This window comes from Suncus etruscus, chromosome 8, assembly GCF_024139225.1.
Source record: "Suncus etruscus isolate mSunEtr1 chromosome 8, mSunEtr1.pri.cur, whole genome shotgun sequence".
Classification (NCBI taxonomy): domain Eukaryota; kingdom Metazoa; phylum Chordata; class Mammalia; order Eulipotyphla; family Soricidae; genus Suncus; species Suncus etruscus.
In genome coordinates, this window is record NC_064855.1 from 7,610,273 (window position 1) to 7,754,451 (window position 144,179).

The 144,179-nt window shown below is 44.0% G+C and overlaps 1 protein-coding gene across 1 annotated transcript in view; it reads right to left on the reverse strand.

Annotated features, from left to right (window-relative positions):
- ARHGAP42 (Rho GTPase activating protein 42) overlaps window positions 1-7,161 on the reverse strand; it is a 113,025-nt gene extending 105,864 nt beyond the window's left edge. The window contains exon 1 of the mRNA XM_049778605.1: window positions 6,981-7,161. Within this exon, the coding sequence (XP_049634562.1) occupies window positions 6,981-7,134 (154 nt within the window). The 5' untranslated portion in view covers window positions 7,135-7,161. The remainder of the gene's footprint in view (window positions 1-6,980) is intronic.
- Window positions 7,162-144,179: the final 137,018 nt, after the last annotated feature.

Below are 144,179 nucleotides of genomic sequence, written 5' to 3' on the forward strand. Positions count from 1 at the left end.
ATGATATTATTTCACCATAGCTATTAAAAGATAAAGTGTAATTATACCAACCATTTGCTTGTTTCTATGTGCTGAGCATGGCCCACAAAAGGATTTTATCCTCACGAACACAAATAGGTATGAGAATCCCCATTGTATAAAAGAGAAATCCAGGTCTTAAAAAGGTAGTACCTTATTAACACAGTCTAACTCATTCTCTGTCTATGCATCCATCACTCATCTACCTACTCAACAATTCAACCATCTATTCATTCACCAACCCATCCATGCAACCATCCATCCAGTCAACCCTCCATCCACCTATCTAACCATTCATCCATCTACTTACCATCTATACATCCACCATCCAACCATTCATCCACCCACCATCCATCTAACCAATCATCCACCCATTCAACCATCCATCCATCCATTCATTCATTCAGATGTCTGTCCATCCATCTATCCATTCATCCATCTATCTGGTGCCTAAAGTGCAGCAGGTGTTTTGTCCCAAGAGTTCCCTAAATAAATCTCATAGATCTAACAACTGAAGGATGAAAATTTGAAATCTCATGGGAGACACTGTGCTCTGTTGACGGAGGCATGGTTAAGATACTCTGAATATCAGAATGAGGTGTGATAGGGGAGATGAGAAATATACAAGATACCTAAAGCTTAACACCCTTGGTGTATGACGGCCTCAGGAACATAGACCCGAAAGAACGGAAAGAACTCTTCATCCCAAGGTCTACAGCAGTATCTAGCATAAAGCAAATGTCACATAAAAATATTAAATGGAAATTTTTCCTTTTGCACTACTCATTATCATGTCCCTTGCCTGCTTATTAGAGTTTCTCATTTCTGTGTCTCAGGCCTCTCTTTGCACATATGCACAAATCGTTGTTGTCCTCTATTGCATGGGAATTAAAATACTGGTAAGTATCCATCTACAGGGGGCTGAAGCCATAGCACAGCGGGGAGTGTGTTTGCCTTGTACATGGGTGACATGGCTCAAACCCTGGTATCCAATATGGTCCCCCAAGCCTGCCAGGAATAATTTCTGAGCACAGAGCCAGGAGTAACACCAGAGTTCCAAAGTGTTTGGCCACCCCAATGTATCTGTCTACAATAAAAATTAAAAGAACATGGAAATGCTTGCTCCTTCAATACCCACCAAAGGATTCTTCCTTCTCTAACAAATATAAAGGTTATAACTCAATGTGTTCTAGGAAATTCTTGCTGTGCTTTAAATATACATTTGGTTCTCAAATGTCTCTCCAACATTAAGAACAGAATGTAAACATGGATGAACCTACTGCTTCTATTTAAAACAGGGAGTTCAAATACGGTTGCCATCTGACTTGTACCCAACAATTCCATGCCTAGGAATATGTCTAAGAAAATTCAAACATACCTGCACAAAATCAGGCACAACAATGATCCACAGCAGTATTTATGAGAGCAACTCAAAGAAGTGAAAAATGGAAAAAGTCCTTCCACTCGGGAATCAAAACGTGGTATTCATATAATGAACATTTGGCAATAAAGGACAAGCATATGCTGAAATCTATAGGACTCTTAGAAACCAGCTAAGTGAAAGGTCAGGCACAAAGGGTCAAGGAGCATAATCCATCTTCTCACACCAGGAAAACTACAGAAAAAAGGGCCTGAAGAACAATTCACTGTCCCTTGCCAGGGCTAGAGAAGAAAAGTATCTGTCTTTTGCTTGTGTGAGGGTTGTGTTTGTTGCTTTTTTTTATCGCAAGGGGTGAAGGGGCTATCCCCTACAATGCTCAGGGCTTATTCCAGACTCTACCCTTTTCTTTAAAAAAATAAAAAAAGCTTGGAAAGATCTTTAATTTGGAAAGTGCTTAATATACCACAACTGCTATGGAAATACCATTGAAGTAGACCACAAGTTTTTGTTAAAAATAAACTTAACTATGGAGGGGAGGGGAAGTATTACATAGTAAATACAAAGGAACTGAGAAATATAAATAAGGTAAATTGTCAACTATATACATATACATATATATGAATAAAATGTATGTTTTTAGTAGCCTTCCTCTTCAAGAATGGCAAGAATGTTTTCTGAGGTTCTAATTCAGGGTAAAGGTATTACAGGAAACTGTCCAGTCTCTGCTCTTGGGGATCCCTCCTGGTAGGGCTCTTGGGACTATATATGGTGCCAGGGATCTAACCCGGTCTGCTGTGTGCTAGGCTGTATACCACCAGGGCTGCAATCCATAGGTTCATGTCCTTTAGTGTCCTCTGAAAGGTCATTCAGTCTAAAGTCTCACGCCCATCTATGTAGTCGTGAGTGCAGGATTTCCTTTCTTTCCTGGTCGCATGGCTGAACATATCCCCACATTTATTTCTCCAGCCATCCCTGTGGCCACTGTGGCAGTTTCTGTGTCACAGCTGCCCTGGACAGTGCTACACTGGGGCAAGGTGCCAGGGAACCCGGTTGACTCCTAGCATCTCCCCAGATGTGTGTCCAAAGGGAACAGCAGGCCCGGAAGACCTCTCTGCCCCCTTTATACTCCTTAAGAAACCAAAGTGGGACGGTTTTCAGCTATAGCTGCCCCTAATGCCATTCCCAGGAGCCCTGCTCCCCAGTGGTCTTTCCCTCTCTCTCCATCCTGTACCAAAGGGCCTTGCTTTGATCACAGACACACCTGAGGGCTGACCCCAACCATGGCCATGTGCTTCCCAGGGGCTCTTCTGAGCTGCACCATATCACCCTGGCTACTGGCACAAGGCCAAATCTACACCCGGACAGGATCCTCTGCACCTTGGCCAGTGCTGGTGCTAGTGCTGGAAACCTGCTTTAGAAACAGAGACCTGGGCACCCCAGGTGGTCCCCACCCTTCACCCCAGCCTATCTGCAGTAAGCCTGAGCATCAGCAGGTGTGGCCCAAAGGCCAAAGAAAAAAGAACAGAGACCTAAGGCACAAAAATGATAACAAAAAGCAGGATCAGGCTTGTCTGGGGCTTCTCAGGAGTACCTCCAAGAAAGATCTCTGAGCACAGAGCCTGGAGTAAACCATAATGACCTCAGGGTGTGGGGGGAAAGGAAAAAAAAAGACAGATACAGCCTTGGGGGGGAGCACAAGAGAGCACAAGCCTGGGAGCATAAGGGGTAAAGAGAGCCCTAAACTCCTCCACTAACATTCTTTTGCCTTTGCCAACCAGGCTCAGATGCTAGCCCAGAAGGGGAGGAGCCAGCTGCCTCAAGTACCCCTATGTCATGTCCTCCTAAGGACAAAGGAACGAGGGCCAGGTGAGGAAAAGGCCGAGTATATTTTTCTCTTTTCTTTGCTGCGCTGGGCTGCACTGTTCTCGGGCATGCTAAAGACGTATCTTGACGCTGAAAAGTATAAAGACGGGCAGGAGTGATGATAGCACAGTGGGGATGGCATTTGCCTTGCTGGCCTAGCTTTGGCCCCCCGCATTCCGTATGGTTCCCCAATCCTGCCAGAAGTAATTTGTGAGCGCAGAGCCAGTAGGAACCACTGAGTGCCGCTGGGTGTGGCCCCAAACCCAAAACCCCACCCCCCAAAAAAACTACAAAAATAAAAAAAGAAGGGGCCGGAGAGATAGCATGGAGATAAGGCGTTTGCCTTTCATGCAGAAGGTCATCGGTTCGAATCCCGGCGTCCCATATGGTCCCCCGTGCCTGCCGGGAGCAATTTCTGAGCATGGAGCCAGGAGTGGCCCCTGAGCACTGCCGGGTATGACCCAAAAACCACAAAAAAATAAATAAATAAATAAATAAAAAAAGAAAGGAGACAAATTATAATGGAAGCCACTTTGAAATCTGTCTTGGGGAAATGATGTATTAAAAACGAGAAAATGAGAGAGAGAGAAAGAGAGAGAGAAAAAAGAGACAGAGAGAGCTGCAACAACTTCTGGTTTCACAGCTCAAGTTTTTCAGGCTGAAGCCTGCTACAGGAGCAAAGTTCAGAGAATTCGAGTCGAACAGGGTGGAGCTCTGAGTCACACAGCTAAACTCCAACTGGATTCACCCTATCAGATAGTCTCACATGCCACCAAATACCCCTGTGGCATGTCATAAAATGAGCAGATAATTCTGGGTGAAGAAAATTTTTGTTATCACACAGATGCCTGCCGAAGGCTCCAGAATTTAAATTTGAAACCAATTCAGCGAATCACCGATTCAGTTTTCCCAGAGCAGATGGAAGAAACATGAAATGCAACAGTTCTGTTTCCAAATTACTGTAAGTACTTTGTCCGTTTGGGGAGCCACACCCATCAGTGCTCAGAGCATACTCTTTGGCGCCATGCTCAGGAGTGATCCTAGGCCATGCCCACTGGATCACATCCAGGATCAAACCAGGACTCAATGCATTGCAAGGCAAACACGTCATCCCTATCTATACTCCCTGGAGTATCTCTCTGACACCCCCCCCCACAACCTGTAAAACTTTAAATCTAGTCACCAGGACCCTCACAAATATGCTCCTAAAGGAACTAAAGGTGCCCTAGGAAAGTGCAATCACCGTGTCTCTATAAGAAACCTATCATTCTGGATGACAATTATAGCAAAGTGCTAAGGTCAAGATGGGAAGGGGCCATCGGGCCTCTTATGGTAAGGGGGTACAGAGGTTCAGGTTCAGGGGTTCAGCTGCCCTGGGTAGAGGGGATGGCAGGAAGGAGCAGGGCTGAGGGTGAAGGATGCCTTGACCAGAAGATCCAGATACTCAAACACATACCACCACCACCACCCCTAGCTTGGAGGCTCAGACATGCACGGGGCGGCACTAGAGAGGACAGAGTGGCAGGACGGGAAAGAACAATGCCAGTTTGTGCCATCAAAGGCCCGATTGGGCAGCCAAGTCCAGGGGTTCTATGTTAGGAGTGAAACCTTAGCCCTCCACTGGGGAGAAGCAATTATTAGGCGACAGGATTGGGGTTACAATACAGAGCTCATCTTGGGGAGACAGCCAGGGTTGTCTCCAGTGTCTAAGGAGATTCCAAACCCTCAACTGGCAACTGTCTGGCTATTTGCAAGCAAAGAATGAAAAGGCAAGAGTAAGTCTGTCCCAAGGTTGGTGAAATAAGTTCCGTTTCAGAGCACTTTTCGCGTGAAGTGAAGCAAGTATTTTCTGCGGGAGAAACACTAGATCATTTGTTCAACATCCGGCATCGCTGGTCGGAGTGGGCTTGGCATCTGGCTTCCTGAGACGCCAGGGAAGGGGGTTGGGGGGATGCTCAGAGCCCGGAGGCTGCAGCACCAGGATTTGCAAACCAGAAGGAAGTTGTTTTGTATACACTGGAGCGACAGCCCTGCAGATAGGACAAACTTCTCACAAGCCCATAAACACTGCTATCACCAGTAACCTCAGACACAGAACGGAGGCCCCAGTTCTTTCTCCAAGGGATCCTGTTGCCCAAGAGATAAGAGAATGTTCCAATCTGGGATTGTGACAACAAAAGGGAATGAATGCAATGCGGGCTCATGCTCCTTTCCAGACATTTCTGCTGGGCTCCATCCATAAACACTGAAGAACACAGACCAAGGGTCCGAAAGAGGGAGTCTTTGCCTTGCATGCAGCAGGGCAGAGTTTGATCCTGATATTGCATAAGGTCCCCTGTGGGCCGACCAGGAGTGGATCCCTGACAAAAGTCAGCCCAGAGCAAAGCTGGGTGGGGCCCCCAAAATAAACAAGAAAAAAAAATAAACAGATCTGACACTGGGTGTGAACTTGATTCAAGGTGTGCTGGCACCAACTCACAGCACCCACAAGACGGTGTGGAGGTGGCTAAATCCCCCCAAAGGGCCCCTCCTAGCAGTGTCCTCCCTCCTTGTCCCTTCAGGACCCAGTTTCCAGGGCTTCCAGGGAGAGGCTAAACTATCCCCCAAACTTCTATTAAGATGCAAATACGGCCTGGGAACACCAGGGAGCTAAACCTTAGCTCTTAGAACTTTTCTCCAGCTCTCTCTCTTGCTCACTCACAAGGCCAGGAGCTCCTGGGTAGGTTGGAAGAGGCGCCCAGAGGTCTCGGGGTGGGAAGGGAAGATTCCGGGGGGGAGGGGAGCGGAAGGAGGAGCCCCCACCGGGTGGACCTGGCATTCCTCCGGGCTCTGGAGCCCGGGCCCGGCCTTAACCAACACCAGATCCCCGGCGACAGAGGCACAGACAGACAGAGCCAGGCGGAAACCACGCCAGGAGACGAGATAAAAATGCAAGACAATGCTGAAACTCTTCTATAAGACTCTGCTATATAGGACCAAGGCATCTGCTGTGGGTGTCTGCAACTGTCTTTGAGGGTCAGAGAGACAGTAGCATGCAGGCACCCCAAAGGGACCCCCAAGGGCCCTGAGCACCCTCGAGTGTGGTTCAAACACAAAACAAAACAAAACAAAACAGGGCCTGAGAGATAGCATAGAGGTAAGGCGTTTGCCTTGCATGCAGAAGGACGGTGGTTCGAATCCCAGCATCCCCTATGGGTCCCTCTGTGCCTGCCAGGAGCGATTTCTGATCACAGAGCCAGGAGGAACCCCTGAGCGCCAACGGGTGTGACCCCCAAAACCAAATAAATAAATAAATAAAAGACAAAGCAAAAATAAAAAGTCTTTGCATTTCACTCTATAAAAGTAACTGAAAATACTCAGAAAGCAGAAACTTTTTTGCATGAGGGAAAAACTTGGAGTTAGGGTTTATTTATTTACATTGTTATTTTTATTTTTATTTACTTTTTTTGCATCTTCCAAAAAGCACACTCAAGCTATTTCCTCACTTAACAATAATGGGGGTGTAGGAGACAATCCCCCCACCCCAGCATGAATCCCTGGAGCTGCGGGGTCTGCCGGCCGGTGGTGACCCCCAGGCCGCCCAACATCTCCCTCCCTCTCCAGGAGGGGGACCGTCCAGCTGGAGAGCCGCAGCTAAAGCCTCCCTTCCCCTCCCGGCTCTGGCCAGGGACCCCCCTGGGTTTTGCCCCCCAGCCCCGACCCCCAAAGGCCCACTCACTGCGCAGCGCCCCGATGAGCAGCGAGCCGTCCTTGAGGAGCTCCTTGATGAACTTGTTGGTGCGCTCCAGCTCGACCTCGTGGCACTGCAGCCGCTCCCTGAAGTCGGGGCTGTCCAGGTACGAGTCGCTGAACTCCAGCGTGGGCAGCCCCATGGCCCCGATCGCCCGCCCGGGGCACCCCGCGCGCCCCGAGGCCGCTCACTCCCGCCGGGGCCCGGGGCGCATCGTCTCGCTCGGCTCGCCTTGGCCCGGGCTGCCAGGAGCGCTCCAGCCCCGCGCCCGCCCACTTCCGGCAGCCCGGCAGCGCCCCTGCAGGGAGGGAGGGGCGGGCGGCGGGCGGCGGACGGACAGGTGGACAGAGGACGGACAGAAGGACCCGCGGACGGGCAGAAGGACGCACGGACGGACGGACAGACAGGATAGACAGATGGACAGACAGACGGACAAATACACAGGACAGACAGACAAACGGTCAGGACAAATGGACAGACAGACGGACAAATACACAGGACAGACAGACAAACGGTCAGGACAGACGGACAGACAGACAGGATACACAGATGGACAGACAGATGGACTGGCAGGACAGATGGACAAACACACAGAACAGACAAACGGTCAGGATAGATGGACAGACAGGCAGACTGACAGGACAGACAGATGGACAAACACACAGGACAGACAAATGGTCAGCCCAGACGGACAGACAGGATAGACAGATGGGCAGACAGATGGACTGACAGAAGGACAGATGGAGAAATAAACAGGACAGACAAACAGTCTGGACAGACGGACGGACAGGATAGACAGATGGACAAATGGGCAGACAAGACAGACAGAAGGACAGACAGACAGACAGACAAATAAAGAGGACAAATGGTCAGGACAGACGGATAGACAGGCAGGCAGGATAGACTGATGGACAGACAGGTGTACGGGACAGATAGACAGAGGATGGACAGACACAGATGGACAGACAGATAGATGGACTAACAGGACAGACAGACAGAAGGACAGACAGATGAACAGACAAACAGACAGACAAATGGACAGACAGAAGAATGGACAGACAGCAGGACAGATGGACAGACAGATGGACAGACAAACAGACAGACAGATGGACAAACAGACGGATGGACGACAGACGAACAGACAGCAAGACAGATGAACAGACAGATAAACAGAAGGGCAGACAGATGGACAGATAAAGACGGACAGACAGACAGATGGGCAGATGGATGGATGGACAGATGACAGATGGACAGACAACAGGACAGACAAATGGACAGATGACAGACAGATGGACAGACAGGATAGACAGGACGAACAACAGATGGACAGAAGGATGAACTAACAGACAGATGACAGACAGATGGACGAACAGAAGGCAGATGGACAGGACAGACAGACAGATGGACAGATAGGACAAACAGAGGGACAGACAGATGGACTGAATGACGGATGGACAGGATGGACAGACAAATGGGTGGAAGGTTAGGCCAGCCCCCTCCCTGGGCCCCCAGACTTCCACCTATAGCAGCCCAGGCGCTTTGCAGCCTCCTACTGGGAAGATAGATGCTCATCTGGACCAGCCCCAGAACCCCAACTGTTGTGTTGGGTTCCAGAATTTTTTTTATCTCTCAGAACCCGGCTGAAACTTAGCCCACCTCCATTGGAGCCCAGACCAAGTGTGTTTGGGGTGCACTCGGGTACCACTGATGCCTAGTGGAAGGCCTCCTGGCTGGTGGGTATAGTTATTTGATTGTGAGCATTTGTTTTAAAGTGTTTTTTCTTTTTTCTTCTCCCCAATGCACACCTGGGAATGAGGGTTGATGCTTCCAGGACACCTGTTTATAGGGGAACTCCAGGGTTCCGGCTAGCCTGGCCCCAGGACCAAGTCTTGTTGACACTGGCCCATGCTCCAGGACACAGACCTCTCCTGCCAACTCAAATCAGCTAGCTCCCAGGTGGCCCAGTCTCACCTGCTGGAACCTGGGACACACACACACACACACACAGACACAAACACATACACACACACACACACACACACACACACACATCTGCTCACTAAAAGAAAACCTAATTCAGGGCATGGGGGGCTGGCAGTGGCAGCCCACCTCGTCAATAGAAGTCTCAGGATTCAGTTCTACATCCTACAAATCTGTTTTTGATTTCTGTGTTTTCCTTGCTTGTGTCCATTTGAACCATCTGTCCCACAGAACTCTTCTACCGATCCTGGGAAAAATTCCATTAAAGTGCTTTGCATTTTTCCCAGTTTCGGGGACTGTCGGGATTCTGAGTCTCTCTCTCTCTCTCTCTCTCTCTCTCTCTCTCTCTCTCTCTCTCTCTCTCTCTCTCTCTCTCTCTCTCTCTCTCTCTCTCTCTCTCTCTCTCTCTCTCTCCCCCTCCCTCTCTCTCTCCCTCCCTCCCTCTCTCTCTCTCTCTGTTTCTCTGTCTCTGTCTCTCTCTCTCTCAGTGCTGCATGAATGTAACAGCAGGAAATTCTTAACCAGAAATGAGATGCTATAACTGGTATATTTGATCATTTTTATTTCCCCAGAGTTTGTTTGTTTGTGTTTTAGTTTGAGCCAGGGGTTGGGGCTACCAAGCCTTCCACTCACAAATATATCATATATGTACACACGTAGACCCACACACAGGCAGAGAACTGTGGACTGTGAGACTCACTCTGATCTCAGTGTCTAGGATGGGTGTGTCACACACCAGTCCTTTGTACTGGAGCGACAGGAGGCAGCCAGGCCTCTTGAATCCACTGATGTGATTTCACCACATTTCACCTCTTGGTCCAAAAGACAAAAACTCAAAACAACCACTTGACTTTCTGCATTTGCCTTGTTCATTGCTGTTCCAAGCCACCAAGTCCAGAGCAGTGCTGAGAAAAGAGATGGGATAAAACACAGTCTCTGTGATTGTGTCTTTAACAGTGCAACCGACTTCTTTGATAACTAGCTTTGAATAGAATCGAGTTATCAATTGCGATTGGGTATCTAGGGGGTTCTTTCTAAAGTCTTACAAGCCAGGGCTGGTGATGGAGCCCGGAGCCTCACATGTGGCCAACCTGGATTTTCTCCTGCACCACACAGGGTACTGAGTGATCTAGGAGTGATCCCTGAATACAGAACCAGGAGTCAATTGTGAACGCAATCAGGTGTCATCCCAGACTCTGCCTTCCCCTCCACCCTCGAGTCCAAAGAACAATCTGGGGAGTGACTGATTATGCTCTACAGCAGGGGTGGCGAACAGCATTTTGACCCTCACTCAAAATGGCAAAATGCAGTATGTGTTTAAAATTATATGTTTTTGTGTGAGTGTTTGTCTGTTTTGGCAGGTCACTGCGTGGTGTGGCTCTCTGACTCTCACAGTTTAAAATTTTGGCTCTTTGTGTCGAACTTGTTCGCCACCCCTGCTCTACAGCTATGCTCTAGGTTTTTTGGGGGCCTTTCCTGTGTGTTTGACATGCTATAGGCCTAGCATCTATGTATTTGGAATGGTCCCAGGCCAGCAGAGCACTGTATCCCCCCAGCCAGGGAGGGCTCCCTGAGTCTCCGTGTCCTTGGCAGCACATCTCTGCACAGACCTGGGATCCAAATTCCCTTCCTGCTCCCTCATCCTTTTGTCTCTGAAGTTTTGTTGTTCACGTGGAATATTCTTCTCGCCAGGTGGCTGTGAGTCACACTTGAGTCATACCTGTTCAAGGCGGCCTCCTCTGCCACCTTCACCTAGTGCCAAACCTTCCTTCTGCCTCGTTTGCCCAGTGCTGGGCCTTCTCTTCTGCCATCTTCACCCCCCCACCACCAGGCTTTCTCCTCTGCAACCTTTGCCCAGAGCTTTGGGAAGCTCACAGGCAGCTCTGCTACCAGGTGGATTTACAACCACCACTGAAATGTTGTTTTAAAGTTTCTCCCTCTCTACCTGAGTCATAATGGAGCCAGGTTACTTTCTGCAGAGTTTCTTTCTGCTTCTGAAACAAGAATGTCTATACCTCTTGGAAACATAATGGATTGAAAGGGGGCCTCCTTGATCCTAGCACAGGACCCATCAAATGGTGGGGCACCATAACTGGTGCTCAGAGGACACATTCCCCCTAGGTTATTGACTGGCACAGACTAACACCTAGCTTTGCCACATTCTGCCAAGATGGAATATGTGTGTGGGCTCCATATGTCTGTGACTACTAGAGAGAGCCCGAACATGTCCTGGATTGGATTGGATAGGAAGTAAGCAGATGAAGCCGTAAATCAGTCTGTGACTACGTGAGTGTGGCTGGCACTCATGCCTGCCACTTTATATAGATGCAGTCAGTGCTGTGCTATGCTGAGCATGGAGCCAAGAATAGTCCCTAAGCACTACTGGGTAGGACCCACCCTTTCTCTAAATCAATGATAAAGAAATCAAAGCCAAGAGATAATACAGGACTTACATACTTGCCTTAAATATGGTCAGCCTGGCATTGCATGATGCTCAGATGCATCCAGGAGAAGACCCCAACCCCACCACACACACACACACACACACACACACACACACACACACACACACACAAAATGAAAAGGAATGATGCCTTTGGCAGGAAGAGGAAAGGAACTTAGACAACACACATGTAAGAGTCAACTCCAAATGCTCAGTGTCCAGCGAGTGGACTAGACAGCAAGGACTGGAAAAGTGAAAAGTGGAGAGTGGGATTCGATGCAGGTAAGGAGGGAACCATAAGAATTGGGGGAGTGGGTCAAGAAGCAGATGGAAAAAAGAAGGATGTGGAGGAGGCAGGAGCCTGACAGGATTCGGAGATTTGAGTTTTCATGACCCAAAAGTCATCCCTCTCCCCACACCCAGAATGTGTGCATAAGCTCAGCAGTCCTTGATGAGCTCAAGGGGAGAAGTAAGAGGTGGTGTTTGGGGTGGGGACAGGAAGCGGGGTTAAAACACTAGAGTTCTGGGGTGTGCAGTTTAGAGGCACTCAGGGGCTGTGAATTAAGCAGGTGGGACCACCCAGAAAAGGATCACTGGGCCAGCCCTGAGGTCCCACATGGCTCCTAAAGGCCCTCCAGAGACCGGGGTTCACTCTGAAGACAGACTAGGGAGGAACAGGATGGAGGGAACAAAACTATAAGCATGAATAGGGAGGGGTGGGGAAAGAAGGGAGAGGGGAGGGGTGAGAGAGAGAGAGAGAGAGAGAGAGAGAGAGAGAGAGAGAGAGAGAGAGAGGAGAGAGAGAGAGAGAGAGAGAGAGAGAGAGAGAGAGAGAACTATAAGCATGGAAAAAGATAGACAAAACTATAAGCATGGAGAGAGAGGGAGAGAGAAGAGAAGAGAGAGAGGAGAGAGAGACAGAGATCCTGGATATTGTTTTGTCTGGTGTTTTGAGCATTGATTTGATTTGGACTTGCATCTAGTATCGCCCCCTTGTGGCTGACCATTATGCTCGAGCTGACCAAAACCCTGCAGAGGAGCAGGAAGGCCCACCCAGGAGCCGGAAATGCGGGAGGAAGTGCTGGGCACAGGTAGGGCTGGGTCAGAGAGTTCACATACTGGGAACTAGAGACTCCCAAAGGACAGTGAGCCCTTTGTTTTTCCAACTGAGGAATTCAGGATTTGACGTGGGGATGGGGAGAGAGTTCCAGGGTTCCAGAGGACTTTGGTCCCCAGCCCTGAGCACTCCCCTGGAAGGGCACCCCTGCAGCAAAGAAGAGAGGTGTGGGCTACCCCTCCCCAAATTTTTATTTATCCCACCTGAATGATTAAAACTGCCCACACCTGGAATGGGTGTGTAGAGGAAGCTGACTGGGGGGAGAGAGGGATTAAGGAGAGTTAGAGAAGCAAGAGAAGAAAGAATCAACAGCAAGATTCAACAGAGAGATTCAGCATCAGCAGTTGAGCTTCAGCAAAGAAGCAGCACCAGGAGCATCAGCAAAGGGAGTTAGTCAGCCTGGAAGCCAGTTAGGAAGCTTGGAAAAAGCAGCTGAATGGGAGACAGAGGTTGAGAGAACCAGAGGAGTAGAGAAGTAGCTGCTAGGAAAAGGCTTAGTAAAAAAAGGCCATGTGAGGAGGTGTGCATGGCGGTAGAGACTGTGAAACAAAGCTGGATGACTCCTGGAACTTCATCTGTCTGCTTTGTTCTCCACTGTCACCCCGCAACCTTCAGACCCACCAAGCCAAAGGGGCTGCAGGAGCTGGGCCTAGCTGAGAAAGGCCTTATCATCCACTACCAACATTACTCGGACTCTTTAATTTAAATTAAAACAACAGAGAGGGACTGACTTGATCCTGGAGTTGGGATTTCCTCCAGGTCTGTACAGCTGAACAGATCTTTCTAGATATAGTGAGACCCCCTGTGAATCCTCCTGGACATCTGGTAAACCTAGGCTGTGGTCGGTGCACAGAACCAGGGCAGCAAACATGGATCTTACTGCCCTCAGGAAAGCTGCAGTCTAATGACTTAGTGGCAATGATCAGACTGTTACATAAGACCAAGTGCCAGATCGATATTTCAGGGGGAATCTATTCACTTTCCAGGCTTTCCAGTCTTCCCATGTACAAAAGCTGAAGATGAACTCTGAGTTCTGATGCCTAGAATAGGAACAAAATCAAACTATCCCACCCACCCAAACCAAACCAAACCAAACTCTGTTGCTTCAATAAACAATCATTCCAAAAAAATAAAGGTACATACCCAAGAAGCCTTTCTTCAGTACAGTGTACCCTCACCAATGATGATTTGCTTGAATAATGAAAAACCTTTACGTCTAACTTGCTGGCTTTAGTTTTTTTTAAGCAATTTGACCCATTCCACCTGAGTCAGCTTTTCAACTGCAACTCCTGGATCAGTCCTCACTGTCTATCTATGTGTGTGTATGAATGTATGTGTTGGCCACTTCTATGTCTGTCTAATGTCCCTCTGTAATATACATGTTTGTCTGTTGTATATAGTTCTTCTCCCTGTTATATATAACTCTCCCTTCCCCCATCCCTGCTTACCACTTTACAAATTATTTTCTATTCCTTCACTCTCTCACCCCCAATCTGTAATTTCTACCCATTTAACCCTTTTCACCCTCAGTTCTTAACTCCTCAAAAACTGGAATCTTTCCCTACTCCAAACTAGCTGCCAAACAGCCCCCAAAGAAAACAGCTTCCCAGCCCACCTTTTCTCAGTCTGAAAAGAAGCTGCCACCACCTCTGTTGCTGATTTGCCTCGGTGGCCCCTTTTCTCCCACTTTCCTTCACTGTGGACTGTTGGTCGGTACCAAATTTGGTTTTTAAGGACATTTCCTGATCTGTGACTGCTGGGAGCCATTTTTCAGACTCCATTAGACCATGTCAGAGGTTGAAGCTGTGCTCCAAACTTTATCTTCCCGCCCCCAGACTATTTCAAAGGATTTAAAGAGTATCTGTGTATTTCGTTTTTTATTTCTTTATATTTGTTTCCTTAATAGATAAATTCTTATTGTCTATTTCCTTATGTAGAGGTAGTTTTTCCCATTCCTTTTTTGGGGACCTGTTTAGTAGGAAATTTTGGTAGATAAGTTTCTCTTGGCCTCTGAGTTCATGTTAGAACTAGATTATAGGGTTTATTTAACTTGTTATTTTGTTGTTGTTGTTGTTGTTGTTGTTGTTCTTGGGTCACACCTGGTGACACTCAGGGGTTACTACAGGCTTTGTGCTCAGAAATTACCCCTTGCAGGCTCAGGGGACCATATGGGATGCTGGGAATCGAATCAAACCACCATCAGTCCTGGGTAATCCACGTGCAAGGCAAATGCCCTAACACTGTGCTATTTCTCTGACTCCTAACTTGTTATTTTTACTCCCGTATGCATCATTTGTATCATGTTGCATTGTTCTTTTTTTTTTTTTTTTTTGCATAGACACATTAAAATGGGGGAAATCTCACATATGGAAACAAGTTCTTATTTAATTCATATAGGAATGCATACATTTTATATTGCAGGGGGCCTTTCACCTTGAACATTTGTCCCAGTGACTTGGCTTAGGTTTCAGATAATCGGAAAACAATCATTCACCCCTCAACCTTGGATCTCATCTATGAAACCGACATGCTTTTCTGCACCAACTCCAGGAATAGGACTTCTACAAAGAAAGGCCTTAGCTGCCCTGGCACTGACTTGCTCCAGGGTAGATTCAAATGACATCCTGATGACTTGGAAATAGCAACAACCTGCTTTCAGGAAAGGAGTTCCTGCACGGCCACCAAACAAGGAAGATACCCCATGACACCCTGACTTCAACATAAGATCTGTGGAAAAACCAGGATCTCTAATTATAGAGACCTGTCTGCAACCACTGTGATTGAGAAGAACTTTTACTGGGACCACAAAGAAAGACTTTGGGGTTAGGCAATTTAGTATACCTGAAGCCTGTAGTTGATCTTATGGCAGGATGCTTCATGGGTCCCTACCTGGTGTTAGGCCACACATACACACAAAAAACTGTCACACACCCCCTTTTTATCCTTTTGTTTTCTCTCCTTTATTTATTTTTTAACTTTTTTTTCCCTTTTTTTGGTTTTTGGGTCACACCCAGCAGCGCTCAGGAGTTACTCCTGGCTCTACACTCAGAAATCACTCCTGGCAGGCTCGGGGGATATAGGATGCTCGGAGGGATATAGGATTCAAACCATCATCTTCTGCATGAAAGGCAAATGCCCTAGCTCCATGCTATCTCTCCAACCCCTCTTTTTTTAAACTTTTAAAAAGGGATTCCCACCTTTTTCATAAAATCTTAGACAAGGATTACTTTGTTTTACCACATATTTCTGTATTTTTCTATAAAACCAAGAAGAAAAGAAGAGAGAAAGGATGGGGCAAGGGGCCAATTGGTCTCAGGTGTATTGGTGAAGAAAAAAGGGTAGAACTAAATATTCAAGTCAAAATTAACAACAATAGAATCAACTTTAACAATCTAAACTTTAATGGGCCTGTTATACTGGCAGGTCAGGGGGCAAAGGGGGGTGGTATAGGATGCACTCTGGGATCATTTGTGGAGGGAGGTTGACACTGTGGCGGGAAGGGCCCTGATTCACTCTATATCTGAAATTCAACTATGAAGAACTTTGAAGACCACAATGGTATCAATAAAATGAAATATTTAAAAAACAGTACAAACGCAGACATCCTCAGTTATATCTAATATTGAAATGGGAAAATTTTACAAAGCAGATTATAAGGTTGACAAGGATACTTTTACAGAAAGGGCAGCATTTTTTACTTTTTTACAGTTCCTAGTGAATGATTTCCGCCTGCTGCCAGTTTATTAAGTGTTTTCTGTGAGACAGGTGGATTATGGAATAAATGTCGGTTTACCAGATGAAAGTGGCGCATGTGGGCTGTGTCCCACTTAATCCTGCCTTTCTTTTCACCTTCTAATCTTTTTCTCAGCAGTCCTTCTAAGAATGCTTCAAAGACTTGGAAAGCTCTGAACTGTTACACTATGGTGCCAAGAACAGGAAATATCCTTATTGCTACAGAAGATGAATACATGATAAATTATTCTAACTATTCCCCCAAACTTCATTATAAAATATTTCAGACATAATAGAAAAGTTTAAGCAATAGCACAATAGATACCAGCTACCTGTTCTCCAACTGGACTTGACTTCACTTTTGCAGAAAACATAGGTAGTGAGACATTCTAGAACCTCAGCTTCCGAAATATATTCAAAGACCCAAACTGTGGCAGATGAAGAAAAACAGGAGGAAGCAAATGAGACTAGATTAATTTAAACACTTCACACAGAGCAAAGATACTACAGAAAGATAAAGATAGGACCAGAGAGATAGCACAGCAATAGGTCATTTGCCTTGCATGCTGACAACCCTGAATGGACCAGGTTTGATCCCCACCATCCCATATGGTCCCCTGAGCCTGCCAGGAGTGATTTCTGAGTGCAGAGCTCGGAGTATGTCTGAGTGACAATGGGTGTGGCCCCAAAACAAACAAACAAAAGATAACGATAATCTTGGGGAAGGGGAGAAGAAAAGGAAAAGAAGACCAAAAAAAGATAGCCATTGGCCTGGAGAGATAGCACAGTGGCGTTTGCCTTGCAAGCAGCCGATCCAGGACCAAAGGTGGTTGGTTCAAATCCCAGTGTCCCATATGGTCCCCCGTGCCTGCCAGGAGCTATTTCTGAGCAGACAGCCAGGAGTAACCCCTGAGCACCGCCAGGTGTGGCCCAAAAACCAAAAAAAAAAAAAAAAAAAAAAAAGATAGCCATGCAAATGTGAGAAAATGTTTGCACGTCTAACAAGGAGAGCAAGGAGTTAACACATAGACACACACACACACACACACACACACACACACACACACACACACACACACACACACACACACACCCTCAATCACAAAAAAGCAAGCAAGTCAATCAAAAGTATGCAAAAAAGACCTACTGGTGATTTTTGAAGGGGTCTACACCCAGCTCTCTGCACTCAGGAATTATTCCTGGTGGCGCTTGGGGACCATACTTGGGCTGGCTGCATATATGGCAAGTACCTTGCCCTTTGTACAGTCACTCCAGCCCCCAACAGGTGTCTTTTCTTCAAAGATATACAAAAGATTCACAGCAGCTGAAAATAATCTTTAGTGTCACTTATTGTTGGGGAAAGGTGAATCAAAAGCACAGGAAGCAATCACCTCACTTCACTGTTAGGGCCTCTCTGAATATGGTAGAGGGATGTGGAGAAAAAAGCCCTGGTACTGTGGAGAGGTGACCTCATCACTGACCCTCAGTGAAGGGCATTGGGTCTACATGTGACCAACCAGGGTTTGATTCCCAGCACCAAATAGGGTTCCCTGAACGCCACCAGGAATGATCCCTTAGTACAGCTGGGTGTGGCCCCATTATTTATTATCATAAAATAATAAATTATGGTTTTCTTTTCAGGCATGTTCAAAGGAGAGAAACATATCATGGAGCTAAAGTGACTTTACATTCTCTTACTCATGTTTGTTTCTGGGCCACACCAGTAGAGCTCAGGTTGCTGCTCCTGGCAGTGTGCTCAGGCGTCTGAACCCTGCATCTCAGCCAAACTCTGGCATAGCTCCTCCCTGGGACCTCCAAGCAGAGCGCCAGCAAGCTCAAGATGTCCACTTTGTTATTCTCTTTCTCAGTCGGCTATAGAAGTTCCTGTTCCTGTCCTCATCAGCAGTGAAAGGAGCTGACCCCATCAGTCACCCCATTCCTGTCTCTGACACACGCCTCACCCAGCTTCAGGGCTAAATCAGCTTTCAGTTCAGTAATTAAAATAAGCCTGGAGCTTTGTCTCCAGGCTCCAGCTCTCTAATGTACGAAAGCATCCAACAATTCAGCAAGAGCAAATTCCATCATTTTCTCTAGATCCTTCCATGCTCCTCATGAATCATGGAAGGGTGTATCTCCAGTTTTGTGAACCTGCAGCCATGCTATTGCCCCTAGAATCCTGATGCAATCTGACTGAATCTCTTAAATTTCCCTCCTTTCCTATTGATGGGGATTATTGGAAGTTGACAATGTCAGTAGAAGTTTTCAATATTACCTTTTGATCATGGTATTTTTTTTTTTTTTTTTTGGTTTTTGGGCCACACCCGGTGGTGCTCAGGGGTTACTCCTGACTGTCTGCTCAGAAATAGCTCCTGGCAGGCACGGGGGACCATATGGGACACCAGGATTTGAACCAACCACCTTTGGTCCTGGATCGGCTGCTTGCAAGGCAAACGCCGCTGTGCTATCTCTCCGGGCCCCTGATCATGGTATTTCTAAAGATATTAGAAGCCCTGGGCTGGAGGGATAGCACAGTGGGGAGGATGTTTACCTTGCATGTGACTGACCTAGGTTTGATCCCTGACATCCCATATGGTCCCCCAAGTACTGTCAGGAGTAAGCCCTGAGCATCACTGTCACCCAAAACCAAAACAAAACAAAGCAAAATGAACAGAAGCTCTGGGACAGACAGTTCAGGGGCAAAGAAGCTTGCCTTGCCCACGCCAGACTTGGGTTCCATCCCTCATACCACGTGGTCATCTATACATTGCCAGCTGTGGCCCTGAAAGCCCCCAACACTTCAGAGGGGTCCCAGGTAATGCCTGGTGGCCAAGGAGCAGAGTAGCATCACATCTCTGGACCATCCTATTGAACAGCTGCTTGTTTGGCAGAGAATATTTGGGGTATGCCCTGGAGCATTGCTTGGGATAAAACCACCAAATGAACAAACAGCATGCGCATATTTGGGATGTTCTAGGTCTTAATGGTGAGTGCTTTGCACATGTGAAGGCCCAGTGGGGTCCCCTGAAGATCCTTCTCAGGCCTCATTCTGGTTCTAGTCCTGGGTGGTTCTGGGTTTCTCACTGGTGCTGATGCTGGGTACTTGGAGACTGGTGCTGGTCTCTATAGCCACAGAGTGCCCTCACTATCATGGACTAAGGCATAGGGGACACTTGCTATGTTTAACATAACATTACTAATAACAAAGACCTGATTGGAGAGATAGTATGGTGTAGTGTGTTTGCCTTTTACAGGTCAGTGCAGGTCTGGCTCTCTCTCTCTCTATATATATATATGGTCCCCTGAGTGTTATCACCAATGATCCTTGAACATAGCCTCGTGTGACCCAAAAACCAGTAACAAAAACATATGAAGACCAACTGAGCAAGTGGTGTTGCATTTTGCTGTGTGAATGAAGATCTTATAATGTTTCGAGTTAAAAAGTACAAAACGGATATGTTACACTATTAGACCAGGGGGCTAAGGGTGGAGGTATGAGATACATGCTGGGAACTATGGTGGAGGGAGGTCAACCCTAGTGGCAAAAACGGCCCTAATTCACTGTCACTATGTTACAGAAATACAACTGTGAAAGACCTGTAATTCACAATGGTCTCAATAAAAAATTAAAAATAATAAATATAAAATGGGAAGATTGAGACTTAGAGTGATATTCAGTGGTGGAGCACTGCCCTGGGTTGTGAAGCCCTGACTTCCATCCATGACCTCACACACACAAAAGAAAGTGATGAATTGGTTCATCACCATCACAAAGCAGAGTACATATACGGGTCCCAAATTTTCTTTAAATCATCTGGCTGATCCTGCCACTGAGATGAGATAAGCTCTGTATTTTTTTTTTCTCTACAATAAATGCAACCATCTGTCTTGGTTTTATAATTTCATAATGGCTGTTAACATCAGGGTTAACAGTGAGCTTAGTGCTAAGTTGGCTACAGTTAAGGACACAATTTAGATCAACACTTGGATGGAATTCCATCGTCAGGAGCCAAGGTACAGAAATGCTGGAGTAAATCCTGTCACGGCCTAGCCTTTGCCCTTCCTAAACCTCTCGTGAACTTTGTCCCTGTCCTGTCCACTCAGCAAACAGTGATTTCCTCCTGCAGCTCCTTTCAAGAGCCACACTGAAACTTTCACTCTGCTGGACTAGGTCTGGTTTCCTTGATCACGTCCCCAATGCTTTGGGGCATATTGTTGTGCAGTTTTGTGGCTACTGACTGTTACTTCTACCCTGGGGACTAAAGCCTCTCTCCATCTCTCTATTTGTTCAGTTCTGGACACATCACTGACTCAGCAAAACATTTTCTTTTCCTTTTCCTTTTTTGTTTTGTTTTATTTCTTTTTGGGTCACACCTGGTGATGCATAGGGGTCACTCCTGGTTCTGCACTCAGGAACCACTCCTGGCGGTGCTCGGAGGCCTGTATGGGGTGCCTGGGATTGAAGCTAGGTCGGCCACTTGAAATGCAAATGCATTGCCCACTGGGCTATCACTCCAGTCCCAGTAAACACTTTCTGAATGCCAGTAAAACCAGCTTGCTCCTGCCTGAGGCAAAGAGAAAGAGCACGTGTATATGCTAGTGTCACAGGCTTATATTCCTGAAAGTGAAAAAAAATTAAAACAACAAGTATTTAAAAAAAACTATAAAAGCATATGTATGAAAAAAGGTTTGTGAAGGTGCATACTTTTGTGGGCTGAAGCATGTACTTGGTAGGTGACAGGCCCAAGTTTTGTCCCTCATATCCCATCCAGTGGTCCTCAAACTATGGCCCGCGGGCCACATATTGTATTTGTATCTGTTTTGTTTCTTCATTGCAAAATAAGATATATGCAGTGTGCATAAGAATTCTTCACAAGTTTTGTTTTTACTATAGTCAGACCCTCCAATGGTCTGAGGGACGTGAACTGGCCCCCTGTTTAAAAAGTTTGAGAACCCCTGCTAGACCCTCAGCACAGCTGAGAGTTTCTGAGTGTGGGTAATAAAGACTATTGTATTCTGCATGTAAATTTATTTCCATCTCTGGGGCCGGAGAGATGGCATGGAGGTAAGGCGTTTACCTTTCATGCAGAAGGTCATCGGTTCGAATCCCGGCGTCCCATATGGTCCCCCGTGCCTGCCAGGAGCAGTTTCTGAGCACAGAGCCAGGAAAAACCCCTGAGCACAGCCGGGTGTGACCCAAAAATCACAAAAAAAAAAAAAATTATTTCCATCTCTAATTCAAATTTTCTTTTTTTATTTGAGTATCAGGTAATCTTCTCCAACTCTCCATTTTTGCTAACTTCACAGAGGTCTGTCTGAATGTTGAGGTCAACACTTAGAGAGTCTTCAAAGAATGTGAATAAAACATTGTGATTACATTGGGGTTGATGGCTCATCAGAACTAAAAATAGAGTGGAAAGAAAGATGGAAAAACTTCTGCTCAAACCTCCAACCAATGAGTGCCAGGTTCCGAATGAGCTGGGGTTGGACTCTGGGCCTCTGGGCAGATAGGGCAGAGTCCAATCCATGGGGGAACTAGCCCAGCTCCTATATGCCCAAACTCTGCTCTCACCGTGGGCCAGCACGATCTCAGAGCTGCTTGAAAGAATGGCTCTCTGCTTGCCTGCAATAGGGAACCAAGTCTGAAAACATTCAGCCCTCTCTGAGAGCAAGACAGCCCTGGCCTCCTTCCAGACTTAACCCAGGATGGGACTGGGGCTGGGCTGAGTCCTGGACCAAAGCAGGTACTAGCCAATTCTGTCCCTTCTCTATGACCAGGACAGATGGGTCCTTCTCACAGCCCATTGCAGGGAAGGGCCATGAAGCAAGAAGTTGGGTTTTATTATATTAGATGCCCCTTGCATCTTTTCTTTGAGCCTGGAAGCCAGAGAAACTTCTGGGCACAGCACTTTGGCAAGACAATTCATTAATTCCTTCATAGTGATCTATTCATACTTTCATGGCCATTCATTCCTTCCTTCATGGTCAACCATTCATTCCTTCATGCCATTCACTCCTTCATGGTGATCCATTTGTTCCTTCATGGAGATTCATTTATTCCTTCATAGCGATTCATTCGTTCCTTTATGGTGAGTCATTCCTTCCTTCATGGCTATCCATTGGTCCTTCATGGAGATTCATTCCCTCATGGCTATTCATTCATTCCTTCATGGTCATCCATTCACTCCTTCATGGTGATCCATTTCATTTGTTCCTTCATGGCCATCCATTTATTCCTTCATCGCCATTCATAGAGATTCATTCATTTCTTCATGGCTATTGATTTGGTCCTTCAATGAGATCCATTTATTTCTTCATGGTCATCCATTTGCTTCTTCATGGCTCCCATGGAGTGAATCTCTGTTTTATAGTGAATCAATTACCAAAGAAGAGGATTCCTCCTCCAACAGTCACTTGCCTCTTGTATGGAGGCCTCATTCACAAGCTCTCCTCTTCCAACAGGACTGGCACCTGTCTGTACAGTTAGCTTCTTGCTACCTAGCTGGATTATCAAGAGCCAGTGACACTCTATCTGGGTCAGCACAGCAGATGCTCTTTGTTTTGTGGTGCTGGGGGTTCACTGTGGGACCTCAGGCATGCAAACCTCTTAGCCCCCTGCAGGAATAACCCTGCCCATAAACACAGGAGAGACCCCTATCCAGCCTCCTGGGCAGTAAAGGGCAGGCGAGGGGATGTAGGAGCAATTTCCCACAGGGCCTCAGCCACCTTCAGTTTAGAACAAGACACCTTCTGATGGGTGCATCTGGCAGGGGCTCATCTGAACCCCTTCTTAGGCTTGTTCTTCATCAAGGGGTTCCCCCACACTGTGTGTATAGCTCAGGCCAAGGTGTACTGAGCTGGATCACATGCACCTCTGTCACTGGCCCTGTATGGTCTGTGTTTCACATTCACATTCTTGGTGTAAAGCCCCTGTCTCAGGCACCATGGTGCAGACGAGCACACAGGGCCAGAGTGGCACACTGTGACAAAGGCACCTGTCTTGCGCACAGTTGACCCTGGTTGTACCCAAAGCAGCAGCCAGAAGTGACACTTGAGCACAGAGTCAGGTGAAGTGACACTAAACACCCCCAGTACTCCCTTCCCCATCTCCAGCAAAGGAGAAAACACAGACTAACATCCCAACATCCACTCCTCCCCCTTCTGCACTGCAGATGTGCCTGGAAAGCCCAGCACACATCAGGCATCCTGGTCAGTGGAGACCAGGCTTCTTCCCTTAGATTGCATCTGCCTTCACTCCCAAACAAACACCTCTCCTGGGGGTCCCCCTTACAGACAGGCCAGGAAGCTGCAGCTGGGCACCCCAATGACCTCGCCTAACCGCAGCATGTCCATTCCCAACCCAAAGGGACACTCAGCCCAGTTCTTTCCTTTTAAGGTCACAGTCAGGCTCAGTTCTGGGAGTTGGAGAAGTGGGATGTGAGCAGAGCCCCAGGAGACCCCAGAAAGAACAATGCATCACAGAGAAAGGACGAGTTGGGGGAAGGACAGTGAAGTGATAGCTGCGAGGGCCAAGCCCTGAGTGTGAAATTTGGGGCACATTCTCTAGGAGGAGGAGCACAACTTTGCTTCTGGGCTCCAAGGGGGACACAGGAATAGTCTGTTGGGTAGGAAAAGCCCCAAATTCTTCCTCCTGAGAACCTGAGAACTGGGGGAAGGGTGGTGTGTGCTCCTGGAGCACTCAGGGCTGGATCCTCCCTCATGCTTCACAGCTCTGTGTTCTTCCGCTATGACATGAGTGCAGTGAGGCAGGAAAGGCCAAGGAGGTGTGGCTGCTGAGGGGGACACCTGAGACCTGCTGGACCTGTTCAGCCTTTCCCAACTGACCTCCCCCATCCTTGGTCATGGCTTCCTGCTTTTCACTGCTCTCTAGGGGCAGGGGAGGGCTCTGTAGGCTGCACATCTGGCTCTTCTGGAGTCCTGTCCTCCCATCCCCATCCCTGTCCTGTCTCAGCCAAGGGGTCCATGTGTTGGAGCAGACCAGGTCCTGACACTTGTTAAGCTTGGGGGTCTGAATATTGCCCCCCCCCCCCATGTCCAGACTATAATAGACCATTTGGAGTGGTGCAGCAGGGGCCCTGAATGCAGATGTTTACAGAATTTATGGACTCCAAGGACAGTCCTTTGGATCATTTCCGACCGCATCCACAATTAGGCACATGAATGCCTCCAGAAAAGGTCTGGAAAAGGAAAAAGCCCCCCAAAGAGCACAGGGACTAAAAGGACAAGAGTCCAAGGCTAGGACATACCCCCAAACCTGCACTGTAGAGGTCACACAGAGAACAGAGAACACACCCTACCATTGTGATCTACAAAGTCCTTCATAACTGAGTTTCAGGTATACAGTGAATAAGGGTAGAGAATTCTTTAGAAAAAGAAGAAGAGCCCCATGGGGCAGAGAGGTACCTCTGTAAGAGCTAAGTACCTAAACCAGACCACTGCTCCAAGGCTCAGCTTCCAGATCTCCAGATAAGAGGACGCACTAATAACTTGTTAAAATGCTCTCTTCTCACCACAAGGATGGGCACTTCAGGCCATCTGTCTCCAAAGAGAAGAGGGATGACAATGCCCTGTTAGACGGGAAGCAAACAGTCACTTTCCATATGCCCTCGTTATGGAAATATAAACACTCAAAAAGGGAAGTCAGTATTTTTGTAACTTTCTCTTATCGAGACTAACATTATGTAAATATTAGGACATCAGCTCTTGATGGTGGGTATCATTTTAAAATTATTTTGAAAATACCACCTGAATGAAAAAGAAATTAAACCTCTGTAAGGATGTAGATTCTGGAGAGGCTGGAGTAAAAGGACACTCCAAGTGGGGAGGGTGCTTGTCTTGCATACAGCTGACCTGGGTTCGATCCCTGACACCTCTTATAGTCCCCTGAACATTGCCAGGGGTAATCCTGAGTGAAGATCCAGGAGGAAACCCTGAGTATTGCTGAGAGTAGCCTTCACCTCAATAAATAAAATAAAAATAAAATAAAAAGACTCTTAGAAGGGGGGAGAGAGAGAGAGAGAGAGAGAGAGAGAGAGAGAGAGAGAGAGAGAGAGAGAGAGAGAGAGAGAGAGTGTTCTGGGGTTAAGGACTTGCCTTGCATGTGATTGACTCTGGTTTGATAAATGATAACACATGGTTCCGGATATGTTTTTGGATGTAGCCTTGGGAGGGTGGGCTAACCGCTGGGCTCAGGCAGCCTGCACTCAACTATTGGCCCATTTTGCAGGGAATCTCTGGGCTTCCTGAGCACCATTTAGGAGACATTCCCCTCCCTCCATCTGCACCGTCTCCCAATCATGCTCACATTAAATGTGATTTCCTTTGAGTATTCCTCAGGGATCCCCAGGTGGACATGGAGCAAGTATGGTGAGATGATAGGCCGCGTGAGCTCTGACCCCAGTGGGAAGAAAAGCCTGGCTTTTCTGGCTCCAAGGCAGCTTCAGTGGACTGATGACAGGTGCAGGAGAGAAAGGTCAGGTGACATCTGGGAAAAGCCAAATAGTCTCCAGGCCTGCAGCATCTGGTGTGGAGAGGGAGGAAGCCAGGCTCTGCATCTCCAAAGACTGATGAACCAGAAATATTCAACCGATCAATTATCCAGTTGGTCACATATCCAATAGCCAAATTCAGTTCCACTAACAGCACTTTCTAGATCACAAGGCTCCCTGACAGTCACGGAAAGCATAAAAGATATGATATCAAGAAATTTAGAAGATGCCTGAGAGAGTACAGTGGGCAGAGCACTTTATTTACATGTGGCTGACCCCTTTACCTATAACTGACACTCTATTTGGTTCCCTGAGCACCACAAGGAGTACTTCCTGAATACACAGCCAGGAGCAATTCCAGAAAACTGCCAGGTATGACCTAATCCCTCCACCCCCAGAAATTTCAAAGAAAGTTAAAATTGAAAAATGGAAGAACTATTGACCAAAATTCGGTGAAGAAAAGAGCAGATGAGCGCAACAGAGGAAGATTGGACTGGGGTGGACAGAAAGGCTCTTCTAGATGGGACTCATGATGGGATTGCGAAGAAAAATAAATTAGACTCCAGAGACACTCTTTTTTGTTTATTTAAGGGCCACATCTGTCGGTATTCAGGGCTTACTCTTGGCTCTTCAGTCAGCAATCACTCCTCAGAGGATGAGATGGGATGCTGGAGATAGAACCCAGGTCAGCCGTGTGTAAGGTGAGTGGCCTACCTACTGTCCTATCTCTCTGGACCTAGACTTCATGGAAACTCTTAACAGAGCAACAAACCCAAAGCAATTGTAAACACATCATTTTGGGAGAGCAAATTCACAATCATGGATCTTGAATTCTAAAGGAAAAAATGACCATCGCTGAGAAATATGCCATAAGCCGCTAGACCACAAAATTAAGGGGTTTCTCAAGAAGGTAGCCTCGTGCTTAAAATAGTCTTGTGGCTTTATACTGTGAAAACAGCACAATATTTTGTTGTAAATGCAATGTTTGGTTATTAAGGGAAATAGGCACCTGAGAATTAGAAAATGTCCTCTACCTTTAAAGTCAGGTTTATTTCCCAAGTCCAAGAAGAAATTTACTGATCCCCTGTTGACAGCAGAGATCTGACAATAAGCTCATATTCAGCTATAAATGAGAGGGGTTGGTCAGAACATTTGCAAAAGGATTCCAAAGCTCTGTGAATATTGCTTAACTTTTAGTAAGAGTGGGCATAATACAGTAATCTTAAACAGTTTTAGCCTTACTTTGTCTTTTCAAAATATTTCTGAAATATGGAGCCGGAGAGATAGCATAGCAGTAGGGTGTTTGCCTTGCATGCGGCTGACCCGAGTGGAACCTGGTTCTATTCCCGGCATCCCATATGGTCCCCTAGCTTACCAGGCACGATTTCTGAGTGCAGAACCAGGAATAACTCCTGAGCACATCTGGGTGTGGCCCAAGAACCAACCAACCAATCAAGTTTTAAAATATATTTCTGAGGGGCTGAAGCAATGGCACAGTGGTAGGGCATTTGCCTTGCATGCAGCTGACCCAGGAATGATCTTGGTTCAATCCCAGGGTGTCCCATATGGTTCCCCCAAGCCAGGAGTGATTTCTGAGCACATAGCCAGGAGTAACCCCTGAGCATCACGGGACCCCCCCAATATTCTGAAATATCTTTTTCTTTGTTTGTTTTGGGTCTTATCCAGCAGTGTTCAAAGTTACCCCTGCTTCTGTTCTTAGGAATAACTCATGATAGTGCTCAGGAGACCATATGGAATGCTGGAGATTGAACATGGATTGGCCACATGCAAGGCAAACGTCCTACCCACTGTACTGTGACTCCAGCCCCTGGAATATCTATTTAATTTCTTTTTCTTTTTTTTTTTTTGTTTTGTTTTGTTTTGTTTTTTGGGTCACACCCGGCAGCACTCAGGGGTTACTCCTGACTCCACACTCAGAAATTGCTCGGCAGGCTTGGGGGATCATATGGGATGCCGGAATTCGAACCAGTGACCTTCTGCATGAAAGGCAAATGCCGTACCTCCATGCTATCTCTCCAGCCCCTATTTAATTTATTTTTATTTTTGGATTTGGGGGCCATCTTGGCATAACTAAAGTCTTATTCCTGGCCAGCGTTCAGGGATCACTCCTGAGGGTGCTCAGGGGACAATCTGTGGAACTGGGGATTCGAACCAAGGCAAGTGCCCCACCTGTGAACTCTAGCTCCAGCCCCCCTCCTTTTCAAACATTTTTTTAGCTTTCAACTGTGGCCATGAATTTGGGTCAACCAAGAGTGGATTCTCCTAAATAGCGGGGGAGACAGTGAGGGCAGAGAAGGGACCACTACGACAAGAGGAGTTGGGAATGGTCACTCTGAATAAGAACTGAGTGCTGAAAGTTCAGTGATAGGCATGACACCCCTTTAGTAACAATAGTGCAAACCACAGTGCCTAAAATGGAAAAGACGGAGAGAGGGAGGGAGAGAGAGAGAGAAAGAGAGAGATAGGAACAGAGAACGATAAACACACAGAGCAACACAGAAAGAGAGAGGTAGAGATAGAGGGAGGAAAGAGAGACAGAGAGAGAAGTAAAATGTCTGCCTCATAGGCAGGCAGGAGGATGGGAATAAAAGTGGAGCCATTGGTAGTGGGAAAAATACATTAGTGAAGGGTGTTGAACATTGTATGCCTGAAATTCATCATGAACAACTTTGCAATTGTGAAAAACAAAAACAAAAACAAAACCAGACCTAATTGTATTATGAACAACCTTGTGACCACAGTGTTTAAATAAAGTAATTAAAAAAAGAGTAGACTCTCCTGATGCCCCTTGGTGCCAAGACACACACACCAGCTTGACCCCCAGGGCAGGGCCTGAGCAGGGGCTGGTGTGGGTTGTGGCTGTGCATGGCTCCCCTACAAACCACCATCTGCCCCCTGAAAACTTACAACTTCCCAGCCCCAGCCCCTAATCCAGCACATCCACACCTTGTCTGTAGATATCTGAGGTGGCATCGAGTGGGGGTACTCAGGGCAAATGCACCTGAGTATTTGGTTCTTTCAGCATGAGTACAGTTGTGCAAAGAAAACACAAGCAGACTGACCTGGACAGCAGTCCTGGCTTCCCAGCTTGGTTCTTCAGAACCATCAGGATTAGACTGCTTCATATGACATAAAAAACCCTGGGGCTCCCCCAGAACTTTTTGGGCCATCTACAGTGGCCACAGCCTGTGTCCAGCAGCCTCTCTCTCTGGACTCAGGCCAAAGGAGCTCACCACTTTGGCAAAACAACTTTCATGGGCCTGGCCTCTTGGCCTTCTTTTCTTCAGCTTAGCGATTTTCAGGAGAGGCTAGAAGTAATCACGCATTTCGCATAGTAACACTTAATTATTATCTGCTATTTATCTAATGATCTCATAGTAGCTTCTAAACACTAATTAATGGAGATTTGCAAAACCCTGTGAAGTTTCCAGCACAATGGCGCTGTGTTCTTACCTGCTTATTTCTCTAAGTGCTGCTCTGAAAGTGTGACTATTTACCTAGTGATTATAACCCGGGAGACTCAAAGAAGATTCATTTTTATCATGTTCCCATGGTTTTCCAGTGAAGTTGTTAGCGATGATGACTGGAAAGAACCAAAGGGATCTTGCTAAGTCATTGGGAACTGAGGTCTGAAGCAACAACTTGAAGAATATTCAGATGCCTTGCTTCTAGGTAATTCTGGTTCTATTCCAATATGGTCCTCTAAGTCCTGCCAGGGCTATCTCCTGTGTGGCCCAACTTCCACGTTTTTATTTTATTATTTATTTATTTTTATTTATTTTTATTTTTTTGGTTCTTGGGTCACACCCGGCATTGCTCAGGGGTTACTCCTAGCTCTATGCTCAGAAATCGCCCCTGGCAGGCACGAGGGACATATGAGATGCCGGGATTTGAACCACCATCCTTCTGCATGAAAAGCAAACGCTTTACCTCCATACTATCTCTCTGCCCCTCCACGTTTTTATTTTAAATTTTGTATTTTTATTATGTATCATTACGTTCTATCATGTTAAACTATATATATAGATATATTTGTTTTTGGGCCATACCTGGCGCTTAGGGGTTTCTCCTGTCTCCACACTCAGAAATCGCTCCTGGCAGGCTTTGGGGACCAGGAATTGATAGGTCTGTCTTGGATCGGCCAAGTGCAAGGCAAATGCTTTACCACTGTGCTATCTCTCCGGTCCCTCAAAATATATATTTTTTTCAGTATATCTCAGATTCTTTTATTTAAAAAGTGTTTTTAAGTCTTTTTTAAAATAATATCTTGGGGCCGGAGAGATAGCATGGAGGTAAGGCGTTTGCCTTTCATGCAGAAGGTCATTGGTTCAAATCCCGGCGTCCCATATGGTCCCCCGTGCCTGCCAGGAGCAATTTCTGAGCATGGAGCCAGGAGTAACCCCTGAGCACTGCTGGGTGTGACCCAAAAACCACAAAAAAAAAATTAAAATTTAAAAATAATATCTTTATTTAAACACTGTGATTACAGGTATGCTTGTAGTTGGGTTTCAGTCATGTAAAGAATACCCCCCATCACCAGTGCAACATTCCAATCAACAATATCCCAAATCTCCCTCCACCCCACCCCACCTCTGCCTGTACTCTAGACAGTCTTTCCACTTCACTCATTCATTCACATTGTCAGGATAGTTCTCAATGTAGTTATTTCTCTAACTGCACTCATCACTCTTTGTGGTGAGCTTCATGTTGTGAGCTGGACCTTCTAGCCCTCCTCTCTTTTGTTTCTTAGAATTGTTGCAAAAATGTCTTTCATTTTTCTTTTTTTTCTTTTCTTAAAATTCTTTATATTTTTTTTCATTTTTATTAAAACCCATAGATGAGTGAGACTATTCTGTGTCTATCTCTTTCCCTCTGGCTTATTTCACTCAGCATAATAGATTCCATGCACATCCATGTATAGGAAAATTTTATGACTTCATCTCTCCTGACGGCTGCATAATATTCAAAGTGCTATTTACAATAGCCAGACTATGGAAACAACCAAGATGCCCTTCAACAAATGAATGGCCAAAATATATTTTTAATGAAAATATTTTTACAACAATGTGCAACAGCCTTCACTAGTGCACATTTCCCATCACCAATGTCAACAGTTTCCCTCTCACACTTCCTGATGCCCTCTTCCCTCCCATCCACCCTCCCCTGTCTGGCATTTTACTTCACTTTCTCTCTTTTTCTTTTTTGGCACTATTATTAATGAAGGTGTGCTATTGCTATACATGTCCTTTTCTTTCTTTCTTTTTTTTTTTTTTCGGTTTTTGGGCACACCCAGCATCGCTCAGGATTTAGTCCTGGCTCTGTGCTCAGAAATCACTGCTGGCAGGCACGGGGGACCATATGGGATGCCAGGATTCGAACTACCATTCATCCTCGATTGGCTTTGTGCAAGGCAAACACCTTACCCTTATGCTATCTCTCCGGCCCCTGTATGTCCTTTTCATAGTAGACCCTTCTCTACTCTAACTTCACTCTGCTCTTTGTGGCAAGATTCCTACCTTTAACTGGTCCTCCTAATCCTCCTCTCTATTGCCTCTGGATATCATCTGTCTTTTATTTTCTTTAAATCTCGCAAATGAGTGACATTATTCTATGTTCATCCTTTCCCTCTGACTAATTTCACTCAGCATAATAATCTTCATGTCCATCTAAGTATAAGCAAATTTCATGATTTTCTTTTTTTTTTATTTTTGGGGTTACTCCTGGCTTCACGCTCAGAAATCGCTCCTGGGGGTCTTTTTTCTTTTTTAATTTTGTTTTTGGGTCACACCCGGCAGTGCTCATGAGTTACTTCTGGCTCTATGCTCAGAAATCGCTCCTGGCAGGTTCAGGGGACCATATGGGATGCCGGGACTCAAACCACTGTCCTTCTGCATGCAAAGCAAACACCCTACCTCCATACTATCTCTCTGGCCCTGACTTTATTTTTCTTAATGGCTGCATAGTATTCCATTGTGTAGATATAGCACCTGAGCCAACTTTCTTTTTTTGTTTTGTTTTGTTTTGTTTTTGGGCTACACTGGGTGACACTCAGGGGTTACTCTTGGCTATCCACTCAGATATTGCTCCTGGCTCTGGGGACCATATGGGACGCCGGGAATCCAACCTAGGTTCGTTCTGGGTCAGCTGTGTGTAAGGCAAATACCCTACCTCTGTGCGATTGCTCCAGCCCCCCAACTTCCAATTTTTAAAAAATTATTATTATTTTTTTTGCAGAAACCAATGGCACTATTTTTATTTGGGCCACCACAGCAGTGATATGACTCACTTCCTACCATGGTATTTTCTGGAGTTGGATCAGCCCTGGGTATCTCTTGCTCCTGCCTCACATGGGAACTGAGCTCATGGCACATTTTTCATCAGCCCCTTCAGCTCTTCCTTTCTCTAATTTTGGGGGTAGAGTGGGGTGGGGTGGACATTTTGGGGCCTCAGGAATGCCCCCTAGTGGCGCTAGGAATCTGAATCAGGGTTGAGCATCTGCAAGGTAAATGCTGTGACCCACTGTTCTGTCCATCTTGTCTCTTGCTCTTCCTTTTCAAGTCCCCCCTCCCCTGCCTTTGACTTCTTTTCCAGATATAAAGCTGAGAATAACAACAATGGTAAGGGTGAAATGTTGGGAACTTAGAGGAAGTGATTCTTCTAGGTAACTTAAGGAATTCACAGCATCATGTTCTTTTGTTTTCTTCTTTGTGTGTGTGGGGGGGTGGGTGGGGATGGGTGGGAACTACACACACCTATGCTTAGAGCTTACTCCTAGCTCCACTCAGAAATTACTCCTGGATGTCTCAGAGAACCATATGGAGGTCTGGAATCAAGACATGGTTGACCAGGCACAAGGCAAGAGCCCTATCTGTCATACTATTGCTCCATCCCCTCACTGTACCTTGTTTAGAATTTAAGTTTTCTCTATAAAATGTCAAAATCTATCCCACTGCTTCCCACACTGTGGCCTTATAAAGTGGGTGATCAGTACATTGGCTCAGACCTGTTTGGCAAACGTTTATTCAGTGCCTGTTATATGCTGGATTGTGTGCAAAGGGCTGGGAAAATAACAACAAACTACACCTATTGTTCAAACCTGTGAAAGGGAGAGAACAAACATGACTCATTTTTTAGGGTTGGTTTTGAAATTTTATATCTTATCACAAGTAGCCTGATTTGATATTCTATATTCTAGTAAGAGCCACTGAATTCCAAAAAAGCGTAATTCCATTAGGTTAACAGGAACACAGAGGTTCTTTTTCTTTTCTTTTCTTTTCTCTTATTTCTTTCTTTCTTTTTTTTTTTTTTTGCCACACTCAGTGATGCTCAGGGGACCATATGGGATGCCAGGGATTGAACCTTGGCTGGCCTCATGCAAGGCTGTACTATCTTCCCAACCCCATGTAACACAGACTTTCTGTCACACACGATAGTAACCATAACATAGACATGAAGTAGGGGACCATAGCACAAAGATCTGGAGCCCCTGCTTTACAGGCTGGAGCCCCAAGTTTGAACCTAAGCATCGCACGATTCCATATCACTTCTCAGCACTCAAAGTAGATATAAACAAAACAAAAGTATGAGGTTTGAATCCAGAAAGTTCAACTTCAGGATCAAATCACTTAGTTGTACCCTGCACTGTCCCCCACATATAATAATAATTGAGCACCTTAAATGACAATCTCATCTTGTCTACACAGGAGCCTGTAAGACAAGACATGCCTGTGCTCCACGCTCAGGCCCTGCCCTGAGCTACTGAGTCTGTTTCATTGGCAACTCTACATCCTTCCTCCCCTCCAAGCCTCAAGGACCAAGTATCCTCGATGCCCTCCCCTGTCTTTCTCTTTCAAGGTGACAAGGATCTCCGAAGCTGCAAGAAGACAGTTGAGCAGCCGGCCGTGTCCCACCACAAAACCATCACATTCTGCTCTTAAGTAAATCTGGCTCCATCTTTAAAATTTCACATCATGTTGAACTTCACATCCACTTTTCTGTAAAAGAAGGAAAATATTGGCATCAGATCTGTACCAGTAATGCTGTGTGACACAGTATTTTCACTTTCCAGGTCCCCCAGTGATGAGACCAATTGCTCTCAACAACATTTCTGGGTTGTAATCTTCGTGGTTTTAATTGTCCTACTCTGATTGAGATAGTCTATCCTAAGTCCCAGAAACAGTCTGTCCCTCCTCACAGAATCCTGCAAGAAAGGAATTCTGGGACAGGCTGGGACAGGCTGAATCTTGGCCTGGTCTTGAACACAGGTTGGTTCCTTTTGTTCCCTGCAGGAGGCTGCCGTGAGGCTGAGAGACCCTAGCTTCATCTCTTAATTTCACAGCCTTTCAGTGGGCAGAGCTGAGCAATCTCACTGGCCCCTAAGGAGGAATTGGGTTCTAAGTCTCCCTGTGCTGGCATCCTAATAAGCACATATGTTGTATGTTCATGATCATGAAAGTCCAGGTTGCATGTACACATTTGCTTTACTGTAAGTGTAAGCATTACTCAAGATACACCATTAAAGAATAATGATAGCATCAAGAGGAGGGTATTTGCATTGCATGGGGCTAAACAGGGTTTAATCCTCAACATTCCATATGGTTCCCTGAGCCCAATAGGAGTGATTTCTGAATTTAGAGCTAGGAGTATCCCCTGAGCACAGCTAGGTGTGACCCAAAAACCAAAGGAAAAAAAAAACTAGTTATGCTAAGAGGCTATTTCTGGTATTGGATTGGCAGATGGCTTTCATTTTCTCTTTTATACCACTATGCATATCTGATTCCTGTATCAATAAGATTTTTAAAAAATAAACTTTGGTGAAGGAGAGACACCGAGATCACTAACTCAGCCATCACCAGGGGAGTTACCAGGCTAGAGGACTGATGACTTTAGGCCCTCAAGCCTGTCATCTTTCCTCTGCCTTGCTGAGAGCTACACAATTAATCTGAAAAGCAGAGAAATTCCCGCCGCTCCAGAGAGAGGTCTGGCATATTCTGGAGAAGATGAGGAAGAAGGTCTAAGGACGCCCACCATTCAGACACACACACACACACACACACACACACACACACACACTTCGGGGGTGCCTAGAAGGAACATTAAGGAGTCTTTGACCCTTTTTGTTGGAGACCCAGAGAGGCTAAGTGTGAAAACCCTGACAGCAGCTGCTGATTCTAATTCAGGCACCCGCTGCTGATTCTTACTGAAAGTTCTTTCTAGCCATGACACCCCAACCCAGCGTTACTACCATCTTTGTGCTTCTTAATGTGCATTGAAAATCACACTCGGTGATGTTGCTCTCTTGGTTTGAAGCTTCCCACCTCAGTTTTAATGACTAGAGATGTGTTTATTTAAGGCATAGTTTAGGATAAAGTGAACTTAGTAAGTCTTGGGAGATCAATCAGAAAAGAATCAAGTCTTCACACTTGGCTCTTTATTTATTTATTTTTTGGATCACACCCAGTGACATTCTGGGGTTTCTCCTGGCTATGTACTCAGAAATCGCTCCTGACTTGGGGGACCATATGGGATGCAGGGGATCTAACTGAGGTCCGTCCTAGGTAGGCCACATGCAAGGCAAACACCCTACTGTTGTGCCACCTCTCTGGCCCTTTGGCTCTTTATAATTGTGGCAAACACATTCCCAAAAGGTGCAGATCCAGGGGGATTCCTGAATACTGTCCTGAAGGAACTGGCTGGTCTCATTTTCAATTCCACCACCTCAGGGTTGACCCAGGCTGTGGCAGAGTCAGGCCTTGTCCTCTGGGGAGGCTTCGCAGTTGTGGGTCACAGGCTCCCACACATCTTCATGCACTGTCTCTCAATCTAATTTATCCAACATCATCTCTCCCCAGCCACTCAGGGACGTCCTTCTCCAGGGCCTTCTGGTCACTGTGATAACTGGTGCAGCAGGAAGTGTGAGTGTGCAGACCAGCTCTCTGAGATCTGGCCTGGAATTTTTTTTTTCACATCTGTTTTCCCATGAGCAGATGGCTGGGCCAGAGAGTAGTTATGTTTTGAATTTCTGAAGATGCCTCCATATTATTCCCCTTAATGGCTGCTCTACCTCTCAGCCCCACTCAGAGAGCTCCGAGGTCCCCGCTTCCAGCAACTGACTGTGCCTGCCTGCCTTCCCCTGGGGTTGTCCTATCACTGGGCCTGGCCACCCCACCTTCACCTGCTGTGACTTGTGCTGCGTCTTCTGTAATCTTGACAACATGCATTTGTTGTTGTTGTTTTTGGTGTTTGGGCCATACTCAGCGGTACTCAGGGGTTACTCCTGGGTCTGCACTTAGAAATTGCTCCTGGCAGGCTCAGGGGACCATATGGGATGCTGGGAATCGAACCTGGCTCCATCTTGGGTAGGCTTCGTGTAAGGCAAATGCTTTACCTTTGTGTTATCTCTCAGGTCCCCAATGCATATTTTTCTAAGATTATCACCGCTGTGTATGCTGTGTCTGCTGGCCCCTTAAATATTACCTTGAGCTTATTTGTGCAGGTGACATGGTGACACAGAGTGCCCAGGCCTTCCGAGTCAGCCTGGTCAGCCAGTCTCAGTTTCGTCTGTATCCAAGCCATGATGTCAATGAGTGATTTGACTGTGCAAACACTTCTGGAATCCTGCAGCATCTCCTTCAGACTCTCTGGTCCAGGCCCGCTTACCTCTACTGCTCCCAAACACTCTGCTCCCTTTCCTGGGAATCTTTCTTCTGGTCTCCTGCTTCCTGCCCCACTCTTGGGGATGCTCGCTGTGTTCTGAGAAGGGTCCATCTCCCCTTCCACATTCTTGGAGCACTGGCTGCCTCTGCCCTAATGTTCCTGCCACTGCCCATTCTGGGTCCTGGTGTCATCTGGGCAAACATCCATCTCCTCACAGATGCCAACTTGCCTTGGTGCCTGCACAAGTGTTTGAACAGTTCCCTAATAATAGTCACAACAGACACATCAATATTGAGTGTCTATTGGTGCCCATAGGTTTTCTCTATCCTCCTCAGCCTTCTATTTTTCTCCTAAAAAGAGAGTGTGAAGGGACGAAGTGATTGGACAATGGGGAGGGTACTTGCTTTGCTCATGGGTGAACCAGATCCAATCATTGGCATCACACACGGTCCCTGAGCCTACCAGAAGTGTAGAGGCAGGAGTGGCTCCTGAGCATACCCAGTTAAAGCCCAAAATGAGAGAGAGAAAATGTGAATGAAATCTTTTAATTTCCTTTTAATTTCCACCACCCTTGCACTACCCTTTAGAAATTATACCATTGTGATTTTTTTTTTGTGGTTTTTGGGTCACACCTGGCAGTGCTCAGGGGTTATTCCTGGCTCCAGGCTCAGAAATTGCTCCTGGCAGGCACGGGGGACCATATGGGACGCCGGGATTCGAACCGATGACCTCCTGCATGAAAGGCAAACGCCTTACCTCCATGCTATCTCTCTGGCCCCACCATTGAGATTTTGGTAACTTCTTAAAGCAGTAAGAAGTATCATGAGATGTAATAAAGGGAATAACAGTGAGGGTAAAAGCAAGAACCACAAACTCAGAGAAAAAGCCTTGCATTTCCAAAGAACAACAGGACCATGTTCTACAAGCCTGGGTCTATGAGCCAGTAAGATGGAGGTTCATGAAAATGAAGTGTAAGCCCAGCATGAGGGCCAGTCTAGGAGGAAGAGGACTTTCTAGTTCTATTGGGGGAGCATGCCTGGTGATGTTCAAGGGTTACTCCTGGCTCTGTTCTTAGGAATCATTTTAGTACCCAGGAGACCATATAGGGTGCTGTGATTGAATCCAGGTTGGCCACATACAAGTTAAGTTCCTTCCCCGTTGTCCTATTACTCTAGGTCCACGATAACAGATCAGAATGACAGTGACTACTGGTCAGTTGGTGCCAGAGATCTTTGGGACATTGAGAGAATCCAGCCTGGTCCATGGTTCCTGAGCAGCAAATATGGGACCCAGCTTGGCCAATGGTCCTTGAGCATTTTTCCAACTTTCCAAGTTGCTTTTGTTCCTGAGTTGGGAAGGTTGGCAGTGAGTGATTCCTTGGAGTAGACAGAGGTTCTCCAGACCCTGTGGGCAAAGTAGAAGGGGCTTTAGAGAGGTGATGGACCAGGTGAGCTGGGGAGGAGCCAACAAGGGGGTGTGGGGCACAGGTGACCCTGGAAGGAGATGAGAGCCACCAGCCCCGAGAGCAGAGCATGCCAGGAGCAGCAGACACAAGCATGCAGGGAAGAGCAACTTCTTTTTTTTTTTTTTTTTTTTTTTTTTTTTTTTTTAATTTTTTTTTTATTTAAACACCTTGATTACATACATGATTGTGTTTGGGTTTCAGTCATAAAAGGAACACCACCCATCACCAGTGCAACATTCCCATCACCCAAGTCCCAAATCACCCTCCTCCCCACCCAACCCCCGCCTGTACCCTAAACAGGCTCTACATTTCCCTCATACATTCTCAATATTAGGACAGTTCAAAATGTAGTTATTTCTCTAACTAAACTCATCACTCTTTGTGGTGAGCTTCCTGAGGTGAGCTGGAACTTCCAGCTCTTTTCTCTTTTGTGTCTGAAAATTATTATTACAAGGGTGTCTTTCATTTTTCTTAAAACCCATAGATGAGTGAGACCATTCTGCGTTTTTCTCTCTCTCTCTGACTTATTTCACTCAGCATAATAGATTCCATGTACATCCATGTATAGGAAAATTTCATGACTTCATCTCTCCTGACAGCTGCATAATATTCCATTGTGTATATGTACCACAGTTTCTTTAGCCATTCATCTGTTGAAGGGCATCTTGGTTGTTTCCAGAGTCTTGCTATGGTAAATAGAGCTGCAATGAATATAGGTGTAAGGAAGGGGTTTTTGTATTGTATTTTTGTGTTCCTAGGGTATATTCCTAGGAGTGGTATAGCTGGATCGTATGGGAGCTCGATTTCCAGTTTTTGGAGGAATCTCCATATCGCTTTCCATAAAGGTTGAACTAGACAGCATTCCCACCAGCAGTGGATAAGAGTTCCTTTCTCTCCACATCCCCGCCAACACTGTTTATTCTCATTCTTTGTGATGTGTGCCATTCTCTGGGGTGTGAGGTGGTATCTCATCGTTGTTTTGATTTGCATCTCCCTGATGATTAGTGATGTGGAACATTTTTTCATGTGTCTTTTGGCCATGCGTATTTCTTCTTTGTCAAAGTGTCTGTTCATTTCTTCTCCCCATTTTTTGATGGGGTTAGATGTTTTTTTCTTGTAAAGTTCTGTCAGTGCCTTGTATATTTTGGAGATTAGCCCCTTATCTGATGGGTATTGGGTGAATAGTTTCTCCCACTCAGTGGGTGGCTCTTGTATCCTGGGCACTATTTCCTTTGAGGTGCAGAAGCTTCTCAGCTTAATATATTCCCATCTGTTAATCTCTGCTTTCACTTGCTTGGAGAGTGCAGTTTCCTCCTTGAAGATGCCTGTAATGTCCTGTAGTGTTTTGCCTATGTGCTGTTCTATATATCTTATGGTTTTGGGGCTGATATCGAGGTCTTTAATCCATTTGGATTTTACCTTTGTACATGATGTTAGCTGGGGGTCTAAGTTTAATTTTTTGCAAGTGGCTATCCAATTGTGCCAACACCACTTGTTGAAGAGGCTTTCCCTGCTCCAATTAGGATTTCCTGCTCCTTTATCAAAAATTAGATGGTTGTATCTCTGGGGAACATTTTCTGAGTATTCAAGCCTATTCCACTGATCTGAGGACCTATCCTTATTCCAATACCATGCTGTTTTGATAACTGTTGCTTTGTAGTACAGTTTAAAGTTGGGAAAAGTAATTCCTCCCATATTCTTTTTCCCAATGATTGCTTTAGCTATTCGAGGGTGTTTATTGTTCCAAATGAATTTCAAAAGTGTCTGATCCACTTCTTTGAAGAATGTCATGGGTATCTTTAGAGGGATGGCATTAAATCTGTATAATGCCTTGGGGAGTATTGACATTTTGATGATGTTAATCCTGCCAATCCATGAGCAGGGTATGTGTTTCCATTTCCGTGTGTCCTCTCTTATTTCTTGGAGCAGAGTTTTATAGTTTTCTTTGTATAGGTCCTTCACATATTTAGTCAAGTTGATTCCAAGATATTTGAGTTTGTGTGGTACTATTGTGAATGGGGTTGTTTTCTTAATGTCCATTTCTTCTTTATTACTGTTGGTGTATAGAAAGGCCATTGATTTTTGTGTGTTAATTTTGTAGCCTGCCACCTTGCTATATGAGTCTATTGTTTCTAGAAGCTTTTTGATAGAGTCTTTAGGGTTTTCTAAGTAGAGTATCATGTCATCTGCAAACAGTGAGAGCTTGACTTCTTCCTTTCCTATCTGGATTCCCTTGATATCCTTTTCTTGCCTAATCGCTATAGCAAGTACTTCCAGTGCTATGTTGAATAGGAGTGGTGAGAGAGGACAGCCTTGTCTTGTGCCAGAATTTAGAGGGAAGGCTTTCAGTTTTTCTCCATTGAGGATAATATTTGCCACTGGCTTGTGGTAGATGGCCTTCACTATATTGAGAAAGGTTCCCTCCATTCCCATCTTGCTGAGAGTTTTGATCAAGAATGGGTGTTGGACCTTATCAAATGCTTTCTCTGCATCTATTGATATGATCATGTGGTTTTTATTTTTCTTGTTATTGATGTTGTGTATTATGTTGATAGATTTACGGATGTTAAACCAGCCTTGCATTCCTGGGATGAAACCTACTTGATCGTAGTGGATGATCTTCTTAATGAGGCATTGAATCCTATTTGCCAGGATTTTGTTGAGGATCTTTGCATCTGCATTCATCAGTGATATTGGTCTGTAATTTTCTTTTTTGGTAGCGTCTCTGTCTGGTTTAGGTATCAAGGTGATGTTGGCTTCATAAAAGCTATTTGGAAGTGTTTCTGTTTGTTCAATTTCATGAAAGAGTCTTGCCAAGATTGGCAGTAGTTCCTCTTGGAAAGTTTGATAGAATTCATTAGTGAATCCATCTGGACCTGGGCTTTTGTTTTTCGGCAGACATTTGATTACTGTTTTAATTTCATCAATGGTGATGGGGGTGTTTAGATATGCTACATCCTCTTCCTTCAACCGTGGAAGATTATAAGAGTCCAAGAATTTATCCATTTCTTCCAGGTTCTCATTTTTAGTGGCGTAGAGTTTTTCAAAGTAGTTTCTGATTACCCTTTGAATCTCTGTCATATCAGTAGTGATCTCTCCTTTTTCATTCCTGATACGAGTTATCAAGTTTCTCTCTCTCTCTTTCTTTGTTAGGTTTGCCAGTGGTCTATCAATCTTGTTTATTTTTTCAAAGAACCAACTTCTGCTTTCGTTGATCTTTCGGATTGTTTTTTGAGTTTCCACTTCGTTGATTTCTGCTCTCAGCTTTGTTATTTCCTTCTGTCTTCCTGTTCTTGGGTCCTTTTGTTGAGCATTTTCTAGTTCTATTAGCTGTGTCATTAAGCTACTCAGGTAAGCTCCTTCTTCCTTCCTGATGTGTGCTTGCAAAGCTATAAATTTTCCTCTCAGTACTGCTTTTGCTGTGTCCCATAAGTTCTGAGAGTTTGTGTCTTTATTGTCATTTGTTTCCAGGAACCTTTTTATTTCCTCCTTGATTTCATCTCGGACCCACTGGTTATTGAGCATGAGGCTGTTTAACTTCCAGGTGTTAAAGTGTTTCTTCTGAGTCCCTTTGGAGTTCACAAATAATTTCAGAGCCTTGTGGTCAGCGAAGGTAGTCTGCAAAATTTCTATCCTCTTGATCTTATGGAGGTATGTTTTATGTGCCAGCATGTAGTCTATCCTGGAGAATGTCCCATGTACATTGGAGAAGAATGTGTATCCAGGTTTCTGGGGATGGAGTGTCCTATATATATCCACTAGGCCTCTTTCTTCCATTTCTCTCCTCAGGTCTAGTATATTCTTGTTGGGTTTCAGTCTGGTTGACCTGTCCAGTGTTGACAAAGCCGTGTTTAGGTCCCCCACAATTATTGTGTTGTTGTTGATATTATTTTTCAGATTTGTCAGCAGTTGTATTAAATATTTTGCTGGCCCCTCATTCGGTGCATATATGTTTAGGAGAGTGAATTCTTCCTGCTCTACGTACCCCTTGATTAATATAAAATGTCCGTCTTTGTCCCTTACAACCTTCCTGAGTATAAAGTTTGCATTATCTGATATTAGTATGGCCACTCCAGCTTTTTTATGGGTGTTGTTTGCTTGGATAACTTTTCTCCAGCCTTTTATTTTGAGTCTATGTTTGTTCTGACTATTCAGGTGCGTTTCTTGTAGGCAGCAGAAGGTTGGATTGAGTTTTTTGATCCATTTAGCCACTCTGTGTCTCTTAACTGGTGCATTTAGTCCATTGACGTTGAGAGAAAGAATTGTCCTGGGATTTAACGCCATCTTTATTTCAAAATTTGGTGTGTCTTTTGGGTAGTCTTGTCTTAGATTAGGTCTTTCAGTTTTTCTCTTAAGACTGGTTTTGTGTCTGTGAAGTTTCTGAGCTGTTTTTTGTCTGTGAAACCATGTATTCTTCCATCAAACCGGAAAGTGAGTTTTGCTGGGTATAGTATTCTGGGTGAAGCATTCATTTCATTCAGTCTTGTCACAATATCCCACCACTGCTTTCTGGCATTGAGCGTTTCTGGTGACAGGTCTGCTGTAAATCTCAGGGAAGCTTGCTTGAACATGATTTCCCCTTTTGATCTTGCTGTTTTCAGAATTCTGTCTCTATCTGTGGGATTTGTCATTGTGACTAGGATGTGTCTTGGGGTGGTTTTTCTGGGGTCTCTTTTGGTTGGTACTCTTCGGGCATGCAGGATTTGATCACATATATTCTTTAGCTCTGGAAGTTTCTCTTTAATGATGTTCTTGACCATTGATTCTTCCTGGAAATTTTCTTCCTGGGTCTCTGGGACTCCAATGATTCTTAAGTTGTTTCTGTTGATCTTATCATAGACTTCTATTTTCGTCTGTTCCCATTCTTTGACTAATTTTTCCATTGTCTGCTCATTTGCTTTAAGTTTTTTGTCCAATCTCTCCTGCTGTATGGAATTGTTATGTATCTCATCTTCCACAGCACCAAGTCTATTCTCAGCTTCTGATACCCTGTCCCAGAGCTTATCCATTTTGTCATTCACTTCGTTTACTGACTTTTTCAGTCCTGTTAGTTGACATGTTATTTCAGTTTGGAGTTTTGTCATTTCTGCCTTCATATTTTCTTGGTTCTTATTAGTGTTCTGTTCAACTCGATCCATGGTTTCTTGGAGTCTGTTGAGCACCTTCCATATTGCTAGTCTAAAGTCCTTATCTGAGAGGTTGATTAGTTGTTCAGTCATTATCTGGTCCTCAGAATTGTCATCTTCATTCTCTATGTCTGATGCTGGCCTGCGTTGTTTCCCCATTGTCACACTTGTATTGTGGGTTTTTCTACGTGTTGTGGTGGTATTCATTGTCTATATGATGTAGGCAGCACACTCCTCTGGCTCCTCCCTTTCTGGATGGGCTGACTTGCCTCTAAGGGAGGGGAGTCCTCCGTGGATGAAGCCTCACACTGGGTCAAATCTTAGGCCCGAGCATGCAACAGAGAAGACAGTCCAGAGAGAAATGTTTGCTTCTGTGATATAGCGTCGTTCTTAGTGTGATTTTTCCTTCTTGTTGCAATGGAGTTCTTTCCTTAGAAAGAGTGCATGGCCGCGTAGCGAAGCGGAGCAGCCGTGCTCCTCTGAGCCTCTTTTTGCCCCACTCGCAAGAGTTTCACGCAAGAGGACAGTAGACAGACATAGACAGGTCACACTCACAGTCTTTCACAGCTGAGCCCCACTGGGCCGGTGTACTTTCGCGTATTTTCCCCGCCTGGTGTCACACACAGGGAGCCGGGTTTTGCAAAGCTTAGCCGGTTTTTATGCTCTGAAGTCCCTCCCTGAAAATGGCGTCTGGGCGAGTGAGGTTTCTGGAGGCTCTTTTTGCCCCACTCGCAAGAGTTTCACGCAAGAGGACAGTAGACAGACATAGACAGGTCACACTCACAGTCTTTCACAGCTGAGCCCCACTGGGCCGGTGTACTTTCGCGGATTTTCCCCGCCTGGTGTCACACACAGGGAGCCAGCTTTTGCAAAGGTTAGCCGGTTTTTATGCTCTGAAGTCCCTCCCTGAAAATCGAAATCTGTCTTTTCTGATCTTAGAGGAAAACTTGACCGTTTTTCGTCTTTGATTATGTTTAGCAGTGAATTTGTCATATGTGGCCTTTATTATTATGTTGAGTTAGTTCCACCTGTCCTCATCTTATTGGATTGGTTATATCATAACCAAGATCTTGAATCTCACCATCACCTTATTGGGAAACTATTTGGCTATCTCTTGATAGGGTTATATGCTCTTCATCTCTGTACATTAGTCAGTTTGTGAGTGTTGAAGCGCGTCCTTGTGACTCTGGGCTCATTCTCACTGGGTAATGATGTGTGATCCTTTTGAAAGAACTGTTGGATTTGGCTCACGAACATTTTGTTGAAGATTTGTTGCATTACGGTCTGTGCATTTTGGGGCCATGTTTCTCTCTGCTTTGGGCAATACTGGTGTCATAAGATGTGTTGGGGAATACTGATTCCCCTTTCACTATTTTGGAAGAGAAGTTTAGTCTTTTCTTTTTTTTTTTTGGTTTTTGGGCCACACTTAGTGTTGCTCAGGGGTTACTCCTGGCTATGAGCTCAGAAATCCCTCCTGACTTGGGGGACCACATGGGACGTTGGGGATAGAACCCAGGTCTGTCCTGGATCAGTTGCATGCAAGACAAACGCCCTATGCTGTGCTTACGTGCCAACCCTAGTATGTTCTTTTCGAAAGCTAAGCTAAGGAAGATGAGAAAGACAGGTTGGTGGTCTTTGAGGACTTGTAATTGTTGGTATCAGACAACTATTATTTTCTAGCTGTTGATGTAGAACTGAAAATAGCATGTGGTATTCAAGATTTGGAAATCATTTCGGTTGACAGGAAGCTTCATGGTGCTTGCCTCAAACTTTGCTGCTATCAGATCTTTTTTCCAGTTTGACCTTTGTCATACAACACTTACACCCCTAAGTGCAGTTGTTTAATGATGGCTTGACATTCTGTGTGTTAATGTGCTGTGTGTTGTGGAGTTATAGGTTGTGATTGGACCCATGTGTTTGTCCTGTACTAAAGCTTTCCAGGAATCTGTCCTCAGCCGCTTCTTAGCATTGTGAGTTGTTGGTGTTTGCTTTCAAAACCTTTCTCTCTGTTCCTTTCTGCCTTTGCTTTCTAGTAGGCATAAATGCCAAGAGTGATGAGAAATATGCACCTCCTACCTATAAGAAGTTCACACTGGGGCCTGGAGAGATAGCACAGCGGCGTTTGCCTTGCAAGCAGCCGATCCAGGACCAAAGGTGGTTGGTTCAAATCCCGGTGTCTCACATGGTCCCCCGTGCCTGCCAGGAGCTATTTCTGAGCAGACAGCCAGGAGTAACCCCTGAGCATCGCTGGGTGTGGCCCAAAAACAAAAACAAAAACAAAAAAAAGAAGTTCACACTGAAAGGCCCCCTTTCATTAAGATGTGCTTGGTAATGAGTGAGCCTTCTGGGCCTTTTACCTGGTGTCTCAGGATTGTCTAAAGGATTACCAACCAGCCACAGCTGATTGGAGTTGGCCCTCTCTGCTGTTCAATGCACAGCCTTCCATTGTTGGAATTTAATTGGCAGTTAAGAGTAGTAGCAGGATACTAGTAGTCCCTGTCTCCCCAGTTTTGGTGGGGAGCATTAGAAGGCGTTTCCTTTTCAAGAAGCAAGTGGCTTGGTCCAGGTTCATTTAGCATCTCAGACTTGTGCAAGATCTGACTTAAGAGTTTTTGTGATTCCAGTTTGGTGTGAGAATTGATAAAAGCTGTCAGAACTTTAAAACAGTCGAACACCTCTTTCTTCTCTTGTAAGCTTGTAGTAAAGCTTCTTGTGAATAATAAAACTTCTTTTTGATTATTACTGAAAGTGGTTAACTCGTGTTTTACAAGTGGTTGGAAAGCTACTTTGGAGCTTGCAAGAGCATGAAAGGGATAAAGGAAGGTTAAAAAAAAATAGGCGCTGCAAGTTCCGTCTTTCAGAGACTCTCATTGTGAGTAAGCTGTGGTGCCCAGATCCTTGAGTAATATTTATAGGAGGTAAATGTTCTATCTTTAATATACTCTTTAAGACTAGGAAAATAAACTAGGTTTATGTTTAACTGCATTAAAGGGGAAATAAAGCCAGCCCAACAGGGGTGGGAAAGACAATTCTTTTTTTATTCTTTTTTTTTTTTTTTTGAGGTTTGGGGCCACACCTGGTGTTTCTCAAGGCTTACTCATAGCTCTGTGCTCATGGATTGTTCCTGGCGGGACATATGGGTGGCTGGACATTGAAGCCAGGTCAGCTGTGTGCAAGGCAAACTCCCTACCTGCTGTACTAGCTCTCCAGGCCTGTGAAGATAATTATTATTTTTATTCTGTTTTCTTTTTTGTTTTTTTTGGGGGGGGTCACCTCTGGTGATGCTCATAGGTTACTATCCTGGCTCTGCACTCAGGAATTCTCCTGGAGGTGCTTGGGGGACTAGATGGGATGCCAGGGATTCAACCTAAGTCGATACAAGGCCAGTGCCCTTCCTGCTAGACTATGACTCTGGCCTGGCCCTTCCATCCTCTGAGGAGATCATTCTTCACATCCATGTGTGGGCCTGTTTATTACTACTTGGAATCTCTTGGCATTATCTTCAGGACGCATGTGTGCACTGGCTGGCTCCACTCACGGTGATGTGCTGAGACCTTCAGTAGCCAGGACTGTCAGAATGATTCTAGAATGTTCTCTCCACTGTCCACTCAGCTCTTCGTTCTCAGGGCCAGGAAGTGGTGATGAGTTTTGCATCTGTCCTGACAGTGGACTTTGAGCATTTCACTGGCATCCTCTTCTCTCTTAACAGGAAGGCATTTGCTGACAGACTGAAGCAAAAACTCCCTTCCATGTGCTCCCTCACTTACACCTGGGACTCCTGCCCTTTAAGGCGAGATAATACACTGACACTTGCTCTGATGACCAGTGTGAGGGAATCACAGCAGGGGAGGGCACGTGTGGAGATGGGAGAAGCTGTTCAGAGCCAGGATCTAGTTTAGAAGGAGGGGCAGAGGGAGCACTCTGCATGTTTCATTCGTGGCTCCCTCATGGTATGCAGGGCTCTGGGCCACCTTTGTCCATGCTCAACCTGGCTATGACCTGATGGTTCAGTGTCCTGGGCCCCCAGCTAGAGGAGGGTGCCTTAGGGCCAAAGCTGGAACTTCCCACACAAGTTGCCTGTGTCCTTCCCCCTATGAGTTTTGGGGTGCTAAACCCCAGCCAGGGGAAGGCAGGTCATTTCCCAGACTCCACATCGAAGTAGGTTACATGGGCTTCTCAGGAAAGGACTTGGCTCTCCCTTCTTTCTAAAAGGGCTACTTCTCCTTGGGCAGAGGTTTCCCATTTCTAAAATATTACTGTCCTCTCTTGAAAGATTCCACTTGGATGTGTCACACAACTGGTATTTTGAAAACTCTTGTTCGCAGAGTATTAAAAATCCAAGTTATGTAATTTGGATTACACATACCTCTCAAATGTTCTCTGATACTCTCAATGTAATGGTTTGGCTTAGTCCTTCCTTCCTTCCTTCCTTCCTTCCTTCCTTCCTTCCTTCCTTCCTTCCTTCCTTCCTTCCTTCCTTCCTTCCTTCCTTCCTTCCCTTCCTCCCTTCTTCCTTCCTTTTCTTCTCTTCCTCCCTTCCTTCCTCCCTCCCTCCCTCCCTCCCTCCCTCCCTCCCTTCCTTCCTTCCTTCCTTCCTTCTTTCCTTCCTTTGGCTTAGTTCTTCCTTCCTTCCTTCCTTCCTTCCTTCCTTCCTTCCTTCCTTCCTTCCTTCCTTCCTTCCTTCCTTCCTTCCTTCCTTCCTTCCTTCCTTCCTTCCTTTGGCTTAGTTCTTTCTTCTTTCCTTCCTTCCTTTGGCTTAGTCCTTCCTTTCTTCTTTTGGCTTAGTCCTTCCTTTCTTCCTTTGGCTTAGTCCTTCCTTCTTTCCTTCCTTCCTTCCTTCCTTCCTTCCTTCCTTCCTTCCTTCCTTCCTTCCTTCCTTCCTTCCTTCCTTCCTTCCTTCCTTCCTTCCTTCCTTCCTTCCTTCCTTTGGCTTAGTTCTTCCTTCTTTTCTTCCTTTCTTTGGCTTAGTCCTTCCTTCCTTTGACTTAATCAGTCCTTCCTTCCTTCCTTTGGCTTAATCAATCCTTCCTTCCTTCCTTCCTTCCTTCCTTCCTTCCTTCCTTCCTTTGGCTTAGTTCTTCCTTCTTTCCTTCCTTCCTTTGGCTTAGTTCTTCCTTCTTTCCTTCCTTCCTTTGGCTTAGTCCTTCCTTCCTCCTTTCTTTGGCTTAGTCCTTCCTCCCTCCCTCCCTCCCTCCCTCCCTCCCTCCCTCCCTCCCTCCCTCCCTCCCTCTCTCCCTCCCTTCCTTCCTTCCTTTGTCTTAGTTCTTCCTTCTTTCCTTCCTTCCTTTGGCTTAGTCAGTCCTTCCTTCCTTCCTTCCTTCCTTCCTTCCTTCCTTCCTTCCTTCCTTCCTTCCTTCCTTCCTTCCTTCCTTCCTTCCTTCCTTCCTTCCTTCCTTCCTTCCTTCCTTCCTTCCTTCCCTCAATCTCTCCCCCCTTCTTCCTCTGCATTCAGGAGTTATTTTTCTGGTTGTGCTAAAGGCTACCATATGGAATGCCAGGGATCGTACTTGGGTCGGCCACATGCAGGGCAAGCGCCTTACCTGCTGTGCTATCTCTTTAGCCTTTGTTTTTTTCTTTGGGGCCATGTCCTGTGCTATTCAGAGGCTGTTCTTGGCTCTGTGCTCAGGAGTGATCTTTGGCAGTGCTAGGGGGACCACATATGGTGTGAGGGATTCAAATGGGGTTAGCAGCCTTTTCCTTGTGCTATCTCTCTGGTCAGCTTAATGATTTATTTTCAAAACTTGCATTGCAGATCTGTCTATGGCAGTACAGAAATTTTCGCAGTCACTACAAGATTTCCAGTTCGAATGTATTGGCGATGCAGAAACAGATGACGAAATTAGCATTGGTGAGTACTGTCCCGCCTTCGTCATGTCCAAGTTCTTTCCGTATTGCTGTCACAGAAACAGACAGATCTACACAGAAGAGGTCATGTCTAAAGTACTCTCTGAGTCTGTTCTGACATGAACAATAGTTTCTGACACCCTAGAAGAGCGAGTATTTATTTCTGGTTGCTGTGAGGTTGAGCACTGTGACCTTTCATGTGAGGAAGTTACTTAATAGTTTAATAACTCAGCCGAGCCATCTGAAGGCTGTGAGGACCATGTTGATCTCTGTCTCCCCATCAATGATTCCAGTGATTCACTTAAATCCTTACCTATTAGGTGTGTGCTGATGTCAATAATACGAGTTATAGGCTTGAGGAATCATCGTTTTTATAACTCAGCACTCATCTCTTTTATCATGTGTTTATGAAGAGACAGATTGACTATAGGGTATCCACTAGGTGCTAGTGTGAACATGGGACCTTCCTGGGGTTGCTCTCTTGAGTCCGAATCCGGCTTTGTGTGTGGGAGACTTGGGGTCCATGAAAGGACAACGAAAGCTGGGATGATTGTTGCGACAGTGCTATTTTTGTCTCTACACCAACCCAGGGGAGCCCAGAGGCCCTAGGACCACTGTCCCATCCTCAGACAATAGCAAAGGACAGTTTGGTGCTGACACTTTGAGGAGGTGGTGCTGGTCAGGTTCTCGGTGCCAGAGATGGAGCCAGGACTTAGACTTGTAGAGCGTGTGCCCGACTTCACTGTGTCCCCAAACCTGATCTCAGAAGTCTCATTGTGAGTGTGTGAGGAGAAATGCCAGGCAGCTTTGCCCCACACCTGGCAATCCATAGCCCTGGGTGTTAGCCATGAAGCCTTTTTATGGACTGCAGGTGAGTTAGGTCATGTGATCACATTGTATGAAATAGAAGTTGCACTTTATTGGGGACAGAGACTGGGAGTTGAGCCACGCCCGGCAGTGCTCAGGGCTTGTTCTGGGCCCTGTGTCCGCCGGACACCTCTGGATCTGACTCAAGTGGGCAAAGTTGCAAGACCAGCGCCCTACCTGCAGTCATCTCTCTTTCTCAGGCTTGTGTGTTTGTGTGTGTGTGTGTGTGTGTGTGTGTGTGTGTTTGTGTGTGTGTGTACTTTAGTTTTGGGGCCATATCCAGCAATGCTCAGGGGTTACTCCTCCTGGCTCTACACTCAGGAATTACTCCTAGCAGTGGTAGAAGACCCCAATGGGATGATGGGGATCAAGCATGGGTTGGTTGTGTGCAAGGCAGGTGCCCTACTTGCTGTGCTATTGCTTTGGCCCTTGTAAACGTTACAGATTGACTTTGAGTTTGCCTCCTCACGGCAGAGAAATAGAAGCAACAGAGTCCTTTCTTATGAGGAAGTTACTTAATAGTTTTATAACTCAACTCAGTCATCTGAGTGGCGCTTCATAGTCTCTGAGGTGGGCAGGAAGGTGCTGAGGTCCCTCCAAAGCGCAGACTTTGCTGGCATGTTGGAGTGGTACTGGGTGCTCTCTTTGGATCCAGGACATGGGCTCACTCAATGTTGCTGCTTCCTGCCCCAGCTGCCCCCCAGATTGATGGTTTCTGTATCACCATCACCATCCCTGTACCTTGGGCTGACCCCACCCTTCTTGTGCTGGACTCTTTTCCATTGGGGGTGGAGATATATTCCTGTTTTTTTTTTTTAACTTTATTTATTTATTGATTGATTAGTTGTTGGTCCACATCCAGCTGTGCTCAGGGGTTACTCCTGACTCTGCACTCAGAAATAGCTCCTGGCAGGCTGGGGGACCATATGGGCTGCCGGGAATTAAACTGGGTTCCTCCCAGGTCGGCAGCATGTAAGGCAGGGGTCTCAAACTCAATTTACCTGGGGGCTGCAGGAGGCAAAGTCAGGGTGAGGCAGGGCCGCATAAGGGATTTCACACACAAAAAAAAAGTCCTCAAACATCATTATTAACAGTTTTAATTATTTTTTCTGAACATGAATAGAACATTGAGTGAAGATCATGAACAGTTCTTCTGAACATGACATCTTTTGCCTATTCCTTGCTGCCAGAGACTTGACAGCGCTTCTTCTCACAAATCTGAACCACATTTAGCTTTAGAGAGGAAGCAGTTGAGACCCTCAGTATGGCTTGAAGATGATCATCATTAAGTCTAGACCTGTACTTTGACTTATTGAAGTTCAATGTGGAGAATAACTTTTCACACAAATATGTGCTCCCCAAAAGGCACATGGTGCGCTTGAACATTCGGGAAAGCTCAGGGAAGCTGGGGGGGGGGGCAAATCTCTCAAAAATTGCCCATGCATGTTTGCTTTTCCACTAATATCCCTGAACTTGGCTTTGAAATCAGAGTTGCATTGCAGGTCAATGAGCTCCATTTGAAGCACAGGAGGGGCATCTTGCACATCAAAGGAAAAGGGGTCCACAAAAATTTGGAAAGTGGCTCTGTGCTTTTTTTTTTTTTTTTTGGTTTTTGGGCCACACCCGGTGACGCTCAGGGGTTACTCCTGGCTATGCGCTCAGAAGTCGCTCCTGGCTTGGGGGACCATATGGGACGCCGGGAGATCGAACCGCGGTCCGTCCTAGGCTAGCGCAGGCAAGGCAGGCACCTTACCTCCAGCGCCACCGCCCGGCCCAGTCTCTGTGCTTTTTGAAGTCTGCAAATCTGTGATCAAATTCCTCCTCTAGCTTAAAAATAGCATCAACATTGTTCTCACCACTGAATGGTATGCCTGCATCCACAAGTTCCTTGCCTGCTGGGAAATGTCAAAGGTTTGTCTGAGAGAGCTGGGATTTCCATAATGCAAGTTTTGTGGAGAATGCTCTCACATTGTCATAGGCAGCACTGATAAGCTGCCCCGGGCCTTGTAACATCTTGTTTAGTACATTCAGCTTATGTATGATGTCAACAAGAAAAGCTAAGTCCATGAGCCATTTGTGATCACTCAACTCAGAAACAGCATTCCCATCCTTCTCTATGAAGGCTTTCACTTCTCTCAACTCAGAAAATCTTTTCAGGACATTTCCCCTTCTGAGCCAATGTACCTCAGTGAAATAGAGCACATCTCCATGTTCTGACTCCATTTCCTGTAAAAAAGCACGGAACCTCCTGTGCTTTTAAGCCCCTGGATCTGATTTGGTTGATGCATTTCACAACAACAGACATCACATTGTCGCACGGCAGGCATTTACTGCAAAGGGCCTGCTGATGGATAATGCAGTGAAGAGCAGTGGCCTTCTCTACACCCTCCTCTTCAAGTTTTTTTTGAACAAGTACCACCAGTCCATTTTTCCTTCCTGTCATTGATGGCTCTCCATCGGTTATTATTCCAACAAACCTCTTCCATGGCAAACCTGCATTCTTAATGGCATCACACAGATACCAAAATATCTCATTAGCAGTGGTCTGGTCATGCATTGGAATTATTGTGAGCAGCTCCTCTGTCAATTCAAAATTGCAACCAACACCACGGACATAAATTGTGAGCTGCGCAGTGTCTGTTATACCTGTGCCCTATATCAAGATTAACTGAGTATGCATCAAAAGACTTGGTTTTCTCGCACAGTTGATGATAAATGTCACTTGACACATCAGAAATTCGCTCTGCATGTGTCCATGCTGTCTGTGCAGAGTGTGCCCCCCATTCTTGGGGACTGACAACTTGTCAGCCACAGTTTCTCCACATCGATGACTCTGGTCTTTGAGCTCGTGACAGGATTGAAGTTGTGGCAACCATTGGTTGCACGTGGTGAATGCCAGGGCCCTATTCAAGACCCAAAGTCTTCCTGCCCCAGCACCCTGCTTGTCCTCCATGAAGCTTGAATGGTGTGGGAGGGCAAGATGTTTACAGACTCTGGGGCCTGGCAGGCATGATGCTGGGTTTATGGAGCAGCAGTGGTGGGAAAGGCTCGAGGGCGCTATGTCCCTCTGGTCTCCTGTTAAGGGGTGCTGTGTCTGTCTGGTCCAATATCACGCTGTACTGAGTCCCTTTTGCATCCACCTTTGGGTCTGGCACTGGCTGGTTCATGAGATGGTACCTGTCAGACCTCACCAGTTTACAGGGATTGGGTGTCTGGGGCCCAGAGGGGGATTCCTTGGGTCAGAGCAGGATAGGTCCCAGAACTGGCTGCTCCTTCCTTTTTTGGTGGTTCCATCTGTGTGCAGATAGAGGCTGGTTTGCTACCCTCAGCTCCTGCTTGCCCCACTGCATCTGATGGAGGTGGGAACTGGGCACACAGACAGACCACTGGGATGAGGAATCAGAAAGCTGACGTGGTTGGTGGCTGTCAGGTGGAGGATCTGAGCCCCGATTTCCACTCACTGCTGAGTCAGCCTTCAGGTGTGCCCTCAGGATCTGCAGAGTCGACCTTGGTGGGGCTGATGGACATGAATCTGCAATCCGAGTCCTGCAGCCGCAATGTCCCTCACTCGTGAGCTCCTGCCATGCCTGGCTGCACATACTGCACCCCAGAGCATGCCCTGGATCCCCACCCTGCCTGTACTCCAGGCATGTCTAGCAGTGATTCCTTGGGAGACACCAGTGGTTTAAATCCCAGAGGACCTACCCCTGGGCGGTCCTGTGAGAACCTGTTTGGGCCACACACAGAGTCGCATCTGGGAGCCATTTGGGGAGCTGCTCACACAGGCTGTCAAATAGGAGAGTTTGACATGGGAGTGGCTGGGAAATTTTTTTTTTGCTAGAGGAATTAATGTGGGGAAAAAAATGCTTAAACCCTTTGCCAAGTGAGTTCGTTCCCTTTGAGGATGCATCTGTCAGGAGCAGCGGAAAGGTGGTATTTGGTCCAGTTTTTCCAGTGCAGGAGGAGGATGTGGCCAGGTGGGGAAGGACAGCACAATCTGTGTTGAGAGAGAGGAAGAGAAGGAGGGAGGGAGGGAGAGAGAGTACATATGTGTGAGCAGATGTATGTGCGAGTGGGTGTGTCTGTATTTGTGGGTGTGATTTTGTAATTTGTAAATGTCATTTTTATTTGTGCTTATATGTGTAGGTGTGAGTCTGTGGAAGTGTGTGTTCATATTTATATGTGTGTATGTATGAGAATATGTGCATATTTGAGTGTATGTTCATGTGTGATGTGTACATGTTTGCGGTTGTATTTTGCATCACAGCCGATGGTGTTCAAGGCTTACTCTTGGCTCTGCACTAGTGGGCTTGGGAACATGCCGGGCAAAACCTGTTCACTCTCCTGTGTATATTTTGCAGGATTTCCACCTGCTATGGAAATACGCAGTGGTCTATGTAGATTGGGTCGATAACAGTAATGGCTTGTGGGTCTATCAAAACAGCAGCTCAAGGGTCTGTAACAGCAGTGGCTCATACTTACTGACCCAGGAAGAGCATTGACACTTAAGCAAGAGAAACAACTTGAATTCATCTCATCTGCAATGATTGAACTCGGGCTCTGAAGTCCCACATTCATTAGGGCACCAGAGAGATTGTCATGTGGTTATTCTTCCAGCCAGTCCCCCCTGTTTATTGAAATCTTGGTGTAGAAATGCAGGGCGTGGTCAGGAACCACTATTTCGGCATTTCCTCAGGAAAAGTTGGAAGCAGAGGACAGTCCATCCCATTCATTTGCACACTTGAAAAACGAAGCCTGTGATTTCTGTGAGATCCCAGGAAACCAGTTAGCTTCCCCTTTGCTAAAACAAAGAGAAAACCCAGCCTGGTTCTGAGCACTCATGCCTCAGCCCATGTGCATGTGGTCCTGTGAATCAGAAAATTTTTGATTCCCGTGGAATATTTCCAAATGCCTAAACTGTTTATACACATAACGTTTTCTTTTGAACTCTGAAGAGGAAGCATATTTGACTTTCTTAATGGCTCTCAGTTGGACTATTGAAAGGTTGTTTTCCCGAAAATTTGACTGCCCTTCCCTTAGCACCCACTCACACAACACCAAAGGCCACAGACAGGGACTGGGAACGTGGCTGGTCCAGGAGCTCTCGACCCCCTGAAAAGCACTTGGCTGCAGAGAGCTGCCATCTTAAGCATTGTTGACAATGTTATTTTACTTAATCTGGGATTTAAGGGCTTAACTCGTGTGTGTGTGTGTGTGTGTGTGTGTGTGTGTGTGTGTGTGTGTGTGTGTGTGCGCTCATGTATATGTATGTATCCATGTGTCTGTGTGTATGTTTGTGTGTGTGTGTGTGTGTGTGTGTGTGTATGCTCATATTTTCCTCTTTAATTCCAGCCTCTGGAAAAGCTTATGTCACAAGTCACATGTCTGAAGAAACATTTTTATTTTAACTTCCTGAGCCGGGTTAATCCCCTGCAGTTTCTTTTGATGTGATTTGTTCTGCTAAACAAAAAGTAGTTTATTTCCTTCCCACAACCTCCCCAGTCAACCTCTTATCTCCTCTGGCAAATGCTATGTTAAGAGCGTGGAAAGTTTGTTTAGCTCACATTTCTGCTGTTGTGTTTTTTTTTGTTTTTTTTTTGCAAGTATTTTGAAGCTCTGTTGGAGGCTACTAAATAATCACTCCTACTCCCGCACCTACAAACACACACACACACACACACACACACACACACACAAACATACACACAGACAGGAGCAGCAGACACAAGCATGCAGGGAAGAGCAACTTCTACAGAACCGCAGAGCTGAGTCCCTGCCTCACCCCTCAGACCAGACCTTGGGCAGGAGTGGGAGGGGCAGCTCCTCTCCCAGGGCAGAGGCACCCTCTGTTTTCCGAGTTTCCGGCACCCACGACCACAGCTGCAAATATTTACATTTTTGACTCCTGACTCCACTCTGGGGCCAGTGCCACTTCCTTCCTGTCTGGCCCAGAGACTTTCATCCGTACCCACCTTTTCAATCCTGGTCTGGATTCCTGGATCTCAACCCCCTCCTTTCCCTGAGGGGATGCAGGGACCGCCAGAGCTTGGGGCCTGCTGGGGACTCCTTGCTTGTCCTGGGTCTCCTCACTTGCTGGGACAGAGAAGGACTCTTACAAGGGCACTTCCCTCTCCTGGGTGCTGGCCCCTCATCTCAGTGTCCCCACATCTGGCCCTGAGCTCTGCCACTGAGGACGTGGCCTGGTCCTCATACCCTTACTCCCATCCCTGCTGTCTGCACCTGACTGTGGGTGAATCCCAGGGGTTGGGCAGGAGAGAAAGTCTGGCTGGAGTCAGGGTCACTGCAGACTCTGGAACACCCCCAATTCTCAGTGCCTTCTGCTCTCAATGATCACCCTTGAATTTGGGGGCTAGATGCAGGGCTTAGGATCAGACTCAGGTCAAGGTTTACAAGTTGAGCACCAGCCTGCCATGCACCCCTGCAGGCCTGAATGGCCAATGGGCCTATTTTTCAGACTAAATGTGTGTTTAGCATTTGAACATCCAAGTCTCTGCCATGGCTCTTCCAAACTTCCTTTTTTAATTCTCCTTAAATCAACATTTTGGGGCCGGAGAGTTAGCATGGAGGTAAGATGATTGATTGCCTTTCATGCAGAGGGACAGTGGTTCGAATCCCGGCATCCTATATGGTCCCCCCCGAGCCTGCCAGGAGTGATTTCTGAGCATAGAGCCAGGACCCCTGAGCACTGCTGTGTGTGACCCCCAAAAAACAAAAAAACAAACAAAAAGATCAACGTTTTGTTGGTTCTTATTTCCCACAAGAAGATGCAACAGGGAATAGCAAACCGGGCATCCTAAGTGGAGTGGTCATTTTGGAGCTGGGCACAGTGGGTGCCTCAGGAGCTCAGGTACACCCAGGTGGAATCATTAGTGGGGCTGAATCAGACTTGGGGTCTTCCTGTCACAGCACAGAGCAGAGCAAAACCTCCAAATCCAACCCTGTGTTTTGGAACTCTATGAAGCTGGGCTTTGTTCTTTGTTACCCTAAGTTTGAGAGAGAGAGAGAGAGAGAGAGAGAGAGAGAGAGAGAGAGAGAGAGAGAGAGAGAGAGAGAGAGAGAGAGAGAGAGAGAGAGAGAGAGAGAGACAGAGAGACAGAGAGACAGAGAGAGACAGAGAGAGACAGAGAGAGACAGAGAGACAGAGAGACAGAGACAGAGACAGAGAGAGGAAAGATATCTCAAAGTCCTGGCGCATCATTTCTGTACTCATTGGGAAAGTAAAGAAAATTAAAAGCATCTAGTGATGATCTGTTCCTCTGGCTTAATTGTGGACTCCGGAAGGGCCTGTTATTTATAAGGAAGGGGACTGTATAATCTTCTTGTGAGGACACCGCTTCCTGGATTACCTGTAATAGCCTGGTGTGGGCAGCATGGGGAGGGTCTAACACTGACCTTCTCCTCAGGGGTCTCTGGCCCTCCCTGCAGCCACAGCTGCTAGCATGTGACTCACTGTGGTGTGGGAGATGAGGGCTGTAGGACACTGGCAAGGGAGAAGCCTTTGTGCATTCACCTCATGTACTGGGGCCCTTCAAGCTTGTACCCATGGGGTCCTTCTCATATTTCTGAGCTAGATGTTGCTTCCTATCTGTTCTGCACAGGCTGACCTGGGTCATCAGCCTGAATCTTTCTACTACCCAGCGGCCTCAAAAGGTGCCAGTCTCCATTCAGGTCTCCCAGAAAGTGCAGGAGGAGACAAACAGGGCCTCTGTGGCCTTCAGCTTGACAGTCACAAGGACAAATCACAGCTGTGGCAGCAGAGAGAGGTCATTGTGGGGAAATGACCAGGACATGAGGCCCATTTGTGGTAATACGGCGGGAACATGAGACCCCCGGGAGATGTCTTCTTGTTTTTCAAAGAGGCCCCTCTCCTCATCAGGCCCCAAACTGCCTGTCCAGGAGACAAGTTGCTCTGTTGTCTTTTTGATCACTAAGCCCCCATGGTTCTTGCAACACAAGTTACTTTGGTCACTGAGACTATGTCTTGAATTACTTCTGGAAAGACAAGAGGACCAAATCTACTGGGGTGGTCCACATAGATGGCTATGCACTGGAGTGGAGCCGACATCGAACAGAGTAAAGTGAGGCTACCCCCTGGCTCTGACACAAGGCCCAGCACTGTATCAAGTAAGCTGAGCTTCAGGAGACTCATGTATTTGTACCCGAGGCAATCTGGACTTAACAGACTCAAGATCTTGGCATTCTTGACTATCAGCCCAGTAAAAATTCTTTTATTTTTTTTTTTTTCTATGGAGGATTTGGGTCATACCTAGTGGCTCTCAGGGGTTACTTCTGACTCTGCACTCAGAAATCACTACTGGAAGGCCATATGGGATGGCCAGGATTGAACCTGGGTGGACTACGTACAAGGCCCTACCAGTTATGTTATGGCTGCAGTAAGTATTCTTTTTTTTTATTATTTTGGTTTATTGGGCCACACTCAGGGGTTACTCCTGGTTATGTGCTCAGAAATCACCCCTGACTTGGGGGGACCATATGGGACACCGGGGGATCGAACTGCAGTCCATCCTAGGCTAGCCTTGCAAGGCAGACACTTTACCTCTACTGCCACCTCTCCGGCCCTGCAGTAAAGATTCTTAAGAACAAGTATGATAGATTTTCTAGCCAAGAACTCAAGTAAGTAATGGGATCCATAAAGAACAAAGGGCGGGGTCGGAGAGGTGGCGCTAGAGTTAAGGTGTCTGCCTTGCAAGCGCTAGCCAAGGAAGGATCTTGGTTCACTCCCCCGGTGTCCCATATGGTCCCCCCAAGCCAGGGGCAATTTCTGAGCGCTTAGCCAGGAGTAATCCCTGAGCATCAAACAGGTGTGGCCCAAAAAACAAAAACAAACAAATAAAAAAGAACAAAAGGGTGTCTTTAGCAATGTTTCTGAGTAAGAATCTGTGGCACTGATTAGTTTTGTGATTGAGTGGGGTTTGGTCAAATAGACACATTATATCTGGTGCATGTAGCTAAGGCCTGGTTGATTGGGGAGGACATCAGGCCAAAAGGTCCAGAGGAAGCCCCAGAGAAGCAGTGAGCATGTGAACAGAGAATCTGGTTTTAGCATAGGGCTAAAGACACTTTGCATGCTACCAACCTGGGTTCAATCCTTGGTACATATGGGCTCCCCCAAACCCCTGAGCATAGAGACAGGAGTTAGCTCTGAGCAGGGAGAAGTTTCAATGCCATTGGAGGGCAGGGATTATGCCTAGTGCATGTAGGAAGCAGGGGTGGTCACATATCTGGTCTCATTCTTGCAAAGAGTCACTGTGGCATAATGATGCCATTTAAGTCCACAGACAAGGAGATTGCTTTTTTAATTTTTTTTTTTTTAGCTATACCCTGTGGTGTTAAGGGGTTACTCCTGCCTCTGCACTCAGGAATCACTCCTGGCAAACCAAGAGGATCATATGGGATGCTGGGGATTGAACCCAGGTTGTCTGCATGCAAGATAAATGCCCTTCCCACAGTGCTATCACTTCAACCCTAGACAAAGAGATTCTAAATGGTTGCATTGAAAGTCTCTACTTTTAGATTTGGATCATATGTCAAGATGCATGTGGATGGCATGTTTGTTTTCACAGTCTTCATTTTATATTAATAAAATCAAGTTTAAGGACATTAGTTTTGTTTGATTCTTGCTGAGGTAAATTATTTTTGGAAGCTTAATTGTACTCCGGAATAAATCCTATTAGCTATTGCCAATACCTTGCCACCAAAAGACACAGGCTGTCATTTACCCTCTGACATGGACATATAAAGGAGCATGAAGTTAGATTTCAAAAGGTTTCCTTACATAAGAAGAAATGCCGAGGAAAAAACTGGAATTTTGACTCCTAGAAATGCACCAGCATCTTTGATGGCACATGATCTAGGAAAAGAAAATTTTCTGCAGCTGTCAGAGGGAAAGGAGAAGGATTGAAATCCTTGATAAAGTTACTGAGCCCATAATTACCAACTCCAGATCCCGTGATATGTCATTCATGTGACATGACGTGTCCTCCTGGCTGCTAAAGCATCTGTCGTCAGAGTCTTCTTTGTCCTCAGAGACATCCTGACCACATTCAACCAGCATGCGGCTATTGGGCAGGGAGAGAGAACCCCGTTTCCTTTACACATACTGACTGGGGGGCTGAACCGGAGATAGGTGGAGACTCTACCATCAAATGGTTTGCTGGGCCGGAGAACCCAGGCAGGTGGCAAGGAACACGCAAAGGCCTGGAGTCTTGAGGGAACTTGCCCTTCTGAAAAGCTGCAGGTTCAGACAGGGAGAATGGAGAGGAGGAGAGAATAGGAGGTTGAAGAACTGAGCTGGGCCCAAGGCGGCCTCTCAGACCCACACATGAGCATCCTGAAGGTCTGTGCAAGATTTTCTCTACAAATGCAGCAGCAAATGAATGGCTCCCGGAGACAGAAGCAGAGAATGCAACAAGGAGGCTGTTGCAATAATCTACGCAAGAAATAACGAGCAGTGAAGAGATAGACAATAGAGTGATTCAAGAGAGCAGGACTCCAGGCCTGCAGGGAGGGAGAGCCCAGGTTTCAATCTAGGCAACTCAGACAGACAGACAGACAGACAGACATCCGCACTGCAACCCATCGTCTACAGGACAGACCCACAAGACTAGGGGAAGAACCCATAATGAACCAGGCTGAGACCAATGTCACAAGGGCCCTGCCTATGCAAAGGGACAATTAGAGAGGATGAGGTAAGGGCTTTGGTTTTGACGGGGACTGAGTGTGACCTCAGAGGAGCTGGGAGAGTACCATGGAGATAATAGGTTTGCGGGGAGGTGAATGGGAGCATGGAAGCGGCTTAGACAAGCTTTATTTTTAGGCTTTTGACAGGGGAAGGGGAGCTGCAGAGCTACTGTTAGGGCTGTCAGGGTGGAGGGAAGAATGTCCAGCCCCCTGAAAGCCCCCCTTTTCTAGCTGAGCTCTCTTAAACAGTTCCCACTTCCTTTTAAAAATCCTCTCGATGGAGGGGGGGGGAGTGGTCACTGTTTCTGCAGCAGTCAATATCCATGGGCAGATGCATCCCCCCAGGAAAACATTTTCAGAAAGGCTTGTTCCTGCTTTCCAAGGTTGGACAATATACTCAAAACTACCCCTGCAGTAAGGCCTCTATAACATAGGAGCCACTCCTGAGAACTTCAGGGTGTCTGTCCAGGCAAAGAGTCCCCAGTTTATTGCCAAGCTTAAAGGGAGTAGAAACAGAGGTTCCCCTCTTTGAGAAAAGTGTGTTTTCCATACTTTGAGTTCTGGGTGGGAATGGGAATGGATTGCTCCCGCCCGAAAGCATTCAGAGACAACAGAACTTATTTCTGAACAAGCAGAACAATTCTGGGACTTCTTGGAGTTTTGCAAAGTGACAAATATTTGAGACATGATGACATGAAGGGCCCTGTTTAGAAAAACGTCAAAAATGTAATCCACATTAAAAAAGAGGAGAAAATGGGGGAAAGAAGGTCTACCCACTGCTTCATTCCCAGAATAAATGTTCTAGGAATTTTTGGGGGGCCTCTGGCCTAGAGGTATGGCAGAAAAAATAGGATGGGGAAACCTGGCTCCTTCCAGAGCCAAGAGGAGCAGCCCAGGCTGGTCTTCAGGGGACCCAGGTTCCCAGGGTGGAGATCTAGGGGCAGATGAGGGTGGCTGAGACCTACCTACATTCCTAGTATTGGAGCCCCTGGTCCTCATTGGCTCCAGCTCCTTCTATTTGGGCCCAGGGGACTTCCTGATGGCAGCTCAGGTTTCAGATTCGATGTGAGTTCAAAGCCGATTTGAACAGAACTGGATTGTTCGGGGTGTCAACAGGCCAGGAGGAAGGTGCACTTGGAGACACTTTCTCTACTTTTTAAGTGAAATGCATTTTGTTTCAACTTGCTTGACCTTTTCAACAAGATTCCTCTTGTCTCCCTAGTTCCACAGCTCACGGGACACACCTTGATTCATTGGTTTATGTACCTGGTATTTGGGCCACAGTGGGCTGTGCTCAGGGATCACTCCTGGCCCAGCCTGGGGGACCCTATGAAGGCAGATGCCTTCCCCGCTGGACTCTCTCTCCAGTTCTGGGCTTCTATTCAAAGGCAGCTACTGAGAAGGAGGGTGAGCAGAGTCCCATCAAAGTGACCGGCTTTCCTGAAAAAGGGGTGGGGGCTTTCTCAGGACTGGTTTCCATTTCCCCTGGTTTCCCTCTGGTTTTCCTGCCTCCTCTTGGATTCCCTATTTGCCTGATTCTCTGTTTCTCTTCGGATTTCCTTTTTTCCCCTGATTTTTCTCAATTTCTCCCTGGTTTTCCTCTCTTACTCCCTCCATTTTCCCTGGTTTCTCCCAGTTTCCCTCTGTTTCCGCTGTATTTCCCATTTCCCTCTATTCCCCCCTGATTTTCTTCTCTCATCCCTCCATTTCCCCTAGTTACCCCTCTTCCTCCCCTGCTTTACCCTGTTTCCCCCGGGCAATGCCCGGCTCTCTGGGAATGCAGAGAGATTGCTTTAGCTCTGCCCGTCTGGAGATCTGGGTGTAGCGAGAACACAGTGGCATGTGGGGTTTGGCAAAAGCCTCTCAAATTATTTTTCAAACACTTCGGTTTGGCAAAGGCAGCCTGGATGTTGCCAAATGCCTTTCTTCTTATTTTGGAAGTCGAACACACTTCAAGGAACATTTCATCCATGTGCTTCTCATTTATTTCTTCTTACGGCACCAAATTATACTCTTGAAACGATTAATGCTCCAGAAAGTCTCCTGGATGGCTGTCCTGAAATAATGGCAATACTGCCCCTTTCCCTGCTACCCCCAGATGTCTTCCCAGAGTAGAAGTCATGAAGCGCCAGCTGCAAAAGAAGCCCAGATCTGGGAAATGGCACATTTTGCCCCATTTAGAGCCCTGGGTGGAGGAGGTTGTGGGATTAGCCAGAAATAAAGCCACAGAGACAGAACAACGCACTCCCAGGATGAGACACAGTTGGGCTCTACCACACTTAATGTTTTTCTTCTACTTTCTTTAGTCGCGTGAGGTTCTGCCTGGGGAACCCAGATAATTGAGCAGCACTGTATGGGGAAAAGTCAGTTTATGTGCAGAGGTGGAAACTCTGTTACTCTGTGGCTGTGTGAACGGGAGCAAATGACAAGAGTGACCCATTAGCACGTGTCCCCTTTCTTCTGCCAGCTTAGGTTCGGCTTATTAGGCCAGAGAATCTGAGCCACATGAAAGCAAAGGCAGGCTGAGAGTGGAGCTGCTGGGTGTCAGGAGGGGTGCCAGCAGGGGTGTGAGCACCCCACCTTGTCCTGAGACAAGCTCAGATCTAGTCACTATACTCTCTTGGCCTTGATTTTGATAACTGATTTTTCATCTAAAGAAATATTCTTTGGAACATTTTGGAATTTTTGCAACTTCTGGTTTTTACTCATGATGCCCCCGTTGGGTGTTCAGTTCCAAGTCTAGACAGTGTTGGGGACCTGGGTAGTGGGCCTCTGCATGCAAAGCTACTGAGCAAACTCTGCCAGTACTCAGCTCTATTTCACCCGAGGCTGGCGTATGCCCCCATGCCTGTAACATCCCTCCCCAAATACAGCCTCCAGACCTTACCAGGACAGTTTGATGGACCTGTCACACCACCTGATGGCTCTGTCACAGAAGGGCCAGGATAGGTAGGAAGAGAAAGATGTGACTTAATACGGCCCACTGGGTCTCTAGCTTCTAGTTCCCGCCATGTTTGAGCATCACACCAGCCTCTGTCCTGCCTTGATCACGTCTGAGGGGACACCTTGGCCTGGGAGCTCCTGCCTTGTCACAGTCTCCTGTGAGGTGTTAACCTCTGGGCCAGCATTGAGTTTGCCTGGGTTAGGTTTCCCCTTCTGGTTTTGGTTTGTGGGGGGGACCTTTCAAGTGCTGAAAAAAAAAAAAGACAAAAGAGGATGAGAAACATAAAAATAATGTGATATATAATCCTCATCCAATCTAGATGCCAATTTTTTTCTTTTAAGAAATTAATACTTAATTAAGATATAATTCAAAAAGCCTATCTGATAAGTTTATAAACCAGTGCACAGATGCAATATAAGTGGGCTTTATTTCTACAAAGTTATGTTAGACATAGAAAAAAATAATGGGGCCCGAAGAAATAGCACAGCGGTGTTTGCCTTGCAAGCAGCCAATCCAGGACCAAAGGTGGTTGGTTCGAATCCCGGTGTCCCATATGGTCCCCCGTGCCTGCCAGGAGCTATTTCTGAGCAGACAGCCAGGAGTAACCCCTGACCACCACTGGGTGTGACCCAAAAAAAACCAAAAAAGAAAAAAAAAGAAAAAAATAATGGTCCTACATACCCTGAGATCCTGACACAATAGAAAGGAGGGAAGGAGAGGAAAAAATGGAGGTAGAATGGCTTGAAGGAGAGAGTGAAGAAGATAAAGAAAGAAAGGAAAAAAGAAGATAAAGAATAAAGGAAAGGAGAGAGAAAGAAATAAAGATAAAGAAAAAGGCTGGAGAGATAGCACTGCAGTAGGGCCTTTGCCTTGCATGCAGCCAACCCAGGATAGATGGTGGTTCGAATCCCTGTATCCCATATGTTTCATGAGCCTGCAGGATCTATTTCTGAGCTCAGAGCCAGGAGTAACCGCTGAGCGCTGCCAGGTGTGACCCAAAAACAAAAACAAAAACAAAAACAAAAAAAAGGAAGAAAGGAAGAAAAGAGGGAATAGAGGAAAGAGGGAGAGAAGAAAGGATGTAGAAAGGGAGAAAAGGAAGAAAGAAAGGAAGGATAGAAGAAAAGATGGATGGATGGACCAACTGTATCTGGGACCCCCAAAAAACTGCAGCAGGGTGATTGCTATGGGGTAAGTGTCATGCTGGGCCTTCCAACGGCGAAAAGCCCAGTTTTGCCACATTTGGTCTCTAATTCTTTAGTCACCAGTTTGTTTGCAGTTGCCTCCCCACTTTTGAAATGCAGGCAGGTGCAGCCAGAAATTTAATAGGATGCATCATTGCTATTATTGTACTTGGCATTTGTAAATTTGATTCTAATTACATTTAATTCTAATTATGAATTAGCCAGTTTCATTGTATGGAAAAGAAGAGGAAGTGCCTAAATTTCATACATTAATAAGGAGTGTATACATATTTACTAACTTCATTGTAAAACTATCATCCAATAATTCGGCGCTATCTGTGCTGCCAAATATGAGTTTTTTTTGACTGAAGACAAGATTCTATTTATTTTAGCAGAAGCTTCTGTCCCCAACTCCTATCAAACTTTGCTCGGTCTCGAGTGCCCTCTAGTGCTAACAGATCATAATAATTTATCTACAGGGTAAAGGAAGTGGAAATGAAGCCATTTGTCAGGAAGGGACATTTCTACAACTGGTCAATGTAATTGCTCTGACATGACGAACCTCTATTGTGAAAAAAATTGCTTTTTATCTCATGTTAACATAAAATTCATCTACTTAGCGTAGTAATATTATAAAATAAATGTAAAAAGGCACAGGCAATAAGCGACAAGGTATAAGGAATAATGAAACAAACGTGTGTAGATCCAGGACCCAGCTTAAGATATAAGAAAGGAAACAAGGCCCAGAGTGATAGTACAGTAGGTAGGACATTTGTCTTGCATGCAGTCGGTCCATGTTTGACCCCAGCGTCCCTTATGATCCTCTGAGCCTGCCAGGAGTAATTTCTGAGATCAGAGCCAGAAGTAACTTCTGAGCACCACCTGGTGTACTCCACCCACTCACCCCCCCCAAAAAAAGGGAAAGAAAACAGAAATATAAAAGAAAAGCATCAAGTTTGCATAATTCTGTCATTTCCCTTTCACTATGTTTGACTGCTTCCCTTGAAGCAAAGTACAAAAATGCTGCCTACATGAATGAAATTCTCACACAGACTGTGCTCCAGGCAGCTGGTCAGGCCAGGAGATTTTACTGGGCACCAAAAAAGTAAAATAAAATAAAATAAAATATTATAATATAAAGAGCTTTTGTAGCACCCTACTCACAGTAGGCACTCAAATCTCTTTTTCCTACTTAGAAGATAGTCTTCTGTTAATTCCTACTGATTGTTGGAATCTTTCCAAAGACATGGGAGGGGTGGAGGTGGCAAATTTCAATAACAGGGAAAATGGAAATCATTTAGAAACTTCCAAATCCCACCCTCCCAAAGTCGGTCACAGAAGAAACTATTCTGCTCACATTCCAAAACCAAAAATGAGAGGTGTTTTAAAAGTCCGACTTTAAACTCAAGTGCTGCTACTTCTCACACCTTGATCAGTTCAGAAGATGGATGATTAATAAACATTTAATTATTTCTCAGGGCACTTGTGAGTGATCTGCAGTGCTTCTTCTTTCCTTTCTTTCTTTATCTTCTTCCTTCTCTCCTTCAAGCCATTCTACCTCCATTCTTTCCTCTCCTTCCCTCCTTTCTATTGTGTCAGGATCTCAGGGTATGTAGTACCATTATTTTTTTCTATGTCTAACATAACTTTGTAGAAATAAAGCCCACTTATATTGCATCTGTGCACTGGTTTATTATTGGGAGTCTACAGTCAATCCAATTCATTTTCTATGGTTCAATATTTTATGGTGGGTCTGAGAACAGTTTTTACTCTGTAAAAAGAGTTTTGAGATACTCAGAAACACAGAGGCCATTTGGCATATGCTTTCCTCACCAGATGGCACTATGGTACCTATGAATATCCTCATAGATGTATTTACCTGTGAGCTGGTTTTAAAAAAAAAACCAAAAATAACCAACAGAGAAGACCCTGAAAAACAGCTACAAGATCCTGGAGTTGGGAATTAAGAAGAATAGAAGAAAGAAGTGAGGTCAGATGCCCAATATCAACCACTTATGTATGGAAGGAAACATATTTAAATGAGAACGAATCTTTTTTTGTGTTGTTTTGATTTTTCTTGACATTGTTTTTATTTTATTATTTTAAAAATTACTTTATTTTAAACACCATGGGCAAACAAATATTAAATGCCTGCATCCTAAGTATAAAGTTGATCATTATAAAATATATAGAAGTAAGGATGATTCGACTTTTGATAAATCTCTTGGAAATGTCTGGCATCCTCTTGCTTTTTCCTCATCAAGCATATCAAGTTCTTCTATTTAGAGTGCCTGCCTCTGAGGGTTAAAGCATGAATACTGAGTGAGTTCAGAGAAATGAACATACATTCCTGTCTCTTCTTTCTTTCTTTCTTTCTTTCTTTCTTTCTTTCTTTCTTTCTTTCTTTCTTTCTTTCTTTCTTTCTTTCTTTCTTTCTTTCTTTCTTTCTTTCTTTCTTTCTTTCTTTCTTTCTTTCTTTCTTTCTTTCTTTCTTTCTTTCTGCTTTAAGTGAATTAAAAGTTAAGAGACAAGAAGTGGACAGAAGAGGGGTCAAAATCCAGCTTGACCACCTGCCTGGCTTCTCACCTGCTCATTAACCATCCTGTGCTGCTTTCTGGATGCACAATGAGGCCAGCAGGACCCAACTCTGCGAACAGAGGGGCATGATGTAGGCAAAGCACCAAGAACAAGCAAGATTTCTTACAAACCAAAGTATCAGCTATTAACTCCATGAGTAAATGCTCTTTTAGAATCACACTTGATGCCTTGATTACAGGCTTTGCCATAGGAGAGGTCCCATTGGTTATCAGCCATGGAAAATGAATAGAATAAAATTCAGGCCTGTCTATAGCTGAAGAAACACAGGTTTCCAGGAGAAGAGCTTGGTTCTCTTTCTTCAGAAGCAACAAGCTAGAAGGTATTGGATAGAAGGAGGTCTTGGTCACTTGTGGAATATAAAATAGATAGTATGTAATAATATGCAGAGACAATAGAGATGAGAGTCCAGGAAGCTTGCCACAGATAGTGGGGAGGGTAGTTAGGACAATAATATGACAATATATATACAAATAATATGACAATAATAGTGAAAAATAATCATTTCAGACAAAAATTGGGTTCTGAAAGGAGATAAAGTGATATGCATGATATTTTTTCAGTAGCAATATTGCAATCCACATTGTCTAAAAGGGAGAAAAAAAGAAAGAGGAAAACAAAATAGAGATGGGGGGGGCAGGAGGGAAAATGGAGACATTGGTGGCAGGAAATGTGTCCTGGCCCAATTGTATTATGAACTTTGTAAGCCACAGTTTTTAAATAAAGCAATACAAAAATAAATATCAAGGAAAAAAAGGAGAAGAAAGAGATCTTGAGGCAGATTTATTGGCCAGAAAAAACTCAATACATAGTTTGCCTCCTAGATAGTTCTGGGGTTGTTCCAGTTGCAGAAAAACATACTTCGAGAACTGCTGGGATTGCCCTATTTTGGGCTAGGATGGAAGAGGCAAATAATAGTGAACCAAGTTTCTTCTCAGGCAAAGGTGGGATTTCTTCAACTCCAATGCAATTTAATAAATATAATCTACCAATTTAATCTAATTCCATCCAATCATTGCCACCCCTGTTCAGTCCAACCTATTCTTTTTTTTTTTTTTTTTTTTTTTGTGATTTTGGGCCACACCCGGTGGTGCTCAGGGGTTACTCCTGTACTTCTGGCTGTCTGCTCAGAAATAGCTCCTGGCAGGCACAGGGACCATATGAAACACCGGGATTTGAACCAACCACCTTAGGTCCTGGATCGGCTGCTTGCAAGGCAAGCGCCACTGTGCTATCTCTCCAGGCCCAGTCCAACCTATTCTGACCCAAATCAACCAACCAACTCAATTCATTTGAACTCAACCAAACCCAATTCAACCCAGGCAATTCAACCCAACCACCTCAATCTGACCCAAATTCAACCGAACCCAATCCAACTCCATCTCATTCAACAGATCCAACAGACCCAACCCAACAGAATCCAAATCAATTCAACTTCATTCAATCTAATCCCATCTGACCCAATGCAATACAATTTACCTAGCAAATAAAATCCGACTCAATCGAATTCACTAAATTCAACCCAAGTCAAGAGGGTCCAATATTAAATTCAGTCTTTCAAAACCTTGAACAGAGCCTTCAAGGTTAATTCAAGTCTTCCAAAGGAAAGGAGTTTCAAGGGAACCCCAGACACCCTCTAGTGACAGGAGGAACCTCTAACCTCAAGTCTGGCTGCTGATGTTTCTATACAGACTATCATAGCAAACCAAGACTGCACAGGGTGCAACATAAAGAAACATACATGAAGTTCTTGCATTCTCTGTCTTGGTCCAGGGAAACCTGCAACTTGGTATCTCATTATTAGGAGTCCATGTTCTGCCCATATGAAGCAGCACCCAGACTGCTCAAACTCAACCCAAGTTGTGTCTGAATCTTCACATGATTCTCAGTCACAAACACGAAACCAAACCCTAGGAGATAGTATCATAGGATGGCATCAGTGCTAGTATGCTACCATCCCTTTCCATGGCAGAGTGTGTAAACTCCCACAAGCCCTGCCCTGCTTTGCTTCATCTCGGAGCCACTCCCTATCCTTCCTAGGCTGAATATGTGCTGCTGGCCAAGAAGACCAAGGAGAGGTGCCCAATTCATTTTGTGGCCCAGCCTTTTCATAGGGGGCCTGCTAGAATGAATCTTTTTTTTTTTTTTGATAATAGCATTTTTTACTAGTTTCTGAATTTCTTTACAAGTCCTCCTTAAGGGCTGAATTCTTCCTTTTTTTTTCTAAAAAAATATCTTTATTTAAATACTGTAATTACAAACATGATTATAGTTGGGTTTCAGTCATAAATAAAACCAGTGAAACATTCCCACCACCAATGCCCGCCCCCACTCTCCTTTCCCACCCCCTGCCTATATTCCAGACAGGCATTCTACTTCTCTCGCTCATTAACATTGTCATGATAGTTGTTAATGTAGTTATTTCTCTAACTGCACTCACCACTCTTTGTGGTGAGCTTCATATCGTGACCTGGTCCTTCTGGCCCTCATCTCTGGTCATTATTACAATAATATCTTCTATTTTTCTTAAAACCCATAGATAAGTGAGACCATCACTAGAATAAATCTTCAACGATTTTCTACACTCTATCAGCATGTACATCAGCAATCAGCTCAGATTCCACAGCATACATGTTTCAGGGCTGCAGTTGAATATCTAAACTACTGAGAAATCTGGTCTGACGCTTCCAGCAACCTTTCCGGAAGGGTCTTGGGCTTTATTATTTGCTTAAAGGGGTTGCATATTCTTGGAGATTTAAACTTCCGCAGGCTGGAAGTGTATTTTATTTTCCAGGGGGAAAAACTGGCATCACATTTTCTGAAGAAGAAAGAAAATGAAATGTTACAAGTGAGCAAACCATTTCAGTTGGGGACTGAGTAGGTGTGTGCGAGTGTCTGGATGTCTCTGAGATAAATCTGTGTGGGAAAATGTCATTTTGGGATTACATTTTTCTGCTACCAGAGTGGGAAGGCAAGAGATGAATAATTGACCCTTGCCATTTTCAGTTTTTGCTACGTTCTCTTGCTAGCAGATAAAATGTATAAATACTAAATATACACACTCAGGCTGCTCCTTGGCAGATGGAAATTATCCTCCGAAGGGCCCCTGTTCAGAGAACACCACCCAAATCATGCCTTGATGTTGCATCTCGAAGCAGCCTTCCCCAGCGGGGTGCCCTAGGCAGGAACAGAGTCCCTCCTCCCTGCCTTAGACTGTTCTATGGCTTCAGCCTCCACAAACTACACTTGCACCAACCCCCCACCCCTTCCTGCTGAGCAAATTCATAAATTAGGGTCGGACTATTATTTGTCTTACATAAAACTACTTTACAGCTTTATGAGTCATCATGAATTCCTTCAAGTGTCAAATCTCCTCAGATTTTTGCTTTGTTTTTGTTTTGGGGCTACTCAGAGTTTCTCAGGGGTTACTCCTGGCTCTGCCCTCAGAAATTACTCCTGGCAGTGCTCAGGGGACCATATGGAATGTCAGGGATGGAACACAGCTTGGCTATGTGCATGACAAATGCCCTCACTGTTGTACTATCACTCCAGCCTCACTAATGTACAGTTTTAAAATCAAAGTCACAAAAAATGGGTTTCTGTACTGTGTATTGTCTTTGGACCACTACTGGTGATGCTCAGAGCTTAATCTAGATCAGTCTTTGGGGACTCAGGGGACCATCTGGGATGCAAAGTATTGAACCTAAAAATTGCCCTGCCTACTGTACTTTGGTTCCAACCCTTGTTCACATACTCTCAACTACTAAAGAGTTCTCCGGGTACAGTGGGTTATAGAGCATTAGGGTGCTTCAGTGCAGGGTGGCACAAATGGGGAGACACACAGATGTTCTCTCAGCCCAGGTGAGTGAATGTGGGCTTGAGGTTGGGCAGAAGTGGCCAGCAGAGCTTGGGGGCTTCAGGGACAGGAGACCACAGAAGTCCCCATGCTTGTTATCTTGTCCATGGTCCCTGTCCTGGCCTACAGGCTGGGGTGACGTGAAAGAGAAGTGTGGGGAGTTCAAAGCTTGTGACTTTCTTTTCGTTTATGTCTATTTTTCTATCTGCCTTAATGCTGTTTTTATTATTATTATAATTATTGGTTTTAGGGCCACACCCAGCAGCACTCAGGGGTTACTCCTGTCTCTGAGCTCAGAAATTGCTCCTGGCAGGCTTGGGGGACCATATGGAATGTTGGCAATCAAACCTGGGTCTGTCTTGGGTCGGCCGCTTGCAAGGCAAACGCCTTACCACAGTGCTCTCTCTCTGGCAACCTTAATGTTGTTCTTATGTCACTTTTTTCTTTAGGTAGAATTAAAAATTTTTTTTAATTTACTTTCTTTAAAGAACATGTATTACATAGTTATTATGATTGCAATACATTTGTTTCCAGATAAATGAGAGCAAAATTATTTTAAAAAGAAGAGAAGAAAAAATAGAAGGAGTACAGCAACAAACAAATGAGTAAACAATATTGTATCTCCAATAAGGTCCTTAAGTCATTGGCAGAAGGGTCAGTCAGCTTTGGTCACTGACTGACCATTCTGTTACTTCATTTGTTTATGAACATGTGATGAACATGTGAACATGTGACTTCAGCTACACATTGGCATCTAAATTGTTGTGTTTCTATTTGGTCTATGATACATTAAAACACCCCTAGTTTTAATATCCGTGTATAGTTAGGCCTCAGGCCTCACAACTAACAAAGTCTCACGCTCTCCCACCTGCTCTGGCCATTCTTCTTACCTTCTTTGCTTTTCCTCTTACAACCAACCCTCAGAATTTCCTGCCAGTCAGAGTCACTTGCCTGTGACTATGCAGGTGAGCTGTTTGGATTAGGTCATGGTCCCCACAGGCCTCATTCCTTTCTTTGTAGTAGATGAATGCACCAAATAGTTTTAGTTTCCAGAGCTGTATATGTTACACACAAGCAACTGAGAAAAAAGTCGAAAAAGGTAAAGACGACTTCCTACAGCACTAATGAAGGCTGGCAAGGCTGACATCTTGTCTTGAGATAAGGTCATAATGCACAAGATGTTCACGGCCCCGTTCTTCCTGTGGGGATACATGCTGCATCAGGCCTTTGCAGCACGACTGGTGAACACTCAACTAACACCAGCCCCTCTTTTCGTCCCTATCCTCTGTAAGAGATCAATCAGCCACGCTCCTCTGTGAGTTGGACTGGGCAGTCCTCCCTGGTCCTAAAGAATTGTGATCATATTCTTGCTCTAGGCCAGGCACATAGGGTCAACTCTGCATGTGACAGAGAGAGAGAATGGGTATAGCTGAAGTGGTAGGTGTTGCAAATGAGGTTGAGAGCCACAAGGGAAGCCAGGTGGCATCGACTCACCTGGAGCAGGTGCAGTGAGAGAAGGAGAGGCTCTTTCTGACTCCCCTGAATCAGCATAGAGAGGCTATGTTGGCTTCAGTGACTTGGGTAACTGAGCCCTGAGCCGAACTCAAAGCTGAGTTCACCAGGCTTGCTTAGGCTAAGAGACCCCATGCAGGAGAAAGCCTTCTTGGAGGGACAGACCTTTACATCCACTACTCATGAGCTCATGGGCATTTGGGTGGTTTCTTTCTGCTTTTCCATCTTTGAGCATCCTGCACTATATGCCTTTTTAATAAAAGAGAGCATAGGGGCTGGAGAGATAGCATGGAGGTAAAGCGTTTGCCTTGCATGCAGAAGGTGGTTTGAATCCCAGCATCTCATAGGGTCCCCCAGCCTGCCAGGAGCAATTTCTGAGCATAGAGCCAGGAGTAACCCCTGAGTGCTGCTGGGTGTGAACTTCCTTACCCCCCAAAAAGGGAGAGAGCATATAGTTTTCCATTCTTTGAGGAAATCTGATATATTTGAATATTTATTTCCACAAAAACAAAATTCAAGGGAGCCATTTTCTGTTTTTTTTTTTCCCCTGTAAGCCAAAGACTGCTCTAGACATAAAGTCTACTAATTAATGTTGTCAACATGTGGATTCTTACCTTTTTGGTGTGATTTAAGCATGCTTATTAAAGGGCAGCACTATGCTAAGAATTCAGCTGTTTCCTTCTTGCCCCTCACTGGATGAGGTAGAGATGACAACTAAAAGGCATCTGTGTGGAGTATGGGGCAGGATGGTGGGTTGGGTGCCTCTACTCATGTGAAATGATCAGTGTCCCCACTGATGGAATCAACCCCTTGACTCTGTTTCCAAGTGTTGGTGCTTATCAGATTCTAAGCATGTGACTGGCCTTCAGAAGCAAGGTGTCCTCTCACTTGAGGATTATATCCGTCTGAACAACACCCCCCTATTCTCAGCATTTTGAGATCTCAGCACTTATCTCTCTGCTCTCTTTCTCTTATCTCTGCACTCCCTTTCCATGTCTTCTCTGTATTTCTTCTTCTGACTCCATAAGTGATCCAAGTGTTTGTTCTTCTTATCTTGTGTATATTTTTTTCTTTATTCTTTTGGAGGGGGGATTTTTGGCTCCACACTCAGCAGTGCTCAGAGCACATAGCTCTACACTTAGTTTTACTTTTTTTTTTTTTTTTTTTTGGTTTTTGGGCCACACCCGTTCGATGCTCAGGGGTTACTCCTGGCTATGTGCTCAGAAATCGCCCCTGGCTTGGGGGGACCATATGGGACGCCGGGGGATTGAACCGCGGTCCTTCCTTGGCTAGCGCTTGCAAGGCAGACACCTTACCTCCAGCGCCACCTACCCGGCCCCATAGCTCTACACTTAGGAATCACTTATGGTGGGGTTCAAAAGGACCTTCTGGGTCAAAGATTAAGCCTAAATTGGCACATGCAAGGCAAGTGCCCTCCCCCATTGTCTTATCTCTCGGTCCCAACTTATTTCATGCAGATGTCTTCTGGCTGCATCGTCATTGCTGCTGGTGGCTGTGATCTTGTTGCTGTTACTCCAATGTCTGCATCTCTGGGACTGTTTAGCACCATGGATGGGGGCTGTTTTCTTACTCTGATCCCAAGAACGTGCTGCAGAAATTTGGGGAACAGGATTCTCCAGGAGACCCCAGCTTCCCTTCCTCAGGATGGATGGAGATCCAGAACTAAGTGTCTGCATCTCATAGTCCCTGTGCAAACTTGAAGAAAGATTGTCCCCAGGGTGTTTCCTCTGACCCTCTGTGCCCACCAACAGTGATGCCCGTGTATAGGACTCAAAACTTAGCATAAGCAGTCTGAGAGAGGGGAGAGAGAGTGACAGACAGAGACAGAGAAAGACACACAGAGAGAGAGAGAGAGAAAGAGAGAGATATTACCGGCTAGAGAGCCTTGGAGCAGGCGGTCTGTTGCTTTGGGGTTTAAGAGAGCAAAAGAGAGAGAGATAAAAGTAGAGCAAGTTGTATCTTGCTGATATTGTGTATCAAGCTCATGGGGTTGAGGTGGGCCTGGGTCTATGGCCCCCAGCTGCAGGCTCTCCTCAGGTATTTTCTTGCCCTCCCCTTGCCCAATTACCAAGCTTTACTTTTGTATGCTAGGGCAGTTATCCATTATAGGAAGGTATGTCCCAATCCAATTGCTGTTGTGACTTCCTACAGGACTAATCAGAGCTGGCAAGACTGACATCTCTGTCCTGAGACAGGTCACTGTGTCATCCCCCCTTAAAGATACATTGACAGTAATCCCCTTAAATGCATCAACATTCACAAGCTTCCTTTTATTTATATACCCACCTGAACTGTTGAATCAGTTCTTTCTGACACAGGAGTTTAGATACTTTCCTGTCCTTGGTCAGAGGGACTGGCAATCAGTGGGAGGAAGAAGTTGGGTCCAGAATGGGAGGAGTGTTTATGGGGAGTGGATGCCCTGAGATCAGTGAAGTTCATACCAAACACATGACATGGGTCACAGGTGAGCACAGGGAATGACAACCTCTTCTTTGCTCCCACAACTCTCTCTCTCTCTCCCTCTCTCTCTCTCTCTCTCTCTCTCTCTCTCTCTCTCTCTCTCTCTCTCTCTCTCTCTCTCCTGGTCTCTTCCACCCACACTCTCTCTTTCCCACCTTATTCTCTCTCTCTCCTCCTCCTCCTCCTCTCTCCACCGCACTCTCCCTCCCATCTCCCTTTACTTGTTTTGTTTTGCAGGTTACAGCTCACAGTGCTCAGGGGCTGCTTCTACCTTGGTGATCGGGGTACCCAGTGAGGTACTGGGGAATGAGCCCAGGGCTCTATATGCACCAGCCCTTGTGACTGCCTTTCTACCCCCAGAAAGGATTTGTGAAATTGACACGGCACTTTTAGTCATTAGGCTGAAAGGTTTGCTTGATATTTTTTTGTTGTTGTTGTTTAGCTTTGGCCCACATCTGAGGCTTTCTTCCAGCTCAGCGCTCAGAAATTTCTTGCCTAAGTCTTCCTTTTAAAATGCCAAAAATTATAATTGAAAAAGTCCCAGTTTGTTTTTAGGTTTGCTTTTTGGTTGGTGAGGGGGCAGAAGCACAATTGGTGGTGCTCAGGGTTTAAAAACTCCTTGCTCTGTGCTCAGAAACCATATGGGGTATCAGTTAAAACTAGGTCTGCCTTGTACTAGGCAAGTGTCTGTTTTATTGTATTATCTCTCTGATCCTCATATAATCCTAATTTGACAAAATTAGGCAACAGAGATGAGCAGACAGCAGAAGCAAACCGACTGCACGTGGTCCGTCGGTAGCAGCGCTGATATTTCTCTTTACAAAGCATGAATTCCCGCTGTTTGACATGCGCACGTCTTTGTTCTCTCTAATCAGTGAACTGTTAATAGATGTCAGACACATCTGGTTAGAGTCATCCTAATAGGACACTGTTTCCTCTTGACATTCTCCCGTAACAAAATTTAATCCTTACAAAAAAAGTAAAAGCAGCAAAGAGGGAGCAATAGTCCTCCTGGTTCCCAGCAGGCATTTTCTGGGGACAATGGTGCCAGCCTGCCATGGGACCAGGGCCCAGGTCTCACTACAGGGACAGGCAGATGCTGAACTCATGCCTTGTCTCCTGTTGCAAATGACAGGAAACACAACTGGAAATGAGCAGGTCCAATGTCTCAGGGTGGGTGACACGCACTGGCCTGATAGTGGCAGCTGAGGAAAGGGAGGTTGGGAAGAATAATAATCTCCAAGCAGATCTGCAGGTGAGGATATATATGAATTTGTGTGTGTGTGTGTGTGTGTGTGTGTGTGCGTGCGTGCACGCTGTTCTACCCCACCGGGCATACTTTGTCTCATTGGTAATATTTCTTCATGAAAATTTAAAAACCATCTCTAATAATGCTCATTTGAGATAATTAAAAATATAGATGATCAAAATAGTAATAAATGTTATTCATTGCATTCTCTACTAAAAGGGGCACAAAGTCCCCTCTGAAATACAGGGCAATAGATTTGCACTCAAGGGCCAACTGTCCCCAGTTGGGAATCCTGGAGGGCATGCTCAGGGGCTCAGCTCTGGAAACACAATCTCCTCTCTCTATTCCTGTTTCAGGGTCCTGCAGAACTGAAGAGCAAGAACCCCACCCCCAATGCACACCCCAGGCAGCCCCAGCTATTTCCGCTGAGAATCTGGCATCTACAAGAGGGAGGGGAGAAGCATTTTCCTGCCTTAGAAGAGGAATGCAATGGGAAAGGGGACTTTCTGTTTACAAGAGGTGCCTGGAGCTTTGGAATTTTGTCTGGTTTTCTTGAAGTCACTGTGATTCACAAAGTCATTCCAGCAGTGGGTCAGGCCATCCACATTCCAACACTCATCCATCCACCAGTGTCCTTGGTTCCCTCCCACCCCACGATCTACCTCTCTGATATGCTCAGTTTAAAGTTTGGTTATGGTAGTCCCGGTCTCATGTTTGTAGCGTGGTTGACTCTGTGCAGAGAGCTTTTGAAATTAGGACAAGCAAGAAAGGTGGTCAGGAGAGGGCTGCTCAGACCCCCAAGGGGGCCTATTTTCTCAGCTCTAGGAGAGACTGCGAGTGATTTAGGGAATCTGGTTCATCGACATACAGAGAGCTCAGGAGCATGGCTAATGGGCAGGAGAAAAAAGAGAGTAGAATGAGCAGGGGGGTGCCTTGCATAGGGCTGACCCAGGTTGATTCTGAGCATCAGGAGGGATTCCAGAGCATAGAGCAGGGAATAAGTAAGTAAGTAAGTAAGTAAGTAAGTAAGCAAGCAAGCAAGCAAGCAACAAGCAAGCAAGCAAGCTAAGTAAGTAAGTAGTAAGTTATGCCTGAGAGTGTGTGTGACCCCCCCCTCCAAAAAAACAAACAAACAAACAAAAAAACAAGCCCAAACCAAAACCAAAGCAAACAACAATAACAAAAAGCAGGACCAGCATTAAGTTTACATTCAAAGATCTGGTTTTGTGTTTTCTTGTCCTTGTGAGTTTGACTCACTCCAAATGGTTTCTGCTTTATCTTACTTAGAGTTTGGGGCTGGAAAATCCAGGATATCCCAGAGGTACATACCCTCTTCCTGCCAACTTGTAGCCCATCTGACCCCACCACTATAGGCTCTTTAATGTTTCAAAAGATATAGGTTTATTTAAGGAAAATAAACTGACCAGCTAGCCAGGGAACACAGGTCAGCAAAAGGAAATGATCATTTGTGGTGACCCAAAGGAGATTAGCTGTAGATGGACTTGTAGAAACAGAACCATTCTGGGCACCCAGCATAGGGTCACTGAGAATTCAGCAGAGCACCCATGGGTGCAGGGCCTCACACCTGCAAGGCAAGTGTTCTGCCCAGAGTAGATGCCCTACCTACAGCATTTCAACCCTCAGAGAAGTGACTTGCATAGGGCTGATCCAGGTTCATCCCGAGCATCAGGCAGGATCCCAGAGCACAGAGCTGGGAGTAAGTTAGGCACAGTGACTGAGACATGGTTGCTGGTACTTAACTTTGTTTTATACTGAATTTTCACTAAAGTCCTGGACACACAGCTCTAATATTGTACACAAAAAGCTCCTAGTCAGCTATGAAAAATGGGCACAGAGGGAGATAGGGAGAAATAAAAAATCCTTTGGTGGATAATGATTTTGGATTTTACCCTGGGTTTCCTATAGAAATGTTTCTTTTTGTATTAAACCCTACCTATGAATTATTTACTGGTCAAGTACAATATCATAAAGTTATGCTTTTGTTTCCTAACTAGCTTCCTTTACCAGTGGCAATCCCCTAAAAGATATATATTGATTCTAATTTATTAGCATCAGGATTGAGACAAGCTGTGAAGAAGGGATCAGAAGACCACAGAGAAGCTATGGGGCGAGCTATTTGGCCTTTGCTAGAGAGGAGGATCTCTTCCTTAAGAAGCCCAATTCTGCACAACACATTCCAGCTCTCTATTTAAAGAGCTGGAAAAGTTCCTCAGGAGCCTGAAGGACTCAACAGACTCAGTTTAAGATGAAGTAGCAAGGGGCCCGACATGATAGCACAGTGGGGAGGGTGTTTGCCTTGCACATGGCCCACCTGGGTTCAAACCCAGCATCCCATATGGTCCCCTGAGCCTGTCAGGAGTAATTTCTGAGCATAGAGCCAGGATTAACTCTGAGAATCACTGAATGAGACCCAGAAATCCTCAAAACACAAAATCAAGTGGTAAGTGGTACCTGGGAGGCAGTCCCCAGAAGTCCTGTGATCAGTGCTTTAGAAAGTGCTGAGTCCAAGGTCTGGAGCCCAATTATTATGGCCCCAGGATTGATTTAGAGCCATTCTTCTACTAATGCTGTCTTCCTAAATAAACTGTTTGTGGATGGAGATTGATATTAATAGATTAGGTAGGTGCTACTTTCAAGTTCACAGCCAGAGCTGTAGCAAGTCATGACGGCCACATCCATCATTCTCGGATCGTGGGGGTCAGGGGGCTCAGGGCAGTTCTGGGGACCTGAGATTTCTCACGGGGCTATGATCCAGCTGGCCACTGCAGCTGGATGGTCTTTCCCATGGTGGGGCAAGGCACAGTGACCACAGGCAGGGTCACTGAACCCCTAAAACTGAGCCGATGACAGATCAAAAACAAACCTCAAAACAGGGAATGTGGAGGCCATGGGAAAGATATTTTAAAACTGTACTTAAACAGTAAAGGAACGATTGAGGTCAGAGCATTAGGACCATGGGAAGGGCAATTGGCCTGTGTGGGGCCAACATAGATTCCATCCCAGGCACCCTATATGGTCCTCCGAACCAACAAGGAGTGATTCCTGAGCACAGAGACAGAATTAAGTTTTGAGTACCAACTCAAATGTAGAAGGAAAGGTCTGGCTGAGAGCACACACGCTTGCCCCTGGTCTTGGCTCCTGTGACCTTCTGGGTCAGGGGACCATGCCCCTTGATATTGGCTAGAGGCTCCCTTCCCTTCAACTCGCAGAGGTGACCAGTGAAGGGGAGCAGGAAGTATCCCCAGCACCCTCTGGCAATGGGACTGTTCCCAGATACAGGAACAGGAGAGCCCTCTGCCTGCCACTCCTGCCTTAAAGCAGGAAAGTCTGTGAAGGAGCCCCCAGCCCTCTGCAGACCTCCCACTTCAGGCCCTGCACAACCCCAAACCCAGACAGCTGAATCACCCTGGGCAACGCAGGGTCCAAGGGAAAGTGGAAAGGGCCCACACTGGTGTCTGCTTGCTGCTTACACAAACAGGAAGTGCCATGGAGCTTTGCCTGAGATTAACTCGGAGAGGGTCTGATAATACACTGCAGAGTGGTACAGAAACCAGGGAAATGGGTCCCCAACTGTGAAAACTAGGCACATGACTAAGGCCTCATTTTTACCGCCTCTCCAGGTATTTTTCCAGATTTGTGAAAAAACAAACAAACTAACATGGACTAGAAGTCACTAAAGATCCTTAAAGTCCATGGATGCACAATAACTCATACATTGTCCTGGTTTTCTTTTCTTATTTTTTTTCTTTTTGTTTTTGGGACATACCCAATAGCACTCAGGAGTTACTCCTGGCTCTGTGCTCAATTCCACTCCTGGCAGGCTCTGCGGACCATATGGGATGCTGGGGATTGAACCCGAGTTGGCCGCATACAAGACAAATGCCCACCCTGCTGTGCTAGGGCTCTGGCCCCTTAGACTCCTATTTTTAAAGTCTGTATTTCTGGAGGTATCTCTCAATTTTGTGAAACACAAACACTTGGGACAATGTAAAACCATGACGGGGGTGTGCATGGAATGGGGGGTGGTGTAGAGCTTAAGAGTTATCTGAACACTGAGACTAAAAGGAGGAAAATTTGTTTAGTATTTTCTCACAGTTTTGCTCAGGTAAACAAATAAACAAACAAACAACCCTCTCTGGAAATAGGGCCCTGGTACTTTCAGATGGAGGATCCAAAACATGGGGTCCAATTTAGTATAAAGGTCATACACAGGCAGAATTACTCAGTGATGCCCTGGAAACCAGAATGAAGCCAGGCATTTGATTGAATTACAAAGAAAACCAAGACAAAACCCCATTTTGCACTGGCCAGTTAGGGAGAATGAAGAAACAGCACAAGGCTTTTCCAAACCCAGCCAGTGTCTGAAGGAGCAAGTGCCATGTCCCCTAAAAAGACACTGGAGCAGCCACAGAGGGAAGAGATGCTCCCAGGGTGAAACACTAGATGCCTGATGGGGAAGGAAGTGGAGAAGAGCAGCTAGGAGGGAGTGCAGGGCCAGCCAGGGCATTCAACAGAGCAGGGGCAGGTCCAGGAAGCAACATGTATGTCGGCTGCAGCATGCCAGGAAGCACAGTCGCATTCATGAGGGCAAGCAGTGAGCATGCGCCATGGAGGAAAACACAGGAATATGAGCATGTGCCATGGGGGAAAACACAGGAATATACATGAAAATACCATAGACACACAATAAAAAATGCATGGCACAGAGAGGAGAGGGCAGAGAAGCATCCTGGGCATGTTTTGAGCATGGTTGTTACATTATTAGGGGAAGACTGAGGCACTGGCTGGCCAGGCCTGGGAAAGTGTCCTAAAGGCACCTCCAGCTTTGGGTTTGAGCCAAGAGAGTGCAGCTAAGTGGGCAGCACATGGACAGGCAATTACACCCCTCACTCCAGATGTGGTTTCTCTGACCCCAGATAATTCCTCTAAGTTCCCAGTGGGGTGAAGAGATGAAACAAGGTCCCCCAAAGTTTTGACAGTTCGAACCAAATCTTCCTAAGAAGATGTTTAAGAAAATAAATTCTAAATTTATTTCAAATCATAGCTCGTCGGCAAACCGCCCGCTTCTCTGCTCGTTGCGTTCATGTTGAAGCTCTGCCCTAGTTTTCAGATTTGTTCTTCTTCTCCCTACTGGTTCTTTTGGTCACTTGTACTCTGATGATAAATCTGGAATCTTTTGCTGTCCCTAAAGTTTTGATCTTTCTTTTCTTTTTCTCCCTCTTGGATTCAGCCATCCCGACTTACTGGAAAGTTTTTTTAAGCATTTTTTTTTAAAGCAGATACATGATCCTGCCTGAGTCTTGGGGTGTGAGGAGCCCATTTCCCTCCTGCAGAAAGGAGCAGGGAGGAAGAGTAAGAACTGAGGCACCTGCTCAGAGGATCCTCCTGAGCCAGCATCAGGCACAGATGGGAATCCCCCCATGGGGGCCTGCCTTTGTCAAGCCTCAGGAACCCCTGCAGGATGGGGAGGACTCAGGGGAAACTGTGCTCCTTTGACAGGGCCCAGGCCCAATAAGTCACATCAGAACCCCCAAAGACAGTGGGTGGCTTTGCATTTTCTTTGGCCCACGGGACTCCTGAAGGTCAGATCCAGGCATTTTGGGGGTTTATTCTCAGCTGGCTACAGGAGGGTCCACAGCTTCATGGCCATAGCACATACCACGGTCCATCTGTTCTTCCACTGTGAGTCCTCAAGTTTCTCCCCTGTGGCCCTGCATGAGGTTCATGGAAAAGCTCTTAAACCTATGCAAGTGTGGTTCCCCACACTCCCCACTGGGCAGTAAATCAGAACCTCAAGACCTTTGTCCTGGTGTGTTTCTTTCCCAACTGAAGCTGGCTCTGCACTCAGGACTCACTTTTGGTGGCTCCAGGAACCATATGGGATGCCACGAATCGAACTCAGGTCAGAAACATGCAAGGTAAGTGCATTCCTCACCATACAATTTCCCTGGAACCTCAGAGGAGGTTGCTGGGGCCAGCAAAGCCCTTCTTTCCTACCCAGTGGTTCCTGTGATTTTTTTTTTCTGGGATAACAATAGGATGAAGAATAAAGGGAAAGAAGTTCTCTGGTTGACTGGGACCTGATGGGGTGTGAAAGAACCAGGAATACACACAGATCCTAGAGATGTGGCACTTGGGGTGCAGGGTCTAGTCTCATTTGCTGGACACCACAGGTGGCAGGTAGCCCTATCAACAGCTCTGCTTGGCTCTGTCTGCTCTCCCAGCAGCACAGAGAGCTCCAGCAGAGCTCAAGATGGAGGGGCCCCGGCTATTTTGCCTGGGCCTCCTCCTGTGAACAGGGACCACTCTGTAGAAAGCAGAGTGGAAGGAGAATAGTCAGAAAGAGAGAATTGTCTCAACAAGGGGGACAAGTGCTATTCCTACCTCCCATGCTCGCCATGTCTGAAGCGGAAAGGCAAAGAGGTGAAGGGAGGGAGAGACAGCAGAAAGTTGCACTGGTGACCTGGTATGCTGACTCAATGGCTTGGCTCATCATGGATGTTCTAAGACTCCAGAAAGGGGACCCTTTGTCCACAGAGCAGAGCTGCAGGGTCTTTGCCCAAAGGGGCAGGCATCCCTTAGTAATGCGGCACCCAGGGCTGTGAAGACATGCTTGCTAAACTTCTGCACAGCCACAGGTCTAGATAGAATCCTGAAAGTGAGCCTTCAACAACCTCTTCTTTGGGGGTACAGGGGAGACTGTGTACCACTGCAGTTCCTTTTGGTCTTGCCATGACTGTCACAGCAGCAAATACATCCTTTTAATTGGCACAGGGTGAACAGCTCACCTCACTAGGAATCCAGGTTAAGGACTGGAGCCTTAGGGATGGGGCACGTCATGCAGAACAATCTTTGCTTTTATTTGACCAAAGTATCTGAAAAGGCAGCATTGTAACTTGGCATTAAATATTTAAGAATGGTATTAAGGCCAGATTGATTCATTTAGCAGGGATAATGGAGTAGGGATGGCACGCAGAGTGACTGAAGGGTGGCGTGGCGGGAAACCTGGGCTCCAGGCATCAGTCTGGGCACCTGGTAATGGCAGGGAAGAGGCTCGGCAGGTTTGTGATTTAAATAAATTGATGTGCAATTCATCTGCTGCTCCGAGCCCCGGAAAGGCCCCGAGTGGACGCAGTGTCTTGGCCAGCATCCCAATTAAATGTCGGGGTCATTTATCACAGTGCCAAGTGGAGCTCAAGTTGTTACCAAGTTTCTACCGTTCACCAACATGGCAATTGGTTCTAACGGGGTCTGCAGGAGCCCCTTGAGGGGGCTGAGTGGAGAGAGCAGCAGGGAGGACTCAGCAGCAGACAAATCATGCACTCACATTGCACTTCAGGGCCTGATACCCCCACAGAAGCTAGGACACCGACTGACCTCCATCTTGTCTCTTAGCCACTACAAAGGGGTGAATAATACAACATTTTAGCTTATGTGTGCTGCTTAAAGGAAAGGGGTATAAGGCAAGGCACACAGCATACAGGAAGAATGGTCATACAAAGCATTATTTTGGTGGGGCAGCCTTCTCCTTCCCCCTCACTTCCCTTCTTGCCCTCCCCTGCACTCTCTCCTCCCTGGTTGGACTTGCTCAGAGCCCCAGAGTAGAAGGCAAGTGTCAGCCTTCCCAAAGGCTCAGGGGTCAAACACACACAGGCTTGTTTTTACACTAGTTTGACATTTTATCGGTCACTTTTTTTTGCTGATATATAAATCAATGAAAGTACTTTTAAAATCACTTATAATATAATATATAATAAAAGCATATATCAAAAAGAATAAAGGCGCCTTATTACTTTCGCCACAGCAAGGCTGTTCATTGATGCCCATTGATGCCTGCCATTCTCTCTCCCCTTTTTGCCCAGTTGGATGTGGCTGGTGAATTGGTTAGGAAAACAGAACTATGATTTATGCCATTTAATTTTCAAGCAATCCAACTTAGGATCAATTACGTCCCTGCTTTGCATTAAAATGGGAATTCTGAGACACAACGTGCTTACTTTTTTAAGAGTGAATGATTTGCCATGGAAAAATCGGAGACAAGCAACAGAAAAAATTACCCTTATCCAGGGTCCATGTTTCTCTGCTAATTCAGTTTAGTGGGGACCCCTCCACCCCGACCCTCATGGCCCAGTGAGGCGATGTGGCTGTTAGGAATCCTGCTGATCCGCTTGTTTACCCTTCTGATCCCATTGCTGTTTGCTTTTCTAATTACCTTGTGCACATTATTAAATGCAGCCATTAATGAGCAAGTTGACCATAGTGTGCTGAATATTACTTAATCATTGATGCCTGTTATACTTCAATATCCTCGATGATTAAACCTGACGGCTGACTTAGCCAAATGAAGATCTTCTCATTAGAGACAAGCAACAGAGCAATAATTCAGGCCGCACATCTGGGTTCTGTGCCCATCAGTCTCCTTGTCCAACTTCTTCTCTCTGCCCTGGCAATACCCATTACATGGACTATAACTCACGTGTCTACTCAACCTTCCTCTAGGGATGCTGATCTTTTCTGGCTCACTGTCACTCGGATATTGGTTTATTTTTGAACAAAAGTTGAGTTGATATCTATTTCTTTGACTTGGGAACCAGCACATGTGGAGATGCATTGGTGATTTGATAAAATTTTATTGGAAAAACAGTCATCCTCTCTTTTCCCAGATTTCCTTGGAGCTGAGTTCTAATATCTTTCAATTGAATGTGCTTCACAGGATACCAAGGAAGAAGGATGGTGGCTGATTAGGGAGTTAGCAGGACCACCTAAACTAGACTTCTGCCTGGTTGTATTTTTGTGTGAACACATACTTGAAGTGTAATAAAAGTCCAATAGAAGAAACAATTCCCTTCTGGAAAACCCTCCTAATCTAAATAGTATTGTGATTCTACACTCATATTTTTATTACACTTCCATCTTAATATATATAAAATACTACTATCAAAGAAGGAATAGTCCAAGAAATGTTCAACAATACAAAATGCCACTCATCAAATATGAAATGAAGCCAAGATTTCATTTAGCATACTAATTCATGGGAAAACCGTAGGAATATTCTATATAAGTCATTCAAAGGACACACTGAAGAACTGACTTCCTCAGGGAATCAGGAATGACGAAAGGAATTGGCTCGTAGATGCAAACAGCAATGTCCATGGGTATGAGAGTCATGCCCAGAATCACCTTCTCTATAGGATGGAAATTAATTCCATTCCTACCTGACAAACATGTAATTGTTTCTCTGAACACGACATTTGCATTACTCTTTGCTGCCTTTAGGAAATTACAAAATAAAGATAACAATAATAAGCAAGAGCTACTTAGAGAGGCAGAGACCACTGAAGGATTTGTTGGCCTAGGCTCCACATTGTGTTGAGAAGATAGTCATTAACGTTTGGTTATACTGATGATACCATTTTAATCACCCCATGTTTCTCTTGCTCAATCTCTGGTACAGTTCACTCCATGGCCGCTTAAGACTTCTTTTTAATTTTTTTTTAATTCCTTTATCTAAACGCTGTGGCTACAAGGTTGTTCATAATACAGTTGTGTTTATTTTTTTTCACAGTTACAGAGTTGTTTATGATTGAGTTTCAGTCATGTAATGTAAAACACCCTTTACCAGTGCACGTTTTTCATTACCAGTGTCCCCAGTTTCCCTTCTACCCTATCCCCTGCCTGCCTCTGGGGCAGATATTTTTCCTCTCTCTCTCTCTCTCCTCTCTCTCTCCCTCCCCCCTCTCCCTTTTTGTTCCTTTTAGACACTGTGGTTTGCAATATTGCTACTGAAAGTGTATCATGCATTTCACTATATCTCTTCCTTTCAGCACCCAGTTCTTGTCCAGTCACTTAAGACTTCTACCAAGATCACGAAGCATTTTCCTTTCATTTTTCATGCGACTCTCAGGCCTGTGGCCCTTCTTACTGGCTACATCACACACCCCAAAGGCACACACCAGGGATCTGGGAGCTTGTAGCCTCCTGTGCATTGGTGATTGTTACTATCAGAGCAGCATCAGCAGAGAGAGAAGACCACCCCAATCCCAAGTTCAGGCAGTGGCTTTCCTCCTTTCTAGCAGAACGAAACCTCAGCAGATGGAGAAAAATCCTTTCAGTGTGCCAGCCCTATATGGTCATGGAACTTGGTACATTTCTCCTAGCTATGTTCTACCAGATTCCACCCTATCTCTGGCCAGGAGTCAGCTCAAGCATTTCTCCAGATTTGTCCCTAAAAATAGTGATCTGGCCTGATGAATCCCAAACATGCTTAGAGTCTTTTTAGATATGAAGATGGGGAGTCAGACCCTGGAAAAGAGTGCCAGGAGTCAAACAGCTAGACATCTTACCTACCTACCTACCTACCTACCTACCTACCTACCTACCTACCTATCTACCTGCCTGCCTGCCTGCCTACCTACCTGCCTGCCTGCCTGCCTGTCTGTCTGTCATTTGTCTGTCATCTGTTTAGATTTTTTTTTGTTTCTTTGGGCCACACTTGGTAATGCATGGGGGTTACTACTGGCTATGTGCTCAGAAATCTCTCCTGGCTTGGGGGACCATATGAGACACTGGGGGATCGAATCCCTGCCCATCCTAGGCTATCATAGGCAAGGCAGATGCCTTATCACTTCGTGCCACCTCTCTGGCTCCTATTTAGATTTTTTTTTTTTTTGAGCTACATCTGGCATTGTTCAGGGCTTATTCCTGGCTCTGTGCTCAACGATCACTCCTGGCAGGCTCAGGGAATATGGTGTCAGTCATGTGCAAGGTAAGGGCAGGTGTGAAAGTTTAAGTACATGAACACAATTAAGAGAGATTGACACAGATACTTATCTGGGTTCCTGGAGCCAGGAACAGCCAAGTTTGGACAGACAGACAGGAGTCACGAAAAAGTGGGTTGGAGACAACCAGTGTCTATATGTGGCCAACTCTGCACAAAGGTGAGGACAGGAACTGAGAAATCATCACCCAGGAGGGCAGCCCTGAGATTGTGGGGCTCACTGCAAGTGAGGACAGATGTAGGAGTGTCCTGAAGATGAGCTTGACCAAAAGGCACTTGTAAATCACAGAAAAAACTTTAGCTTCAATTTTATTTGCCATCATTGAGCAATAAAGGCGATGAAATTGAGACTCATTTAGCTTTAAATAATTAAAATCTTAAGTTTTAATTGTTAATAGATGGCCAGAGAGTCTGTTGAACCCATCTTTAAAGCTCATTCATTCTCCATTTTCATGAACTAGAAAGGTACTACAGTACCCTGAAGGCAAAAATTCCGTGTCAGATATTACAGACCCAATTCACCCAATTCACCTTGCTTATTAGATTCCAAAATGAACACTATGGTATATATACAAACATTAAAAAATATCAATAAATATTTTAGGGTCACACCCAGTTGTGCTAAAGGCTTATTCCTGACTTTATTGTCAGGGATCACTCTTTGTGGGTTTGGGGGAATCAAACGTTATGCTGGTGACCAAAACCAGGCTAGCCATATGCAAGACAAATTCCCTACTCAAGGTATTAGCTTTCCCTAAAAATATTTTCATTTTAATTTTTTATATCTTTATTTAAACATCTTGATTACAAATATGATTGTGATTAGGTTTCAGTCATGTAAAGAACACCCCCCTTCACCAGTGCAACATTCCCAGCACCAATGTCCCAAATCTCTCTCCATCCCACCCCGACCCTCACCTGTACTCGAGACAGGCTTTCCAGTTCCCTCATTCATTCACATGGTTATGGTAGTTCTCAGTGTAGTTATTTTTTATAACTGCACTCACCACTCTTTGTGGTGAGCTTCATGAAGCGAGCTGGAAGTTCCAGCCCTCCTTTCTTTGTCTCTGAGGATGGTTGCAAAAATGACTTTTATTTTTCTTAAAGCCCATAGATGAGTGAGACTATTTTGAGTCTATCTCTCTCCCTCTGACTTATTTCACTCAACATGATAGATTCCATGTACGTCCATATATAGGAAAACTTCATACATCCATGTATAGGAAAATATTTTTGGTTTGGGTCTGGAATGATGGCACAGTGGTAGGATGTTTGCCTTGCACTCTGCTGACCCAGGATAGGCAGTGGTTTGATCCCCCAGTGTCCCATATGGTTCCCCAAGCTAGGAACAATTTCTGAGTTCATAGCCAGGAGTAACCCCTGAACATCACCAAAATTTATTTTATTTATTTATTTTTTTTGGCCACACCCAGTGGTGCTCATGCTTTACTCTCAGAAATCACTCCTGGCAGGTTCAGGGGACCATATAGGATATAGGGATTGAATCTAGGTTGGCCATGTGCAGGACAAACAAATTTTAAAGCATTATTTTAATATACTATCATTTTCTATTGTTTGGATTTATCTTATTTTTGGGGCCACATTCTGTAATACTCTGGCTCTAACTCTGCACTCAGGAATTATTTTCGGTGGTGCTTGGGAGACAATACGGGATTCCAGGGATTGAACCCATGTGGGCCAAGTGCAAGGCAAATTATACTATGGCCGTTGTACAACTATCTGTATTGTGCTATCGATCCAGACTCTACCATCATTTTCTTGCTTTTATTTTGCATGTGCTAATCTGTATATCATTATATTTTATCATTTATTCATATTTTTAGTATAAAGTTGTGATTTTTCAAAAAATTTTTTTCTCCTGTACTCTCTCCAGTACTCTTTTCCTTTGTTAATTTTTTTTTTTTAGTATTGAACCAGGGTTAGCTGTGTGTAAGGCAAATGCCTTACCTGCTATACTTTCATTCTGGGCCCCCTCTACCATCATTTTCTAGTGCTCATGATCATCTGTGGATACTGCTACTTAAACTCCATTCTTTGGTCATCTCTGAACATGGGTCTGGGAGAGGAAAATTCCCAAAGCAAGAACCTTTCCAAGAAACTGGGAAGGCAGATCTGATCATGTGTGGCCTTAGGAAACATCTAGCATGGTACAGTAAATCTGCCCATTTGTTGCTCAGCCTGACACTGCAGAAATACTGCAAAAATGTCACTTCCTGGCCTGCCTTCTACATTTAAAGACAAACTTAGAGAAGCTTAAAATTCATTCAAATCTTTTTCAGTACACTAGATAAAACAAGACTTAATTCCATAGTAGGTCATCCAAATTAGTAGAGGTTTGGTATCAAATGCCTATGTGTGTGGGGAAGTTTGTGACCCAGAGGACTCCAGACTGATTTGAAAAGCAAACAAACACCTGGTTTACAATGTTTGAATAAATGCATATGATGAGCCAAGGACATAAGCCACAGTGAAAATGGATTATTTTGAAATATGCCACCGAAAACTGTCATTAGAGGAAATAAATTTATAATATGCCCATGTAAGCTCATTGAAATAGATTTTTTCAGTTAGTTAATTTCCCCAATGTGACGCCTGCTCATAAAAAATGATATTAACCAATTAAGGGTGAGTTCTGATCTATCCATTACTATAGCCTAAAAATAGAAGGCCCAGCAGAGATGGCTGAGCAGTACTTTTTAATCACTTTACATTCTGATTACAAAGCAACTGAAGCCAGGAACATCTTGTTCTTATGCCCACTGACTTCAGCCTCTGAGCACCTTTATTGACTTATTCAAAATAAATGGAGTGACCCATCTACCCCAGTCCCCCCCCCCCCCGCATCCTCCCCTCTGTCCTCTCCCTTGACTATCTTTGTGGCACACATTTTTATTCTTTCTCTTTCTCTTCCCTTTTTTTTCCTTTTAGATACTGTGTTGTGTAATATTGTTGCTACGTATATATCATGAAGATCACTTAAAAAATTAGATTATTAGTGCTGGACCAATAGCACAGCTGTAGGACGTTTGCCTTGCATGTGGCTGATTCAGGACGAACCTGGTTCCATCCCCAGCGTCCCAGATGGTTTCCCCGAGCCAGGAGCAATTTCTGAGCATATAGCCAAGAGAAACTCCTGAGCATCACCAGGTGTGGCCCAACAAACCCCCCCCCAATTAGATTATTATATTTTTAAATAAATAAATTCTTTAATTGAATCACCATGATATACAGTTACAAGTTGATCATTATTGAGTAATATGCCTTGGTGAAGGGTGTTGGACATCATATGGTTGATACTCAATCATGAATAACCTTGTGTATCTCATGGTGATTTAATTAAATAATTTTTAGATAAAAAGTATAAAAAATCAATGCCAAAGAATTTCTATCAATATAAAAAAAGAAATTAAGTGGAAATACACTGTATTTATAAGACTCTTGAGAGATATCTATATTGTATTTGCTAAAATAAAAGCACTAGATCAAAGCTTAAAAAAAAGAATAATGGAGGCTTTTTTTTTTTTTTTTTTTTTTTTTTTTTTTTATGGAGCAGCTTTGAGGATTAAACGAATCACCATGTTTCCTCTTCAGGGACTTATTTTGGGTTTCTAGCTCTTCCTACATTTAGATTTAAGATCCCGAGGGTGGTAACTTAAATTGACACCCAGGCGATCTCAGTGCTGGGATCCTGAATGAGGAGGGACAATTTATTCTTCCTCAATGCCTGGATTCCAAGATTAGAGATGGAGATTAGCTGGCCTGGCCCAAGATGGCCAGGAGCAAGGCAGAGTAGGAAAATGAGTGTTCCTGTTTCCCCTACACATTCATTTTTCCAGTTTGGGCGGCCCTTTTTTTAGGAGTAAAACCAATCTTCCCAAGTCAAGGGAATGACCCATGCCACTAGCCCTCAGAGTTCTGAGAGAGAAGTAGGAGGATGTTTAGAGCATATAGGTACAGGCAATGACTAAACACTGCAAGTTTCATTGTTGCTGAAAAAATTCACTCCATTTCAATGTTTTTATTTTCAAAATATTCTATCTGCTTTCTGTACTTTTTTTTAAAGTGGGGGGAATTACTGATTTCTCTACCATTACATATTCTCCCCCAAATCATAGATTTTAATCACTAGACAGTCCTTCCAGCACAGGAAGTCAGATTTCTGCAATCAAAGGATGTGATTATGAAGTTCAGAGAGGAAAATTGATGCCCCAGGTTTGTACAACCTAGAGCTGGACCCCAGCCTGTGAGTCCTCTGTCTCCCCCCCCCTTTTTTAAATAGTTTCTCTCTTTTTTAAAAATTTTTTTCTCTTTATTTGAATATCTTGATTACATAAATGATTGTGATAAGGTTTCAGTCATATAAAGAACACCCCTCTTCACCAGTGCAACATTCCCGCCACCAAAGTCCCAAATCTCCCTCCATCCCACCCGACCCCCACCTGTACTCCAGACAGGCCTTCCAGTTCCCTCATTCATTCACTTGATTATGGTAGTTCTCAGTGTAGTTATTTCTATAACTGTGCTCACCACTCTTTGTGGTGAGCTTCATGGAGTGAGCTGGTGTTCCAGCTCTCCTCTAATTGTCTCTGAGGATTGTTACAAAAATGACTTTTATTGTTCTTAAAACCCATAGATGAGTGAGACTATTCTGCGTCTCTCTCTTTCCCTCTGACTTATTTCACTGAGCATGATAGATTCCATGTACATCCATGTATAGGAAAATTTCATGACTTCATCTCTCCTGACAGCTGCATAATATTCCATTGTGTATACGTACCACAGTTTCTTTAGCCATTCGTCTGTTGAAGTGGAAGCAGAGATTAACAGATGGGAATACATTAAACTAAGAAGCTTCTGCACCTCAAAAGAAATAGTGCCCAGGATACAAGAGTCACCCACTGAGTGGGAGAAACTATTCACCCAACATCCTTCAGATAAGGGGCTAATATCCAAAATATACAGAGCACTGACAGAACTTTAAAAAAAAAACCCCCATCTAATCCCATCAAAAAATGGGGAGAAGAAATGAACAGACACTTTGATAAAAAAGAAATACAAATGGCCAAAAGACACATGAAAAAAATGCTCTTTGTCACTAATCATCAGAGAGATGCAAATCAAAACAACGATGAGATACCACCTCACACCACAGAGATTGGTGCACATCACAAAGAATGAGAACAATCAGTGCTGGCGGGGATGTGGAGAGAAAGGAACTCTTATCCACTGCTGGTGGGAATGCCGTCTAGTACAACCTCTATGGAAAGCGATATGGAGGTTCCTTCAAAATCTGGAAATTGAGCTCCCATTCAACCCAGCTATTCCACTCCTAGGGATATACCCTAGGAACACAAGAATACAATACAAAAACCCCTTCCTCACACCTATATTTATTGCAGCACTATTCACAATAGCCAGGCTCTGGAAACAACCAAGATGCTCTGTCCCCCCTTGACACTTACGGTACCTTTTAGAAGGAGAAGGAAAAGAAGAAACAAGGCAAGTACCTTTGACAAGTATCTTTTTCAACTGCAAGTTCTGTTTTGTGGTCCTTCACATAGCTGTGTGTTTGGTTGTTAGGGCTCTGAGACCCGTTTCTTGCTTCCTCATGTTTTACCAAAAGTGAAAAACAATGGTGTGGGTCTTCCTGAACTGTACAATGGGACAGCAAGTGCCAAGCACCAGCTAGATCTGTGGTGCAAACTCAGTACACAGCAAGTCCCCTTTGAGCCCTATCTCTGTGGAAAACCTCACATCAAAAGAACCTTGGGAGGATTATTTATGGTTAGTTCTTTCTGAAGAGGAAAAAAAGTCACAACTGAGCTGGGGAGATTGTATAGCAGGTAGGGCTCATGCATTACATGTGGACGACCAGGGTTCATTCCCTGGCATCCCATATAGTGCCTGAGGTCCACTACGAGTGATATCTGAGCTCAGACCCAGGAGTAAGTCCTGAGCATCACTGGGTGTAGTCCAAAAACTAAAACTAATCAACCAACCAACCCACCAAGAAAAAAAAAAACTCAAAAAGTGTCACAACAAGTGTTCTTGGGCTCTAAGTCATTTTGGAATCCTGGTGAGCTACGAAGATGTTTAAGAGTCAAACACTCGGGGCCGGGTGGTGGCGCTGGAGGTAAGGTGCCTGCCTTGCCATGCTAACCTAGGATGGACCGCGGTTCGATCCCCCGGCGTCCCATATGGTCCCCCAAGAAGCCAGGAGCAACTTCTGAGCGCATAGCCAGGAGTAACCCCTGAGCGTCACAGGGTGTGGCCCAAAAACCAAAAAAAAAAAAAAAAAAAAGAGTCAAACACTCTCAAAGTGACATGCATGATGCCCTCTCAGTAGCAGTACTGTAAAAAAACCACAATGCTCAAAAGGAAAAAAAACGACAAAAGGCAGGCTGGGCTAGGATGTCGGGGGGAGACAACTAGGGACACTGGTGGGGGGAAGTGGACACTGGTAAAGGATGAGTATTGGAACACTGTACATCTGAAACCCAATCAGGAATAACTGATTAGTTTGTAATTTATGTTGGTTCAATTAAAAAAACCAAATACTACCAACACTGCCTTTCCATCTCCTTTAATTTCTTTAGCAAGCGGCACAGTGAAAGTACCTGAGGGCACAGTCACTTCAAAGCGACATTGATAAACAAGGACTTCAGTCAAGGAGGGTCTGGACATACAGGGACCTCTTTCCTACTGACTACTGAGTCCTCTCCTGTCATGACCTCAGTGCAAACAGGGTTTCATCTAAAGCCTGTACCTTCACTCGCTTTGGAAGAAGCACCAAGCAGTTCTTCTCTCCCTCCCCCCCCCCTCTCTCTCTCTCTCTCTCACACACACACACACACACACACACACACACACACACACACACACACACACACACACACACACACACACACTTTCTCCAGGATTAGTTTTCCATAGTCTCCTGACTCTGTATTCTACTATTTAGAATGTCGCCTTGGTCTTTTATTTCCCTCAGTGTATTGTGTGATGCTCTGGTTTTCCTTTTCAAGAGAATAGGGACTTCCTCTTATTTGAAGCTACTAAACCTTCTTTCTGCTCTTCAGTGGATCCAGGCCTGCTCGATGGAATGTGGGCACAGCTCAGGGATCATCAGCAGAGTTGAGGGCTTTTATGCCCAAATTACAGCATCTGGTGCCGCCCATGTTTGCCTTTCCAGAGATCTTCTACAATACAGTCTTTCCCCTGGTCTGCTAATACGCCCAAATGTCAGGCTTGTCAGAGCTTCCACAGAGAGCCAGCCTAGATGTTAAAAAATGCAGCTTTGTAAAAAATTGCTGTTCATATGATTTTGCCTTTGAAGCCCAACACCTTTCCTCCTAAGCAGTTTGGTTTTGTGAACCTCTCTGTGTGTTTGTCTTTCATAAAGGAACTAATTTGTTGAAATATCATCATGCAACTAATAATTAGGCATTATGATGATCCCCAAATTCTGGCAGGACATGAGGGTCATGTAGGTTTACAGACATCTAGCTAATGAGTCAGATTCATTTAAAAAAATTCATTTGTCATGCTTATTAGAAGAAACCTATATTCCTTTATTACTCAGTACAAGTCTTTTGCACATCAAGCCCAGAGCATAAAATTAAAATTGCATGAAACTTTGATCGCCTTCTTCATTAATCACGCTAGATAATTATACACAGGTGCCAGCCTCTGTCTAATGGCAGATGCTTCCTGACCCCAAATAAAAGGCTGAATATTTGCTGTATTACACTTAAATGGGAGACTAGAATGTGTACCAAATGGAAATAAACGACTTTCACTCGACCATGAGCCAAACATGCTACCTGAATGCTATTCAGGGTTAATGTTAGTAAGGAATCTCCAAGAACTAATTCAAGGATAATGAATTTAAGGGCTTAAGTGAGCAGAAGGATGAAAAAGATTTGCAAAAAGGGGTCAGATTCATTTTTATAGACTTCAGTTTTCTTTTTATGTTTCCAGAGCCTTATATGAAATAATCGAGTCGTGAACACGCCATGATCCATTCTTTACAGTGCAGTACTAGTAGAAACTATGCAATCGTCACCTTTAGAAGTGTGTCACATAATCACCGTTAATAAAGGGCCACATTATCACTTATACCAAGGAGGGCTGCTCGATGGGAGAACGACTGTGCTCAGTGCCTCCTTCTGCTCCAACTAAGTGGCTCTTCTCATTTCACTTCAACTGCCTAAGACTCCACTAAGGGGGTCAGAGATAGTACAGTGGTAGAGCACTTGCCTTGAATGCAGCTGACATGGGTTTTATGGTTCTACCTCCAAGTATCAAGTGATCATCCCTGGGTGATCCCTGAATGTGACCCCAAAACAAAATCTAAAATAAATAAAGAATTCACTAAGAGAGAGTGAACAATGAGTCTTGTCCATATGGGTTTCATTTTATTGTTTTGCTTCTCTAAAAATACAAAATAAACTTTTTTTAAATATTGCTGACATCTGATCTAGAGTGATAGAGCATTTTTCTTGCATGCTGCCAACCCAGGACACACCCCGTTCAATCCCTGGCATCGCATACAATCCCCCAGTCTGCCAGGAGTGACTTCTGAGTGCAGAGTCAAGGTAAGCCCTGAGCATCACCAGGTGTGGCACAAAAGCCAAAAAAAAATTGCTGACATCAACGTTTAACAAAAAAAAAGATCACTATTAAGGCTAATATAATAGCAGTGTTATGAGGAAAAATAATATATCAACCTAGTCAGAGTTAAAAATATGCAGAACTTATTATTATTTTAATTTGCTTGACACAGATAAGTGTGCTAGAAACCAGCATTACTTTAAATAACAAAACTTAAAAGGTTGCTCAATAATTTGAGAATATTTAATTAATAATATGAGGATCACTGTGCTAGGTCTGGGGACCACAGATGAAAGAGAATTCTAAGGTTGTTTTTAGTTTTTGGTTTTGGCAGTGCTCAAGGGACTGTATGTGGTGCTGGGGACTGAACTAGGTTAGTTGCAAGCAAGGCAAGGACTGACCGTGTCCTTGCTAGAAGGAGGGTCTGAAAAGAGATAGGCTGATGGGTGCCCCCATACACTGAACATCTATTTGCAAGATATGAAGAAACATGGCAGCCTTTTTGATTAATGTCAAGAACATTTCCCCCATATTAGTGGGGTTCCTTACTGAGAGTAGACAATGGAAAAGAAGAAACCCCTTAACTAAGGAGCTGAGAAAATTTAGTTACTTGACAAAGAATAAGAAATGAGAACTGGATGTTCTCTTTTACCACACAGACACACACACACAGACACACAGACACACACACACACACACACACACACACACACACACACACACACCAATTCCAAATAGCTAAAGGCTTGATGTCCGATCTGAACCCAGGAACAACATAAAGGAAACATACAGGAAACTACACCCCACTCATCCATTTCAGCGATGTCTCTAGAAAGGCAATTCCAGCAGCAAGGAAAATAAAAACAAAAAATAAACTATGGGGATTACATCAAATTAAAAGCTCCTGCACAGCCAAAGAGCCCATCAGTAAAATGAAAAGGCATCCTACTGAATGGGGAAAAAATGTTCTCTGATGTTACATCCAACAAGTCACAAGAAATAAAGAACTCATAAAACAATGAAAAACAACAGGCAGAAGAGATAGCAACAGTCTTCTGAAGAAGACATCCAATAGATGGACAGGAAAAAGTGCTAAGCTTCACTTATTATCAGGGAGATACAAAACAAAACTCTGCTCCATCCTCCTATTGGTGACTATGTCCTGTGTTACAAAATGCAGAAACAACAAGATTGGCAGAGGGCAGAATACAAGAAGCCCTCTGTTACTGTGGATAAGAATTAAATTTGGGCATCAGTAGAAAACTCAAGATGCTCAAAACAGATGTCGTGGATGATCCAACAATGGGATTGAGTGGCAAGATGCATGGCAAGCTCTTACCATGGGACCCAGCACCATAGTCAGTGCTCAGCTAACACCATGGCCCTTGCTATAATTTGCTGTGACACACCACTTGGGGTGTCCCTCTGACCCTTCACTATGTTGCCATGGGAATGGGCTTCCTCTAGCTGCTGCACTGAGATAAGGCTGTCAAGCAAAGCCAAATCAGAAAGTGGCTGGCTCTGAGCACGACTTCTTGGGATGGATACTGGCCTGCATGCGGGCTGGGACTGGATACACTGCCCTCAGCCCTTTCCCCCTTAGAACCCACCATGGAAACTTCACTCTTGGCTCTTTGGCTCTGCCATTAGTGTATATGTTCACACAAAAGGCAGCACACCCATCATCCCTGAAGGAACCTCAGAGAGTTTCTGAGTGATGAGGATGATGACCAGGGGATAGTGACGTGGACGATGACCAGAGGGATGGAGAGAAGGAGGGAAAGAGAGAGAGAGGGGGAAGGAAGGAGAGAAAGTCAGTCAGGGAAGGTGTTTCATGTGGTAGCAAGTTTTTAACCAGGAAAGAGAGCTGGGATTCGAGTGAGTGAGTGAGTGAGTGGCCAAGGAAGCTGAAGTTCACTCGCTGATCTGTGACTCTTATACTTCCGGTCTGGGGAGAGCCCAAGGCTTTAGTTGGGAAAGTCTTGAGGAAAACTCTAGAATTCACATCCGGAAACCTTTATTATGAACAGTAATGTTCTGGGTAGGCTATGAGGGCTTATCTGATATCTGAATTTTAATTCATCTAAGTTAAAAAAAATTTCAAATTACTGTTTAAAAATGAATTTGATTAACTCTTAGTGACCTCATTAAGGAAGTGGCTTGTGTCTACCAGAAAAACCAGGGATGGAGAATTGACTTAGAAGTTTTCCAACATGTAGTGCAAATTCTGTGTGTGTCCCAGCCTCTCTCACAAGCACTGTGTGTGGGGTGTGAAATTATTTCACGGGGACTGTGCAGGAAAAAGTTTTCAATGCTGGGTGGGTGTACTAGGATGGGTACTAGAATAAAATAATAATGATTTTTAACATGATAGCTACATTCAAATGTTTCCCCTAGTAACAAAAATTAGAGTCTGTTTAAAGGGAGCTATAAGGTGGTACCTCAGGACATCAGTGAACTGCAGGTGGAACCAACTATGTATGTGAATAAAATTTTCTTCCTGCCTGGTGTCCAAGAGTTGATGGATGCCACAAAAATCTAGCTTGGTGATACCAGCAGCTGTAGAGATGCATGACTAATGTGTACTTGTAGAGGACTATATATATTTTTCCCAATAAAGGAATTCTGGCATTCCTGTACTATAGTGCCCTTTTTTTTGGTCATTAAATATTTACTTTCACCAGTCCCTGAAACTAGAAAAGCAACAACAACAACAACAACAACAACAATAGCTAACAACTCCCAAACTAAGCCTAATAGTCATTTGTGGTGCTCCTTCTTCCCTCTCTCCAGGTAGAAGCATCCCCACTAACCAGGGCGATTCATCTTCATCTTTCATCAGTGTGTGTTAGTCACTGAAGTTGTTTATGGCCAAGGGAGCTGCTGGCCTTGCAGATTTGGTTTGGAGAGGTACTGAATCAAATATGCTCTGGTTGTCTGAATAAATCATGCTAGAGGTTTCCTTGGTCGGATCTGTGTTAATTTCTAAAACTAACTGGCGAAAAAGATGAAACTTTACTGGAAAAAATGCTAGTGTGTGGATACTCTAAGGCTTAATTAATACACCAGACTTTTCATATGTACTTCAGCGAATAATAGAAAGATTTGAGAATATTTGGGGGGGGGGGACTAACTGTCCCAGCTTAGTACTTGGAGGACCAGATGGAGCCAACTCTGGAATCTGGGGCTTGAACAGACAAAGTGCCATGGAGATGGGTAATGGGACCTATGTTGACCCCAGTCCTTTTATTTTGACATCCTAAGAAGGGCCAGGGAAACTGGCTTGGGGCCACTTCAGTGAGAATCAGCCCACAAGGCGGGACCCCAGCAAAGCATGAGGATTCTGGCTGCCCCATATTCTCATCATCACTTGCTAGGGTCCCTGTCCCCACTATTTCACTTCCAATATAGAGGCATCACTCTATGACTTTACTTTGCATTTATATTCAATGAACAATGTTTAAATATAGTTTATTTGAAGAATAAACTCTGAATGTCTGTTCTGCCATTATCTAGCTAAGTCACCTTCAACTGGGTTACTTCAATCTTTCAGAGATCACTTTCCTTGAAATAGAATAATTTCTCCTTTCACAGGACCACAGTACCGTAAAGTATACAAAAGCATTCCAGGAACTAAGTACAATATCTGATGCAGATGTCTATAGAGATGGATACTCACAAATCTTCTCAACCAATTCTCTTGCTCTCAAAATATGGTGCTTAAAGAGAGAATGCCTTCATATATTGTAAAAAACCCTATATTTTGAACCCAAGCAGACCCATTCAGCCATTTCATTATGTCTGGATGAGTTTTCTGAGCCATTGGTTCCAGAGACAAGTACTACTCAGCACAGCTTGATGTCTCAGTGGCTACACTTACAGCCCGAGTTAGGGTTTATGTCCAACCTGCAAGTCTCCCAGCTCTCTTCTCTTCTCTAATGGATAATGAAAGGTGCATTCATGGTACAATTGTGAAGCACGAGTTTTGATTTACAGCCCTTTGTTGCTTCTGCTGGCAGTTCCCATGCAATAGGAAAATCCACACACAGCAATCTAAAGACAATTTAGAATGAAATGGCTCTTTGCAATTTAGACATTTAATTAGGGGATTTAAAGCTTAATTAAAAGAGTTAAATAATTGGTCTTGATTTTTTGAAACAGTGCTATTGTAGATGGTTCAATTATGTAAAATGAAACATAATAAGGTATGCATTTCCTTGTCTGAAGTTACAACATCCTTCACACTTAACGGCACCACTCCATAAAATGGAGTTGGGAAGATTGAACAAAATTGAAATATAGAGTCATTAAATAGGGATTGGAAGTACCTTCTGGAATGTGAAGTTGTTGTTGGGTTGTTTCATGCTTCTTGCTGCAGAGGAACACTTTCTCCAAAGTCAGTGAGGAGAATGAAGAGTGCCAGCTAGACCTGTTAGTAGGGGTGGTTTTAGAGAATCGAAGTTGCCCCTCAAATTTATCAGGGCAATTTTTTTTTTTGATTTTTGGGTCAGACCCAGCAGTGCTCAGGGGTTGCTCCTGGCTCTACGCTCAGAAATAACTGCTGAAAGGCTCGGAGGACCATACATCTCCATTTGAGCCATCGTCCTTCTACATACAAGGCAAACACCTTACCTCCATGCTATTTCTCTGGTCCCCACAATTTCTCATTTCTAAGGAGCTGGACCTTGGCTCCCACTGCCCCAAGTCCTGGGCAGTTTCTCTATTGGCAGCCTTTCCTCTACTTCCCACAAGGTCTTCACATCCAGTCTGCTCTTCTTTCTTGGTTTGTGAAATGCCTTTTGTCCCAAGATGTTACGGCATCTCAAGATGCCTTTTATCTCTATAATGTGAAAGTTGCACACAAGCTTAAATGTTCAGGCTGCTTTGTTAAGCAACCACGTTGGAGATGTAGGGCCAATATCAGGGGTCTCAAACACCCAAAGAATAAAAAATTGTCGTTTTTCAGTAGAGAAAGGTCTCTTGCCATTATCACTTAAATACACATTCATCTACAATGCTGAACACTTTTTAACTTTATTTAAAGATAATGCAGCATTGGGGCCTGAGCAGTGGTACAAGTGATAAGGCATCTGCCTTGCTCGAGCTAGCCTAGGACGGACCACAGTTTGATCCCCGGTGTCCAATATGGTCCCCTATACCAGGAGCGATTTCTGAGTGCATAGCTAGGAGTAACCTCTGACCATCACTGGGTGTGGCCCCAAAACCAATAAAATAAAATAAAACAACACAGCAGCATTTAAAATATTAAAATGTCCTTTAAAAAAAAGAAAATGTATCACATAGTTGATATAGTTGAGCATAACATATACCAAAATACATTAGTTTTCAGTTAAGTGAGAGAAAAGTTATTAAAAAAAGAATAGAAAAATAATAGAAAGAGAAAGGAAGAAATTTTAAAAAGAAAAAAGAAAAAGTACAGTAGCAAGTACATTTTTGAAAATTATTGTATCTCCGGAAAGATGAAGTCATGAAATTTTCCTATACATGGATGTACACGGAATCTATTATGCTGAGTGAAATAAGTCAGAGAGAGAGAGAGAGAAAAACGCAGAATGGTCTCACTCATCTATGGGTTTTAAGAAAAATTAAAGACATTCTTGCAATAATAATTTTCAGACACAAAAGAGAAAAGAGCTGGAAGTTCTTCACCTCAGGAAGCTCACCACAAAGAGTGATGAGTTTAGTTAGAGAAATAACTACATTTTTTTAAATATAATTTTTATTTTGATCATAGTGGCTTACATATTGTTGACAATAATATTTTAGGTACATATTTACATAAAATCAAGGGGGATTCCCATCACCAAATTGTCCTCCCTACACCTCCGTTTTTGTCTTACCTCCCATTTCCTCTTCCCTCACCCCCAGGGCAGCTAGAATATGTGGTCCCCTCTGTATCTAACCTACTACTTAGTAGTCTTGCACCTGTTTGGTCTTGATGCCTCCCTTATTTCCCCCTCTAACTGGAGGTAGGACTAGCTAGTTCAAGTTGCGTGGTTTTGCCTGAAAAAGAGAAAAGTAATAAACTGGGGTAAGAGTCTAATACCCCGAAAATGGGCGGAATTCTTCTAGAGGCTCTCATCATCGATTTGGGAGATGGAGGAGAAAAAGAAGGTGAAACACTCCACCAGTACCAAAAGAAGTGTCAAATATCCAGTGAGGACTCCAGCTATATCGATAAGCACCACAAAAAAAAAACAAACAAAAAACCAAAACAAAACAAACGAAAAACAAACAAACAAAAAACATGCCATGGTCTTGAAATAAGAAACATGGCATAGAACATAACGAAAGAAAAGAAAGGAAGAGAAAAAAATAAGTATAACTGGGGACAACAATTTCAATAATCACACCCAAACAGAGAAATCGATCAAAATAAATAGGTAAATAAAAATAATAATAATATATGAAGATAAAAAATATATATATAAAAAAATAACCAAGGTTTTGTGTTTTTTTGTATTTTTGTTTTTTCCCTCCTGCCCTGGCACAGTAAATATTGGGGTCATTCGAAAAGGAATTCACTTGGCCTAAGAAATATGGGGTTTCTCCGTCCTTGGAGTATACTGTCATGGGATCAACTCTAGACTTTGCTCAGGATCATTTACTCTCCCGGTGGTGTTTTTGTGGTATGTGGAAGACTTCTGCTATGTCCAGGGTGATACAATCAGAGCTCTGTGTTTAGAGGTCTCAGTATCTGCACAGATCCTGAGGTGGGACTTATGATGAAGTCAGTCTTTGCAGTTCTAGAGGTTCTGTTCCCTCAGTGTCATTTTAATCCATCTTCTGTGGTTGGTGATCTTGGTCTTTGCACTGAACCTAGGATGGCACCCAGGATAGTGTCTTTCTTTGTGCTTCCAGAAGCCCCATTCCGTTACAATTGTCTCTGCCGGACCTTTGGGACTGGGGATCATGATTATTGTGCAGGTCATAGTTCAAACCCTAAACTAGGGCTTTTTTTTGGTCCCAAGATGTATACAGTCTGGTCGTGGTTCTAGTAGCCAGTCATCTGTAAATCGCGATCTTGGCTTTTGGACCTACCAAGGGGTGCCAAGTCTTCTGGTTTTGTCTTGTCGTTAGCTGGTAAGGTAGGCTAATCTGCTCTAAGGTCAAGTTGTTCACATTTTCCTCGTTGTCAGGATATCATGTTAGAGCTGGCCCTTGTTGTTGACCCTGCAGTATTAAGGCTGTCCCGGATGGAATTTGTTTCCTGCAGCTGTTGTGAAGAACTGTGCCATTTCTATGTCTGGGATCCAGGGTTCAAGGCTGGATGAATGATATCTAATCACCTGAGGTCTAAGTTGATTCCACATGACATATGAGAAATAACTACATTTTGAACTGTCCTAATAATGAGAATGTATGAGGGAAATGGAGAGCCTGGAGTACAGGCGGGGATCGGGTGGGGAGGAGGAAGACTTGGGACATTGGTGATGGGAATGTTGCACTGGTGATGGGTAGTGTTCTTTACATGACTGAAACCCAAACACAATCATGTATGTAATCAAGGTGTTTAAATAAAAAAATAAATTAAAAAAAGAAACTCAAAAAAAAAAAAAGAAAATTATTGTATCTCCAATGAAGTAGTTAATACTATAGCAAAAGTACAATGCTGAGCTCTTTAAGGATCACCCATGTCTTAACTACTTGATGTGTTCCCATCTCTGGGGACCCTAACTTCTCTCAGGGCCTCAGTGACTGATTCCTAAATGGAAGCAGTCAGACCATGCATACCACTTTTACATCTGGGGTGCATGGGCAACACACAAAGGAAGTCCATCCCCCAGCTGTTGTGAAGAGGGTGAGAAGAAAGCTGAAGGTAGAGGAAGGTAGAAAATGGCCATCGAGAGTTTTATGGGTTGCATTTGATCATGAATGGATTGTCGTTCATATTGTCATTACTACTGTGTGACTGGTAGCAGAACTTGGGTGAAGCAGATGCTTGAAGCCAGGAGGGCATTTGTTGACACTGCATGCCTAAAAGTGAGAATGTAGACAGAAGGGGAAGTCTGAGGTACATTCTAAAAGGAGATGGAATTCAGTAAAATTGGGTTCACAGAAAGGAAGTCAGGCTTCTTCTGTGACCAAAGAAAGATGAACACGAAGGTTACAGGGTATGTGTGTGTGTGTTCTTGTGTGTATGTATGTGTGTATGTGTACAATGGTACGAGTTGCATGAAATAAAAACATCCCCATAAAACAAAGAACAAGCAAGAAGAAGCAAGAGTTGGAGGAGTGAAGTCCTTAAATCCAGGATATCAAACAAAGCCAGAAACCCAGCATTACCCAACTGTGACAAACGATGATAAACTCAGTAAATCAACGTGTTTTTCAAAATAATGCAAGGGAAGTGGCAGTCAGAGAGCAGGGTGGGCATCTGCCTTGCGCATAAATAACCAAGTTCAATCCTGGTACCTCTTATTACCCCCCAAGCCTGGCCAGAAGTGACCTCTGAGCATAGAGCCAGGAATCAACCCTGACCATGGCTGGGTGTGGCCCAAATACCAAAAAACAAGTCAAGTTGGAACAGACTAAAGACCAACTGGAACAAGCCCCAAAGGAATATTTGTGTCTAGAAGCTACACCCTACAGGGAGACAAACCATACCCCATAGTCAAGCCTTCCCTGATTGTTCCACTCTGAGAAATGGTGGTGGGGCAGCCAAAAATTTACTTGCACACCAGGACCCAGTCTTTTTGAGCCAAACAAGCAGAGGCTTGTAACAAGTGACTAATGTCAAGCTTACAAGAGGGACCTTGTGTTTCTTCATTTTCCATTCCTCTGAGTGATGTCAGACTGGACTGAAGAAGTGCTCACCCCCAAAAGGTGGTCACCCCCTTTGAGACACGTAGACACCAAGGAAAAATAGAAGGACAGACACACGTTTAAAGACTGGGAAATGTGTCATCAGTTAGGAGGAATAGTAACCTCGAGATTTAAAATCAGGGACTCTACATGGAGCATTCCACAAAAAATGTAAACCTGAAATATGTGTCGTTCTTAGCCTGAACAACAGTGACTCAGAAATGCTAATTATCAGACACTGATTAGCAGAAGTCTGTGGTCTTCAAGGCTGTGGTTAAACTTTTGGGTCAAAACAAAAATGAGGTGAGTTTTGTCTAAAGTTTTATTTGCTAAGGACCAAACTGATAGCAGTGAGAGAACCAAACAACAGATGTTAGTAGAAGTAGCTCATATATTTAACCACTGAGTTTGGAGCTCTCTGTTACTTGACTATGCCTAATACCAATGCAGTTTTAGCTAATGGCTTATTCGGTGTATGTGACTGTGACAATTATACCAGGGGATGGACAAACATGACAGCTGGGACCACACCAGACTCAGACTGAAGTACCAGGAGTGTTCATCTCACAGCTGGATGGTGCAAGGACAACAGCTTGTGAGGGACCTCAGTACAGCCTTTGTCAGTATTGGGGTTGATTTAATCCCATTCAACATGGAAGATCAATGTCTGTGTTCGTAGAGGAACACTTTCCACATAGGCCTTTAATATTGCACCAGCGATAGTCAATATTTCTTGACATTAAAAATAATAGTCACAGAGCAAAGAAACATTGAGCAAGAAGTGACAAAGAAGTGGGGCTGCGTGATTAGTCCCAAATATCCTAGGACTGTCAGACCTGGTTGATCACATTTACTCACTCCTACCCAAGTCTGGTAACCTGCACATGAGAAAGAAAGGTGAGTTATCTGTATTACTATATGAAGAAGACAAATGAAAAAAAAATTTTTTTTTGTTATTTTTTTTGCAGTCACATCTGGTGGCACTCAGGGGTTATTCCTGACTCTGCACTCAGAAATTGCCCCTGCCAGGATCAGGAGATGCCAGAAATCAAAACTGGATTCATCCCAGGTTGGCAGCATGCAAGGGAAACAACCTACCACCGTGTTATCACTCTGGCTCCCCAAATGAGATTATTTTTAATAGAGAAATTCTAACTTAAAAGTAGAAAATTATTAGAAAAACTTTTAGAAAAAATTAGAAATAAAAGCTAATTAAAATTAGAGAAATGTTATCATTTCCCATCTTTGTTGATGGAAATTTTTGATCAAAATTTATAATTTCCCCATCTTTGTTGATGGAAAATTTTTATCAAAAGTGCCCACCAACCAGTGTTTCTTACAACTCAACATGGTGGATGTGGACTGGAGATGGAGTTTCAGTGACTTGGCTTGGATGAAACATTTCCTTATTTTTTTTTTTTTTTTTGGTTTTTTGGGTCACACCCGGCGGTGCTCAGGGGTTACTCCTGGCTGTCTGCTCAGAAATAGCTCCTGGCAGGCTCAGGGGACCATATGGGACACCGGGATTCGAACCAACCACCTTTGGTCCTGGATCGGCTGCTTGCAAGGCAAACACCGCTGTGCTATCTCTCCGGGCCCGAAACATTTCCTTAATACCAAGGGAAGAGAAGATCCTCTCTGTCACCTGGCAGAGTTTGCCCTAGAATTTCTCCTGGAAGCACAGATGTGCAGAAAATGGCCCAGAGGTGCCCTGATTTTACCATGTAAGCTTCCTCTATTTAAAAACAGCACTACTGAGGTCTTCTGGGTAAGCCATGGAAGCTAATTATTGTAAGGGCATGATCCAATGATTTTTAGTCAGATTCTGGTGTGGTACATTCCCTTGACAACAGTCTGAGCTCATCATCCTTCTGCTCTTTTACAGCTAATTCTATCAACACATCTAGCACCAGGTGACCCTCGTGGATTTACCGAAGGACTCTGCTGTTCTTTCTTGGGCCCTCCAGGCTCTCTGCAGAGACAGAGCTGAAATTATGCTTCCTAATAACAGCCTATAAAGAAGTTGTCACCTGAGATCATAGAACCTTTGCTTTCATGCAAGGTAACTTGGGGACATACGCAGTGCAGATGGGCCTCTAATTTTGAGTCCAAATAGTGTTTTTCACTGGGATCTAGACCAATCGAGCAGGGGCAGGCCTGCCAGGAACCAGAATGAGAAGTGAAATGAAGAGGAAAAGAAATATTGATTCTGTGATCATTTTAATGTCTGTCTCTCCTGTTCATCAGATGCCTTTCCATGATGATGGAGTAACAGAAAAGCAGCATTAAAAGAAAAATCGGACATCTCCTTCCATGCTCTGTCCTATGTTCCCTTATTTTGTCCAAGGCCATGAGAGTCCAAAATTCTGCTTTATTGTCACGCATCACTTAAATAAAAACAACTAGAGCAATAGCTTTTTCTTTCAATTGAATTTGATGCTGGGTTTCTAGGTTAATTTTACACATAAATGGTTTTTAAAGTGAATTTACTGGTCAAGCCAATTTAATAATAATTTTGTAGGGGGAATCTAACAGTCAATTTTGTTTTGATGGTATTTCTCTTCTTTCTCCCCCTAAAGGTTAAGCCAGAAATGTACTTGACCTTCCAGCAAGTCTACCTGTTTTCACAGACCAGTTTATTTCCACTTCCTAATGCTGCCAAGATAGCCAGTGAATGAACAGGAAGTACAAGTCTATGTGTTAAAAGCGAATTAACACTGCCTGTATTTTAGGGCTGACAACCTTTGATTCTTTCTAACATTTACCAACACATAGTCTAGAAAACTGGTTTCAATCCTTGAGAGATAGAAGACTATTATTTTCCTGCCAGTAATTGGCCCAATGGTCAGAACATTTAAATACCTTTTTTCCCCTTAAGTGAGTCCTTTGCATCCCCTGCCTTCTGAACCCTGCTGAGAGGAAAAGATGCAGCTCCTTGCGAGCGTGGTATGAAAACCACCAGGGAAGGTGGCAGTTCAAAAGGACATGTGCCTTCTCTTGCTGTACAATTGAAGCATAAAATGGTAAACAGGAATCACACATTTAATTGTAGGCTGTCAAAAAGAGGCTGGAAATGTTATTTAAAATATTCCTTTATCTAGCCACAGAAGCACTGAGGCCACACACAGTTTTATAATCTTTCTTTCTCTACTCTCTACACAAGTTAATTATATTCACATTGCCTTTTCCACACTATTTATTATAAGGTTGCTGATTATGCCATGAACATTAGCATCCATGGTCCACAAATCCCAGGTAAGACAACGCTTAAAGGAAAACTTTTATGAGGGCCATTGGTATGGTGCCTGTGTCTACATGGGGGGGGGGGGTGTCACAGGATGGCAGGTGTGGTGAGATGTGCCCTGCCCACACCCTCTTCCTGGATACCTGATTAAAACCAGGTTCTTTTTTTTTTTTTTTAATAATTTTTATTTTGACCAAAGTGGATTACAAATCTTTCACAGTAACATTTTAGGTACATAGTGACATTGAATCAGGGGCATTCCCACCACCAATGTTGTTCTCCTTCCACCCCTGTTCCCAACATGCATCCCATATTCCTCACCTTTGCCCCGCAGGCTGCTAGTATAAGTGGTCCCCTCTGTGTCTAGCTTGCTGTAGATTGGGTATCGATTCTGTTGTTACTGGCTTTGGATTTGGTGTTTAAGTCTGATTATTTTTTATATCTACTGAATGTTCATACCACTATTTGGTCTTGGTATCCTCCATTATTTCCCCCTCAATATATGAGGCAGAACAAGATGGTTCAAGTTATGTGATTCTGTTTGAAGGAAAGAAATAAAAAAGGGGGATAAAAATCAAACAAGTAAAAAATGGGAGGAATCCTGCTAGAGGCTATAAATATCAATTTAAGAGAAGAAAGGGAAAAAGGAAAAAATATAACAATAAAAAATAAAACAAACAAACAAAAAACTCGAAAAGCACCACAGCAACAAAGACAACAACCACACAATGACCACGGTCCCAAAATAAAAACAAAACAAAGCAAAAAATCCCCACAAAACAGAAAAAAAACAAACAACAATAACAAAAAAAATTAATTTGTGCTTCCCTCTCTCTTTTATTTTTTGCATATGCATAGTAAATATTGGGGGAGATTAGGAAGAGAAATCCCTTGACCTAAGAGATACAGGATTTCTCCATCCTTGAAGTATACCGTCATGGGAATAGCAACAGGCTCCGTACATGCTCTTTTACTCTCCCCTAGGTCCTTTTGTGGTGTCTGGAAACTTTCCACTCAGTCACGGATGATAAAATCAGGCCTCTGTAACTAGAGATCTTGGTATTTGCACAGATCCTAGGATGGAGTCTAGGATGGAGTTTTTCTTTACAGTTCTAGAAGTTCTGTTCACAGTTGTAAAACCAGGTTCTTGAGTGGGAATCTATAGCCAATGTGATAAACTAGACATGAAACAGGACTCCTTAGGTTCTTTGTATTAAAAACCAAGGTCAAGTGAGATATATGTCAGCACATTTCCAAGATCATGGTTACGATCTTGCTAAGTAGGAATGAGATGAGATAATATCCAATAATTTATGACCAAACATGATCAAAATCTGTATGGCCCTTGACTAAGTGAAGCATTACAGGAAGCACCAAGAGTTGGCTAGGTTCATTCTTTAACTATAATTAATTAACTTATCAATTAATTAAAATAGAGAAAAGTACTGAAGTCAGAGAAGAGCAAATCACTTGTCCACTTCAGGCCACATCTGAGTGCCTGGTCATTCTCCTTTCAGCCCTGGGTCTGTGCCCACCCCAATCAGAAGCTAGCAATGAGGATTAAAGTGTGGAGAGGGGTGAGGAATTTCACAGGGCCACCAAAGAAGTTCCCGTGTCAGCAAGAACAGTTCAACAGGAGCCACCTGAAAACAAGACTTAGTTCTTCTTTTTTATTTCTACTGAATGTTCATACCACTATTTGGTCTTGGTATCCTCCACTGGTCAGGCCACTGGCTCTGGGTTCTGTAAAGGCTCCACCTGCCATGATCCCACCTCAAGAAAATGGGTCTAGAGCAGGGGTTGCTACAGGTAATAATCCAAACCAGGCTGAGATGGTGAATCCTGTGTGGTCAGGTAGCTTTCTGTCTTTCTGCCTTGTTGGGTGAGAGAGAGAGCTGCCTGCCAGAACTGCAGTTTTTATTGAGTACAGAGACCACACCTGGTTGGGGGAGTAAGGAAAGAAGGCCTATCCTGAGCCAGTCCCACTCAGGTATGCTTGAGACATGTAAAACAAGGTGGTAAGTAGGAAAATCTATGTTTTAGGTGAGACCAAGTTGTAAACAAACAAATACAAAGAAATCGGGGTTGATCTTTGTTTTGTGAACCAACAGGGTTCCACTTAAAAATTGTCACAGGAGAGGGGGCCAGAGCAATAGTAAAGTTAGCTGTACCTTGACACAGCTAATCTAGATTTGGTCTTTGGCAACCCATATGGTCGCCATGAGCCCTCTGGGAGAGATTCATGAATACAGAGCCAGGAGTAACTTTTGAGCACTGCTGTGTGTGGTTCATCCCAAAGTCACAAGGGTTCCCCCACCACAAAAAAATCAAAAAGTCACAGAAGGGCCAAAGTGATAGTATAGTGGTTAGGACACATGCCCAGCACACAGCTTTAATGAACCATATCACATGTCCCCTGGCATCACCGAGTAAAACTCTAGAGATCCTTGAGTGTGTCAGATGTATCTCTGGGTGGCATGGGTATGAACACCATGGGGTCTGCACAGCATCACACCCTCAGACCCATGCACTGAGCTTCAGAATATGCAGGGGAATCAACAAGCTCCTGAGTGCCCCAAGCACTATGGACCTGAGGCCCACAGGTAGAAGAGTCTGGATAGAACTGGCCCTGGAGTCTGATGGAAGTGAAAATCTGCTCACACAGTAAGTGTCAGGTGGCATTTTGCATGCTTTGCTTCTCAGTCTTCTCTTTGACCTGGGCACCAAGGTTCAAGTTCAGGTCCACACTGTGAAACCAGACCCAGACTGGTTTGAGGTCTAACTCTCAGATGGTGCTGGACCTTAAGGGGCTGTTGAGGCTGGAGAACAAGAAAGCTGGGTGTCCCTTAACAGGTGGAGGAAACTCCATGGCAGCCATTATCAAGAAAGGGTATGGTGGTTCCTAAACTCTGGGTGCCTCCTTAGACTATGCGATCTCTCTGTCCCAAGTCACAACATCATCCCACCACAGAGCCTCTAAATGATGCAGTTTCATCATTAGGATGTTGTATCCAGCCACTCTGCAAAACAAGAGTGACCTTGGTGAAGTAAAACTATGACCACACCATTCCCCAATTGAATTCCTCCCGTGATGTCTCCACATGGGTGGGACACAAGTCCTACCTCTTCTGTCATTCTCTGCCAAGTCTCTGTACCCTACCCCATGGCCCCATTGTTTCAGCAGACTGCCTTCAGTTCACCCACTTTCTCTCAGACTCGCCCGCCTATCCATGAAGCATCTGTGATGGCTACTTGGGAAACAGGCTACCGGCTTCATGGGATTGTAAGTCTTCTTTTCCAATACCTCTATAAAATCATTTGCAATATTCTCTTTTTTATCTTCTATTAGAGTTTGAGCCACTAAAGATCAAGTGGCAGGTGTGGGCATCTGAGGTACATTTACAGGACACTTTTTCCCTAAACATATTGGGATCCCTCCCAGCCTTGCCTTAGATAGTCACTCCTGAAATGTGAGTAAGCAACAGGCCCTGACCTGACAAGGCCCTTTGAAGATCCTCTGAAGGTAAAGTAAATTCGAGGGCCTCTCATGACCCCTCAGACATGTTCCTCCACTCAAAGACATTTCAGATATTTTCCTCATGTCTATCCTCCATCAATCCTGCTAGAACATTCCTTACTTGTGTGGGTTGACCTTGTCTGGGCTGAGATTTCAGGATGCATGGAGTCTCTGAGTTTACCTTATCTCAACTGACCTTGTTTGGGTTGAGTTTCTCTTCATTTTCATCAAATGTGAATATTTCTCAGTGCCCAGCTCTCTGTCCTCTAAAACTGTGTCCAATGAGTCTGCATTTCCATTGACTTTTTCTATTGTCTTTTCAGCCTTGGGAGTTCCACCTTCTATTACATTTTGATTGTTTTTTTTTTTGTGATGATGGAGGTTTGGGCTACATTTTTCTGTGTGTCAAGGCTTCTGTGAGCCTCTAAGTCAAACCTGGGTCACAAGGACTTTGTGTGTGGGCTGGAGTTTGTGGGTCCAGGCACTTTGTCCAAGCTTAAATCCTGGTTTCATCACTTACAAACATGCTTCCTTTGGGGCCTAGGCAGCCTCCTTGTGCCTCTGTTTCTTCATGTGTAAAAACTAAGAATAATCCTAGCATCTATTTCACTCAGTGCCAGCCACTGTCCTGGCATGTTTGCGTCAGTGAATAAAACACAGTGCTTCTACCTGTCTGGAGCATTCAGCCTAAAAGAAAGACACCAAAACAGTCAATACAAATTATAGCATGCACAGGTGCATTATGTAAAATGCTGAAAGTCAATTGGCATGAGGGAGTAAGAGGTGAGCAGCAATATCTCTCCTAAATTACAGTAGTGGGGATCCTACCCCATGGCAGATCCTGGGTCCCAACTCTCTACAGATATCTGAATTCTGGGCTCACCCCTGACATGGAGAACTCAGTGTTCATTTGCTAAATTTCCTTTGGCTTCATTTAGTCAGAATTGGTTTCTACTATTTGCAACCTGAAAAGTCTCACTGAAACAGTACTTCATGGCTTGCTGGGAGGGTTAAATAAGATCCTGTCCATTGAGAATGCCCATGCGGGGACAGAACGATAGCACAGTGGGGAGGGCATTTGCCTTGCATGTGGCCCACACGGGTTCTATCTCTTGCATCCCATATAGTCTCTTGAGCCTGCCAGGAGGGATTCCTGAGTGCAGAGCCAGTAGTAACCCCAGAGTGCCAGAATGTGGCCCCCAAACAGACAAACAAAACAAAAACAAAAAGAATGCCCATGCAAAATCATTGTTAATTCTGGGAAGGGTAGAGGTAGCAGGAAATCAGACAATAAAAGAAGACAGACGTTTACTTTTTAGGCCCAAAGTTAGAGAGCAGCTGACAAGTCAGTCTGGACGGAGTTGAGGACCTGATCGGAACACATTCAAGACTTTGTTACCTTTTTGCAAGCATTGACTGATAAGATCTTCCCCAGAACCCAGTCCTCAACAGACGCAACCCCTTTTCTTTCTCTGCACCATTCAGAAGGAGAGAGGAGAAAGAAAGTCTGAGTAGAAAGGTTCCTAGGAAAACAGCCTTTAAAAGAAAACATTCTTTGTTTTTGGCACAAAGGACTACAGAAAAGAAACTAATAAAGAATGATAGCGCGTTTCCCTGACACCAATCCATGTAGACTCATTATTTTCAGGTACAAAGGTTTTCATTTTAAACCCTGGGAGGGAAGGTGATATGGCCCTGAAGGATGCAGCAGCATAAAGATGCATATGCATATTCATGCGCTGACAAGGACTCTTCGGAAGCTGCACGAATCACACATTGCATTTGAAAACCGAGCACTGAAGACAGGAGGTACAGAGTAAGCTCCTCACAGTCAAAGATAAAAACAGAAGGAGAGAGGATTACTCCAAAAGTGCCTTTCAAGGTTTTTTTGTGTTCTGTTCCAAATGCTAATCAGTCCTTTCAGCCCCACACGGCCCAGTGGCTTCCCGTGCTGGGAAAAACCCAGGACTTTTTGATGCCAGAGTCAGCTCAGACCCAGCCTTGGAGAAGTTCCATCCTGAGTTTCAGCAGAGTCAGCTCCACCATTCACACACAGACTTGGGTGGCCTGGGGAGACGCTCCTATTGCTGCAGGTTTTGTCCTGGACATGGGGATGGGGTGGGGAACGCAGCCACAGGCATTACTGCCTACCCCCCACTACCGACTCACCGAATGGTGACTCACCAGGTTTCATTTCCACCAAATCCTGGAACTAGACCTGAGCCCCACTGAGGAAGTGCCTGCCCGTAGTCTGTCAATCACTCACTCTACAGCCAGTCAGGACATGAGATAGTGGATGAGGAACATAGGAATATTAGCCTGCCAGAAATGATCCCAGAGCACAGCTGGAATCCACCAAAGCCCAACCACTCCCTTCAATACAAAAACGAACAGAGGGAGAGAGAGAAAAAAAAGGACTGCAGAGACACAACCTTCCTTGACATTCCCTGGACCAGGAGTGATCACATCCTGATAAATGCCCTTGAGAAATAGTGTGGGAGAGAGGGCAATTGCCTTCCATGTGGTCAATCCTGGTTTGAACCCTGGCACTGTATATGGTTACCTGAGCACCCCCAGGGACACTCCTAAGCATAGAACCGGGAACACCCCAGAGCACTGCTAGGTGTGATTTGACCGTGCCTTCCTTTCCAAAAATGCTGCATCAACAGTGAAAAAGGAAGCTTCAGTTTCCCTTGGCCAGCTAGCTGCTAGGAGCTGTATCACTTTGGTATATTTTATTTGCTATATTTATATTTGTTATATTTTGGTACTGCCATGCTATATTTTCAGCATTCTTACAAATTTCTGCTTTCTGATAAATGGGTAGTCAACAGATACCCCAGTTCTTAGATTCTACTCTAGATCTTAGGCTTACTAAGACTACATCCAGATAACCCCAAATTTTTATGGCCAAATAGATAATAAAAAGGCCCCATTACAGCCAGATCACCCTGTATAATCCTCGAATTCTCTATACTATTCTTGCAACTTGGCAAGTAACAGAATGACTCAGTTTTCCAGTAAAAATCCCACCAAATGAAAGAGCCACACTTCATGCAGTCCTTGATAAAGCTCTTCTCCTGCAATTTCTTTCTCTTTTTCTTCTCCTTTCCAATAAACTTTTTATTTCCACCTCGGCATCTTTATTATTCAGTATTTTCATTGATGAAAGTATGAAAGAACCTGAGAACTGTGAATGGACATAGAGACCCACCTCCCCTCAGGGTGCTACCCTTACCTCATTCCTGCATGTCCCCTCGAGATGCCCTCCCTGTAGGCCAAGGGCCAGGTCTCCTTTGTCACACTCTATGCTCCAGTTGGAAGCACAAGGATGGGCACTAGGACAGGTTCTCTGAGAGACAAATGAACCAGAGGCCCCTGCATGAAGCAGGAACATTCTTTACTGCACAAACAAATCCACATCAGCACCGACAGTCAACACTAGTATTAGCACATGATCCAACTGTACTAAACAAAGCTGCAGTCCATGAGATCATGTTCTTTTTGCTACAGTGAATTTTCCTCCACAAATCACTCAACTTTAGAATCTGCTGCCGGAGCTCATGATTTCTCACACAAATTCAAAGAAACATGGACACAATTTGTAAAAACTTCTCTTGTCAACCGGAATGCCCACGAGATTCTTTCCAGGAGAAGAGATTAGCAAAACTGGCTAAACCTGTGCATAATCTCCATCATAAATGAACCTGGGATGGTCCCAGGAGCCTGAAACCCAGGAGGAAATCTGGAAAGAACGACTGTCAGTGTGTTTCCTCAGCATCCAAAATCTGGAACCAGTTTCTCCTCGAGCCTGAGAGAGGGCAGAGCTCAGCCCAATGGACAGGATCAATAGTCACATCTGAAAGTATATAGAAGGCAAACATTTGATTTACAAAGTGAAACTTTAAGAAGAAACTAAATATTTGCTTGTAGGGAAGAGAAACAAAGACCTAGGATTAGCCGTCAGGCCTGAACGTTTAAATAACAGCATGGCTCTCTGCCAACATTTCCTCTCTTGAGATTGCTACCTTTACCTTGATACTTCCCCTCCCTTTCTTGCTCTTTCTTTCTCTCTCTCTCCCTCCTTCCTTTCCTACTCTTAGGCTCAAACCTGGGACCTCACAGATAAAAGCATTTCACACACTCTCTAATCTATAATTTAAAATAAAATCAATAAAATCTGGAATTAATTTCTGGTGCAATCTCAAAACCAAGTATTTACAGTTCAGTATTTCTTATCTATGAGGACCCAGGGATCTATGTAGAACCAGGACCAAGTGAGAGAGTCAAGTGGGCCTGTCTGAGTGGAAAGATAGCTGGAGGGCCAAGAGCAGGCTCTGCATGAAGGTGATCTGGGCTCAGTCCCAGCTGGTCCCCTGGTCACAGTCAGGGCCAAGCCCTGGACACAGAATCCGGAGCAGCCCTTGAGCACTGCCAGGTGTGGCCCCCAAGTGGAACAGAAAACAACAGGTATATCCTTCACTCAGAGAATTTATAAATCAGCACAATATAAGGGCCCTGAGCTTTCCATCAGCCTTCTGGAAGCAGAAACAATGGAAAAGAAGCCAGGACCAGCCTTTCCTAGGAATGCCTTCTATGGAGTCCCAAGCTCCAAGAACATCTAGCAGATCTTCCCAAAGGCCACATAGCCCTAGAAGCCCAAAAAAGTGAAGGAGCCTCCAGTGGTGGAGAGGTGAGGGGGTGGGTGGGTGGAGCAGCCCATTACACCTGCACCTTCCCCAACCTGTGAAACTGTATCTTCCCCAGCGGGCCCACCTTGGGCTCTGGTCTCTCTTGTCTAAGTGCCTTGAAAGGTGCTGTGAGCCCAGTATGTGGGCAGAAGAAGCATTGGGAAGGGCTGGGTTATTCAGAGGCTGCCTGATGGCCTGGAGGGTGGGATCACAGGACTATGGGCAGATGGGCATGTAGGCAGGCAGCACAGGAAAAGGGGTCAGACCACTCAGTCCAGCTTGTGGAGTCTCTGCTCTGAATGAGCAGGGCGAAGCATTTTGTGCCAGAGGCCTAAAGGCCAACCCCAGAACCTGTGTGTTCAGAGAGGGGTGTTCTTCTAGGACCGGGATACTGATCCCTGATTCTGAGGTATCCTAGGGTTGAGGTGCTGACACCTGGTTCTGGACATCTCCTGAGGCCAGGGTGCTAGCACTTAATAATGGGGTTACTAGAGTGAGTTACTACATAGGTACTATTAGTTGTCTATAGTGAAGTTCTCTGTTACTATATATTAGGCAACTGTAGCAAGTTACCCTAGATAGGTCACTGGAGTGAGTTACTATCTAGTTATTGGAGTGAGTCACTCTACAATGGGTCAGATTAGGGAGTCACATGATGTTGGGTGACTAGAGTAAGTCACTAGCAGGCCACTAGAGTCAGTATATGGGGTCACATTAGTGAGCCATTACGTTGGGCCACTAGAATGAGTCAAGCTCTCTTGGGCCACTGGAGTGAGAACTGCTTTTGGTCCACTATGACTTTCTGCTTCTCCTGCTTGCTAAATTCTGCCTGGAATCTCCTGTGCCCCTAAAGCTGTGGGCAAAGCCAACTGTTCCCAGCTCCAGAGGTTGGTCTGGGGCCCTTGAGTGTTGCCCTATTCCTTTCACAGCAAAGGCTTCCATAGTGGAAGTGGGATGTGACTCTCCACTGAGAAATGTGAATGGACTCTCCCAGGCCCAGGAATTCCATTTAAAAACATGTTATGAAGAAAATGTGACATATCAGAAAATTTGATGCAGTTTGTAACAGGCAGTGTATAAATTATTTTTAAAGGATCTTATTCTTTTGGAGGGTGCATAGATGGGTCAGACCCAGCAGCTCTCAGGGGTTACTTCTGGATCTGTGCTTAGAAATCACTCCTGGAAGGCTCAGGGGACCATTGGGACTCTGAACACAGGTCTGTTCTGGGTCAGCTACATGCAAGGCAAATGCTCTACTGCTGTGCTATCACTCTGGCCCAGATGTCTTCTTAAAGAATGACTTCTTTTTTTTTTTTTTTTTACTATTTTACTTTATTTAAACAACGTAGTTTACAAAATTATTCATAAGACAGTTATTTCTGGCATTCAATGTTCTAATATGAAACCCACTACCAGTTTAACATTCCACCCAATATATTTTTTGGGGCTAAGATTTCTTTTTTTAATTAATGTCTTTATTTATACAATTTGATTACAAACATGATTGTAATTGGGTTTCAGTCATATAAAGAAAGTCAATTTTTAATTAACTTACTTCCAATAGAAAAGAATTGGTTGAGAATATTAAGAATATATTAAGAATATGTTGAGAATAGAGAGAATATTCTAATACTAAACTATTATTTGTTATGTGTATTTTTGTTAATTAAATGTAATTGGCATATCTAATATGAGCCTTTTAGAAAAAAGTCATTCCAAATTGGGCCATTACCTAGGAATTAATTCTTTCTCTCAAAAGCAAGTGGTGGTCCCTTTGTTGTGCTCTTACTGTGTTCCTGGTTTTCAGGTCAAGCATGGCTCTTGCTTGGGGATGAGAGTTCAAGATGACAACCTAAATATATGTGTTTTCCGGTCCAGGTAATCATAACTGTGAGGGTTCTGTTAATAAAAGTCTTGAGTTTAGCCCGTTATTACAGAATGATTTTTTCATGGCATACTTATTCTCAACATTCAGGAAATCAGTAACATTGTCATTTTAATAGCTTCTTTTTATGGCAGCTACCATAAGCATATTTCCTTCTCCTTCCAGCACACTGCCTATTATGCAGATACAACTTTAACCAAGCAAAGTTCTAAGAGGTATAAATAAATAATTCTGCATTTCCCTCATAGGACAAATGACTAAAAGCTAATTTGGAACCTGGCAAACTTGGCTTGCTAGTTAGAAAATTTTAGAATAATGTGCCCCCTTACTGCAATTCATGCCATATATTCTCTTTTATATGGCAAATCCCCAAATGAATAAATGAATTGTGCTACTCGTAATGCTATTTTCTAGAAGACAGGAAATGTATGCAGGGCTGAGGCAGAAATTTAATGTGGCTCCCACCGACTGAATCCTATTTTTCATTTATATATTCCTACCATCCAGGTGGAAATGATGTTATTTCTACAAGTTTGTCTATATGATGACCCAAGATATCACAGCTGAGGTTTCATGAGCTCCCTCCTGACCTGAGATTTAAGGTGCCTGCATTTTTAACAAGAATAGAGACGCAGATATAAATGGCGCCAACCGGGATCTGAGGTTCAACTGAGTCTTTTTCCAAAGCAAATGAACATATACTAATCTCTGATTCATTGAAAAAAGGATTTCAAACAGTGAAGAACTAATTAGCATTTAAAAATCTAAGTTTCAAAAGTGGACATCTGGCAGTTCCAACCTCCCAACTTCTATTTTGGGTTCAAAATGATTTTTCAGTAAGTACCAATTACCAGGGATGAGCAAAGTATGATGTGGTCACAGTAGTGGAAAGGTTCTTTTCAAGTTCATGGTTGTATGTGGTTTATCTTCAAATTAATAGAGAGCGATGGAGGAGGTCTGAGTGATAACAGTGTAGGGAGGGAGGATGCTTGTCTTGCATCCAGCCAACTGGGTTTAATCTCCAGCATCGCACATGGTCCCCCAAATAACATCAGGAGTAATTCCCGAGTACAGAGCCAGGAGTGACTCCTGAGCCTCACCAAATGTGTCCCTCTCCACCAAAAAATATATATAAAGTGGGGACAGGATGTGATTTCATCCTAGAGAACATGCTGTATCTTTTCCCCTGAGTCATGGGTTTAATCACTGGTACTGTCTGCCAGGCCTGGTCTGGGATAGGTGGGGGGATGGCACTTTTTTGTTTTTTTTTTGTTTTTGGGCCACACTCACACACACACACACACACACACACACACACACACACACACACACACACACACACTCAGAATGGGATGCCGGGGGATAGAACTCAGTCCATCCTAGGTCGGCCACGTGCAAGGCAAATGCCCTACTGCTGTGTCACTGCTCCGGCCCCAGAGATGGCACTTTAATAAACTCCTAAATGCCTCATATACTTGGGAAAAGTGGACAGTGAAGAGGGGCAGTGTGGGAGGATATAGTCAGTTAAATGGACCATTCGGAGTCTGCCTCTCTGACATGGGAGCACAGAACAGCAGCAGACTTGGCAACCGAGAGATTGAGAGGCTGGAAGAATCTCTCCATGTGTGGGAACCATGGGGTCCTGTTCCATTCAATTGTCAAATATTTTGAGAATTCTCCATTTCTGTGTTGCCATCAAATGCTGGGGAGTGATGGGGGTGAAACACTTGAGAAACTGAGGCAGGCACTTTTAGAATAGGCCAGGAGTCTATGGGTGTGTCCAAGCAACAGGTAGGGCTAGGGCTTCATGAAGTCTGGAACTTTGAGGTTGGAGTCTGGGTAGGAGATCACAATCCTATACACTTAAGAAAGGCATTTCCTGTGAAGGAATTGAGGGAGAAATCCAGGCCTCTATGTGGATGCAGACAAAGCCCAATACTGCGCTGTTACCAGAGTCAGGTGACAGGCAGGGTTGGGTGCAGAGGATCAGCAAAAGGGAGAGGTTCCCCTGTAAATGGGGAGTCACCAGCTGAGTGGGACGGGGGACAAGAGTAGGAGAAAGGTTTGGCTGAATGGTGACGTTTGAGTAGGCAGGCCTGATGACAGGGAGGAGGTGGAGTACAGAAGGTGAGGAGGGGGCCTGGTGGCAGTAAGAAGTAAGGTGCAGTGGTGATGAGTAGGGGCTGGTGATGGCAGGAAATGGGGTACAGAGCATGAGTGATGGGGAAGAGGTAAGGTAAAGAGTGTGAGTGGGATCCTGTTGATGGGATCCATTCAGAGGTTCTCTGATGCAGGGCAGCAGTGGCTTCCAGAATTTTCCCAGGCAATGTACTGGAGATGGAAAGTGGCAGGGAAGTTTATGGCTATATGCAGGAAGTGATCACAGTGGTCACTGAGCTTGTGGGACCCCAGTGCACTCTGAGCTGCCAAGCGCTGGGGTCACCCTCACCCCTCCATCCATAAGGACTGTAGCACTAATTCCACCATGTGCACCCGCTCCTGGGAATCACAGCTGAGCATGTTCACTAATGCTTCAGAAAGTTTCAGTGCTTAGGGCTGAGCCTTTGTATGAGGGTCTGAAGCGTCTCCCTTGGGTCCTATGTGCTTGCTGCTCTCAGAAACACATCCTGGCCTCTCTAAAGCCAGGTTCCCGATGGGGTTCGTCATGGTTTTAGGGAAGAGAGGAAGTACCTCCCGGGGGAATTCAATTCCTGGGTATGACTAGAATGTTTTCCTGCATCTAAATTACCTCCATGAAATCATGTGGAAATTCTGAAGAGTGAATAATTGCTTCGCGTCATGGATTTGGTTCAAGAAGAGCATCGTCTAGTACAAGAGACAGATGAGTCTCTTCCCCATACCCTGTAGGCAGCTTCTCAGGGCATCGGCTCTGTGAACAGATCAGGAAACAGAGGTGACAAAGGCCACAAATCACACCTGGGCCTCTTTGGGGCCATATTCTGCAGCTGTGGACTTTCATCTGACATATTCCCTGGACATGGAAGCTGCCATTTCTCTGGAACTCTGTCAGATAGTTTCCACTTGCCATCAAGCTAATTATGTTACACAAAAGCAGAACCATGGGGTCTTGGAACACTATGCAAAGAATCCACAATAGCTCTGGGACTCTTGTAACAAAGTCCAATATGGCCATAAAGCTTAGGCTCTTGTCAAAGGTCAGAAGTATATTCCTTAGATATTCTAGTTCTTTCCTCCTTAGTATCTTCTTGTGGCAAATAAATGACTATTAGGAACAGATAAACTCCAAGTCTCTTTTGAATCCCAGTTCTGGGGAACCGTATTAAAATTTTAGGAGCTCAAAAGAAATCCTCCATTTTGCAGAAATGGGCCAACACGTTTTGCTGAGCTCTTGTTACTAAAAATGGGCTTTCGTTTGGAGCCTGTTAGGAGAATAGTTGTCAAAATGCCACATAGACTTGTTGAAACTGTCCAAAGACTTAGTCAGCGGTGCATCCAGTTGTGCTGCGCTTCAGAAAGAAGAACGAGCGCATCCCCTGTGGGTTTAACTTTTTGAGTTTCATCCCACAGTGAAGACAAAGGCAGTTTAGTTATGCTGCAATTACCGTAGGTAGAAAGCTATCAATAAAATCTTTGCTTTCCCCAGTGGTTATGCAATCCTAATAATTAAATCTACACATCTGCTAAATAACAGTGGATCTGAAGCCTGGCAATTTCCACGGAAGAAAGCAGATGTCATTCTAGTATAATCTCTTCACTTTCACCATGAGTGCTGTGAACACCGCACACCCGCAGTGATTAATCTATCAAAATACCCGACTCCATTTACTCCGTTTTATTACATCCTGTGTCACAGGAGATGGAGCAGCTGTTTCTGGAGAAAAGGTTCAGAATTTGGTACAAAATAAAGCATTCTCTGAATAGGTGCGGCAAACTGGTATTTCTGGATTATTAGAAAAGAGAAACCAAGTGCCTACAATGGGGTAATTTTCAGAAACTCTAGGAAAATGGCTGTTTCAATCATCAGGGTAAGTAGGGAATGACCCGAAACTTACAATGGATAGGTGCAATTTCCTATCAATAGAAAAGCACTTTTCAACAGAATTCCCTTCTTCAAGAGCTGAACCTCGCTTGGGTTCATTTTCTTTCTGAAACACAACAATTTGGCTAAAAGAGCAGTTCTTCCCTTATTAAGTTGGCACCATCAAAAATAAAATAAAATAAAATAAAATACAACAACCTTCTACTTTCTGAGGGGGAAGATCAGTTTGTGAGATCAGTTTAAATTTTTGCAGGTGTTTAATAAATATTTGTTGAACGATAAATAAATGAAAGCCCCTGATACCTATTAATGTAGCCTAATGATTCATGAAACGATTCTAGAAATTAAGATAGTTCTTTTTTTTAAATAATGACCACTTTAGATAAACTCATTTGCTATCTGATGCAATTAATGCATGTAGTTTCAAATTGATCCCACTGGGAGACAGGCCTATAGGAAGGACTCATACTTATTTTTAAAATTAAGAAAACTTTTTTTTTTTTTTTTAGTTTTTGGGTCACACCAGCAATGCTAGGGGTTATTCCTGGCTCTTTACTCAGGAATCACTCCTGGCACTGCTCAGGGGACCCTGTGGATGACAGGCATCAAACCCAGTGTGGCCGCACTATTCCTCAAGCCTGGTTTCATACTATTTCTCAGATGAAGAACTTGTTGACTGGAAAGGTCACGTGACTTAGTCAAGGTCATGTCTACCTGGCTTGGTCACCTTTATTCCTATCTGTCAGGGAACTTTCATTCTGCTCTGCCAATATTCTTGGTAAACATTCACCATCCATTGGGAGTCTGGTCACACAATCACTCAGTGTTGGTTGTGTTCAAAATATTGGATGTTTTATGGCTTGAAAAGACTTTAAGATAGATGTGTGTCAGGTGGGGCTGAACCTGGATTCACTTTTCTGATGGCCTTTCCCACTCTCCTCTTTCCTCTTTTTTCCTGAGACTTAGCTCTGTAAATTGCTGAGTATTTATCTCTACTGCTAACCTTTCTGACTGCTAGAAGCTAATCAAGTGCATGCCCTATGTGAAAATAATTTTTAGAAGTGCGTGTTATGGGCCTTCTGGGGGGTGTTTCCAGTTTGGTCCATTTTCTTTTCTTCTATAGAAATAACAGCTTGGCCTCAAACAAGCTTTCAAGGAGACCCAGATGGTGAATAGTAATTTTAATAGATTCATTGTTCAGTTTGAAAAAGAGATCAGTCTGGTCATTAATGAAAGCCAGGAAATTGCTTCACTCTCATGAAGTACTGTCAAAAGACCATTTATAAATGGTAAAGATATTACTTTTTCAATTACATTTAAATATGATAATGAATGAAGAGAAAGGTGTACCAGCTCATAATTAGAGGAACTTATATAAACAGAAAGGTAAAAAAAAAATCCTGAGGATTATCAAAGTACTTAGAATTTCTCTGAGCAGGAGCCTCGAGAGCTCAATCTAAAGGGTTCATGTTAAATGATTGCCATTATATTTTAACCTAGTTTATTTGAGTTATTTTTAATCTTTGACTCATGCTGTGGAGGTGTGTTATCTACTCGAGACCAAGCCTTTTACTGAGTTCAAATTCCAATTGAGGTCATCAGTGATTATAGAAGGACTCATAAATAAGATTCCCTATATTCTGGGTTGAGATTGGGATTTTGAATGTCCATTAATAATGATTATTCTTTATATTCTATAAAATTGAATAGAAGCAAGGTTAGACTGCCCTGAACAGACAGGAAGAAAAGTAGATGTAATGACTTTGGGATAACCTGGGAGAGAGTTAACTGGAAAAAAACTGTCCAAGTACAGAAAACAGTGAATCTGAATTTCTGTTTTACCACTATGTGTAATAATCTAAATTTAGAAATAATCTAATAATCTAAATAATCTAAATTTAGAAATAATCTAAATTTAAAGTTGTTTCCATGAGCATGGAATTATTCTCTGTGGTATGCAATAGCACTTGATTATTGCTTTTATTGCTATATCAATAGATGTCCATTTTCTAAGGAGGCCACATCCAGAAATACTCAGGACCTACTTCTAACTCTGTGCTCTGAGATAACTCTTGGCAGAGATTGGGAAGAGCCATGCGTGCTAGGGATAAACCCTGCTCAAATGTATGCAATACAAGCACCCTCTTCCTGTACTATTCCTCTGATCCCAACATAGGCAAACAATTTAAAGCAATGACTTTCTATTGACAGGTTTGTCTGTATTAGATGCACAATGGAGGCCTTTGTGAGCCCAGAACATAAATCCACATACAACTGTAGCCTGATAATTTACTGAGACCCCAGAGCAGTAGGCAATATCAACAGAAGGCATTCACTCACCCTGTCTTCTTCCTAAAACAACCTTCATTTGGACAGGTACCTCAGTGACCCACTGGAGGGATATTGGGCCTATTTTAGGGGACGTGGGTCCTGATTAAACTATTTAGCACATGGAATTCCTTTGAAAGTGATCATGAAGATGACTTCAGGGTTTAAAATATGATTTTGACCTGTCAGATTGTAGGAAAGGAGGCAGATTCCCCAAGGTTCGGACTGTTCATTCTCTTTCCTACTCACTTTGAACAAGAAAACACACAATCTGGATGCCCCAAAGTTACCTTGGTCTTTTGAGTCCTGAATTGGAAAGTATGGGATAAAGTTGACAATGAGACACTAGATTCTAGAAGACAGAAGTAAGCCTTCAAACTCAGCCAGACAAAGGGGGCCCACAGCTCTGGGCTTCCATTAATAGTAAAGAATCGCCATCCTTATGATTTCAACCTGTTGAAGCTTGTACGGCTTATGATACTCGTTGCTTTTCTCAGCATGGGTTGCTATAACAATATACTAAGCAGTTTAAACAGCAGATGCAGATTTCTCACGCTTCTAGATAGATATTGGGTCATTAAGCCAAGCCAGTTCTTAAAGATGTGGCCCCTCTGGTTTGTGCACTGTGCTTTCACTTCTTCCATGGCAGACTCAGGAGGTACCATCTCTCTTTCCTCTTCTTTGAAGGCCATTACTCTGTCATAGGACATCCACCTTGCTATGGTAATTAAGATTTACACTATAGTCAGCTGCAACAAGTCAAGCGCCTTAACCCCTGTTTTGTCTCTAGACCTAACCCAGTAGCCAGTGGGCCACTCCCAAATAGGTTGGACTTGACCAGTGGGCCATTGTTTGCCTGTGGAGATTGGACCTGGGAGCAAGAACATTGAGACCACATCCTGTGGAGTAGAGAATCCAGATGTCTACACTTCCCTTCCCTGGGACAGCCTGTCACCCCAGTGCCTCAGGGGCACCTTTCTCCCAAGGACAAACACTGACTGTCTTCTGGGAAAAGGCAGGCTTGGCCTGGTAGGTGGAAAGCACATTTGTCTGGAGGTCAGCTGGCTCTTGTTTCATGTCCTTGGTGAACAGCAGACCACTCTGTTATTATTCTGAGGAGCATTTGCTCTTCCTCCCCAGACAGGAATCTTGGCACAATCCTAAGAACCACCATGCTGGTTGTCAATGACTGTTCTTTCTGGTGCCAGGAAGAATGGTGCCAATTATGATGAAATTATTTTGATTTTTGGCCTTCCCTTTGATGAGGACAAAGACAGGGGTGCTTGCCAATTTAGCCTACCACACATATGAAATTTTTTAAATGAAAATGGTATTATATTACACATGGAGCTTTGTATCTGTTTAAGGAAAAAAAAACACTTGCCAACAGAATCAACTTCCCCATATCATCGATAAATTATTCAAAATGGCACATATTATTTCATCATAGCTGAAAAATATGTTAAGCAAAGTTTTTCACTGCATCCATTTAAGCATGCCAATATTTAAATAGTATAAAAATTGTGTAACCGATTTCCTATTTAGATGAATCTTTGTGGAGTTTTAAATGTGTGTGTGTGTGTGTGTTAATTTTAGGATGAGTTCTCAGAAACAAATTGCTTGAGTCAGCATATATTAAAGGTTTGTTTTATAAGGGCCATAGAAATATGCTTTAAAAAGTTAGCACAATTAATACTCTCATTGGAAATACATAAAAGTATCGATATCTCTGTAATCATGCCATTAAAATTCTAAATGAGAAAGCACAAAGGTTTAAAAATGTCTATTTATATGTATTGTTTCCCAATTTGAGCATATCTAGTAACACAGGGCCATTATAATAAAAATTTTTTGGGGGGCAATACCCAGCTTCACTTAGGGCTATGCCTAGGTCTACACAGAGCGGTCTGGTATGGTGTGGGGGACATATATGGGTCCCAAGAATTGAACCTGGGTCAGTTGTTTTGAAGGCTAGCACCTACCTGTTATATTATCTTTCTGGCTTAATTCTGTTGATGATTGAGTCTCATTTTCTAGCACAACGGGGTTCCATTGTGTAGCAGTTATTTCATAGCACAATGCTTGGCATATGAATAGATTCAATAATTACAATTTGAATAAAAAACACATACAAGAGTAGATAGTCAATGTCATCAAAATTTACATGGGAGCTTCATGAACTCTCAGTTTTTCAGACAGATAGGATTTGGTTACAATTATTTTAAACAGAAAGAGATCTGCTTTTCCAAAGTTAAAATTAGCAGTGGATTTTTCCTTAATGATTTAAAATGAAGAAGAAAAAAAGTACCTTTTGGTTTTGAAATCTCTGATTTTCTTTGAGGGGGGCACACTGGCAGAGCTCAGGGGTTACTCCTGGCTTTATGCTCAGAAATCACTCCTGGCAGGCTCAGGGGACTATATGGGATGCTGGGATTTGAACCACCATCCTTCTGCATGCAAGGCAAATGCCTATTGTGTGGTGCTTGTCTTTATTGCTCTAGTGCTAACTGGATACTTAATTTGATATTTCTTTCTGTATTGTTGTGTTTCAATTACCATTTTTATGTCCTCTCTCAAACTAAGGTTGAAAGCCTCTAGTAGGACTCTGTCCATTTTCAGCTTATTTGATTTATTTTTATTCTTATTTATTTTTATTTTTTTTACCCCATTCTATTGCTTTGCTTTCCTTCAAACAAAACCACATAACTCAAATTATCGAGCTCCGCCTCTCAAATAGAGGGGGAAACAAGGGAGGGTACCAGGACCAAACAGATAGATGATCACTAATAGTAAGCTAGACAAAGAGGGGACCACCTACTCTAGCAGCCCATGGTGGGGGGAATGGTGGGGTACATGGGTTGCAGAAAGGGAACTGGGATGGGGGGAGGACAAATTTGGTGATGGGTATTCCCCGGATTCAATGTTAATATGTACCTAAAATACTACTATGAAAGATATGTAAGCCAATATGATCAAAATAAAAATTAAAAAAATTTTAATCTTAAATCTTTCCTTCAGTTTTCAAATAATGAACTTTCACAAGAAATATTTTTCTGATTGAGAATTGGATTTCACTACCATAGTAGTATTTATTGCCATGCATTCAAATGAAGGAATTGCCCCAAGAAAGGCAAAGATTCTCTCTAGTTTGATACCTTCTGTTGCTGGATTAGTTGGATTAACTTATAGACCTTTTAGAACTGACTACTAGCTTTCTTTTTGCACAGGAAAACCTAAATTTCTGAATTCAAAGCCACAATCAGTTGAAAAAAAAAGAGACTTTTGGGAAAATTTACCTAATCAGCACCCAGGTGAGGGCGGAGAGAACAGCACATTCTCATAGAAGCATTTTTGAGAGGAAGTGTATACCTAGAAAAGTCTATCATGAGTACAATAAGAGACCACAAAGAAACAACCTAATACAACCCCTTAAGGAACCAGAAAGCAAGAATAAATCAAGAGGACGAGGAATAGAAGAAAGCAAATATCAAATAGCAGAAGTAAAATCAGGGCTTAAAAAAAATAGAAAAATAAAGTGAGGACGTAGTGAGAGTACAAAGGGTAGGGTACTTGTCTGCCATGTGTCAATTTTGCTTCCATCCCTGGTACCATATATAGGGGCCTTGTGCTCCCTTGGGACCACTGAGCAAGAGCCAGGGATATCCTCTGAACACTGCTAGATGTGGCCTCAACACTCCTCCACCATGCCATTTTTTCATTTAAAAACCAAATTTGCTACAGAAGGGACATACTTTCTTTTTTTTATTTTCAAAAACTTTATTGCAATTCACATATGTTGCAACTCAGCCCCTAATGAGTTTGACTGATCGAGGGATGAAGGATGAGGCCTTTCTCCTCCAGCTCAGACCACGCGTCTGTTACCCTGTTCAGCCGGCGGTTCTGAGGTGAATGCGGCGGGAAGAAAGCCAACAGGCAGTCGGGTTTCCGAAGAAAACAGCTCTTTATTCCCTGAAGAGGCCGAAGCCAAAAGGCCTAAGAATAGGCCCCAGGAAAAAAGCCCCTCGCCTTCCACAGACCCTTGCTTTTATGCCCCAGAATCAGGTACCACCCCATGGTGGGATCAGGTACCACCCAATGGTGGGAGCAGAATCGGGTGCCACCCTAGGATGGGAGCAAAGTGCCAGGTCACACCCTAGGGTAGGGCACAATCACCGATTAGGGTAGGGTCAGTAACATAATAATTCCATAAAAATGTTTACATATACAACACACATAGATTTTTTTAAATGGGGTCACTTTATTTATTTTTTATTAATATCTTTATTTAAACACCTTGATTACAAACATGTTTGTAGTTGGGTTTCAGTCATGTAAAAAAACACCTACTTTCGTCAGTGCAACATTCCCATCGTCAATGTCCCAAATCTCCCTCCTCCCCACCCCACCCCCGCCTGTACTCTAGACAGGCTTTCTACTTCCTTCATTTATTCACATTGTTAGGATAGTTCTCAATGTAGTTATTTCTCTAGCTGCACTCATCACTCTTTGTGGTGAGCTTCATTTAGTGAGCTGGAACTTCCATCCCTCCTCTCTTTTGTCTCTGAAAATTATTGCAAGAATGTCTTTTATTTTTCTTAAAACTCATAGATAAGGGAGACTATTTTGCATCTATCTTTCTCAGAAGGAATAGACTTCTCCCTAAAATAAACATGGCATTAAAAGAGCTGATTTTCTAATACAGGCAGGGGTGGGGAAGGAAGGGGGGGCATTGATGGTGGGAATGTTGCACTGGTGAAGGGGGGTATTATGCTTATGACTTAAACCCAACTACAATTATGCTTGTAATCATGGTGCTTAAATAATTATTTTATGTAAAAAATATACTTGAGCTGATTCTGGGAGCTGATTCAGAGGTTAAGGGGCTCGCTTCCCACACAGGTGACCTCAGTTCTATTTTGGTCACGAGTCCTACCAGGAGTGATTCACTAGCACAGAGCCCCAAAATAAAACAAACAAACAAACAAACAAAAAAACTGAAAGAGATGACACAGCAGTCAAAAGCTAAAAACTTTTCTGGTAAGATCAGGAATAAGAATATGTCCTCTTATCATTACTATACACCCTATTACTAGAAATCCTAGGATAGAAATTGGAAAAGAAAAAAAAATAAGGCATTCAAGTGAGAAACAAATGGTCTCTTTCAGCAGATAATATTGTGCTATATATCCACAGTCATTAAAAGTCTACCAAAAATTCCTTGAAAATAATCAATGATTCAGGTAGTTGTAGAATACAATGTCAACATATAGAAATTGAAGCATTCTGTTGAAATGGAGGAAATACCCTAAGGAGTTCAGAGATCTCCCTAACAAAGCAAAAGTATTACTGGGAAATGAGAAGATGACATTTTTCAATATCAAATGGTCAACAGTTCATGGGAGGTGCTCACCATTTCTCATTATCAGGAATTTCAAACCCAAAACACAAGGAGCCATTGTATCCACTTAAGCTGAAGGTTACCAGATGACAGCAGATCTGGGGAGGGCACAGGCAAAGGACACTCAAAGGTCCTCTGGGGGGAATGTAATTGGTGAGTTGCTCTGGAGAATCTTACAGAGATTTCTTTTGTTTTGGGGCCCATACCTAGTGATGCTCACTTGGTTACTCCTGGCTCTGTGCTCAGAAAGTACTCAGGGCAGGCTCAGGGGATCAATAGGATGTCCGTAGGGGATGCATCAAACCTGGGTCTGCTACATGCAAGGTAAACGTCCTCCCCATTGTGCTATCACTCTGGCCCCTGCAAAGGTTTCTTAAAGGAAAATATAATGTTACCATGTACAAGACAGAGCAAACCCACTAATCGCATGTAACCCATGAAACAAAATCAGACATGCAGGCATGTGCATGTTCATTTTTTTAAATTAATCTAGTCACATTTAGCTTTACCATCTTCGTGGTGCACTCTCCTCTTAATTGCAGTGCGTTTCAGAATGTTCAAGATATGGCAGCAATCCAGATGGATGAAAAGATAAATAAGGTGGTTACAATAAATTGCAGACTTCACACAAAGGAGGTGTTCAAAGAGTGGAGAGCTTAAATGTTCTCCTCACAGGAAAGACCAGCAATTACGGGAGGTGGTGGGGTGTTAGCTCATGCTGCTGCGGTCATTTGTGGTCATGGTTTACGATCCTCAGTGTATCAGATGAATAGGCTGTCCACTTTCGACTTACACAGTGTTCTCGGCAGCATCGTCACCACCTTCACAGCATATCACACACAGTAGGAGCTCAAAAAGGTTGACGACTGGGAGGGGCCCTGGACGATTGGCTTTCTTTAACCTGCAATCAAGGAATATATTCAGAGCAATGGAAAAATGCTCAGTTCTGTGGGTTTAGACAACTGTCTTCCAGGATTTCACAGACTAATTGGATACGAAAACCCATCGCACCTGAAAATTTCAATCACCAATTGAAATGATGCCAGGATGTTAGCAGCTCTAAACAACTCTCTTGATGAGAATAGAAAAGAGGGCATCAGTCCTGCAGAAAGAAATCACTTCAAATGACCGAGTTAAAATTTCTGTGACAACGATGAGTCATTTTGTTTCTTCCCTCCAGTTCCTCTGCTCCCCTATTTTGCCTGCTCAGATGACCACAGTCCGGCCCAGTTTGTCCTTTTCCTGTGTGGAAATTACACCATCACTCTCACTGATGAGGGAAATACCATTAAAACGCTGGGACTGGTGTGACAGATATGTCACATAATGGGCCAGCCTTTCCAGGAGAGATAGTCTGTGTCTCCTCCTAAATCTTGCTTAGCCCAGACTGTGGCATATATGGAGCAGCCAAGTCTGCTAAGCTGTTTGGCCAGGCTTTAAAGTTTAAACCATTGTTCACCCTGACCCTGAAGATAAGCTCTTGGTACCTGAGCCATTGCATGAAGGTTAAAAAATGCCAGTTACCTGAAGCATAAGGAGGTGGTAATCTACTTTGTACCTTTAAAAAAAGCTCCTTTTCTCAGATGATCTCTGCCATAAAGAGAAACAAAACAAGGCAAGAGGTACTCTCACATTGTTTTGAAACTCAGAAGGGAGAGGTGACCAGAAGGACTAGAAGGACAGAGAAGAGGGTCACTGGCACTTTGGGGGTGAAGGTGTAATGACTGGATATCAACACCATGGACAGTATTGGAAATATGCCGCTGAAACTATAGCAATAATTTATAGTTGTAAACAATCTTCAAACTATAAAAGATATTCAAAATATATACCTGGAAGAAAGTTTTTTTCTCCCAATAGCCATCCTATGTAACTCTTAATAGAATATTGTAGCTACATAGTCATTCCCAGGATACTTTAATGGTCCCATTTACACCTGTGTGTGTGTGTGTGTGTGTGTGTGTGTGTGTGTGTGTGTGCTTCTGTGTGGGAGCTGCTTTTATCATGAAATATCATCCCCTCCCAGACAGCAAGTTGGTCCCACAGATCTGATTGCTCTATCCATCAAGCCCAGTCTTCTCTCCAACTTTTCTTTCTTTCCTTTTTTTTCTTTTTTTTACAATCTCAGGGGAAGACGAGTTTTATTTTTTATTCTTGAAGAACCATTTGTGAAATTTATATTATCGATTCTTCTAGCCACAAAACGAGTCTAAGAAACATCTCATAAAACAGAATTTATGGATGGAGTGAAGACAGTGCAGTAAAGTTTTGCCTCCCAGGCCTGAGCTCAAATGCAAAGTGCCTTCAAATTGTTAACAAGAATTTACAGATCTGCCCCCATCAATGCCTTGTCCCTGTGTCTAGCCCAACGTGCGCCACTCTGGTGGTGCCAGCGCAGTGTCTTGTGTCATATGCAGCTAGTTATTCCCAAGAGGTCAAAGAGACCCTTTCTGGTAGTGTTACAGAACCTTTACTGGGGGTAGCAGAGCTCCATCTAAAATGCTAGTTTGGAACCAGACAATGAGGGTCCCATTAATGCAGAGAAATCATAGTTCTGTACTCTTGGTTTTAAAAGCTGGAGAGGGAGGAGTAGAGAGGAGTGAGAAAGAAGAGAGAGAGGAGCAAGAGAGAAGAAAGAGGAGAGAGAGTTGGAGAGAAAAGGAGAGAGGAGAGGCAGTGGAGAAAGAATGGAAAGAGGGATAGAGATGACAGAAAGAGGAAAGAGAGAAAAGAGGGGAAGAGAGGGAGAAGAGGGAGGAGAGAGAGGGAGAAGTAGAGGGAGAGAGACGGAGAGAAAGAGTGAGAGGGAGGAAGGGAGAGGGAAGGAGAAAGAAGGGAGAGGGAGGGAGAAAGAGGGAAGGAGAAAGAAGAGAGAGGGAGCAAGGGAGAGGGAACGGGAAGGAGAAAGGGAGAGGAAGGGAGGGAGAGGGAAAGAGGGAGAGAGAGAAAACAGGGCTAGTTAAAGCACTGGCCTTAACTTGGCCAGCCCAGATTTGTTCAATTCCTAGCACTATATATGGTCCCCTGAGCCCTGCCAGGAGTGATCCCAGGGCAAAAGGCCATGGGTAAGCCCTGAGCTCTATCAGGTGTGGTTCAAATTACTGCATCATACCTAAAATATATGCTGGTCTCTGTTTACTTGATAAAATTCTTAGTAGTAGGATATCCCTTGTACTTACTGACAAATACAAATAATGCTGTTGATATTAATTTCTGGAGCTAATTTAGTAAAGGACTATGATACCACCTGTATGAGTGTCTCAAGGTTGCTGTAACAAATGATTATAGAGCAGGTTTCCTTGCTTATTCTCTAACCACTCAGGAGGACAGAGGCTCTGGAACCTCAGCAATGAGGCCATTTTCCATTTCAAGTCTGTCCTTTCTCAGTTTCATAGAGTATCCCTTTCTGCCACTGGTCTGTGAGCACCATCACAGAGCCCCTTCTCCTGCATCTGAGCAGTCATCAGGTCTAAACCCCAAACCTAAATCCAGGAAGACCTTATCTGGTAGTTCCAGAAACTGATTTCTCACAGCAGGCCACTTTCCCAGGGACTAGGGCTTGGGGCTTGGAGATATCACTGGAGAGTCCAATATTGAATTCATGATCTGTTAATCATAGCATTCTTCCTTTTGTTTTTCTTTTCTGTTACTAAGCAGAGATGAAAAACTTAGACAATTCTTCTCTTCCAAGTGATAAACTGTACTGTCCAGGTAAGGCATTAGGTATAAGGAAATAAAATCCAAATTGTCTTAAACGAATTGTTAAACATGTCTCCATTATTTGTTGCAATAAAGCAAGTGTCTGTCTAATGGGAAGCCAAGGAAGGTTGGCTCAGATCCTCACTGCCCTTGATGGCACCGCACACCCTTTTCTTGCCTAGAACTCTGATCGTCCTGGCACCATTGCTATTGGCTTAGCTCTGTGCATCTTAGTCAGATTTTTGTTTGTTTGTTTGTTTGTTGTTTTTTGAGCTACACCTTGTGGTGCTGTCTTTGCCAGGAATCAATCCTGGCAGTGTTCAGGGGATTGAATTTGGGTTGATTGCATACAAAGCAAATGTCTTATCTTTTGAAGTACTGCTTTGGCCTACTCGGTCAGTTTTTATTTGGACTTTTGCATTTTGTTTTAGTTTTTGAATAATGTTTTGTTTTTGGACCACACCCAACTGTGATCAGGGATTACTCCTGGCTCTTCACAAAGAATCATTCCTGGTGGGTTTGGGAGACCATATGTGGTGCTAGGGATTAAACAGATCAGCTGTGTGCAAGGCCCATGCCCTGCCCATTGTACTATCTCTTCAGCTCTATGTTTCCTATGGCTTCTTTACATTTTCCCCCATCAAGTGGTTATTTCTTCCTCATTCCACTTTTTCCAAATACAACTCTAAAGGCTATAAGGGACATTGCTCCATACAGTTCATCATGACCATTTTGTACCCATATTTCAAATATTTAAATCATTTATATTCTTCCCAAAAACTTTTATTTTCTTGTGTTTTGAGCCATACCTGGTGGTGCTCAATGGTTACTTCTGACTCTGCATTAGAAATAACTTCTGGTAGGCTTGAGAAAACAATTGGGTTGACGAGGCTTAAACTCCTGTGGGTTGCATGCAAAGGCCCTAAAGAAAGTCCATTTTAACTTGACTTCTCCTCCCAAATTACATATTTCCCACTGGAAGATTTTTAGATTTTATCCATTTTATATAAAAGATATTCTATTATTATCATCAATATTCATTTATTCATATAGATGAAATCTTATTTGCTCTCTTTAATTTTTCTATTTTGCCCTCCTTCACTAGTTCAGAATAATTTTCTGTCTTTCAAAAGTGCACATCTAAAAATTCACCTTAGGGAAGATCACTGGATAATGAATTCTCTTTTTTGTACCAAAAATGTCGGTTCTTCTTTGTGGATCAGGTACTTGCTAGGTCACTTAAGTTATGTGTATATATATATATATATAGTGTAGTTATTTCTCTAATTTCATTCATCACTCTTTGTAGTTAGCTTCACACCATGAGATAATGCGTCCAGCCCTCATATCTATTGTCTCTGGACATTATTATAATGATGTCTTTTATTTTTCTTAAAACACATAGATGAGTGAGACTATTCTGTGTCTCTCTCTCTCTTCCTCTGACTTATTTCACTCAGAATAATAGTTTCCATGTGCATCCATATAGGAAAATTTCATGACTTCATCTCTCCTGGCTGCAGCATAATATTCTATTGTGTATATGTACCACAGTTTCTTTAGCCATTCATCTGTTGAAGGGCATCTTGGTTGTTTCCAGAATCTGGCTATTGTAAATAGCACTGCAATGAATATAGGTGCGAAGAAGGCAGTTTTGTATGGCATTTTTGTGTTCCTAGGGTCTATTCCTAGGAGTGGTATAGCTGGATCACATGGGAGCTCAATGTCCAGTTTTTTGAGGAATCTCCATATTGTTTTCCATAAAGGCTGAACTAGACGAAAGCCATGCCTTTTGCTTGGTTCTGACAGCAGCATTGATAACACACTTTGCTCTCCATGAGGGTCTGATCGCATGACCTACACACTTGCTAGTGTGTCATTGTAGCATTTTGTAACATGTTTTGGCATCCAGTGTTCTGTGGTCATGTTAAGTGTTTATTTGGATGGAAAATTCCCTGGTGGGCATCTCGGGGTGCCAGCTCACCTGGAAGAAGACTGCAAGGACTGTGAATGAAGCTGGAAAGTGCTGATAGGAGTCTTGCACCTAAGAACCAAGACTTTAGCTTGCCTCTGTCCTTCTACTGTGGACAATGGGAACTCAGAGCTGCTAATGGGAAAGGTGGTGCTGAGAGGGCTAGAGGGAACTGGCTCAAACCTCTCTGGCAATCTTGCTGGGTGCTGAGAGTTTCCCACAAGAACTTCATCTCCTTCATTCTCACCCCAGTGGGTGACAGAGAAACTGTAATGTCACCTGGCATAGGAAAAACTGGGATTCAGGAGACTGAAGGTGGTCAAATGCTGCCCAGTTCTATTTGAGTTGCAGTGGGTATTCGGCTACACTGGATTTACTCCACAGCCCAATTCTCTTTAATTTTTGGTCTATTTGCTTTTGGGTCAGGCCTGGCTCTACACTCAGGGGTCACTCCAGGTGGGGTTCAGGGAACTGTATGGGATATGTGGGTTATAACCAAATCAATTGCCTATAAGTTAAGTCCCTATGCCTGGACTATCTCTCATAAGTACTGTCTGAGCTTAATCCTTATTCAATGGCCAAACAAGCCTTCTGAGCACATTCTGTGATTTCCCACTGAGTTCAGCATCTACTTTTCCATCATGCCTCAGCACACTTCCACCCCACTTCCCAACTTCTCCTTCCATTATCTCCACTTAAGTAATCTTTTCTTTATGCAATTGTTCAAGTTGAGGCTTGTGGGTAAGAGTTCATCTTTGGAGTCTTTAGTTCCTACACTTTTAGGGGAAGATGAAAACTTTTCTATGAAGTTTGCTATGGTTAAACTAACAATTAGTTATAAGTTTTCTACTTTGCACAGTTGAATATTATGTATTTTCCCCTTGCCTTGTGTATTTATTTGCATTGTTTTCTCTTTCATTTACTTTTTTGGGGGGGAGTGGCACACCTGGTGATGCTCAGGGGTTACTCCTGGCTCTGTGCTCAGAAATCACTCCTGGAAGGCTCAGGGAATATATGGGATGCTGACCCCTTCATTTAGTTTTTTTTTTTAATCGGTTCTTTCCCAGCAGTTCTGGGGCCCCTGGGCTTTCTTTGGGCATTGCTCCACCAGGCAGAATGGGCAGAAGGTTGAGGGATCAGGCCTAGGTTTGGGTTTTGCTCAGGCCTAAATGAGCAGGGGCCCTCCAGGCCTCTCCCAGTGTAGCTCCTGATTCGAGGCCTGTTCTCACCTTAGGACTGTGAAGCTTGAGGAAGGACTGAGGAAGTCATGGCTTTCTCTGTATTCACCACGAGTTCCACTCCTGCCTTCCATGATTTTCTTGGAATTATTCTCTACTCTGGTTGGGCGGCCTATTACCTTTTCCTTCTGAAGCAGTCCCTTGGGTCTTGGGACTGTTGTACTTCAGGATCCACTATGTCTCTTCAGACCTCCCTTCTCTCAGTAATTGTTTGTCCCCTCAGTGTGCTCCTGGCCATCAAATTCCAAATGACGGGCTAATTTCTCTAGGTGCTTCTGCATACATAAAGATAGAGAGTACTCAACATTTATTTCTTTAAGATCTACAGTCGCTAAATAAACTGCAGGTTTTAAGGCAGAAAATTGGCCGGTTTTATAACCAGGGAACACAATGTGCATTTAACACAGGCATAATAGCCGAGGCTGAGTTTTAAACATTTCATTTTAAAGGCAGACGTTGGAAGTCGTAATCCTTGAGAGTTTTTAGGAGACAAAGGTTTAACTTGTGAGTTCCATCACCTCTGTGTCCTCCTCGCATAGAACTTCCCTCTGTGTTGGAGATGAAACGAATTCTCTATTTACTTTAATGAGTAGCAGCCAAAAGAAGCAATCGTAAAATCCAATGAGCGAAGGATAGATGATTGTGCTACAGTTTCCTCTCCACATCACTTAAATGGATTAATAAAAAGAATATTTACTACCTGCAGTTGTATCACCTTAGCCATGGACGGGCTGACTGGAACATTTTATGAGGGTCTAAAATTCATTTATCACCTTTAAGTCCCCTTAACCTGTCTTGATTGTTTGAGGAGACAGCAGAGGGCTGAAGGTGGGGTGACTGGTCTGTGTAAGGGGGTGGGGTGTACTACCACAGGACCCCCCCTCCCACCTGGGCTCAACTGCTGAAAAGTGAATTTGAGACCAAAAAAATAAATAAATAAAGGAAAACAAGATAGTTTTTGGTTCTGACTCAGTGCTTTTTGCTTTTCTGTGAAAACTATTTTCATCATCTTTAAAACATGAGGCAGTATCACTTTCTCTGCCTCTCTTCAAACTTGAGGCAAATAAGCAGCATTTTGTCATTTCTCCCCAATCCCCAAGCTCATTCTCTGCCCTTTCCTTTCTCTTACTCAGGCGGGTCCACACTCTCTGGGTGGCGAGATATTCTTTGTGTCAGGGCTATAATGAAGAACAAAGTAGAGTTTTTGACTTAGATGCTCCGATTCAACCAGAAGCCAGCTGATCTTGGGGTGGTCAGGCTGACAGGCTCAATCAGTCATCTTTAAAGCCAAAACCCCAATAGCTATCTGATACCTCAAAGCTCTATTGGCCTGAAAGGATTCATTGGACAATTGAGATTTTTTTTTTGAAGTTCCTCCTCTTTTGGCTTCAATGACATTCAAATAATCTTTATTCTCAATAGCTAAGAGGGCTGGAGCACAGCTTCACACATACAAAGCCCAGTTTTAACCCTTGGCCCTGCATGGGTCAACCCCCAACAATCCCTCTCTTCCCTCACTTTTTCATTATCTTTCTCTCATACTCAAATTCCTTCCAGAGCTACTATTTACTCACTGTTTACTAATTCTCCTGGCCACTTGGATTTAAAATTCATGGCAGGTTCATGGGACTCAACTGTTGTGTATGTAAACATTTTAATGGGATTATTACCTGATCGGTGATTGTGCCTTACCCTAGGGTGTGACCTGGCATTCTGCTCCCACCCTAGGGTGGTACCTGATTCTGCTCCCACCATTGGATGGTACCTGATCCCACCATGGGGTGGTACCTGATTCTGGGGCATAAAAACAAGGGTCTGTGGAAGGCGAGAGACTTTTTATCCTGGAACTATTCTTAGGCCTTTTGACTTCGGCCACTTCACAGAATAAAGAGCTATTTTCTTCGGAAGCCTGACTGCCTGTTGGCTTTCTTCCCGCCACATTCACCTCAGAACCGCCTACTGAAAAGGGTGACAGATGTGTGGTCCGAGCTGGAGGAGAAAGGTCTCATCCTCTATCCCTCCATTAGTCAATCTCTTCAGGGGCTGACTTGCAACAATCAACTTTTATTATTTATTTGCCTTTTGTAAACCCAATCACCAATATATTTATTTCTCAGTTCTTAATTCATCTCTTCACATCATGGAACCTTCCTTGTATTTGATCTTGCCTTTCCCTCTAACTGGTCTTCTACTATCACTCTGCTAATGTGTCTTTCTACCTAGAGAAATCATTCGAAGATACTGAGGTGAATGTTAGGAACCCACTGCAGAGGTCTGTTCCTTCTTTTCTGACATCTAACTGTCCTAGGTCATTTTTCCCCTCACTATTTGTCCTCTCAAACATTGACTTGGATTCACCCATCCTCTAACAACTGAAACTGGCTTACATGTCCAGGCCAGCCTCATTCCCCAGTTTTTCTTGACAATGATTAAGGATTTAACTTGGCTCCTGCATCCTCAGTTTAAACTTAGTCTGGCTCTCTGAGCAACAAGCTTCATGTTTTCCAATCAGATGTGGCTTTTGAGCCTTATGTGATATGGCTGGCCATCAGGCTAGGTTAGGGAGTAAGTCAGACCTGTTCAGTCCTTGAATGAAAAGCAGGGTTAGGGGACCCACTTAGCATTGGACTGAGAGCTGCAAATCCAGCATGGAAAGTGACATTCAGGGTTTTGGGCTGAGCTTTACAATATTCCTATCCTACGGGGGGAAAAAAAAACATTGTTTTATTTATTTGTTTACTCACCCAACATGGGCTGAGTGCCAGTAATGTGACAAGAGGCTTGTGTGACCAGATAGAGATGGTCTAGGCCAGTGATGGCTAACCTTTTTGAGCCAGAGTGCCCAAACTGCTGCACAAAACCAAAGAATTTCCTCAAAGTGCCAAGCATGTCAATTAAGCCTTAATAATAAGATTTTAGTATCTAAAAGCTCTTTATAAATTTTATAAATTTATTAATTGCAGACCTTCCCATGTGCCAGCTGCAAGGCTTTTGCGTGCCACTGCTGGCACGTGTGCCATAGGTTCGCCATCACAGATCTAGGCCCTTCTTTTATGAGGTCCTAGTATCTAAGAGGAGAAAGTAAAGACACATCTATTAAATTATACACATTATTTAAACATAAGCTTCAGGGAACTGTTTAGAGGATTAAATGAATTAGAGTACTTATAAGACTTAAAAAAAGTGGCTTACAAAACAAACAAATGCACTATATAAATGTTTGCAATTAATTTTACAGTAAGTTTTCTGTTCAAGTGCTTGGGGTGTATAGAGTTTCCTTTGTATAAAAAGTGTTTGTTCATTCAGATTCTCATAAGGTTCCCACTGCATTTTATATAACTGATTTCATATTATTCCACTCAAAACATGCTCATTGTTCACTTTTTTGGGGGGAGGGGTTGGGCCACACTTGATGACAGTCAGGAGTTACTCCTGGCTATGCACTCAGAAATTGCTCCTGGCTTGGGGGACCATAGGGGATGAGGAGGGATCGAACTGAGGTCCGTCCTAGGTCAGCCACATGCAAAGCAAACGCCTACTACTGCGCCATCTCTCCAGTCTCTCATTGGTCACTTTTATGTGCCAGGTATAAGAGGCAAGCAGAAAACTGAGACCTGGCCCTCAGTGTCCAGGAATTTGTATGGCCATTATTTGTCCAGCATTTGAGTAATAGAATAAGCTGAGTGAACAGGCTTACACTCCCTGATTTTCCAGCCAATGGCAGATACATGTCTGTTTTTTGGGTTTTGCTCAAATGCATTGAAATTATTGAGAATGTTGTGGTTAACTCTGTATTTGGTTCAACTTCTGAACATTGACATTGACAAGATTATAAGAGAATAAACCAAGTTCCAGATGTAACACCAAAGTCCCAAAAAGTCAGACCAGAGTAGAAAGAATGTACTTTCAATTTTCACAGGATTTATTCTTGTGTATACATTTTTTTTGGCTTTTGGGCCACACCTGGCATTGCTCAGGGGTTACTCCTGGCTGTCTGCTCAGAAATAGCTCCTGGCAGGCACGGGGAACCATATGGGACACCGAGATTCGAACCAACCACCTTTGGTCCTGGATTGGCTGCTTGCAAGGCAAACGCCGCTGTGCTATCTCTCCAGGCCCATCTTTTTATTTTTTTAAATATTTTTTCTTTATTTAAACATCTTGATTACAAATATAATTGTGATTAGATTTCAGTCATGTAAAGAACACCCCCCCCTTCACCAGTGCAACATTCCCACCACCAATGTCCCGAATCTCCCTCAATCCAACCCCACCCCTACCTGTACTCTACACAGGTTTTCCAGTTCTCTCATTTATTCACATGATTATGGTAGTTCTCAGTGTATTTCTATAACTGCACTCACCACTCTTTGTGGTGAGCTTCATGAAGTGAGCTGGAAGTTCCAGTCTCCTCTCATTGTCTCTGAGGATTGTTAAAAAATGACTTTTATTTGTCTTAAAACCCATAGATGAGTGAGACTATTCTGCATCTCTCTCTCTCTCTCCCTCTGACTTATTTCACTCAGCATGATAGATTTCATATACGTCCATGTATAGGAAAATTTCATGACTTCATCTCTCCTGACGGCTGCATAATATTCCATTGTGTATATGTAGCACAGTTTCTTTAGCCATTCGTCTGTTGAAGGGCATCTTGGTTGTTTCCAGAGCCTGGTTATTGTGAATAGTGCTGCAATAAATATAGGTGTGAGGAAGGGGGTTCTGTATTGCATTCTTGAGTTTTTAGGGTATATCCCTAGGAGTGAAATAGCTGGGTTGAATGAAAGCTCAATTTCCAGATTTTGGAGGAATCTCCATATCGTTTTCCATAGAGGTTGGACTAAACGGCATTCCCACCAGCAGTGGATAAGAGTTCCTTTCTCTCCACATCTCTGTCAGCACTGATTGTTCTCATTCTTTGTGATGTGTGCCAATCTCTGTGGTGTGAGATGGTATCTCATCGTTGTTTTGATTTGCATCTCCCTGGTGATTAGTGAGGAGGAGCATTTTTCATGTGCCTTTTGGCCATTCGTATATCATTTTTATCAAAGTGTCTGTTCATTTCTTCTTCCCATTTTTTGATGGGATTAGATTTTTTTTCTTGTAAAGTTCTGTCAGTGTCCTATATATTTTGGAGATTAGCCCATTATCTGATGGGTATTGGGTGAATAGTTTCTCCCACACGATGGGTGACTCTTGAATCCTGGGCACTATTTCTTTTGAGGTGCAGAAGCTTCTCAGCTTAATGTATTCCCATCTGTTGATCTCTGCTTCCACTTGTTTGGAAAGTGCAGTGTCTTTCCTGAAGATGCCTTTAGTCTCAATGTCCTGGAGTGTTTTACCGACGTGTTGTTCTATATACCTTATGGTATCAGATCTGATATCAAAGTCTTTAATCCATTTGGATTTTACCTTCGTACATGATGTTAACTGGGGGTCTATGTTCGCTTTTTTGCAAGTGGCTAATCAGTTCTGCCAGCACCACTTGTTGAAGAGAGGTTTTCCCTGCTCCACTTAGGATTTCTTGCTCCTTTGTCAAAAATTAGATGATTGTATGTCTGAGAACTTTGTAGTACAGTTTAAAGTTGGGGAAAGTAATGCCTCCAATTTTCCTTTTCCCTAGGAGTGCTTTAGCTATTCGAGGGTGTTTATTGTTCCAGATGAACTTCATAAGTGTTTGATCCACTTCTTTGAAGAATGTCATGGGTATTTTTAAGGGGATCGCATTAAATCTGTATAATGCCTTGGGAAGTATTGCCATTTTAATGATGCTAATCCTGCCAATCCATGAGCAGGGTATGTGTTTCCATTTCTGTGTGTCCTCTCTTATTTCTTGGAGCAGGGCTTTATAGTTTTCTTTGTATAGGTCCTTCACGTCTTTGGTCAAGTTGACTCAAAGATATTTGAGTTTGTGTGGCACTAATGTGAATGGGATTGCCTTCTTGATGTCCATCTCTTCCCTATTATTATTGGTGTATAAAAAGGCCATTGATTTCTGTGTGTTAATTTTGTAGCCTGTCACCTTGCTATATGAGTCTATTGTTTCTAGACCTTTTTTGTAGAGTCTTTAGGGTTTTCTAAGTAGAGTATCATATTATCTGCAAACAGTGAGACCTTGAGTTCTTTCTTTCCTATCTGGATTCCCTTGATATCTTTTTCTTGCCTGATCGCTATAGCAAGCACTTCCAGTACTATGTTGAAGAGGAGTGGTGAGAGCAAACAGCCTTGTCTTGAACCAGAATTTAGATGAAAGGCTTTTAGTTTTTCTCCATTGAGGGTAATATTAGCCATTGGCTTGTGGTAGATGGCTTTAACTATATTGAGAAAGGTTCCGCCATTCCCATCTTGCTGAGAGTTTTGATCAAGAATGGGTGTTGGACCTTATCAAATGCTTTCTCTGTGTCTATTGATATGATCATGTGATTTTTATTTTTCTTGTTGTTGATGTTGTGTATGATGTTGATAGATTTACGGATGTTAAACCATCCTTGCATTCCTGGGAAGAAACCTACTTGGTCGTAGTGTATGATCTTCTTGATGATGCATTGGATCCTATTTGCCAGGATTTTGTTGAAGATCTTTGCATCTGCATTCATCAGGGATAATGGTCTGTAATTTTCTTTTTTTTTGGCAGCATCTCTGTCTGGTTTTGGTATCAAAGTAATGTTGGCTTCATAAAAGCTGTTTGGGAGTGTTCCTGTTTTTTCAATTTCATGGAAGAGTCTGGCGAGGATTGGTAGTAGCTCCTCCTGAAAGGTTTGAAAGAATTCATTAGTAAATCCATCTGGGCCTGGGATTTTCTTTTTGGGCAGATGTTATTACAGTTTCAATTTCCTCAATATTGATGGGGGTGTTTAGATATGCTACATCCTCCCTACTTAACTGTTGAAGGTTATAAGTTTCCAAGAATTTTTCCATTTCTTCTAGGTTCTCATGTTTAGTAGCATAAAGTTTCTCAAAGTAGTCTCTGATTACCCTTTGGATCTCTGTGACATTTGTTGTGCTCTCCCCCTTTTCATTTCTAATACGGGTTATCAGATTTCTCTCTCTTTCTTTGTGAGTTTTGCCAATGGTCTATCAATCTTATTTTTTCAAAGAACCAACTTCAACTTTCGTTGATCTTTTGGATTGTTTTTTGGTTTTCCTTCATTGATTTCTGTTTCAGCTTTGTTATTTCCTTCTATCTCCCTATTTTTGTTTTCTTTTGTTGGTCATTTTCTAATTTTATGAGCTGTGCCATTAAGTTATTCAGGCATGCCCCTTCTTCCTTCCTGATGTGTGCTTGTAAAGCTATAAATTTTCCTCTCAGGATCGCTTTTGCTGTGTCCCATAGATTCTGGCAGTTTGTGTCTTCATTATCATTTGTCTCCAGGAAAGTTTTGATTTCCTCTTTGATTTCATCTCGAACCCACTGGTTGTTCAGTAGCAGGCTGTTTAATTTCCAATTGTTAAAGTTTTTCTTCTGTGAGCCTTTGTAGTTCACATCTAATTTCAGAGCCTTGTGGTCAGCAAAGGTAGCCTGAAAGATTTCTATCTTCTTGATTTTATGAAGGTATGTTTTTTTTTTTTTGTTTTTTTTTGTTTTTTGGGCCACACCCGGCGGTGCTCATGGGTTACTCCTGGCTGTCTGCTCAGA